The sequence below is a fragment of the Budorcas taxicolor genome, chromosome X (assembly GCF_023091745.1).
Source record: "Budorcas taxicolor isolate Tak-1 chromosome X, Takin1.1, whole genome shotgun sequence".
Classification (NCBI taxonomy): Eukaryota; Metazoa; Chordata; class Mammalia; order Artiodactyla; family Bovidae; genus Budorcas; species Budorcas taxicolor.
The window spans coordinates 19612898-19757076 of NC_068935.1; the positions used below are offsets into that span (position 1 = coordinate 19612898).

The following is a 144179-nucleotide window of genomic DNA, read 5'->3' on the forward strand; positions in this document are numbered from 1 at the left end:
AAATCGATTTTAAGGCACAATCTGTTACTAGAGACAAAGAAGGACATTCACAATGATAAAATATAATTAAAACATATCTTTGCTTTAACAACAGAATACCAACATACATGAAGCAAAAATTACTGAATTAAAGTAAGGAATAAAGAATTCAACTGTAATGGTCAAAAACTTCAATACCCCATCTTCAGTAATGGATAGAATAACTAGGCAGAAGATCAACAAGGAAAGAGAAGACTTGAAAGACAGACACTACAAGAAATTACACATCTAACCTATTCTGTCCAACAACAACAGAATACACTTTATTCTCAAGGTCCCATGTAACGTTCAACATGACAGATCATATGTTAGGCCATAAAATGAGTCTCAATAAATCTGAAAGGGTTTAAAATCATACACAGTATGTTCTACAACTACAGTGGAATTAAATCAGGAAGCAATAACAGAAAGATATTTGGGACGTTCACAAATATGTGGAAATTAAACAACACACTGCTGAATAGTCAGAAATCACAAAGGAAATTGGAAAATACAGTGAGATAAAGGGAAATGAAATCACAGTATACCAAAAGTTTTGGGAAGCAGCTAAAGCAGTGTTCAGAGGAAAATTTACATGAAATGTTCAGAAGATGCTAACTCGTAGAAACAGAGAGTAGATTAGTGGTACCAGGGATGTGGGTGGAGGAGAAAGAGGCTGTGACTACTAACAGGCATAGGGTTTCTTTTGAAGGTGATGAATACATTCTTGCATAACTTTGTGATTATTCTGAAAGCCACTAAACTGGGCATTTTATTCAAAAAGGTGAATTTTATCTCAATAACATGTTGTTCTAAAAAGTAGTACCTTTCAAAAATCCTTCACATTGACAATTGAATACTATATATTTCAAATTTACTTTTTAGTGTAGTTGAATTATAATGTTGTGTTAATTACTGCTGTATAGAAAAGTGACTCAGTTATACATATATGCTCTTTTTCATAGTTTTCCATTATGGTTTATCACAGGTTATTGAATAGAGTTCCCTATGCTGTACAGCCTTGTTGTTTATCCATTCTATATACACCAGTTTGCATCTGCTAATCCCAAACTCCCAATCTAACTCTCCCACCCCTCTCCTCCTTTGCAAACACCAGCCTGATATCTATGTTTCTGGTTCTGTTTCATAGATAGGTTCTGAATCTTGTTTATGTGATTCCTGAGCAGCTAACCCTATACAGCAATATGCATATATTGGTATATAGTGTATACAGTAATATTCAGTGTGTAGTGATATGTACAAATGTAAAATACAGTTTTGTAGTAGTTTTGCTCTATGACTACATTGTGACCACTGATGAATTCCATAAATTTACACATAAATGCAAGTCCACTGTAGTAGAAAGAGCACAGGATTAAGAACCAGGACAACCACCCTAAGCCTAACTTCCTCTTTCAGGATCTTTGCGTCTATATCTGAAAATTGAGGAAGATGAAGACTATGAGATCTTTATATTTTGTTCTAGCTCTAAAATTCTATAAAATATAACATATATTTTGCTTTTCTCTAGTTATACCAAAGCCAGGGGAAGGGAGGCAGGCCCTGCCAAGTTAGTGAACTCCCTGGGCAGTCTTCAGGCCAGCACACAAGGGTCTTTTCATGATGGAAGTCACTTTGAGTCCCACCACACTGAACACTGAACCACTGGACTTCAGTGTAGCTCTGAATCATTCATGTAATAGACACTTCAGTGTAGTTGGTTGGCTAGTGGAAATAATTATATGAGAAGATTGTTCCAGACTGTTATCTCAGAGGAAGAGGAGACAGGCCTGGGGTAGAAATGGGAGGCTGTGACTTGTAATGGGTGGGGTGAGATGTAGGCTATGGAGAAAATCCAGGGAACTAGGCCTAGGTATGAACTTCTGTACTTCTATCCTCCATCAATTTCTTTAGTATTCAAAATATATTTTCTTGTATGAGTAAAACACTGTTCAGGGAAAGAAATTATCTCAACATTCTGTTATTGTTGATTGATATGTAGAAATACAGAAACACACATATTGCTTAACAATACAAATAATTTGCACCTGAAATTCATTTGCTTAGTCCCCTGGAGCCCTACAGAACAAAATGTTTGTAACAAATACAGCTGTGCTGGCGATACTATTGCTTTAGAGAAAACAAAAACTTGGTCTCTGGTCCAAGAAGCTTATAGTCCAAAGGAAGTCAGAGAGAAGTTTTGAGAAACCTGGCTTCCAGTTTGGGTTTGCTTTTTCCCAAATGTGCCCTTTGCTTTTCTGATGGTGTGGCTTTGTTCTTGCTGATTTTTTTTTTTTTTTTTTGAAAGCTGGAATGCCCGTTCTCTTCACCAGCCATCAAAAGCCTACCCAGGCTTTAAGGTTCCAATGTCACCTAGTCTGTAAAGCTTTTCTGTCTCCCACAGTTGGATGTCTTTCCTCCTCTCCTTTGTGCTCTTGCAGTTTTTTGTTCACTCTTGATTACACTACCAAAATTCACTTAGAGTGCTGTCTGTGATTTAAGGTTCAGGACCCTGCTTTATTCATCAAACTATCTCTGTAAGCACTTCCAGGATGACAGAAGAAAAGAGTTTGGAAACAGAGGATAATGTATATTTAAATAATGTTTGTTATGTTTTCAAATACTATGTCAAATACATTTTCCTTCAATCTCCAGGCAACTTGGCAAGCAAACTGCCTCCAAGTTTAAAGCTATGATGGTGATCACTAATCTGGAAAATTTTTTAAAAATAAATGAAAAAGTTTCCCTGTGCTTCTAGGCATTTTTAACATCTTTAATATGGTGTGTGCATGCGAAGTCACTTCAGTCATGTCTAACTCTTTGCGACCCTATGGACTATAGCCCACAGGCTCCTCTTTCCATGGGATTCTCCAGGCAAGAATACTGAAGTGGGTTGCCATGCCTTCCTTTGGGAGATCTTCCTGACCCAGGGATCAAACCCATATCTCTTATGTCTCCTGCATTGGCAGGTGGGTTCTTTACCACTAGCACCACCTGGGAAACCCCCTTTTATATGGTAACTTCTCTGAAGGGTTGAATCATACTGGGGTTGTCTTTATGACTGGGCACTTTCTTTTTCTCATCTGTAAAATGGAAACACTAATCTGCCTTATCCCTTTTGCAGGGTTATCACAAGGGTAAATGAGAAAATGGATATGCAAAAAAGATAAAGCAGGATGAAAATGCAAAATGTTGTTCTCATTAACTATACAAGGATTTACTTCATGTCCATATTGCAGCATTTGAGTATGCGGACTTTGGCTAACCTCATCACAGCTGCATTAAAAAGGATTCTCCATGAGTTGCTTAAGAGGAGAAGCCAAGCAGCTGATTACAGCTTAGGGCCCTGACACAGCCATCAAAAGTAACCAAAGGGATGCTGGGACTTCAAGTTTGTTTCCAATTGTGCAGAAGGAAAGTCATGGCCTCAGCCACCTGCTTCCTGTCTCCACCATGACTCACACCTTTCAGGTCCACTTGGGTGGAATTTCAGATGAAATCTGCTCAGGCCCACTGCCCAAGGACCTCGATGGTGCTAAGGCTCAGGTAACTGTGAAAGGAGGATCAAAAAGCTGAGCCTGAGCCCCAAGAGGACTGAGTCAAGGTCACAACACACTTTTTAGCTTATTTAGAAAAACCAATTTGTCCTCTATCACTGGTAGTGTAAGCATGAGGCTACTGTTTCCGATAGCATGCACCAAGTGAGACACAACATCACTTCTATGACATTTCTGTTCCAAACACAGTCTGAATTTAACCACAAGGAAACATCAGACAAACTTAAATCAAAAGACATTGCACCAAATAATTAGCCTGTGCTCTTCACTTCTATAATATACTTCCCTAAGAGATTTTTGAAAAGACTGAAGAACTTTTCTGAATCAAAGAAAACTAAAGAGACATGACCACTGAGAGCAATGTGCGATCCTAGGTTGGATCCTGGACCAAAAAAAGAATGCTCTTGGGACAACTGATAAAATTTGAATATGGATGAGAGAGCATATAACAGTATTGAATCAATGCAAACTTCCTGATTGTACCATTGTACTATGGTTATGAAAGAAAATGTCCTTATTCTTAGGAAATACAGATTGAAGTATTTAGAGGTAAAAGAGCATGATGTATGCAACTTAATTTCAAATGGTTAAAAATTTAGTAAAGTGTATGCATAGTGAGGAGGGAGAAGACCCACAAAAACAAAGTAAATGGGGAAAATATAAACAACTGGTGAGTCTTTATAAAGAGTACATAGAAGTTCTCTGTATTATTCTTGCAACTGTTTAATTTGAAATATCAAAGTAAAAAGTAAAAAATTTATGAAAACTATACCAAAATCTAAATGTTTTTTAAAGTTTGCTTTAGAAAATTATATAATTTGTTGCTTAATGTTGGTTTCATTAACTGCCATAAAAAGGGCAATTTTTCAAATATAAATTTATTTATTTTAATTGGAGGCTAATTACTTAACAATATTGTATTGGTTTTGCCATACATCAACATGAATCCGCCACGGGTGTACACGTGTTCCCCATCCTGACCCCTCTTCCCATCTCCCTCCCTGTACCATCCCTCTGGGTCATCCTAGTGCACCAGCCCCGAGCATCCTGTATAATGCATCGATCCTGAACTGGCGATTCATTTCACATATGATATTATACATGTTTCAATGCCATTCTCCCAAATCATCCCATCCTCGCCCTCTCCCACAGAGTCCCTAAGACTGTTCTATACATCTGTGTCTCTTTTGCTGTCTCATACACGGGGTTATCATTACCATCTTTCTAAATTCCATATATATGCATTAGTATAATGTAATGGTGTTTTTCTTTCTGGCTTACTTCACTCTGTATAATAGGCTCCAGTTTCATCCACCTCATTAGGACTGATTCAAATGTATTCTTTTAAAAGGCTGAGTAATACTCCATTGTGTATATGTACCACTGCTTTCTTATCCATTCATCTGCTGATGGACACCTAGGTTGCTTCCATGTCCTGGCTATTATAAACAGTGCTGCAATGAACATTGGGGTACACGTGTCTCTTTCAATCCTGGTTTCCTTGGTGTGTACGCCCAGCAGTGGGATTGCTGGGTCAAAAGACAGTTCTATTTCCAGTTTTTGAAGGAATCTCCACACTGTTCTCCATAGTGGCTGTACTAGTTTGCATTCCCACCAACAGTGTAAGAGGGTTCCCTTTTCTCCACACCCTCTCCAGCATTTATTGCTTGTAGACATTTGGATCACAGCCATTCTGACTAGCGTGAAATGGTACCTCATTGTGGTTTTCATTTGCATTTCTCTGATAATGAGTGATGTTGAGCATCTTTTCATGTGTTTGCTAGCCATCTGTATGTCTTCTTTGGAGAAATGTCTGTTTAGGTCTTTGGCCCAGTTTTTGATTGGGTCGTTTATTTTCCTGGAATTGAGCTGCATAAGTTGCTTGTATATCTGTGAGATTAGTTGTTTGTCATTTGCTTCATTTGCTATTATTTTCTCCCATTCTGAAGGCTGTCTTTGCACCTTGCTTATAGTCTCTTTTGTTGTGCAGAAGCTTTTAATTTTAATCAGGTCCCATTTGTTTAGTTTTGCTTTTATTTCCAGTATTCTGGGAGGTGGGTCATAGAGGATCCTGCTGTGATTTATGTCGGAGGGTGTTTTGCCTATGTTCTCCTCTAAGAGTTTTATAGTTTCTGGTCTTACATTTAGATCTTTAATCCATTTTGAGTTTATTTTTGTGTATGGTGTTAGAAAGTGTTCTAGCTTCATTCTTTTACAAGTGGTTGACCAGTTTTCCCAGCACCACTTGTTAAAGAGATTGTCTTTTCTCCATTGTATATTCTTGCCTCCTTTGTCAAAGATAAGGTGTCCATAGGTGCGTGGGTTTATCTCTGGGCTTTCTATTTTGTTCCATTGATCTATATTTCTGTCTTTGTGCCAGTACCATACTGTCTTGATGACTGTGGCTTTGTAGTAGAGCCTGAAATCAGGCAGGTTGATTCCTCCAGTTCCATTCTTCTTTCTCAAGATTGCTTTGGCTATTCGAGGGTTTTTTGTATTTCCATACAAACAGTGAAATTATTTGTTCTAGTTCTATGAAAAATACCATTGGTAGCTTGATAGGGATTGCATTGAATCTATAGATTGTTTTGGGTATACTTATTTTCACTGTATTGATTCTTCCAATCCATGAACATGGTATATTTCTCCATCTATTAGTTTCCTCTTTGATTTCTTTCACCAGTGTATAAAACACTGGTTTTCTGTATATAGGTCTTTTGTTTGTTTAGGTAGATATATTCCTAAGTATTTTATTTTTTTCATCGCAATGGTGACTGGAATTGTTTCCTTAATTTCTCTTTCTATTTTCTCATTATTAGTGTATAGGAATGCAAGGGATTTCTGTGTGTTGATTTTATATCCTGCAACTTTACTATATTCATTGATTAGCTCTAATAATTTTCTGGTGGAGTCTTTAGGGTTTTCTATGTAAAGGATCATGTCATCTGCAAACATTGAGAGTTTTACTTCTTCTTTTCCAATTTGGATTCCTTTTATTTCTTTTTCTGCTCTGATTGCTGTGGCCAAAACTTCTAAAACTACTATGTTGAATAGTAGTGGTGAGAGTGGGCACCCTTGTCTTGTTCCTGACTTTAGGGGAAATGCTTTCAATTTTTCACCACTGAGGATAATGTTTGCTGTGTGTTTGTCATATATAGCTTTTATTACATTGAGGTATGTTCCTTCTATTCCTGCTTTCTGGAGAGTTTTTATCATAAATGGATGTTGAATTTTGTCAAAGGCTTTTTCTGCATCTATTGAGATAATCACATGGCTTTTATTTTTCAATTTGTTAATGTGGTGTATTACATTGATTGATTTGTGGATATTGAAGAATCCTTGCATCCCTGGGATAAAGCCCACTTGGTCATGATGTATGATCTTAAAAAGGGCAATTTGAAAAATAAAGTGATACACTGAGAACTCAATGATACAAAGAAAATAGCGAGGCTTTGACAAGGCTGCCATCTGTAGCTTATTCTAGTCTTTCAATGGTGAAATTTGTTTTTAGAATGGAATCTAAAACAAAAGCAAAATGAAAAACAGCAAAGAACGCCCCCCTAAAGCCTGAAACCCCAACCAGAAGAAATAGTTTAGCAATGCATTCATCCAGTGGGTTTATGGGTTGTGGAGCCTCAGCCTAAATGAACTGAACTTATCAATTAAAAAGTGGAAAGACTCAAGTGTATGGGCCAAATAAATGCCTAGACTGCACCCCCACCCAGCCCTTTGAGAAAGGTACTGGTGGAAGGTACTGGGATAGGTCACACTTCCCAGAAGGAAAGTAAGGGCAGAAATGCATGGAACAAGGACATAGTAGGAAACAGTGGAGCATCCCTATGCGGTTCTGTGTAGACAATAGAACAACCAAAGTAGGCTATTCCTCATCCTGGTATGTCCACATGAACAAGCCTTGTTGCTCAGAAGAATCACTGAAAGTTGAATGCTAAAGCAGTTCTCATCCATCTCACAATCTCGGGGTAACATTGGCTACACAGACAGTTCAGCAGATCCTCCTTTGTTAAAACCAAGTAGCTCAAGAGAACAATCCAAAGGTTCCAGCCAGGGGCACTAGCAGAAGTTAAAAGAGTCATTAAAGGAATGGAATGAGCATTAGGAATTATGGTGCAGGTAATGGTCGAGTTAACCAGGAAATTAAAATCCTGATGTAGAGAAAGGGAAATTTAAATGGGTGTCAGGTAGTGGTGTGCTGTTAAATGGGTAACAACCAGCTTTCTGTGTGAGAAAACAACAACTCTGATTTATAGCATTTGCTGAATTCCATGGTGTAAATATTCCCATCATGGCTGAGCTCTAGTTACTAGAGTTGGGAAGCAGTGTACACAGTCAGCTCTCATGAGCTAGTGTAAACCAGCTCCAGTAGACCAAGGGTCATAACCTTGGTTAGGACCTTATGTCTACTGCTGCCTAGCCATGTCACCCCAGTAAGTAACTTCACCATTCTGGGTCTCAATTTCCTCATGTGTAAAATATCAATCCCACAAGATCATTGAGGAATCAAACTAAACAAATTTACCTCTGTCTCAGATCTCTTCTACCTCTTACTCTCTATGGTTCCGTGATGGAACTGGCCACGTTGGTGGCTTTTTGCCTTTCTCCATCTCATGCCAGGTCTTGTGAGCCAGGGGAACACAAGAGAATCCTAGAGGAAGCCACTCTATGGTGTGGTAATCAGAGCAGAGGGCTTCTGGTGGCTCAGCAGTAAAGAATCACCTGCCAATGCAGAAGATGAGGGTTTGATCCCTGGGTCGGGAAGATCCCCTGGAGAAGCGAATGGCACCCTGCTCCAGCATTCTTACCTAGAGAATTCCATGGACAGAGGAGCCTGGTGGGCTATGGTCCATGGGGTTGCAAAAGAGTTGGACATGACTTCGGGAGTAAACAACAACAATCAGAGCAGAAACCACATCCATGTGGCCTGAAGTGAGGTGGAAGGCAATGGCCACTGCATATTTTTGATACAGAAGAGATTTCTAGGTGGAAATCAGTTTGGAAAGTGGAGGTAGAGAATTTCTACAACATCTCTTATTTTAATGGTATATTTATTGGGGCTAACTCAGAGGTGTAAAGGGTACCTAAGGTCAGTGCAATGAATATATGCCCTCTCTTCCCACAGTGTACCAGAATTGGCCTGAGCATGAAGAATACACAGTGAAATTAGGGTCTGTTCATATTTGAATGTCCCACGAATCTAAAGGGAGTAACTCAGGACTAACTTTCTTTATGACCTTTACTGGACCTAGGAACTTAAGTTGCCCTCACCATCCTGTTTGCTGTGCCTCTGAATCAGAGGGACAAAGCTCAGTTTATCCCTTGGGCCATCATTTGGTGACATGATTAACTCAGAATGGGGGTATCTGGGTCCTTCATACCACTTCCTTTTGGGTAAATAGAATTAAGCCAGGGGCCAGAAGAATAAACACAATGATTGGAAGCTTGACCCCTGCTGGGATTCCTGAGGCTTCAAGCTAATGGACCAAAAAGTCCAAGTGAAAGGGGGTTTAGTAAGGTATAAGAGACATAATACCTTGTGCTTCCGGAGGCTGCCAGGACTGGTGGGCGTAGAGATGGGAGACTGCTTAGACTTGGGGGTAGAGAGCTGGCTGCTGGAGGTTCCGTTTGCTAGCCCAAGGCAAGAGAAAAGGAAGGGAGAAAAATCAACAGCATACAAAGGAACATGTTATCCTTCCCCTCTGAAGACACTAAGAACATTCAAACGCGCTACACAGATGACCAAGTGATTTGATGAGTAGAACAAAGGTGAAAAGAAACACATTCCTCAGAAAGGCAAGAACTACAATCCTCAGTTAATTAGATCCCCTTGTGGTGCAAAGCAGTAATCTAACTCCCGCCCCCACCTTCTCCCCACCTCACCTCCTTCCAAGTACTTCCAATTACAGGGATCTGGTTCTTTTCAAACCTTTTTCATATTCATTCCCAAGTCTGACCCTAGCAGCATCTCTGGGAGGTAGTCCGGGAACATGTTACTCTGTTTCAATTTTATAAATGACATTAAAAAGGCATGAAGAGGTCATATGCCTCACCTTAAAGGGGAAGGCATCTGAGTGATTTGGGCATGTCCCCTCTGGTGGCAGATGATGTGGTGCAGGACAGCCCTATTATCTATCTCTTCCCCTCTCTATTTTCCTGCTCATCTTTCCCCCCACTCTCTCTTCCCTACCTCATTATGGGTACAAAGACCAGAAGGAAAAAAGGAGAGAGAGAGAGCTAATTAGGAAGCAGAATGGAAAAGAAAATGGAGGAGAAACAGTGTGAAACATAAAGAGAGGTGCATACAGCAAAATGGGCAGAGGAGAGAATTGAGAATGAGAGAGAGATCAGAAGTGAAGGAGACGAGAGACAAGAGGTTGCTAGGAAAGAGAAGGAAGTAGTTTGAAATCAGGAGAAAGGCTTACAGACAGAAAAAGGATGATGGCATTAATAGCCAGAGTCAGGGTGCACCTCCATTTGTCTCTAGTCAGTAAAATGTTGAAAATGAAATGATTTAGTGTTTAACATCTCTATATTCCATTGTTGTTGCAAATTGTCTTATATTCCCTTGCTGACCAGATTTTTAAAAGATCCAATCATGTAAAAAGAAATGTGGTGCATTGAAGTGGAACAATTAAACAGCTTTCAAAGGGAATTCATGTTCAGACATCTCATGCTTAAGTTAATTTATTTTAAAATCTAAGGACCTACATTGTTCCTCAGATATTCTGAAATGTGCTTTTTAAAAAAGGCAAATATCCCAAGGGCACTGTGGGGAGAGGGGAGGAGAAGAGAAAGAGGAGGAAGGGAAGACAGGAGAGAGCGGGTAGAGAGGAAGAGAGACAGAGAGAATAGGAAATTGAAAAAATTGAGCAGGAAGATGGCCTGAGAGTGTTGCTGTTGATCCCACAGGTAAAGCTTAAACTGATGTATCATGAATATTTCCTGAAGATATACTTCCTCTGCACCACTTTGGTAATGTTTCCCTAGGTTCTGGAACCTTCACATCAACTATAGAGATGAAAGAGACATCAGTGTGGTGGTAGCTGAATTTATCCAAGTGCAAGTGAGCTGAAAAATGGGCACTTAGGCATCCACCATCTGGTTTTACCTGTGTATTCACTTGTCTTTAACCCACTCACTGAGAGGCCTTTCTCCCTGTCAGGGCTTCCTGGGAGTCATTCATTAAATTGGCCAGTAGTTCCAGAGTACTTTCTCTAAACTGAGCCAAGAATTAGACACTAGGGTTTCAGAGATGAGTAAGTCACTTCAAATGGGGAGGCAGATAAGAATACTGTAGAATAAGTGCTATGACAGAGCCAGACAAGTGGTGTTATTGGAGCCCAGCAGAGATGCTTGGAAATCAGGGAACTAGGAGGCAAACAAGAGGAGGCAACACCTGAAAAAAGTCTGGAGAGATGACTCTAGAATAGACAAATCTACAGAGACAGAAGGTCCAATAGATCAATGGTTGCCACAGGCAGGCCAGCAGGAAGCAAGGAGGCTGGAATGGAGAGGGTCTGCTAACAGGTACCAGGTTTCTTGGCGAGAGGTGGATGAAGATGTTCTGGCATTAAATACTGATGGCTGTACAACTCCATAACTAAACTATCAACATCCAGTGAATTGTACATTTTAACTGAGTGAATTGTTTGTTATGTGAATTATATCTCAATAAAGCCATTAAGAGAAGAGGAATTGGAGCTAGTTAGGCAGAGAGAGTAGAAAGTGTAGTCTAGATCAGAATTTCACTGGGAGGGGCAAAAGGAATGGCAGCGTGAAAGAATACAGTACATTGACAGAAGTACAAACAGCTCCAAATGGCTCAAGCATACATGCCAGCAGTGAGTTCTGAGAGATGAGACTGGAGTTGAGGATAAAGACCAGACCCTGGGGGCCTCTTGTGAGGACTTGAGTTAAGTTTGGGTTTGATGTGTGAAAGAAATCATACATTGTCAAATGTACATTTGATAATATATCACAAGTTTGAGACCATCAAAGTTACATTTAAAAACTATGACTCTAGTCGTGGTGGGTGGACTGGATTAGGGTGGGGTAAAGGTAGAAGCAAAGAGACTGGTTGAAAGACAATGCATTCATCCAGGTGAGAGGTGGTGATGGCTTAAATTAAAGCACTGGAGAGGTAAAGCATGGACTAGGAGAAGAAAAGAGACCCAGAGGTCAGGCAAACTTAGGGTGTTATGTACACATACGATGCAAGCCACCCAAAGAGGAACATGACTTGTACCAAACAGCACAGAGACTGGGGGAGGTAGGCTTTGCCAGGGCACTAGGCTTTCTGGTGAATAAAAGAGACACTTTGGAAGAAGCAAGAGTCCATGGAGACAACGTGGCAAAGGAGTCAAATACTCTGCAGGAAAAGGAAGGAGTTACTCCACCACCTGCAGTGCCTCAGGGTCTCCAAGCAGGACCTGGCCCCCTAGAATTCAAGATGCAGAGCAATCTTGGTCATGAATGTGAACTGACATAATGCAAGTCTTTCAGAAGAGCCCTGACCTCAGCCAGGAAGTCTCAAAGATGTAGGTATCCCCAGGTAAGTTCTGCCATTTTGTTCTACACGGTTGCTCTGTCCTTGGGCAAGCAAGTTTCCCAGCGTTCCTCAGCCATGGTACAAGAGGATGACTACTATACTTCCAGTGTGAAAACTGTCTTTTTTACCTACCCTTTTATCCAGCTTTTTACCTGAGAATGAGCCCACTGGTCTTGCCAAAATGTGGGAAATTATTAACCACAGCATGTCTGCATGGGAATCAGTTCCCACTTATTGGCCATAGAGCTACACACACAGGTTGTTTTTTTTTTTTTTCTTTTCAATTTCTAGTTCTTTTCTCAACATTCTCTGTAACTCTCTCACCCCAAAATTTTAGAGCACTAAGGTTCCATCTATACCTCTCTCTCTATTCTCTGTATGTCTGTGTATGTTTATGTATGTTCCACTGCCACTCTCCCAATCAATCAATCTCCAGATCAATCTTAAGCTACCTGCAGATAAAGGATTTAGTTTTGTCATCAGCATTCAATAAGCATTTTGAAAATCAGTTTTTAACCATTTAACTACAATTAACAATTTAATTGTTGGGGAAAAACACGGCAGACACTTTCCCAGACTTTCATGATGGAGTTAAACCCAAAGATGGACACAGAGCAATGAGAAAATGTAAACACGAACAGGCAAAGGTCCCCCTGGAGTAGGAAATGGCAACCTGCTCCAGTATTCTTGCCTGGAAAATTCCATGGACAGAGGAGCCTGGCGGGCTACAGTCCATGGGGTCACGAAGAGTCAGACATGACTGAGAACACACAGCACACAACTCAGGCAAAGGTCAATTCCCTACAAGCTGAAGGAGCTCCTACGTCTACAGAGGACATAAAACATATTCTTATATGCATTTCTTCTATGGGTTCTGTGGGAAAAAAAATCTGGAAGAGTGCCATTTGACTTGAATTATGAAGCCAATTCATATAAATGTCAAGTAAAAGAAGTAGCAGGAAAAGATGAAAATAGGGTTTGATGAACCGTGCTTAGTTTGGGATTGGCAAATCCACATGGAAGGCTGTCGCACATCATTTTGAGCGTGACTGGAAATAACACCAGTTTGATAACCCTCATTTTTCCTTTATTCTGCTCAGACATCTTTAGCTTCTGTCTTGGAGGTTCCATTTCTCAGCTGCAATTTGAGAATGTACTGGGGGAGTCTTCGCCATCTTTCACTGGTCTCTCTCATTTCCCTTCTCATAACCACAGCCTTGCTGTTGGCATCTTTTATTTACTCATATTCCAAATCCTTTCATCCCTTTCTTCTCATTGCACAGTTCATTTTTACTCCTTTACAACAAGGCACATCAGGAACTTTTCAATCTCCTAGGCTGCTTTAACAATCTTATCAACAAAAACCAGGATAATAATGCTTATTTTGTGTTTGTGATAAGCCAGGAACTCTTTTTCTCTCTTTCTCGTCTCTCGCTCTCTTTCCCCCTGTCTCTCTCTCACACACATACACACAACCTCGTCTAGTCATATTCTAATTTCTGATAGGGAAACAGAGGTTTGTTCCAGTTAGAGACAGCAAATCCTGTGTCCAGGATTTGAACACAGGTCTTTCTGATTCCAAAGCCTATGTATGTTTCGGTTTGTTTTCAGTTTTTGCTACATTGCTCTTCCCTTTTCACACTTTGCTCCTGGAGCTCCTTCCTGTGACAACTTGCTGACATGGGTAGGAAGGAGGGAGAAGAGTTGTAACAGAGAAAAAAAAGAAAGAAATAGGAGCAAGTAGAAGCAGACACCAGAGCTTACACCCATCTTCTAGGCTTTTTATCCTACTCAATCTAGTTTAGATTGGAAAGTGATTAGCAAGAGCTATCCTTCATTCACCCTGCCAACATTCATAGACAATGTCCTGAAACAATAGCAGAGAGAGTGGCCAGCCAGCCATGTAACTACCCTCATGCCACAGAATCCTCTGAGAAGATGGTATCTGCGTCCTGTCTGCCACTTCCCTCAGCTTTGCAGCATAATTGCCAAGCTTGGCTTGGCACAATCTTGGCTTACTAGCTTCTCTGAAGGCTCATGCTTGCCCATTTCCCAGTGCTTGTCTTTAAATCCTTGGCTCCCTCAGAATGGAACAAGACAAGCCCCAACAAAAGATGGTGGGTAAGGTAGCTAAGTTGAATTAACTAGATTTATAGGGACCTAAATGTGTAGGGGAATAGGAGCTCCCAGGAGTCAAGAACAAGGTAGAAGGAGTCAGTTCCCGAAGAACAAGGAGAAATTTCAGTTTCTGGCATGGGTGGCCAAGGGCAGAGTATTGTCACTAGCCTGGCAAATTGATGCTGAGCTCTTAGACTCTGAATTCCCTTGTCTGGAGGCTGGACTGCTTCCTGGAAATCAAGATGCAATCGTGTGAAAGGTGGGTATAAGTAGCCCCAGGTACAGCGATTAAAGATTTGTCTGGGCAATGAGTTAAACAAGTCATTTACTTTCTGGGTTCAAGTTTGCATGGTACAGGAAGAAAAGGGTCAGTTTGACATGTGCTTTTCACCCAGCCTTTGACTGGAGAGCAAACTGATTTAGTATTACTTCTCACTTAGCTCTGGCTTTTCCCTCCCATTCGAATCTCCACATTTGAGCTCAATTCAAAATCAAGTCTGCTGGTTTGGGTTTGAGGTCTATTTTGAAATACTGCTCACTGAAAATAAATAACTCAGTCTACAAAAAAAGCTATGACAATAATTTCAGAGCCACCTTTAAAATTGCAGATGTATTTCGACAATTGTTTTCAAAGCATTTTGCACTATATGAATTCACATGATTCTCCTGATAACCCCAAGAGATGGTAGCCAGGAATTAATGGTCTCCTTTTAATCATAAGAAGAGCCTCAGAGAGTTTAGTACTTGCTTAAAGGGTATAAACTGCTTCTTCTCAATGGATGGTGGACTTCAGGATTTGCTTACAGATTTATTTCAAAATTCCCCCAAAGTTAGCATATCACATACCACCATGACTTTTCAGTGATTGGTTCTCTGTCTTGTCTTTTCTAATTTCCTAATGTCTTGAAGAGGGAGATCTCAATATACAATTCAGTCACTTCCTCATTCTTTTCTCATACTGAGATGCTCTAATGTTCCTTCCTTCCAGTCCAAAGACACCCTGGTTTCTTCCTACTTATACAGGGAGGTTTTCTGGAAGGCCATCCAAGTAGAACCAAGGTGGTTTCAACTTACTTCAGAACAAGGCCAAGAGACTGAGCCTGTGGTTTTCATACATTCATTCCAAAGAGCCCTTGGGCGGGGTGTGTGGATTGGTTTGGCTAATTATTTCTGCTCAGTGGGAAAGCTTTTGTCCCTCTCCCCAGACTCATCTAATAGGGAAGCAAAAACTAAGGGCCCAACAACAGTTTTTCACTGATTTGATCACAAGCCTGGTTCTCAGGCCAAATTCAATCATAGGTTGTAAGACTCTGTAACTTCGGAAGTTGGAATTTGAATTTTAAATCAATTCCCTTCAGAGTCTTGGACAGCATGCAGTGGTGGATTTTTTAAATAAAGGAGAAAAGTAAGAATCTTCCCTATAGCAAAAAAAACAATGTGTACCCATTTCTGCACTATTTTGACACAGATCAGTTTCCTTCAAGAAGAAGACAACTGTAAGAAGACTGATAGATGTGCCAGGATTGTTTCCTCTGACTTGATAAAGCTGACAATATTTATTTCTAGCTGAAGGTGGTTTTGCTGAGAACATGTTTCTGGTGGAGCAAGCTTGTTGTCAACACTCACTCCCAGTTTTATGGGGCAGGAACTAGAAAAAAACTACACTGCCCTTAATCTGTGGAAAGAACATATGCTTTGGAATCAGTCAGGGTTTTAAACCCGGGCTGAGCCATTTCTTAGATGTGTGACCTCAGGTGGAACCTACCCTCTGTGAGTCTGTTTCCTCATCTGTAACATTTGAATAAAAATAATGTGGATGCCAATTCTTGTTGTTTTGAGCATTACATGACAGACTACATATAAAACACTTAGTCAAGTGCCTTAGCAGATAGAGAGGGCTCAATAATGACAGCTTCCTTTGCTATTACTACTGGCCACTACTAGAAATGGAAGGAATTGAAGCATTGAGTTAGGAAATCCCCTTCCATGGTGTGTGATTCATCAACTTAAGGAGGCTGAGGACTAATTCTTTGGCTAGCAGGTCAGACAGTAGAAGACTGAAGTTTTCCTGAGTGAAGCCCATTACTTTTTATTTGTGCAGGTTATGGCTGTGTTCCCCAAAGCAGAGCCCTTGGTTCTCGACTCTCTCAGCAGTACCATGGGGGTAGGGTGGTCAATGAACTCCATGTGGAACCATTGAAGGTATCGGAGCAGGGAAGTTATACAATGGCTGTGTTTTAGGATGAAAAATGTGGTGGCACCACAGCAAATGCCTACGTGGATAGAGATTTGAAGCAGAGATACTATGTAAGAGTATGTTGAGCAATTCAGGCATCAGGTGATGAGGGAAAGGAAGGGATTTTTTTGTGAGAAAGGTGAAGATGTTTTAAAGGTTCAACAACAACAACAGGCACAGGATATGGTAGACATGAAGGGCTGAAGAGTGGGAAGAGTCAAAGATAATGCCAAGGTGCTGGGCCTAGGGAATAGAATTGATTCTATTGTCAGGGGGTTGGGGAAGGGAAATATTTTTGTTTTGTAGACACATTGCATTTGGCACATGGAGGCGGAATTGTCTGGTCAGCATTCATGGCGCTGATATCCAGAAGGAAGGTGGGGGCTGGAGATGTAGGTTCAATGGCAGCCTGTCTGTACCTCAATATGCTGTACTCATTACCACCTCTGCTTTTTTGTTCATGTTTTCTCTGCTGCCAGAAACATCCACTTCTTTATCAACTGAAATCTTCCTTCAAGGCCCAGTTCTTTCAGGAAGCCGTAACACCCTAGCCCACAGTAAGCTCACTTTCCCACAAACTCCAATACTTCCAACAGCACTTACTGCCTCTGTCTCTCATGTACTCGGCATCTAAACAAATCATTAAGTCTCATTTTCAGCACCACAGTTCAACGGTTAAATTGTAGAGTGTGGGGCCAGATTGCCTGGGTTCAAACCCCAGCTCTACTACTTCCTAGCTGTGTGGTCCTGGGTAGGTCAGTCCACTTCCATATGCCCTAGTTTCTTCATGTGCAAAATGGGGACAATAGCACCTACCTCATAAGGTTGTTGTAGGAATTAAATTAGTTAATATATGTAAAATGATTAGAATGTTTGCTTGACACATAACTGTGTGAGTATTTGTAAATAACAATGTTTGTACTCCACCCAAAATTTGGAGAATCACTTGTATTTAAACACAAATCCCAATGTGCAACATGTTGCTAGGACTCCTACTTCAGGGATATGGGTCAACACCACCACATCCCACGGCCTGTGGTGTGTTCTGGGCCCCCATTATACTGCTTTTCCAACCATTTCCTAAGCAATGGAAAAGTTGCCTTAGATATAGGACAGTTCTTCCACTTCAACTAGACATAAGTCGTGGTGTTAGAAAGAACCAGAATGGGGGAGGAGGTAAGGGAAGTCTTTTTCTCTTCCTATGGCTTCACCAAGGGCACAGACAAAGAGCACCACTTCCCCTTGGATGGACAGGAGGGGAGCTGATGGAGGGTCTATGATGGGAACTGGAAACAAAGGTGCTTAATTTATGGCTGTGTTCTATGCTGCACAAAGAGAATGTCACACATACCACCCCCACCCCTGCCTCCCTACAGCCCTTCTCTGAAAGCCGAGGAAGGTAGAAGGAGCAGAGAGGCAAGGGCCATCCAAGAGAGACTGTTTATTCACCACTCTGGAGCTTCTACACCCTGCCTCAAGGAAAATGCAAGGATTGTTTGCATGGGAGTCAGGAGAGCTGAGCTCTCATTCCTGAGTCATAAATAGATATTGGGAAGACTGCAAGATTTACTGAACCTCTTTATATCTTTGTTCTCCAATCTAAAAAAAACCAACTGGATATTTTCTTTTCCCAACTTAATTTATGGTGCTATTATGAGTGACAACTGAGATGATGGATTTGGAAATATTTTGCAAAGTGCAGAGCATTTACGTCACATAAAAGATCACTATCTTGAACTTCTCTCAGATGCAGAAGAAGGATATTGTGTGTTGAAGACCTCCTGGAGAAGAAAATGGCAACCTACTCCAGTACCCTTGCCTGGGAAATTCCATGGACAGAGGAGCCTGGCAGAGCAGGTTATAGTCCATGGGGTTGCAAAGAGTCGGACATGACTGGGCAACTGAGCCCACACACTCAGTCACATGTGGCAAGTGAGCATTTGAAGTGTGGCTAGTCAATTGAGGTGTACTGTAAGTATAAAATACAACCCCATTTCAACGAATGTAAAACACCTCAATAATTGGTTACATTGGTTACATGACAGAATGATAAGATTTTGGATATATTAAATAAAATAAATTATCAAAACTAATTTCACCTGTTTCTTTGATCTTAAATGTGGCTATTGGAAAATTTTAAATTACATACAAAGCTTGCATCTGTGGCTTGCATTTTATTTTTATTGGACTGAGTTGGTACATCCAGTCACGTTCAGGACAGTCAGAGCATTCGGTTTCCTCCATCTTAGGCAACCCAAAGCAACCTGTTTAGTTCAGAAGAGAAGGACTCCTGGATACAGTAGTCCCATGGACATCCTCCCTCCAACCTGGCTGTTTTGTGGTCCTTGATCTCCCCTTTTAAAAGATGTATATTTTGGTAGAGAAGACATTCATTCTCGGGATTTTGGGAACAGGGAAGATTTGACTTTCAGGAATAGGTGCTCATAGGTTGGGGGACAAAGGGTGGGGAACATTGGGTTGCTACAACAATGACTCACTGTTGAAGAATAGCAAACTAATTATTACATTACAATCCTCTCAGCCTACCAGGGTGGGTAATTAGCTTCCTTGGAGGCTCCTCAAAAAAAGAAAGAAAAAGAAAAGATTCCTTCCCAGCATCTGGCTGAATTTGTCCTTTTAATTCAATCCAATCCAATTCAATTGGGAGGTAGTTGCATAAAGAGAGAAATTAACACATTAAAGGCTGAAATAAAAATAGAGAGAGATGCGCAGAAACATCTTCCTTTAGTTCTGAAGCCAGCCTTACCTTTGCCCATCAAATAGCAAGTCCTGGGTTAATCAAAATGGAGTACTGCATAAACTTCCTTCACACATTCCACAGGAGTCCTCTGGGCTCAGGTTTCACCTGCTTTCCACACAGTCCCTTGCCCTACTTTAAAGACAACCTTGGCTAATGGGACTTATATTCTCAGAGTCCATCAGCTCTGTCCAGCGAGAATGAGCGCTCCTTATAGCTATATTATATAGACAATCAGATTTTTCCTTAACTCAAGTTTAGGCTTAGCAACAGACATCCCATTTGGGGCAATACTGCCATCAATATTGGCAGGCAGGAGTGGGACTGAACTCGAGGGGAATAAAGTAGAAAGATTTTGATTTATTCATGGGCAGAAGAGGAAAGAGACAAGTTAAACACTAAGGAACAAAGAATCAAATTATGATGCACATTACAGACCAAATAGCATCAATTTACTAAACCTCAATTCAAACTGAACGCAGATATTAACTGAATCATGAATTGGACTATATATATATATATACACATATGTTTGTAAAGCTAGAAAACTTGTTCAGACCAAAATCAAACCTACATATTTTCTAATGAACTAGAACATCAAAACATTCCTTTAACTGAACCTGAAATGAGCCAATGTTTCATTTGGTTTGAATCCCGACTAAAGAGGAACATTTTTGGCTTTCATTTGCCATCAAAGGAAGGTAGTTAAAATTCCCTGGAAATGGCCTATCTTCCACAACCTTAAGTTACTCAGGCTAAATGAAGAAATGTGGATCCATCCACAAGTCTCAGATCCAAGACAGACTGACAGAGAACAGAAACAGGGCAGTATTACCAAGTCCTAAAAAAGAACAAAGTATTTCAGCTCAACCCAATGCCATTATTCTTTAATGAAGTAAGTGTTAGTCGCTCAGTTGTGACCACCTCTTTGCAACCCCATGAACTGTAGCCTCCCAGGCTCCTCTGGCCATGGAACTCTCTAAGCAAGAATACTGGAGTGGGTAGCCATTTCCTTCTCCAGGGGACCTTCCTGACCCAAGGATCGAACCCAGTCTCCTGCATCGCAGGCAGCTTCTTTACATCTGAGCCCCTAAATTAATCTGTATATGTTTTTCGCTGACAGCTCAGAAAACCTTGATGCTTTATGAAAACCTGTGTATTGTCTATAGCTCATCCTTCTTATTATCTAATTCTGTGGAATCTGGTTAACAATTCTGGAAATAACTTATAACCATGGAGAACGATTTTTGTCTAGACATGCAAGTTCTGTCTTATCCAAAATGGGAACCAAGTCTTAGAGAAGGTAAGAAACTTGAACCAAGTCACAAAGCTGGGAAGTGGTAGAGTTGGGTTTTCCTAGAGGGATGTCTCTCTTTCCTCTTCCATATCCTATCCCCCTACGCCTCCCAGCTCGGAATAGTCCTGAGTGAGGAGGAGCTGGAAAAGGGAAAATGGGTATGTCAACTCCAAACTTTACCTAAAGTACTGGTTTGCCTGAGATTGGCTTTATCCCTGTGGAATGTTCACTGAGCAGATGTCCTACTCTTGACCCTAAACTCCCTTTTACCTTTGTGGGCTGAAATCATGTGGAGGCCCTAAACACATCATCTAAGATGAGTGCAAATGTTCTGAAAATTGCCAGAACATGAAGGCTGGCTAGATTAGAGTCTGACTTCACTTATGTTCATGAACTATCTGAAATGAAGATTTAAATAGTCTCTACTGAGGATACCACTTTAGGTGTTTTTGTTTGTTTGTTTGTTTTTTACTGGTAAGAAACAAGGGCTGTTAATAATTCTGATACCAAGTAAGGTCCCATTTTTCCTACCTCAAATTGGTTACTTTGTTTATCTTGTATGTGTGAGTGCATCCTCATTCCTTCTCTTTAGCAAGGGACTTTTGAAAGAAAGAGTTCAAGACCTAAAAATAGGTCTTGCCTGTTTAAGCCTAGGTTGGGATCTATTAAAACTCAATTTAATACATGTTCATTGAGTCCTAAATGCATTCCTTCTCTGTCTCCAACACATTATACTCAGTGAGGTGCATCTATTTTAGAAGGGAAATTCTGTAGGTAGCATGTTGGAGATCAATTATTTGACGTATGTATAAACTGTGTTTAATTACAGGTAGTCGTATTCATGTGTGCTGGGTAACCCAATTGGATACAGTCTGCAAAGAGAATCTACTTACTTCAAACTTTTGCCACCCCAGCCTTTCTAACTAATGGATTATGTGATGGCTTAAGAACAGGCCCACAAATTCTCAGATATCTTTCCCTTCAAGAAATGGAGGCTGCAACCCCTTCCTTGAATGTGGGCTGATCTTAGTGACTGCTTCCAATAAAAAGGCTAAAACAGAAGTGACAGTATATGGCTTTGGAGAACAGATCATAAAAGGAACCACATCTTCTTTCTTCTTCATTCTCTTGAATCACTGTCTGGAAGAAGATCCTGCCAATGGCCATCTTGGAAGTTAATTCTACCATCCCAGTTGTGTCTTCAAATGACTGCATCCCCTGACACCTTGACCTCAACCACATGACAACTACGTGAAAGATCCTGAACCACCCGGCTAAACCACCCCAGAATTCCTGACTCACCAAAAACATGAGATAATAAATGTTTGTTAGTATGTTTTAGGGTGATTTGTTTTATAGCAAGAAATAAGTAATACAGGTTAAAAATCCCAGAAATAGCCAGTGATACTCTGAAAAATTGATTAGCTAAGTGATTATTGCCAGATTTTATGAATATTTTTATTTATGTATTTATTTGGCTATACTGCACGGCATGTGGGATCTTAGTTTCCTGACCAGGGATTGAACCAGTGCCCCCTGCAGTGGAAGGGCAGAGTCTTAACCACTTGGCCACCAAGGAAGTCCCCAGACTTCATGAATCTTGATCAAGTGTTTCAAGTACATTTTTTTGCAAGGCCCTGCTTAGAACCTTTACAAACAATTTCATTCTCAATCCAAGTGTTAAAATCTAAGTCTTTATAGTTTGAGCAATATGAATTTGCTTACATAGTTTCATGTGCTATTCTTATGTTTAACCAAAATATCACAAAACAGCTGTATTTTTAAAAATTCCTTCAGCAAGTATTACCTACATGTCTACTGGGTTTCTAGCACTGTGCAGGGTGAAATAGGTGCTCTTGTGCTTTACAAACACTGTTAACATCTACTAGGACAAAGGTACTGTGCTCAGCACTAAGAATACAAAAATGAACGTGACACCTTGCCCTTGAGGGACCCAGGATTTGGTTGAGGAAGTAAATACATACAAGCAAATACATACTTTACAACACAGCTGTGACTATTACCCCAGAGATATGAACAACATGCTATGATATTGTGGAAAATGGAACAACTATTTCTACTTGAGGTATTGAAGGATTAAAGTTTTCAAGCAAAGAAGAGTGGTGGGTTTGAGGGATGGCATTCCAGGTGCAGGAGAACAGGGTATGCAAAGACATGAAGGTATGAAAAGCCTGAGTTGCCTCTTCACAGTTGGGTTCCTTCTTCCTGAGAATAAAGAGATGCCCAGTGATAGGCATGGTAAGATGAGGCCAGCAGGACCAGCTGTTTTTCTAGGCCATGGACATTTCAAAGCCAAGAGAGGTTGCTCAAGCTGCCTCAAATTGAAGATGTGATAAGGAGTGCTTTTGTTCTCTGCCCCAAGGCTCTCTGGCTAGAAGAATTCTCATGGTGAACCCTGAGCTTTGGGAGGATAAATGTGTAAGTCTTCTGGATCATAGAATTTCGTATCCATGAAGAATTCAAATTGTCAGTGCATGAGTCTACTGAGCTTCTACACTTGGACTTCTGTGGCCCTTTCGCTTTTTAGATCAGTGCCACTTAAAATGTGGGTGCAAGGCCTTGCACCAGAATGTAAACCAACACACTGCTGCCTTTATCAGTAAAATCATACTATGAAAAAAGAGCTGGCTGAAGTAAATGGTTTGCTCAGTGGCATGATTTACATTTGGCACCAGCTCCAGTCTCTTCACAGACTGATAAATAGTTCATGCGTCAGCAGTGATCCCTAGACCCCTAGATCACATTTTTTACATCATGAACTATCCACTAAATAAAATCCTATATATCAAATCTCTTTATTTCCTTTGGGAACCTGACCTATATGTCCTTTACTCCTGTGAGAATGATGCAGTTTATTTTGTTTCCCTTTTTGTTTTGACTTCTAAAAAATTCAAAGTTACATTTAAAGCTCAAGGGCATCTACCATGTTGACACTTTGAGGTAAGTAGCTCTTTTTTTTTAACCTTCTTGTTTTTGATTCTGATTTTCTATTCCAAATTTATGTTTGACTTGATTATATCACTGACGATGCATTTGCTGGATGACGTTGAGAATAATGGCAATGAAGAGAACCATAACAAACAGCATTACAGCAAGCATGGAAAGTGGGCCAGATTTCTGGTCTGTACCCATCTGAGTAGAATCGGGGTTGTAGCTGTATCTCCATGAGGCCAAACAAATTGAACTGGTTAGTCTCTGAATGGATAGGATTGGTCTCACGGAGACACAGTGGTGTTCATGAGGAACTCATTCCTCTGCATGCAGAGGGTACTGCCCTCCATAAATGAAGTCAGCGTGCACAGTTAGGAGAAGAGCACTCACCGTCTTGGTCGTTACCTGAGTCAGCTGGAGACTTGCTCCGGCGCGTGGGGCCAGGGCTCTTAGCTGAACTCTTCTGAGGTGTTGGGGATGCCTTGGGGCCAGCTGTGGCTGATGGGTTTCCCTTCATGACTCGGCATTCTGGTGGAAAAGGACACAGATGGCTTAGTAGAGCTGGGGAGAACCAAGACTCAGCATGTTACCAACTTCTGGAAACTGGAATAAGCACCTCATGCCAAAGCACTTCATGTCTCAGGACTACAAGGTGGTCCTCAATGTTTGAAGGAATGATGGCTCTGGAGAGAGAGGCAAGGGAGAAACTTTCAAAGGCACCTGGGCTAAGCCAGATGTTTCAACTCCTGGATCATGGAAACAAGGGCAGGAGTTGAAAAGTAGTCCGAGCAGGTAATTAAATAGTCAATAGTCAATCATTTTTGGACAACTTAGTCATGGCTCAGAACAGCACCTGTTGACAAAATTGATTTCCTTGGAGAAGAGATTGACAGCTCAGAGGTTGCAGCCACACAGATGAAATATTCATGAATAATTTAAAGGAGGGGGTAGGCGCCACTATTTATTATTCATCACATGTCATTTATTGCAATAGGCATATTAAGGACGCCATGTCATTTTATAAGTAAGCAATACTACCACCACCACCACCACCACCACCACCTTGCATTTATAGAGTTCTTTATGATTGTCAGTCTATCTCATCATAACCTGTTCTCCTGGTTTAATGCATAAATGGACCAGTAGAGACTATGCCACTCATGACTTACAGAGAGAAAAAGGCCTTGGGTGTGTAGGAGAGTCTGCCAAATGTTTCTGCTACTCCCCCAAGCTCAGTCTGACATGTTTGGAGTACCCTTTCTATGCAGGTCATTCAGCATCCCTACCATGGTAATTTGGGACACTGATGGTGCTAATATGTTAGGAGGATTATTATAATCATTTTGCTGATGAGAATGCAAAGAGCTTAAACCTCTTGCTTAGAGCCACAAAGGAAGAAAACAGCAAATAAGGATGCACAGTCAAGCTTCTTGAGTCCCAGTCTAGAGCTCTTTCCACTATCTTTCTCCAACCTCATGTGATCATGCTCAAAGTGGAACCAAACAGCTAGGCACTGGGTTATCTCTTCATTGGACACCACCTCATCACCTTCTACTTAAAGACACACCAAAAATATTGGTTCTCTGAAAGATTAGGAGATCTTTTCTGGCATATTAAGCTTTGGTGGAAACTGAATTAAGCAGAAAGCTCATTTTTGTTTTTTTTTTTACTTCTTGTTTTGATTGACAAACTTTAGTGATCACTGTCCAGAGCTGGAGACATACAAGATACAAGAAACTGGACAGTCTGGGATTTGTTTACCTATTTTATGGTCATCTGCCTCTTCTCAAAGGGAACACAGCAGAAATGCCACCTCTTTCAGGGTCCTTGTCACTTGAGCTGTTTGTAAAGTCTGTATTAGTGCAACTTGATACTTTCCCCATACTTTTCTCCTCATGATTGGGAAATATGTTTTGAATGTGTTTTTCCATCAGGATCATCCCCTAACTCTGTGACTGTGTGAGCTAATTCACCAATAACTTACTCACAGAGCTTGGACTCAAGTAAAGGGAGATGGGCAGATGTTCACCTCCTTCCTGAGATTCACAATCTTCTGGAATCTTGAGTCACAAAGTGCGAGGAATGGGGCAGTAAGCCAGGAGGTAGGAAGAGGGAAAATGTTTGACACTAGGAACACAGTGGAAAACAGTTCTAAAATGGAACTACCAACATAGGCCAAATAGCTGGAGGATGTTGACTAGAAAAAAATATATACACATACAATAACTAACTTCTGACTCCAAATGTTCCTTCCCATGGTCTGATTGAGCCTGTCAGCCCAGGTGAAATAATATATGGTTCAAGAAACACGGTCACTATGGTGGCAGACAGTGAGGTTTATTGGGTTTGGAGGGTCAATGCATCTGAGATAGGCAATCAACTTTCACTTAGTGGCTCCTATATCCAAATATATGGGACAGAGGGACCACTCATGGATGTTCTCCAGGTCATATGAACCCATGAAAATCCTAAGGTATAGAAGGAGTGAGAACAATGAAACAATAAAATTCAGTGGTTGTCCTTACCATTTTCATCCAGAGAAAAGTCATCCTGAGCATAGCGAAATTTTTCAGGACCGCAGGCAATAAACACATCATCATCACCAAAGAAATCATGGAGACAGGTTACCTACAGAGAAAGCAGAGACAGTGATTTGATATTCGATGGTCTTGTGACAATGAACTTCATACATCATTTTAAGTCCCCAGGGATCTCCTTTTTCTCAAAATACCAGGCTCATAGTCTGCACCATAGCCCCTGGCGAGTAAAAGATACACAGAGTGCCATTTTCTTTTCATGGTGCATGTGTGGTATTTTATTTCCATCTTATCAAGAGTAACTTCAAGACCATGTCAAATGGAATGTTCCCCTCTGAATAAAAGTCAGCAAGTAGATAGCCCTGTAAATGTCACCTTTCCTCAGAGCTTCATAGATGGAGTGTTGCTAACTCAACTCTGGAGTCAAGGGTGTAGGCCAAGGAAGATGAGAAAGATCTTCCGCAGCTTGAGGTAGACTGACTCCGTGGCTGACTGAGATGTGGAAGTCCCTCTCTCCAGCTTCATGAGTTTTGAAGGAAGGAGACCAGGTTTCAACCTCTCTGGACCCACCCAAAATTGGACCTTTTCCTAAAAGTGTACCAAAAACCTAGTAGTGGCCCAAAATACCATCCTTTCCTGAAGAAAAGGGAGGGAAAACCTGTCCTGACCACTTAACATTTAATCAAGAGCAATGGGCCCCTGTAGGCATGAGGCTCTGCTGGTAAATTCATGTTCCCAGGATCCTTCCCACCCTCTTGTGTCCTATGCGTTGCTGCTTCTCCACAGTAGAGAGACAGTCCCCCCAACTCCTTTCTGCACAAACAAATGAGGGTCCCTGGGAAAGTATGCTACTCCCTGCAGTCTCCCCACTTCTCAGCTTTCCTAATTACATTTGATAATTAGTCCAGCACACCAGGGAAACCCCAGGAGAAACCATAGAGTCAAAACATTCTTATCCCAATCCTTAGCTTGAAAGTGTTCAAAGCTTCTAATTGTTTTAAGCTACCCATTCAAGCTGCTTTCAGTGGTTTTCCAAAGGCACAGTGCTCACAAACTAACAACAGCTTGCTGGGTGCAGAGAGCAATATGTTACATTTGAAAAATGTTTATATTAATAACATCATTCCCCACCCAGGATCTATTCAATCCCTGTTCGCCCAGCCAAGATGATTGCAAGCCTTACACAAAGCAAGAGAGGCTTAAAGATTATCCCCATTGTCTCAGCCTCCCAATCACCCAAAGGATGCCAAGAGAAGGGAGGGAGACTTGGAGCACTGCCAAGTTTGCTCCTATTAAGCCTCTTCCCACCCTGGGTCCTGATCTCATCAAATAGGCCACCATCCTTCTTTAGCCCACTCATCCTCACCCATTCATTCCACAATCATGTAATGACAAACAGAGCTACCACTAATTGAATGCTTACTCTGAACAGGCACTCTGCTAAGTACTTCCAAAACTGTCATCCCATTTACTCTCCGTCAATGTTATTGTCATCACTATGTTACAGATGAGAAGACTGAGGTCCAGAGACAATAAGTAAATGAGTCAGGTGGAACGTGAAGTCACGTAAGTACAAATTGACGTGATCCTAACCTGTGCTTTTAGCCACTCAGTAATAAAAGCACTTACACGTGGTTCAGGCATTGGGGAGACAAAAATGAGTAAGACTTAGGCCACGGACTTCATGGAGCTCATAATCTGATGGATGAGATACACTGAACTAGAGCATTTCAATATTGTGTCAGGAGTGCTAGGAATATTTGCAGGTGCCATAAGAGCTATTTAGTACCACATCCAAGTGACCCAGTCACTAGCTGGCATGTTAGTTCAATAAGCAGCCTGCATATTTCCCTGGTGGGTTTCCAAGGTGGCTCAGTGGTAAAGAATCTGCCTGCCAAGGCAGAAGGCGCAAGAGACGTGGGTTTGATCCCTGGGTCGGAAAGATCCCCTGGAGGAGGAAATGGCAACCCACTCAAGTATTCTTGCCTGGAAAATCCCATGGACAGAGGAGCCTGGCAAGCTACAGTCCATAGGGTCACAGAGTCAGAGATGACTGAGAGAACACACACACATATTGTCCTGGTAGTAGAGACAATTATAGAGGCTACACACATGGCTTCGAACCCTTTTGCAGACTCCCACTGACATCTTGGACTAACTTTGAAACATTGTATGTCTCTGAATTATTTATGCCCCTGCTGCCTCTTGACCTTGAAGATCTCTGCCACACTCTGTATCTGAGGTTGCCCCTGACTGGCTTCATTTAGTTGTGGTCATGAGTGAGGGAAGCCTCTCCCTTGGGTACCCCCCCATTCGTGGTGTCTAGCATTTAGCACTCTGTTTCAAAACCTGCCTGTATTTTCATGAGTACTCACCTATTCCTTCCCATTAAATCACAGGTCCCCTGACTGTAAAGACCAAATTTAATCCCTCCCTCTGTATCTTCCCAAGGTTCCTGGTAGAGCACTTAATCACATAGTAAGAATTTAGTCAGGGTTGTTTTTGCCTCAATTGAAAGTACAGAAAATAAGAAGGAGGCTTTGAAAGGGTACAGAAAGGCAGAAAAGTAGAAACAAGAACTCAGCAGTGACAGACAATGCGACCTAGCATTCAAAGGTTTTGACAGGTAACAGAAATACAAAAATTTAAGAACAAGAAAGGAGCAATGACTGTGAATTAAGAAGTTATTCTTTGTATCATTATGCCAATTACTTTGAAGACAGATGAAATGAATCATTTTTAAAGGAAAACACAAATAAAGAAATTAGCAAAAAAGAAATGGAAAACCTCAACTAACTACTGGTCATAAAAAGAATTTAGTAAATACTTCAAACGGCAACCCTTCCCCCAAAGGTACCAGACCATTCATTTTGGAGGTACTTGTGAAAATCATTTCCCCAGGAGAAAGCCCAAAAGCTCAAAAGCAGCCATTGTGTTGGCATGCCATGCTATCCTATTGTAGAACAACAAAGCCTTCATGGATTGCTCTTGGGGTTGCTGTAAAAATGACCCACCCTTCTCCAACTCCAAGCCTCTCTGCCCCCACCCAGGCTTTGGGAAAGCCTTTGGATAACCTCTTCTCTGGGGAGCTTCTAAGAAAGGCAAAGCCCCTATGCTTCTGACAAACTCACAATGGTGTGGCTGGCTTCAAACACGTTCATTTTGCAATCCAGCTGTTCAGCATCAGGTTTCTTGCGTGATCCCACCCCACATTTTACTGGCTCCTGAATGTAGACAAATTCACATGGTGCATGTGGATACCCAACTTTCCCAAACGCCTTGGATACTGAGACACAGCAAACCTTCCCTGCTTGGTTACAGAGTTGGGAAAATAGAAAGCCCACCATGTTAAATATGAGGAACCCAAAAACATAGAATGTCAAAGTGGCTGAAGGACACCCAGATGGATCATAGCAGAGCTGAGACTAGCACTCAGGTATCCTGATTCAATTCAGGACAAAACAAATCAATTGCCTGAGAGGACATGCCCCTAAGCCCTGATTTCAAAGGTTTGTATACAATGCCCGATATATATTAGAATGTTTTAGTGGATTGAAGAAAGAAAACATCTTCATGGATCACATTTTTAATCTATGGATAAGAAAACTCCTTTTCATTACCATAACTGGTAACTGAGTATGCAGTAGAGAAGGACAGGAGGAGGAAAAGAACAAAGAGGAAGAAGGAAAAAAGGACGGGAATGGAGTGTAAGAAATAATTTCCAAATCAAACTCACATTCATATCTGCTTTTTAAAATTTCATTCAGGGGCTTCCCTGGTGGCTCAGTGGTAAATTGCCTGCAACGCAAGGGACATGGGTTTGATCCCTGGTCTGGGAAGATCCCACATGCCTCAGAGCAACTAAACCCATGCACCACAATTACTAAGCCTGTGCTCTAGAGCCTGTGAGCTGCAGCTACTGAAGTCCGCATGCTCTAGAGCCTGTGCTCCGCAACAACAGAAGCCACCGCAATGAGAAGCCTGAGCTCCGAAACTAGAGGGTAGCCCCTGCTCGCTGCAGCTCAAGAAAAGCCTGAGCAGCAATGAAGACCCAGCACAGCCACAAAAAAAAAAAAAAATCTGTTTGGTTAACATAATACAAATACACTTTAGGTCACGTTGCAAATATCTAATTTTGCAAGCCAGTTTTTTTTTGTGATAAAACTTCTGTCGTGAAGGGGCAATGAAAGTGGTAAAAATAATAATCATTATGATACCACTTACAGAATCCTCAGAGATCAAGGGTCTTGCTGACATCAGCTTTTGTTTGAAACACACTTGGGTATTTAAGTCAGAGAAGGGAACACAAAAGCATGACACCTGTCTGTGTAATTAATCAACTGCCAGCACAAAATCAATAAAATCAATCCACTCCTATTAACATTAAACCATTTATTCCCTGTTCTTCCTTAAAAAAAAAAAAACCAAACCAGCATGAGTTGGGGGAAGAGAGGCTAGCTTGGTTGTGCATTAGCATGAACAATAGACTATATGGACCATCCAGCGGCTTCAATGTCGAAGTACAACTGGGGAAATGGAGACAACAGATCACTGTGTGTGGGCAGCCTGAATCCATCAGCTGCATATGGCAATTTCACTCTGTGATTCGATATAAGCTTGATTAGATTTTCCATCCACATATTACAGATGCTGGCAATTATTATTAGTTCTCATACATGTCTGCTGCTGGTAGATTCTACATTTCACTATCTAACTGTTCAGAAAGAAATGTTATCTCAGGAATTGAGGCCTTGCTTGTCTATGAGACTCACTTTCAACATGCAAAATATTTTCATTGAAAGTTAAATTCCACTAATATTCATTCATAAATTACTTACTGTGGCAAAGGAACTATGTGAGAGATATAGAAACATACAATAAAAGGCCCCTGTGTTCCGAGTTGACAGCATAATACGGAAGTCAGAACCTCACAAATAATTGGACTACAAGGCAGACTGTTAGCACTATAGAGGCACTCAGAGCAAGTGGAGTACGGGAGACAAAGAGAAGAATTCTAATCAGGAGAACTGGGGAAGGCTGCCAGAGAAGACGACATGAAGTCTGACTCTTGGAGGATGGTTGGCATAGAGATTGATGAGAGAGGAGTAAAAGGTATTCCAGATAACTGCAGAAATAAATGCAAGGAAGCAGGAACCTGCCTTTTCCTCTTTCCTTTTAGCCCTGGAAAAAGAACTGAATCTTGTCCTCTAGAGACACAGAGATTCTAACTCTCTATGGCACAATTGCCCAGACCCATCTGCCAGCCTTCTGCACAGACAAAACATTCAGTTGTCGACTGGTGGAGTTCAGGGTGAAGAGAAAGTGTCTATGGGGAGAGGAGTGTCCCCAGTGGTGAACAACAGGGAACCTTGTGGCGAGGAAGTCAAACCACACTGATTTCCTGGTCTTGCCAACAGTGTGCCCTGCCCATAGTGTGGTTGGCAAGCTTTCCAAAATGAGTTAATGAAAGATTCAGTAAACATTACGGGTGAGGCTTTTTCTAAAAGTTACTGCTAACTCTCATTCTGGAACATTTCCTGCCTGCCTGCCTTGGATGGGCTCCAATCACAGGCTGGCACAGGGTTGGTGTGGTGATCTGAGATGCTGTTCCTTATCTCTAGACTCCTATATTCAGCTGCTTGCTTGATAGTTCCACTTGTTTATCTGAGAGGCATCTCAGATTTAATAAGCCCAAGACGGAACTCTCATTGCTCCCTCTCCAAACCCTACTTCCCTTTCCGCTTTCCTCATCTCATGCACTGGTACCACAATTCCCCTAGCTTCCCAAACCAGAAACCTGGGAGTCACTTTCGACCAGACGTCACATTTTACCTTTGTCCATTGTCACTCTTCTAGTCCCAGATACAATGCAGTAGCCTCGTAACCAGCCTCTGGACACCCATTCTTGGCAGCACACCCCCACCACCCAGTAGACATACACTCGCAACTCTTCTTACTGTGGGCAGAGTAATACTTAAAAAATTTAATAAGGCATATCACTTCTCTGTGAAAAATCCTCCAAAGCCTGTCAACCAGAGGTAGAATAAAATTCACTTTGTATCTTGGCTCTGTATTATCCAGTCTGTTACATCACATGTGCTAGCTAGCTCTGGTCACACTGGCCTTCTTTCTTCTTCTCAAACACATCAAGAACTTTCATGCTTCAGAGCCTCCCTCTTGCAGGTCCCTCTATGTAGAAAGTACTCGTCCCAGATAGTCACAGACCTAGCTGCCTCTTCACCAGCAAATCTACCCTGGTGACCCAGTGGTTAGAACTCAGAGCCTCCACTGCTGGAAGCCTGGGTTCTGTCCCTCATCAGGAAACTAAGATCCCACAAGCTGAGGGGCTCAGCCAGAGCAAAACAAAAACAACAAAAATACATATGAAAAAATAAAATACCATATACTATATTTAAGCCTGAGCAACCCTCAATTTGGGGCTTCCCTGGTGGCTCAGAAGGTAAAGAATCTTCCTGCAATGCAGGAGACCCAGGTTTGATTCCTGGATTGGGACGATCCCCTGGAGAAGGGAATGGCTACTCACTCCAGTATTCTTGCCTGGAGAATTCCACGAACAAAGGAGCCTAGCGGCTCCTCTGGGGAGTGACAGTCCATGGGGTCACAGAGTTGGACACAACTCAGCAACTAACACTTTCATTTTTCAGCCCACATGCCATCCTCGCTTAGAGTTTCAGATCTTTTATTTAGCCCCACAAATTAGTCACTATTTTAAATAATTAATATTGTTTAAATTTATCTACATACATGTTTGCCAGTTTATTTGATCACCATTTATTGTTAAGCCTCAGGACTTTCTTCTGAGGCCATTTTAAAATTATGTACCTGTTTGACCTTCCTACCTACTCTTATCTTCCATATCTCAGTCTCACCATATTTTCCATCTTCTTAACTCTTAGGGCAACATTCTGGAAAATATCTCCAAATCTGAGGTTTGCTCTGTCTTCAGATATATTTAACTTGCTGTTTTAACCCACTCAAACAGCTTCAAATTTCAACAACAATAATTTTGACTTTTAGAAATTCTATTTTATTTTTCTACCCAGATTTTCCAGGTCATAGGTGAGTCCCTTTTTCTTATCCCATTTTGATTACATATTTTGTTTATCTAAACAATCCATATTAAGTTCCTTTAGGTCCTTACCTGATCATTCTAGTATCTTCTGTCCTAGAGAACCGAAATCTGTTGTTTCTGCTAACTCTCCCTCATGTTGATTTGTTTCCTTGTGTGTTTGATACTTTTAAAATGTGGAGCTCCCACTTGATTAAGTTAAATCTTTGGGACCCCTGAGGGGTCTAGATTGGGGATGCTTTCCTCTGAAAAAGATGGCAATTTATTTCTGCTGGGTGCCAGGGGCACTAACAATGTGGGGACACTTTTTATTCACCTATCGTTTCCCTAGTGACATGAATAGTATGAATTTGTTTTAGACCTGAGCCAGAGCAAGCTTTGGGCTGCAAATTCTCAAGTGAGTACTTCCAGTAGCACCAGTCACAGCCGCAGTAAGAGTAGTGCTCTTGTTTATTTTGTTTCTTACATACGGTCATGACAGAGACAAACAGTTTATGTGTAGGTCTTGGGAGTATTCGCTTTTAAGGGTCCTGATTAATGCAGAGATTGCAGCTTCAGGTCCCTCACTTTTCAAGGACCTTGTGTCAACTGAAAAAAAAAATACAGTCCCTGCATAACACAAGAGTATGAGTCAAGTTTATTCAGTATCTTACTGAGGACTATAGCCCAGGAGACAGCCTCTCAGACAGCTCCGAGAAATTATTTTAAATAGGTAAGGGAGGAGGTTAGCAGATAGGTGATTTCAGGGAAGGAGGTATGTGCAACTACGCACACATCTTGGTAGAAAGTTGCTGCTAGTCACAAGGAACAGATAGTTAATGGTTTTAGTGCTTTTCTAAAAACAAAAAGATGCAAGAAGCCAGGTTCATAAAAAGTTGCTGATGAAAATAATCTACCTGAAGGCTTGATCTGCCAGTTTCCTGGAGCACTGAATGCCTCATCTTGATCTCTGTCATGAACTCCATTTAGGGTGGGTTGAAGGTCAGTGACTGAAGTGGCTAATGACTCCCCTTGTAGACCCAGATGATAAGTACATTCTTTAGTTTGCACCTGCATGTCCTGCATTTCCGATAATATCTAAAGCACTGGCTCCAATTATGGGGGTTTTACCCTCAGGGACGCTTAAACTTTTACATAGTGCCTGCTGTTCTGGTTTTTAAATCTCTTGCCGCTTCCCTCTCCTGGGTTGTTTTTTTTTTTGGTTTGTTTTCCCGAAAGCTTAGAAAAACATTTTAAAAGTGTGTTGCAGGTTCCTCAAAACACTAAACATAGAATTACATACAACTGGATTCCTGAAACCAATTTCAACTTCTGAGGGTGTGTGTGTGTGTTTGTGTGTGTTTTGTTTGTCCATACCGCCAATAAGTAAAACCTGGATACCAGCATGGTGTCCTACAGTTCAACTCAATTATGACACTATCTGGAGATAGCATCAGATTCCACTGGTTAAGGGTTCAGTCTTACAAGACTGCCCCTAACCCCTCAGAGATAAGTCACAAGCCCAGGTTGTTGTTACCTATACTTCTGACCAACTGGCTATAGGTCAGGGGTTAAATTTCTTCCCATTGGAGTAAACAGAGCAGACTTGTTTGGGGTCTTCTAATGCTGGGGAACCAGCAGGAGGACACTTTGACCCCATCAATGTTGGCCTCATTTCTTAATGACCATCTAAAGATTTCCACCTTCCTGTCTCCTCTTTGTTTCACTCCTATGAATATTTACTTTATACATCTCATTTCTCAATAACCATTTCAAAATGTTCACCTTGTTGGAAAGAGTCCCTTGACTCTCCCCTCAGCCCCTCTCTAATCCCTTGTTAATTAACCTAATGATTTAATTTTTTTTTTTCTTTCTTTATTGATTGTGCTGGGTCTTCGTGGCTGTGCGGGCTTTTCTCTAGTTGGGGTGAGCAGGGGCTACTCTCTAGTTGCAGTGTGAGAGCTTCTCATTTAGGTGGTCTCTCTTGTTGCAGAGCACAGGCTGCGGGGCACGAGGACTTCAGTAGTTGCAGCACAGGGACTCAGGACTTGTGCTCCTGGGCTCGAGAGCACAGGCTCAGTAGTTGTGGCACATGAGCCCAGTTGCTCTGTAGTATATGGGATCTTCCCAGACCAGGGGTCAAACCCATGTCTCCTGCATTGGCAGGTGGATTTTTTACCACTGAGCCACCGAGGAGCCCAAACCTAATGTTTTTATTAACAACTGTAATACCCCTGCAGGGAAACTGAGGCAGAAAATTCCATAAGGCTTCCAGAACTGTTTTTGTAAGTTTTGCAACAGTAAGATTATAAGGGGTATCCATGTGAAAGAGCCCTGGATAATGGGCATAATCAGCTAATGGATATTCCTGTCATCACAAAGCCAGTCCTCCATGGCTTGCATACAAGCATCAGCTGCTTAATCTGGAGCACTCTACTTGACATTCACAGGGGGAGATGGACAGCCCTTTTTTTCAGGGTAAATGGACCTTACAGTGCACTTTACCCAGTCCACCAGACTGGCTGTTCCCTTGGAAAGAACCTGCTTTCTGTCTGAATCACATATAGACATTGGTGATTGTTTCATAGTGACCTGTAGGTCCTGTGTCAACGCAAGCATGCTCTTCCACTAAAACCAAAGACAAAGACACAGTTTCTAAATTAGTCACTCTCATAATCCATTTTGATAAAGATTTTTCAGGAAGCTGATGATACTGATTCATAAAATGAGACAACTCCTTCACACTACACTTCCTAGTATCAGTAGTTTCTTGGTTTTTCCCTCTTTCCATGCTGACTACCTGTCTTGGTAGCCAGAGGTCTTAGAAGGTACTTTTTGTTGTCCTTGCACAATTTTTAACCTTGGTGGTGATGGTGGTGGTGCAGTTGCAGCTCTGAGTCACTGAAATCTGCTTTTTGTCTAGCATCAAAATCTGACACAATATTCTTGTTTACTTTTATTTTATCTACTATAGATCACAATAACCAAGGGAGTGAATATTTTGCCTCTGTCTTACTAGTTTACTTCCTTATGCATCCAGTGACTAAATTCCAAGAGTTGGATCCATCTCTAAATTCCACTGGTAACTTTTACCTTTAGGAAATGATTGCAGCATGGTGGCTGCTCTGTACTGTGGGTGACCAGATGACCTTTGATTCCACATTGTTCTCCTATCCTTTTATCCTTTTTCTTTCCAAATCACAAGTTTCTGTGAGCCAGGGCTCTTTTAGCAAATCCCACTTCACTGACACCAGTCATCAATCCTTAAGTGTGTGTGTTTGTGTGTGTGTGTGTTGGCAGGGACGGGGTGGTTTCCCACACTAACAAACAACTCTTGGACACCAGCTGGGTGCTCTACAATTCAACTCAATTCTCACACTACCTACTACCCAGACATAGTAACAGATCCTACAGGTTAAGGGCTCAGTGCCACAAGTCTGCCCCCAACTCCTCCATTGCCTATGCCAATCACAAGTCCAGGTGGTCATGGGTACTTCTAAATGTTTGACTATAAATCAGAGGTTCCCAAGACCTTCCTTGTGTTTAATTTGCTAGAGTGGCTCAGAGAGCTCAAGAAATTATTTACTTACTAGATCACCAGTTTATAATAAAAGAATATAACTCAGAAACAGCCAGATGGAAGAGATGCTTAGGGCAAGGTATGGGGAAAGGGCATAGGGTGTCCATGCTTTCTCTGAAGGTGTCAATCTCCCTTGCTGTCCATGTGTTCACCAACCCAGAAGCTCTCCAAACCCTCTCTTTTGGGTGTTCATGGAGGCTTGATTACATAGGCATGATTAATTAAATCATTGGTAATTGGATATCCTTTCATTCCCCAGTCCCTCTCCCCTCCCAAGAGGTCTGGGTGTGGGACTGAAAATTCCAACCCCTTAATCACATGACTGATTCTCCTAGCAACCAGCCCCCAACCTCAGTTGCTTTCTAAAAGTCACCTCATTGACATAATAGAAACATCCTTATAGCTCTCACCATTTGGAAAATTCCAAGAATTTTTAGAGTGCCTTGAAAAAAAAAAAAACAACAACAGGGACAAAAACCAAACATTCATTTCTTATTATGAATCACAATATGAATTATGAACCACAGTTCAGTTCAGTCACTCAGTCGTGTCTGACTCTGTGACCCCATGGATTGCAGCACACCAGGCTTTCTGGTCCTTCACTATCTCCTGGAGTTGGCTCAAACTCATTTCCATCGAGTCAGTGATGCCATTCAACCATCTCGTCCTGTTATCCCCTTTTCCTCTTGCCTTCAATCCTTCCCAGCATCAGGGTCTTTTCCAATGAGTCAGCTCTTCACATCAGGTAGCCAAAGTATTGGAGCTTCAGCTCCAGCATCAATCTTTGCAATGAATATTCAGGATTGATTTACACTAGGATTGATTTCCATTAGGATTGATTGGTTTGATCTCCTTGCTGTCCAAGGGACTCTCAAGAGTCTCCTCCAACACCACAGTTCAAAAGCATCAATTCTTCAGTGCTCAGCCTTCTTTATAGTCCAACTCTCACATCCATAGATGACTACTGGAAAAACCATAGCTTTGACTATATGGACCTTTGTCAGCAAAGTAATGTCTCTGCTTTTTAATATGCTGTCTAGGTTGGTCATAGCTTTTCTTCCAAGGAGCAATCGTCTTTTAATTTCATGGCTGTGGTCACCATCTGCGGTGAGTTTGGGGCCCAAGAAAATAAACTTCTGTCATTGTTTCCATTGTTTCCCTGTCTATTTGCCATGAAGTGATGGGACCAAATGCCATGATCTTAGTTTTTTGAATGTTGAGTTTTAAGCCAGCTTTTTCATTCTCCTCTTTCACCTTCATCAAGAAGCTCTTTGCTTTTTGCCATAAGGATGGTTTCATCTGCATATCTGAGATTATTGATATTTCTCCTGGAAATCTTGATTCTAGCTTGTGCTTCATCCAGCCCGGCATTTTGCATGATGTATTCTGCATATAAGTTAAATAAGCAGGGTGACAATATAGAGCCTTGACATACTCCTTTCCCAACTTGGAACGGCTCCGTTGTTCCATATCCAGTTCTAACTGTTGCTTCTTGACCTGCATACAGATTTCTCAGGAGGCAGGTTAGGTGGTCTGGTATTCCCTTCCCAACTCTTTCAGAATTTTCCATAGTTTGTTGTGATCCACACAGTCAAAGGTTTTGGCATAGTCAATAAAGCAGAAATAAATGTTTTTCTGGAATTCTCTTGCCTTTTCTATGATCCAACAGATGTTGGCAATTTGATCTCTGGTTCCTCTGCATTTTCTAAATCCAGCTTGAACATCTGGAAGTTCATGGTTTACATACTGTTGAAGACTGGCTTGGTGAATTTTGAGCATTACTTGGCTAGCGTGTGAGATGAGTGCAATTGTGTGGCAGTTTGAGCATTCTTTGGCATTGTCTTGCTTTGGGATTGGAATGAAAACTGACCTTTTCCAGTCCTGTGGCCACAGCTGAGTTTTCCAAATTTGCTGGCATATTGAGTGCAGCACTTTAACAGCATCATCTTTTAGGATTTGAAATAGCTCAGGTGGAATTCCATCACTTCCACTAGCTTTCTTTGTTCATAGTGATGCTTCCTAAGGCCCACTTGACTTTACACTCCAAGATGTCTGGCTCTAGGTGAGTGATCACACCATCATGGTTATCTGGGTCATTAAGATCTTTTCTGTATAGTTCTTCTGTGTATTATTGCCACCTTTTCTTAATATCTTCTGCTTTTGTTAGATCCATACTGTTTCTGTCCTTTATTGTGCCCATTTTTGCATGAAATTTTCCTTTGGTTATCTCTAATTTTCTTTAAGAGATCTCTAGTCTTTCCCATTCTATTGTTTTCCTCTGTTTCTTTGCATTGATCACTTAGAAAGGCTTTCTTATTTCTTCTTGCTATTCTTTGAAACTCTGCCCTCAGATAGGTATAGCTTTCCTTTTTTCCTTTGCCTTTAGCTTCTCTTCTTTTCTCAGATATTTGTAAAGCCTCCTCAGACAACCATTTTGCCTTTTTGCATTTTTTTCTTGGGGATGATCTTGACTGCCTCCTGTACAATGTTACATATGTTCGCACATTGTTCTTCAGGCACGCTGTCTGTCAGATCTAATCCCTTGAATCTATTTGTCACTATCACTGTATAATCATAATAGATTTGATTTAGGCCATACCTGAATGGTCTAGTGGTTTTCCCTACTTTCTTCAATTTAAGTCTGAATTTTGCAATAAGGAGTTCATGATCTGAGCCACAGTCAGCTCTAGCTGCTGGTCTTGTTTTTTGTTGACTGTATAGAGCTTCTCCATCTTAAACGGAAAATAATATAATCAGTCTGATTTTGGTATTTACCATTGGGTGATGTGCACGTGTAGAGTCGTCTCTGGGAAAAGGGTGTTTGTATGATCAGTGTGCCCTTTTGGGAAAACTCTGTTAGCCTTTGCCCCACTTCATTTTGACTCCAAGGCCAAATGTGCCTGTTACTCCAGGTATCTCTTGACTTCCTACTTTTGCTTTCCAGTCCCCTATGATGAAAAGGACATCATTCTTTGTGTTAGTTCTAGAAAGTCTTGTAGATCATCATAGACCCATTCAACTTCAGCTTCTTCAGCATTAGTGGTTGGGTATAGACTTCGATTACTGTGATTGGAAACAAACAGAGATCATCCTACTGTTTTCGAGATTGCACCCAAGTACTGCATTTCAGACTCTTTTGTTGACTATGAGGGCTACTCCAGTTCTTCTACGAGATTCTTGCCCACAGTAGTAGATATAATGGTCATCTGAATTAAATTCACCCATTCCAGTCCATTTTAGTTAATTGATTCTTAAAATGTTAATGTTCACCATAAGGCCCAGCAATTCTACTTTTAGGTATATATACCAAAAAAGTAAAAGTAGTAACTCAATATAAACTTGTATGTAATGTCCATTATAGCATTATTCACAATTTCCAAAATGTAGAAATAAATATCCAACAGATGAATGTATAAACAAAATGTGGCATATACATACAATAGAGTTGTACTGTATTGATGTATTCATACAATTCAGCCACAAAAAAATGCAGTTTTGATGCATGTAGATTGGACTTTGTAAACATTATGCTAAATGAAATAAACTAGATACAAAAGGACAAATATTATATTTAATTCTACTTAGGTGATATATATAGAAAAGACAACATCATTGAGACACAAAATAGATTGGAGGTTACTACAGGCTAGGAGAAAGGGGATTGAGGAGTTATTGCTTAAAGGTAATAGAATTTCTATTTGGGTGATGAAAAAAATTCTTGAACTAGGTAGTAGTGATGATTGAACAACACTGTGAATATAACTAATGCTACTAAACTGTACATATGAAGTGGTTACATGATAAATTTTTATAATATACATTTTACCAGAATTAAAAACATTAATCATATAGTATACACAAACTATTGAATTTACTTTAAATGATGAGTTGTATATTATATAGATTATATATCAATACAGCTGTCAAAAAGAAATGTAAAGAAAAAATTTTCTATAATTTATCTAGGATTTAGTTGTAGCAGGAAGATTTGTAGCATACTTAGTCTGCCATATTGCAGAAGCAGAAGTCAAATTTCACCTATTCAACTGTGAAGTCTTCCTTATCTACAAGTCTAATAGAACCACCACCACCAGCTTCACAATATAAGATCTAAGTGAGTAGAGCCTCATCTGTCTTGTTCACTGTTGTATCTCCACTAAGTTTAAAGTGTCAAATATTTTAAAAAATATTGTTGTAATATCTTGTAATAACAAGAGTAGGAAAAGTCTAAGAACCATGATAATTAAAACTTAGTGTCATAATTAAGGATATTAGAGTATAATAAGATGATTCTAGACTACTAGTGACCATTAGCACTACTTATTAGAGAAAATCGTAAGAGATAAAAGATTGACTTGTTTACTAAATTCTACATCTATTTGTGTTCTAATTATATGCATTAAGAAACACAATGTCAATGCCCTCCCCGACTAAAGACCATTTCTTTAAGCACCTTAGTTACCCTATGGGTTTTATCTTTTCTCTCCCTTTCAACCCATCAAAGCATGCATTTCTTTTCTTTTTTTCAAGAAGTTTTATTCATGCATATTTTTTTCATTTAAAAAATTATTGAAGTATAGTTGATTTACAATGTTGTGTCAGTTTCAGCTGGATAGCAAAGTGAGTCAGTTATAAATATACATGGATCCACTCGTTTTTTTTTTTTTTAAGATTCTTCCCCCATGTAAGTCATTACAGACTATTGAGGCGAGTTCCCTGAAAGATACTTGAAAAGTTCTTGAAGGCACTGACCATGATTTGCCTTGTGGTACCTTAGGGTTTCCTTGGTGGCTCAGTGGTAAAGAATCCACCTGCCAATGCAGGAGACATAGGAGGCTCGAGTTCGATCCCTGGATCAAGACGCTCCCTTGGAGGAGGGCATGGCAACCCACTCCAGTACTCTTGCCTGGGATATCCCATGGGCAGAGGAGCCTGGTGGGCTACAGTCCATGGGGTCGCAAAGAGTGGGACATGACTGAGCAAAGCACGGCACACCTTAGGAAACAGTGTGGACTGGCTGATTGGGCAGGGAAGGATTGATAGTCTCTTCCCACTATCTTGCGCCACCCTCTGGAAATTCTCTGCAAGCTAGTTTAACTACTCCTATGGCAAGTCATATTAAGGTTGACTCCCTCTTATCCTCCAGCACCAGATCTGATTGGATCTCTCTTCTTTTCCTGGTGAAGAGTGACTAGTCCTTAGAAGCTCTTCTCACAGGTGTCTAGGAAATAAAGTATCATGTGAAACTCTAGGAATAAATCACACTTCTGTCAACTGACTCCTTCCACTGGTCTTGGACTCAAAGCCAATGGTGACTTTTCATCCCACTTATTCTAGAATTTCCCCCCGGAAAACCCAGTTAGACTGAAATCTAGGCAGCCAGATCTCTGCTGGGCTATTAGCCCTCAGGGTTATTCTTTTCAACTTTCAAAATAATTTTTCTTTGAGTGGTGAGAGGTCATAATGACCCCACACATCTTTTGGTATATTGCATTTGTCAAGTGATATCACCTCCATTACTTCATTTGGTTCATCAGCCTCATGTTTTATTAATGAAGCATGAAAGCCCATCAGGATTAAGCAACTTGGACAAGATCACATTGCTAGTTAGTTACAGAGCTGATACTAGAACTCCAGATTGCTTTTATTCTGCTACACTGGGTATCTAAGCTAAATGGCAAAGGTACTCATTTCCTACATGGGGAGACAGAGGTAAGGAAATACAGTAGGGGATCCTGGATAGTATGAAAAAGAAATGTGACCTGGGAAGGAGAGCCATAGAAGAGGACATGGGAAGGAATAAGACTTTATCCTCTGTTTTACCAGGCGCTAGTGTGATTTAATAACCTGAGCAAGGCTGTGCCAGATCCCCTGGAAGCCTGGCAACCCCTCAGTGCTAAAGGGTGTTTTTCCCTTAGCTTTTCTTTGCCATTTTCCAAGAGTCTCTGTGTCAGCTCCCACTTGGGGCCTCACAGGGATGAGAACAGCTGCAGAGGCTCTGGAGTTGGGCTGCTGAGTCCATGCCCAAGACCGACACCTGCCCCTCCACAGGGCCCTGGGGACAAGTTGGCTCCGAGAAACAGGGACGAGACAGAACTCCATTCATCAGAGGGAACTGGGATGGAAAAACCCTGCCTGATCCCTTGGCACCACTAAGCTCTCAGGTTGGCCCTGAGCCCCACACAGCACCAGATTCTGTTCAGTAGGGTCAATTAAGAGAAGCAAGTGTACTTATAGGGCCCACTGCAATCATCAGTTGCATGTTAACAGTTATCTGGTGTCTACTGGGCACAAAGTAGAATGGGAATATGGCTTTGGAATTAAGTAGAGGAAGGAAGGGTTTGCATTTTTATTTATTTATTTTTTATTGAAGGATAATTGTTTTACAGAATTTTGCTGTTTTTTGTCAAACTGCAACATGAATCAGCCATAGGTACACATATAATCCTCTCTCTTTTGAACCTCCCTCCCATCTCCCTTCCCATCCCACCCCTCTAGGTTGATACAGAGTCCCTGTTTGAGTTTCCTGAGCCATACGTAATTTCCACCTTGGTTCTAAGGTTAAAGCTTAGACTCAACTTGAAATCTCCAATAAGTTGCTATCTCTCTGGGCCTCAGTTTCTTCTCCTATAAGGTGAGCATGCTATTCTAGAGCCATTTGTGGTCTATGTTTCTTTCTGTTATAAGCCTTTTTGAGAATTTGATTAAAACTATGAATTTTCCTCCCAGAAAAATACATGTGTGTACAGAAATAGCTAATTTTGCACATAATGTAGGGAGTTTGAGGATTTCCCTGTGGCCAATCTATAGACCTTAAGTTTAGAACCTCTGGACTAGTTGATTTCTGAGGTATCTTCTAGCTCTGACAGTCTACAAAACATTCCAGGTTGGACACGGTTAATAAGCAGAGGCATCAGGGCCAGAATGCTGGCAGCTGTCATGGAATCCCAGAGGCTTAACTGTACCCCCCTTCCCAGGCTTCCTGAGACTCCAGTCCAAGGGAAGCAAAAGGATATAAGCTCATTCTCTGCAAACTTAGTCCACGGGAAGCAAAGGGGTGCAAGCTGATTTACAGCAAACCATAGTCTGGAGTAAGCATCAGACAGTTGCCTCCCAGGATGCTGGAATTTAGCAAGGATACAAACTTTGTGGGAGAGTGTAGGCACGAGACTTGTGGCCTCTAAATGTTCCTCTGTAGTTGGTTGTGGATAAGACAAAGAGAATGCATGGTGCAACTGGTAGGGAACAGATAGCTTGATTATAGATGCTCAGAGGTGGTGACTTAGGAGCTAACTCTCCACACGGCTGCACAGAATACTAACAACCAGAAACCTACTGCATTTTCTTCTATAATGTTCAATCCTTTATAAGTATATATTTTACTACAATAAAAAGTCAGGGGAGAAGTAAAGAAAGAGATTGGTGGGTATATCAGTCAGGATATTAGTAAAAACAAACAAACAAACACATGACATAATCAGAGTAGATAGAGTTTAATAAAGGCAACGGATTACAAAAGTATGGGCAGGGTATAAAGAAACCACAGGACATGCTGAAGTATCTCAGGACTAGTAATAATGGGATCCATTACCACCCTTAGAGCTGAAAGATAGAGGAGAGGTAATAGATACCAGAACCCAGGAGAGAACATGACAATTATACAAAGAGAGCTTCCTGATAGGAGCTGTGACCTTCAGTGAAGGGATGACCAGCACCCTTGCTGGCAGGGTACCAGGGAATAAACAGCCTAACCTCACTGCTCTCTTCCTTGCCAATGTTTCCCATTGACCAAACACAACTGGAATTTTGGAGACAAGGGAGCCTGTTGATATGGGGCAGCCTCCCAGGGCACAGAACAGGGTGGAATAGGGTAGAAAGGAGAGAGTAGATCTGGAGAGGAAGGCCTAGAGAGTAGGTCTGCTGCTGCAGGTAAGAGAAAAGAACTGTTATTATAGCCTTGACTATGACATCTATCTGGTGGGCACTGTGACACTTGGGGAAGGATAACTGAAGATGTGTGAACTATAATTAAGTGATAATACTAATATAATTTTGCATTTGTAAAAGCTCTTCCATGTTGCATACTGCTTTCCATCCCATTGTCTCTTTGGAACCATATAGTTACCATGGAGGCAAACGGGTAGTTCTATTTTACATGTGAGGAAACTGAGGTTCAGCCAAGGGAAGGTGATTTGTAAGATCAAATATCTATAAAGAGGGAGAGACTAGAACCTAGGTTTGGACTCCTGGTCCAAGGTCATTTCCACTATACCCTGTCCACAAAACTGTTCTGACAGGCCTTCAGAGGACTCTTACTTCTGACAGACATGAAAATCCACCACATGAGCAAAAATGAGGAAAAACAGTGCATAGACTTCTTCCTTACTCTTCAAAAAAAAAAAAAAAAAAAAAAAAGGTGGTAAGAAAACAGGCTGAGTTGGAAGACAGAGAAGCGGGTACAATATTCTTTGCAAGTATTTCCCAGAACAGAGGTTCTTAGACCTAGTTCTTACCAAATGACCCCAGTCAAAGTTCTCTAGCCTCTCTCCTTTATTCCTAGCCTCTGGGTGTTCCACCTCATCAGTTATATACTTCCACTGTAAATGATATGGTTGAATGAAAGTAAAAAGAAATGGAAATGAAGAAATTAAGTTCAAGGCAAAATGAATACAGGAACTTAACATGTTTTTTAGAACTCATTTGCAAAAAGTATTTTCACATTTGTCCCAATTTGCATGTAAACCAGGAATGAAAACCATGAGGAAATCTACCCTTCAGTTTGCAATTAAGTAGGATTTTAAGAAAATTCTGAGGGCTTAATATTCTTAGGAACTGCAATAGTGCCTAATGGGAGAGATGAGCCTGGCACTGGATGTGAAAGAACATGTGCTGGGATTAACTTCCCGACAGATCCTTAGACCTGCTACCTTAGATTTCCTGCTCTGAAGATAATTTAGAAGTCTGTGGACCCTAGAAGGCTTCAGACCAAAAAGCTTTCACAATCCATAGCTTCGAGAGCAGTGGTTCTCAACCAAGGGCCATTTTATCTCCTAACTCCCCAAGGACATTATCTGGAGACATTTTTGGTTGTGACAGGTTGGATGGATGCTACTGACATCTAGTGGGTAGAGGTCAGAGATGCTGCTAAATATCCAACAATGCACAGAACAACTCCACACAACAGAAGAACTATCCCTGCACCAAACATGTCAATAGTACCAGGGTTGAGAAACCATACTCTAGGACATTTCTTGACAGTCAAGGTAGCACCTTTGCTGTGACCACCACACTCTCCACTCCCCACCTGTAAAGATGGCTTCCTTACTCCCACCTATGGATCTCAGGCTGGCCACTCCCTAAAATCAGTTCAATTTTAGCAGGCTTCTGGGTGAAAGCCGAATTTATCTCATTTTCTAGGGTGGTATTGTTGTTGTTACCATTGTTCATCGCTGTTTAGAGTTTTTGACACTTGGCCTTGCTTTAACCCCAGTAAGAAGCTTATTTCCTAGTTCCTAACTGTTTTTTTTTTTTTTGGTTAATGACTCACAGCCTGCCTAGACCTCTGGTTTTTGCAAAGTTCTTGGCTCTTCTAGTCCTGGAATCCTTCACAGGCTCTGAGGTCCAGCTTCATCCATGGTTCCAGTACAACACTGCCTTACTCATTCCATTCTGGGACACCAAATAGGGTTTGGACTGGTAATTACACTAGACCTGCTGCCTCTTGAATCTGTGTGAGAAAGTTGCCAACTCCAGGAAGGAAAAGACTCAATGAAATATCAGCAAGAGGTCCTCTTGCCATAACTGTCAAAGAAAGCTGTAAGAGAAAGAGAAGATGTACTCTGGGGCAATACATTTCAGAAGACTTCTGTGTCAGCTGGCTTAAGCAGAGACAGAAAGATGTCCTACCCAATGTTGTTTGAAATGTATTTAAGTGTGCACTTCATATTTGAAGGGGAAAAAGCTGAGGATAAATTGATACCTTACAGTTGCTATAATGTCTGATTTGGCAATTTCTCAAATGTCAGGCTCATAGGCCTAGAAAGGAGTATAAAGAAGGAATTCGAAACAATATAAAAAGTATGAGGATTATAACCGTGAAGACAGTAGCACTATCTGCTGTTTTCCTAACAAGCCTCCATTCCTGAATTTTGAGACTTGGAGTGATATTGCACCAAGGGATTTACTTCTAGTTTTGGTTCAGTCACACATTGCAATGTGATCATGACCATCACTTACATACTCTATACCACAGATTCCTCATCTGAAAAATGGAACTAATACTACTTTGACTGCTTCATAGTGGTTTTTTTTTTTCAAATTCAGAACAAAAAGAGAAAGTGTGTATGAAAATGCCTTGAAAAGCACTAATGCTATATGAATGCAAATTATTATAATTATTTTACAAAAGCTGTGTGACCTAAGGGGAAATAAGGTGGGGCCAAGAAAAGTTGGCAAAATTTAACACAACATGGTAAATCAACTATAGTTTAATAAAAAGAAAATTTAAAAAAAGAAAAGCTGGTAAAGTAAATTAGGTTTTGGCAAAGAAACAAAAAACAGAGAGAGAGAGACAAAAAGAGACACCCGATACAAACTATCTTCACCCTATTTCATAGCACTCAAGAACTAGAAGGAAAATCCATTGTCTTTCTCTGCCCTTTTTTTGTGAAGAAAATAATTTATTGACTCAGGGAAACACAGAGCACTTTACTTTCACATTCTGTGCATAGTAGTAACTACCTTCTTTCATAAAATCTCTGCAATACAGGACTCCCCAAAATTATTTGGCAATACATTCCAGAATCAACTCTTCCATCAAAAAATTGTTCTTTGTTCTGACTGTGTTTACTTCCTGAATAGCACTCACTGAATGCTTGTGAGAAGGCAGCCACCATGGTAACTGTCAGGGATACAGAAAGGAACAGACACAGCTCCCATCCTCAAGGAGCTGCTAGTCTGGTAGACATTTTTGGGTTGAGTCCCTTCTGTCACAATTTAGTTTTCTTCTTGCATCTGACCTACATTTAACGGCCTGAAAAATTGACTTCTGGACCTTGTTTATACAAGCATTTAAACTGCATAGCCATTCCAAGTTTTTACTCAAACCAATTGCTTTTTGAGTCTGTTAAGATTGCGAATTTACACAATTAAATTAGTTCCCTTAAGAATGGGGGACATCATCCAAGTCAAATGTACTGGCAAGGAACACCGACTGGTTGCTGGGAAAGGATCAGTTGCCTGCAAATTTCTGATAAGCTAAATCATGCTAGAGTGTTCATAGCTTAATAGTGCATCCCACCCAGCCTTGGAGGTAACGCCTAGAGAGGACCATAACTGAACCCTTAGGAATAAAGCTCTAATAGTAGACAATTCATACTCCTTAAAATCTGCTGAAAGATATTTGAGGGCTTTTGATGGTCCCTTGAAACACTCTCTTCATGTAAACCATCTTTAAAGTTGTTTCCACCTTTTTCTTGCCATTCACCTTCCCATTACACAAATCACCATTTTTTTAATGAGCCAAATCGGTTCAAACTCAGCCAAAAGTCAAATGCATAAAGAAGTAAGGCTTATATCCATGCTAAATGAGTGCTTCTATGACAACCCTCAAGGAAGCCAGGAGACAAAATGCTTCTCTCAAGATATCCAGGAGGAACAGCCGGTGAAAGTCCTGTATTCTCCCCCTCCTCACAAAAAGGCTTTTCTTTTCCCTTCTTCAAATCCATTCCACCTCCCACACAGAGAGGCAGGACTAGTGGCAAGTTTAAGCAGGAATGCAAATTGAGGGATGTGTACAGGAAGACAGAAATAGACTGTATAAAATGGCAGCCCGTGTGATCGCCTGGAAGGAGATCAACTCAAACCTTTCCACTGAGAGCAAAGCAGCTTCTGTTTACATTTGTCCCTTGCATGAGCTGCTGGGATCAGGAATCGGGCTTTCAGTGGTTTATAGCAACAGGGCACAGCCCCTTAGAGGGCTGAAGGCCCACTTCTCACTGTACCTCGGACCAAATAAGTAGTAAGATTCACACTGACAGGGACAAGAACCTGAGCTGGGCTGAACCTGCATGATAAGATTTCCCAGTCCCAATAAAAATCAGACATGCTGCAGCTTCTGCAAAGCAATCGCAGTGCTGGGTGGGGAGACAAGCTGCAGTCACAGCAATGTCATTTTCTTTGTGTGTACACAGATCAAGGGTCATTTAACTAATTCATAGTTGGAACAGGGAGTTTAGATGAATTTCATTTTCCGGTCATCGAAGGTTAGCCTTTTTAAAAATTCACTTACATTTTGGTTCCAATCTTATTCAAGAAAAGCCTTCTTAAAACGAACAAACAAACAAAAAAAAAGCCTCAACGCCGGATTTTGGCTATTTGCCACTCTCTTATTAAGGTGGTGGTTTAGTCCCTAAGTCGTATCCGACTCTTGCAATGCCATGGACCAGGCTCCCACCAGGCTCCTCTGTCCTTGAGATTCTCCAGGCAAGAATACTGGAGTGCATTGCCATTTCCTTCTCCATGGGGGTCTTTCTGAGTCGAACCCAGGTCTCTTGCATTGCAGGCAGATTCTTTACCAACTGAGCTACGAGGGAAGACTTATTAAGGCAGAAGATTTTACAAAATTACTGCAACATCTTTAAGATCATTTCCTTGTCTTCTCTCAGTGTCTAGCACAGGACTGGACACATGGTAGGTTCAGAAAAAATCTGTTGCTTTTAGTATTCTAATGAATCATCATTTTACCGTACTTTTTGTGTGTATCTACATAGCTGATATTCTTTTTCACATATATACAGCTGCAGTGTGTCTATTATTAACCTAATATCTGTAATTTCTTGCAACTGTTTTGTTTATTTTCTCTGTCACTAACAGTCACTGACCTAGGTCCTCATCTGGAACTCAAGGGCAGATGTGCATTTTTCTGGTCATTTTTGTGCTGAGGTTACACTTTAGCCATCCAAATTCAGCTCAGAGGAGACAAACTGGAGCAAGAGGAGAACATGGAGCCAAGAGAAGGGGAAGGGAAGAGAGACAGGAAGAGCCATCTGAAATGCTTGCTGGGCCAAGGTTCAGAGAAAACTGCCTCCCTAGACTTGGCTGTCTTTCTAGGCCAGGCCTCTGTCAATAACACATTTATTGGCCATCCTGACTTCAGCCTCTGATTTGCCCAATTCAAATAGACATTTTCCAAGAAACAGCTCTCCTAGTCATGGCCCCTGACCATTACAAACAATGCTGTTGAAAGGTCCGAGTGAAAAGGGCCATTTTCTCCAAATGAGTCACCACCACCTGGAAAGTTCTTGGAAAATGGAAGAGGCGCCAGAAGACTAAAGATGAGAAAATGTTGTCCTAGTTTTTGAAAAGGGCAAGAAGTATATCTCAGAAAATACAAACCAATAATTAACTTGATGTTGGTACCCCCCCCCAAATATCTTAAAAGGGTTATTAGAATATTGTTTGTGAATACTCAAGAGAAATTATGATAGTAGACACAAACAGGGGTTGACACAAGCTATGCCCGCTTTACTTTTCTTTTGATAAAGTAGGCATCTCAGGGTGTGGATGCAAAAATACATTTAAAAAGATACTTGAGTACTGACTATGCCCTGGGCCAGGGCTGGCAAAACATTGCCTCCTGAGCTCATGGCTCATGCCTCACAACACTCTTGCACTGAGTTCCTACCCAGCCTCACAGTCTTCCTCAGTAGATAGTCACCACAGTCCACCTGCTGACCCAGGCTCAGGTCCTGGGGATGCAAAGAATATATAAGACCTGAAAGAATTCATAAAATAGCAGAGGAAGTATGTTATTTAATACAATTATACTGTATAGAAATGGGGCCTGTCAACATTGCTTAAAGGATGAGGAATTCGGACATAGTAACATTTCACAGTGCTCAGCCCCTCAGTCATGTCAACTCTTCATGACCCCGTGGACTGTAGCCCATGAGGCTCCTCTGTCCATGGGATTTTCCTGGCAAGAATACCGTAAGTGGGTTGCCATTTCCTCCTCCAGGGGATCTTCCCCACCCAGGGATTGAACCCACATCTCCTGTGTCTCTTGCATTGCAGGCAGATTCTTTAGTGCTGAGCCACCTGGTAAGCCCCAACACTTCACAGAGGAGGTAGCAATTGAAATGGGTCTCAACTGATGAATAGGAATTCTCCAGGTAAGGGAGGAGAAATGCCACAAAAATAAAATGTGAGTCTGAAGTTTTTGAAGTTAAGTCTTGGTTATGTATTTGTTGGTAAATTGAAGAACTGGGGGTTGAATATCAGTACAAGTTAAAGTCCTATTTCAAGGGCCTTGCCAAAACAGATTGATGTTGGATGACAGAATCAAGATTTAGAAAAAAGTTTAAAGGCAGGACTGATGGGCCAAAACAAAGGATTTCTAACACTCCTTTGAGTTCTAGGAGAGAGTATATTTACGGCATTTAATAAAGTTCCACGTTTAAATCTCCAAAGTCAACAGTATAAGATGGAACAAACTGGATTTAACAGTGGCCCTAGGATTTTAGTTGATCTTAAGGTTAATATGAGTCATTAAAGTGGGGGATGGCTAATAGTGAGGAATAGTATGACATCATTAAAAGATCTATGGAATGGAAGTTAAGAGACCTAAAGTTTAGTTCTATCAGTTTTGCTAAGTAACTGTGTGGCCTTAGTGAGTCATTTCTCTTCTCTAGTCTACATTGTCTCTGAAGAAGGTGGACTCAATTCATGGTTTCAAATGTTCTTCAGACTCTCAGGAATCTCCTTGGGCTGGCTACTTGGGAAACAAGAAGGAAGTTGAAATGATAAAGGTTCTATAACCTCTCACCCTCCTTTCGTTTCAACAAAGAGAAACTTCACAGTTAGCTGTTTCAAGGATTAGGGTTCTGGCTAAGACTTCATTTATAAAAGGATTCCATTGCAATAAATAAATAAATAAATACACAAAGCATTTAGCTTTAACACTGCAATGTGTAGCTTCTCTATGTTCTGCAAGGGTCAGACAATATCTGAACTCTCTTCCAATTTGGACGTTATGCTTTAAGAGGGACATTTACAAAATGGAGTGCAATTAAGGAAAGATGACTCAGGGTGGGAAAGGTATATATATTGAAAATAATTGAGTTGCTTATCTTGGAAAACTGAAGATGTAGAGAGTATGATAAACATACTCAAATAGCTGGGTGGTTATCCTATAGAAGAAGGAATTGTCTTATTCTGTTTAGTTCTAAAAAATTTAACTGGAACTATTGGACAAAAAAATTTCAGAAGAGATTTTGATTTATAAGAAGCAACTTTTAAAATGTAGCTTTACAAAGTAATGAGATTACAATAAGAGTAGAAAATGAGGAACAAATTTTGCAAAATAAGAGAAAAAATTATTACTGTTTTCATACTGTATGATTGTCTACTCAGAAAATTAACTAAAAACCATTTGCTCCAGAACGAGAGTTCAGCAAGGTGGCCACAAACAAGATCAATTTACAAAAATAATAGTTTTCTGGACTCCAGGAATAGTCATTTATAAACAGTTATAATAAAAGCATTCCACTCACAAAAGCAAGCAAAATTATAAGATACCTTGATATCAGAGGATGAGATGGTTGGATGGTATCACCTACTTAGTAACAGAACAACAACAAAGGATAAATTTCAGAAATGCACTGGACTTACTTGGGTTGAAAACTATAAAGTCTTTATTGAATAAAATAAGAGATTTTCATTTAAAAATAGGTTTTAAACATTTCAAATCTCCCTAAATATAGATATAAAATTAAAAGCAATGCAAATAAAAGTCTCAATAGAACATTTATGAAAATTGACAAACCAATTCTAAAGTTCATATAGAAGATAAAATGTACAAGGATAGCAAATGATACTGGGGGGTAACTCCCAAGAAGTGGGGACTTATAATATCAGATGTCAAAATAGACTATACTATTTGAAATAGGGTAATATTAGGACAGGAACAGAGAAATTAGTATATAAATGAAACTTACAGATGAATTGATAGTTAAGATGAAATTTCTTGTCAATAAAGAAACAAGTAATTATTTCATAAATTTGATTGAGACCTTGCCTATCTATTTGAAACAAGGTAGACCCTTCCTCCCAGCTTACACCAAAAATACACAAAAAAGATGAACATAAAAGAAAAAAAATGTTTGAAGAAAATATAGAAGAATACTTTTTATCATCTTTGGGTAAAGAAGGCCTTCTTCAGCAAGACCCAAAACACAGTAGCCATAAAATAGAAACAGTAATAAATTTGATTTTGCCAAAATTAAAATATTTTAATTTCATTTTCTACAAAAAAATACATAAATAAATACGAAATTCTATTTATGCTTTTGGGTTGTTTCAATCACCCAGAAATGATAATGAGCTAACATATTATGTGTGTTTTTTTTAGACGATGAAAAGCAATGAGTTTCTTGCTTGGGAGATGTTCAAAGTTTAAAAGATAACTTACAATAAGAAGAGGTTTTATTTTGCATGGAAAATGAAAGTGGGTGATGAGTAAAGTCTTCGGCCCTAAAAAGTTTCATGCTTCTAAGAGGGGAAATTGTCAGTATCTTTAAAATAGCTAGACTTCAAACTCTTGCTTTTATTTCTATACCTTTTGAAGTTTGGTTTTATTAATTTCAGCTAAGCTCTTAAACTGTTATTATAAACCCAGTCTTCAGGTCCACTGGGAACTATCTCCTTATAAAATGTGAAACATAAACCAATCCCAAATACCCAGCTAAGGAAATAAACAAGTTATTTTCCATCAAAGGTTCATTTGTAGCTTCTTGTTTCCTCTATAACTGATTTCAAATCATTTGTACCTTTTATTTACAGCAAAATTTACAGCTACAATACACAATGCTAATCCAGGGTTTACCCTTATCATATCTGACTTGTTTTTGTCCCTGGGTGAACGATGGCAAACATGAGCATGAAAATGAAATTAGTGATAACCAAGCCAACTGCTTTATCTACGTCTTGAGTTTAAGGGATTAGTAATGGTCTCCCTGGAAATCTCTGGGTTTTATGAAAAAGAGGTATTCCAGTCAGTAGCCAACCGTGGAGGTGCTGTGGTAAAAACATTCATGATTTCAGCTTGCTCTCATTTCTGTATCAGGATCCTGGGTCATATGGGAAAGGCTAGGGATTCAGTTAGAATCTTCTTTTTTCTGTCAATGGGACAGAAACATAAGAAAGGCCTTGCAAGAATTCACAGTAATAGATAAGAGGTCAAGAAAAGGATTGTGGGAAAAGAGCAGGGTTTGAAGAGATAAAATGGAATGGTTGAGAAGAGGTGGAGAAAGCATCACTACTTCATAAGAATTCTCTAGAATCAAAGTTTGAGTCAAAGTTTGTTCAAAATGCCATCTTTGTTCCATTTCCAGCATCTACATTACCTTTCATCCTTTTCTCCTTCTAAGTCAATTCTCTTTGAGAGACACTGAGTGATATTTTGGCAGATTTTAGGAGCAATTATGATACAAGAAATGTACTGGTATGTCCTTGCTTCAATTTTAATATAGTTCCCTGGGGTATTCAGTCCCTACCTCCACTGGCCATCTCAGCTATACAACTTGCAGGCACAGTTTTACCCTTAGGCCCCAAGGAGCAAGATAGGCTTGTGCCTGCTAATGAGCATTTGTTGTGGAGAAGACAGTGGCGTTGAGATCACAGGAAAATAGTAAACTATCAAAGGTAGGCTTCATTCAAGATCACTCACAACCTTCCTAGATGAAAGCACTATTGACAAGTTAGGGGATCACTGTGGCAAGTGCGTACGTGCTTAGTCACATCGGTTGTGTCCGATTCTCTGAGACCCCATGGACCACGGCCCTCCAGGCTCCTCTGTCCACGGGATTTTCCAGGCAAGAATACTGGAGTGGATTGCCATTTCCTTCTCCAGTGATAAAGTATGAAGTGAGTGAAGTGAAGTTGCTCGGTCATGTCCAACTCTTTGCAACCTCATGGACTGTAGCCTACTAGGCTCCTCCATCCATGGGATTTTCCAGGCAAGAGTACTGGAGTGGGTTGCCATTTCCTTCTCCAGACTGTGGCAAGGGACAACCTTATACAAAGGCAGACTCACAGGGTGAGATGTCTCTCTGGGATGAGAGTAGAGAGATGGTAAGATGCCCTACCTTTGAAAAATGCCTCTTCCCACGTATGTGTGCATGTTTAGTTCCTCAGTCATGTCTGACTTTTTGCGACTCCATGGATTGTAGCCCACCAGGCTCCTTTGTCCATGGGATTTTCCAGGCAAGAATACTGGACTGGGTAGCTATTCCCTTCTCCAGGGGGTCTTCCTGACTCAGGGATCAAAGCCAGGTCTCCCACTTTGCAGGCGGATTCTTTACTATCTGGGCCACCAGGGAAGCCCCTGCCTCTTCATATACTCCTGCCTGAATACCTGGCTTTTCTTCATTTTAAAAACATCTGAATCACAACTTTTTGGCTTTTTAAGTCAAAAAATTATCTTTAGCACCTATGTGGTAGATGCCATGCCAAGTGCCGGGGGTACACTGATGAACAAAAACAGACATGGGTTTGGGCACTCATGTTACTTACATGCTGGTAGGGCAAACATATTGATTAAATGGCCACCCAAACAAATGGAAAATTACAACTGTGGTAAGGCTACCAAGGTGAGCTACATGATGCCTATACAAAGGAATATAATTTACACTGCTTGTCTACCTATCTACCTTCTTATCTGACTCCCCCATCCCCTGCCACTGACTTAGAAAAGAAGACCATCACCATAGTAGTTGATGGTAAGGAAGAACTTCACCTGCCTAAACTCAGACAAAGGTGCAGAAGTCCTTCCCCTTCCCCTAATACCTCTTTGGAACTGGTGAGAACATCTGCTCCATCACAGATACAAGCCAACTGGGAGACTGATAAGGCAGAAGATGTCATGTACATGTGAGACAGAAGGATGGCAGCCAAGCAACACGTTGGTAGTGGTGATTTGAAATGGTTTGTATTCACAGTCCCCTGGCAAAGATCAGGACCCCAGTGGACAGAGTAGGAGGGTGTATGGGATAGAGCAACCAAAAGAGCAAAGAGGACCACTCAAGAGCCAGTTTTGGCTGAGACTCTGGAACCCCCATTTGGTGATCTTGAAATTCACTAGGACTAATCATTCATCTTCTTCACCACAAGGGCCATAGCTTACAAGCACTCTGGTTTCAAATAATACTCAAGAGTTTTGAAGATGCTGTACATCTAATTTTATTCCTTAGTCAGTATGTATCAGATGTTATACTTTTCCTGCTTTTCCTTGCCACATTTCTTTCAGTTTATGCCTGAGGGTGGGCAGGAAACTCGTTGATACAACTACTTATTGGGAGTGGTCACAATCACCCCACCCCATCTTTGGTTTTCTCATGTGGGCTAGACAACAGATGTTCTTAATGAAGATTAACTGAAATTTAATGGTCCTAATTGCCATTTGCACGGGCAGCAGATAACATTCAGTTCACACGCTGCCTTTCATGCTCCTTTATGCTTCATCACATATCAGATTTGTATTTGACTGGAGCGAATCTGACTGGCAGTACCTGCTGGCTATTCAGTGTCAAGATGCTGGCGTAGCAAAGGCTCACAGTCCAGGGAAACACAGAACTGGGGTGAGAATGGGCTTTGCTAATTTGTTTCCTAATATAGCTATGCTCTTGAGTTCTCAGTAATGGCAAAAAGGGGTCATTTTGGTCTGGATCTGTGTTAGGGAGAAAGGACAGACAAGACACTCGGTAGACTGATTTCTGTGTTTTTGTGCAACTTGATCCTGCTCTCTTCTGTTTTTTAAAAAAAACTATTGGAAAGGTCTTATAAAAGTGAGCAAGGGATGTGAACATCACTGAGGAGAACATATGATAGATTCAACAAATACATGAGGAAGATGCTCCATCTCAGCGGTAACCAAGGAAATCCAAATTAAAACTAAAACAAAAGAATTACACTATTTCTCAACTATCTGATTGGCAAACATGAAAAACAAACTGTCGGGTTGGCCAAAAGTTTCATTCAGGTTTGAACCCAAAAAATATCAAGTGTTAGTGAAGTTTTCAGGAAATTAAATTTGTTGGCTCTCTGAAAGGCAATTGCTTGTAACTGATAAAATTTTAAATGTGTGCTTTTTCCATAACCCAGCAATTTTTATACCCTTTTGGAAACCCTGGCAAGCATGTTCAAGGAAGCATGTACAATGCAGCATTTGTCATAATAACCCCAAACTGGAAGCAAACTAAATGTTATTTAGTAGGGAAATGGATAAACTATAGAATACTATGAATCTATAAAAACCAATGACACAGTAGATATATTTCCATAGTTACACACAATATATGTATAAAAGTATAGATAAAGCTCTGAAAAGTTGTAGCCACAAAACTGGTGATCTCTGGGAAGGGGTCTGAGGTGGAAGAAACCAGATTGGTCAAAGGCATCTTCACAGTTTTATCTTTAATACTGTAATATTTTACAAGCACAATGTGTCCAGATATTATTTATGTAATTAAAAATCAATTTAAAATTTAAAAGCAACATAGTTATGTTAAAGAATTTACAGACCAGAGAAAAGAAAAAAATATGCATTATCTTGCCACCTAAACACTTCCCTATGATAACTATGATGTGTATCCTTCCAGTATCTTTTTTTTCTTTTCAGGAGATATGGGAGGAGCTTGGACAACAGAGAAAAGATGGGTGTGAGGCATGAGAAATGAGGATGGAGCCTGATGAGACTGACCCTGATAGTTCAGACCTGAGTGTCAGGGCTTCAAAAATCCAGTTGCCTGCGAGTTTAGAACAGCACTTTCATTCAGACTGGCAGTTTTGTCCCCGGAGAGGATGCACCATTCCTGGAAGTACTGAAATGCCAGGCCGATGCTTGGAGTGCATGGAGCAAGCTCCTATTCCAACTCCCTGCTCCAAAAATCCATTTAATATACTGTCCTCAGATAGAGGACATATCAGGTATTAAACTGATAAGAGCAGATACTACTCTTGATCTTATTCAAAAGACTGATAAGCGATCCAGTATCTTTTTAATATTTCACATAGTTGTGATCTATAATCTGTATCCTGTGCCTCTAATACAGTCATCTGAGTTGGATAATTTTCTGCTGTGCAGGGCTGTCTTGTGCATTGTAGGATGTCTAGCAGCATCCTCAACCACTATCCACTAAATGATAGCAGCACTCCCACAGTTGTGACAATCAAAAATATGTCTAGACATTAAATGGCCCCTAGCAAAATTGTCCCTGGGTTGAGAACCATTGATTGAATACATCATTAGCATTATGTCATGAAATGAATCTTCATAACCTATCCTATGTTTCCAAACTTAAATCCAGTGAGTTGTCTCTATTCTGTTCTCAGCTCCCTGGCCTGTGGATTTCAACCCTGGCCTTTAGAACTTGACCTTGGTCTCTGACTGCTCCTTTTCTAGGTAAGTTGACTTGGGACTCCTTAACCCAGAACTGTACTCTGACTTATCACCACTAAAGCAATTAGACAGTAAAAGCCAAGTCTCTTCCCCTGACATCTGTGGACTAATGTTCAGCTCATGGGACAGGGAACAGGGAGAGCAATCAGGAAACCCAATAAATGACTGTAGAAAGTAATCAGTCCAGAGACACAGCTGTGGGTCAAAACCACTGGGCTAAGGGCCAAGGCTGAGAAGAGGAAGCCAACTAGATTTTACCCCAGAATCAGCTCTCAGAACAATCAGAAGCATGGTTCCCTGGCTAACAATGCTTGACTCTTCCTGTCTGTTTTATTTAGATATTTTCCAGGCCCCCAGGGCATAATCAATTCCGAGACCATGGAAGGGATGGCATCTGTGCTTATATTCCAAATCGATAAGGAGAGGTTAATGCCAGAAGTCAGGCTTACTCTATAAAGACACATTTACTAAGCACCACGTATCAAACATTGCTAGGCGTTGAGGATGCCAAAATGACTCTGAATTGCTTTTGTCTAAAATCTGTTTGCCACGTGATCGCCAGAAAAAAACTTCTCTCAGGAATCAAAATGTAAATCTAGTGAGAGCTCCCTTCAGTTTGAGCCCTTAATTAGACCACGTATCACCAGTATTTCACTTTGCTTCTTACAAGGGCCTGGGGAGTGAAAATTGCATTATGAGGTTCTGTGGCTCCGAGACCCCAATTCAAAGAGAGGACTGAGTTCATTTCCAGAGCATAGGGAGGGTGGTATCAGATTTCATCCTGTTAGCTCACAACATGGAAATTGGAATTTCCTGCTCCCTACACTCCAAAAGTGCTCATGTGGCCCAGGTTTCTGCAGCTCTGAGTGAAGTTGGAGGAACCTCCTCTTGTGTCCCTGTCTGTCTGGCCCCTCTCTCCTGTGCCCCAAGGGAGTGCAGACAGGTTGAGCACTTTATTTCCTCAGGGGCTGGATCACTTCCCTGTCTGCCCATCTGGCCTTTTCCTGACAAGATGTTCCCTGACAATTTGAGATCTGCAGACACAAAGGAAACAGAGCCAAGTGAGACTGACCCTGGTGTGAAATCTGGAGAGATGATAAAATATCCTCGTAGCAGGAAAGGGAACGTGGCAGGATACGCCTTGTAAATAACCCACTGTCTTCTCCAGAGTGAGATGAGTTCAATCAGGGGAGTTTCCACAATGCTTTCTTGAAATTTGGGGTTTTATTGTACCCAGGGTCAATCGCAGGCCAAATGCTGGACTGCCTCCTATTGGAGTCCAATAGAGATAATTCCTTGGTGTGAAATACATATTTAGTAACTGCACTGAATGCCTATTTCCTTTGTCTTCTGGTAGTCTTTCCTTTGTCCTAGGTTTCTCTTGCACTAATGGGGCCTAAGGGAGTCACAAATAACAATGTGCTGTGTAGTAGGTTACTCAGTGGCTGCTGGCAGCAGGTTCACGATACTGGGTCCCAGGAATACCCCCTTCTCAATTTATATTTCCAAGTCCAAGAATTACTGGTCACAGCAATCAGGGGAAGCTTAGAGCAAAACTGAGAAAAAGACCAATTTGTTTTGTTAGCCCCCAAACTCCTACTTGTCATTCCTTTCCTAGGACAGCCATTCTTTTCCTGACTTGAACAAGCCATACTGTCCTACTCCTAAGACCCTTTATTTATAGCAAGATGTAAACATAATCTTGCTAAATAGCTAAATACATTATTTTTCCTTCCAAGGCATTTCCAAGACATAAGTTGGAGGGTGAGAGAGCTCTTTATTACATTCAAAACCATACTATTGATACTTGCGTGTTCAACTCGCATGAGCTCAGCCGTACGAATAGGGGATCTAGGTTCCACGCCCTGTCATTTCTGTTTTCTCAAACACATTTATTGAAGTCATTTATTGAAGTGACCCTGCCATTTATGCTTCATCTGTGACATGCCAAACTATTAAAATTACAGTGGGTTCATGGAAAGCCACATGTGGAGAGACAGGGGTTCTCCCTCTGTGGTTTTGGAACCTTTAGCCACCAGGCTATATTAGATAAGTGTGGTTTTAACTTTGCCTCTTCCAAAACCATAGTCTCCATTTCAATGAAAAAAATATCCATTTTTCTTAGGCCTCAGGTCTTGCAGCTCTCTGTGGAAAACAACAATGGTCCAAGTGGTCTGACTGAATTTAAAGACCTTCCAGAACCACAGGGTAGTGCCAAACCCTACGCTTTATTAATTATGCCATGATTATTTTATCTTAGGGGACCTGACTCTTTTTGTTCACTACATTTGAATATTTCCTGGCTCCTATCAGTCTAATGTTGGAAAACGTTGATAATAGTTGGGGTTACTGGCAACTGGATTCAAGAGAGTAGATATGAATTTATGGAGAATTGAAAATTGAAGAATCCCGATTACTACCCTGTATCTCTTGTTTCCATGTTTCCATCCCTGTGGATGGAATCATCTTTTCTCTCTTACATGAGGTTCTCCAAGGTTCCCTTAAGAGTGAAATAAAGTAAAAATAAAAATTAAAGAAAAATAAAATAAAAAATAAAAAAATAAATAAGTGAAAAGTGAAAGTGAATTCGCTCAGTTGTGTCCGACTCTTTGCGACTCCATGGACTGTAGCCTACCAGGCTCCTCCATTCGTCCATGGGATTTTCCAGGCAAGAGTACTGGAGTGGGTTGCCATTTCCTTCTCCAGGGGGATATTCCCAACCCAGGGATCAAACCCGGGTCTCCCACATTGGAGGCAGACCCTTTTACTGACTGAGCCACCAGGGAAGTCCACTAAGGTTCCCCTGGTTATCTCTTAATCTGTATCTCCTAATGTAATTCATATATTTATGTATTTTTATAACAGCTTTATTGAGAGATAATTCACATGCTATACAATTACCCATCTAAAGTATACAATTCAGTGGGTTTAACATAGTCACAAAGCTGTGCAACCATGACCACAATCAACTTTAGGATACTTCCATCACTCCAAAAAGAAACCTTAGGGATTTCCCTGGTGGTTCAGTGGCTAAGACTCTACACTCCTAAATGCAGGGAGCCCAGGTTCAATCCCTAGTCAGGGAACTAGATCCTACATGCTGCAACTAAGAGTTTGCATGCCACAAAGATTGAAGATCATGCATGCCACAACTAAGACCCAGTGCAGCCAAAAAAATAAATGATAAAAATATTTAAAACCAAACAAAAGAAACCTTGTACCTATTAGCAGTCACTCTCAAAATCCCTCCAACTTCCCCAGCCCTAGGCAACCAATCTATTCTTTCTGTATACTAGTTCCATATATTTTAACAAGAACTTTTAGAAAACCTGTATTATCCAAGGGAATGACTCCCAAAGGGGTACTTTCTGGTGTGTGGCAGGTCCACAAAAGGAAGCATGTGGCACAGTGGTGGCCCTATGGTTGGCACATGTCAAATCGCGCCCATTTCCAAGAGTCAAAGGTAGTGGGAAAAGGTACCCTGACAGCTCAAGCCAGCACAGCTGGAGGATCCCCCTCTTTGGCCCAGTTTCTTCTCGTAGGTCCTGGGTCTTCAATCCTTTACTACAAAGCTTCCTTTCTGACAAAGGAACAGGTAAAGTGCCCCCCAAACCCCCACCACATACACACTTACCCTGCTCCAAAGATTTCTAACAAGAAACATTTTAAGTGATCCTGCTGCCATCCAAGGGGGAAGAAGTATATTTTGTGAAGATGCATCCAGTTTAATGATACCCATTCACATAAAAAGATGCCAAAGGGCATTCCTTTCTGACCTTAAAGAGGTTCATGACAGTGTTCTGCCCCAGTAGATACTTTCCTCTGTTGTTCTAATAGCCAACGGTTTTTCAGAAGTGCAGAATCTCAGACCTCACCTCAGACTTCCTGAATCAAAAGCTGCACTTTCACAAGATTCCTATTTGACTCATAGGCACTTCTGAGAAGCACGGGTCTACAGCAGAGTTTTTCAGCCTTAGCACTACTAACGTTTGAGACCAGATAATTATTTCTTGCAGGGGGTGGGGGAACTGTCCTATGCATTAGAGAGTTTATTAGTATCCCTATACCTACTGGATGCCAGTAGCACCCCTCCCACCACGTTGTGACAAACAAAACTATCTCCAGACATTGCCAAATATCCCATTGTTGGGTGGGGAGGGGGGAATAGATTACCTCAGATTGAAAACCACTGGTCTATAGCATGCTTTATTAATTTTCAGTCATTCAAGTATAACCTTCAGAATTTTTTCCATCTCCACATACACTTTTTTAAAAACTATTTTTTGTCCATACAAATTAGCCTCATCCTAAATAGTAATAGTGATGAAATAAAAGGACAGATGTGCCATTTTTTCTAGTACATCTAAAGCCAAATATAGCTATTAGAATTTGAAATGCTTATCTAGGAAACCCATAAATATATCATGCATCATGGGTGGAGTGTCTACCAACTTTTAGAAACCCTGGCCCTGAGTATAGTTGTGGAGTAGGGCAGGTCCAAGGCATTGGACGAATTTGGGTTGCCAGGAATGTTAACAGGGTACATAGTGCTTGGAAGTAGAGAGAAGCCATTAAAAGCAAATTTATTTCTCTACTCAACTTTGTTTCTGGCCAGGCCAAAGTAGTAGGTTTAGCTTTTAGAACATTACACCTACCTAGATTATTTTAGAGACTCCAGGAGTAGCCGTTTTCACTTGATCTAGCATATGGCTAATTTCATTTCCCTCCAAACTACTGGTGACTACACTGGTTCCCCAAATGACTCCACTATAGTCTGACACAAATTTCACACAATGCTTCTTTGGCCATATGTCAGTCTAATTAAAGAGTCTTTGCTTCTCCTGGCAGAACTGCCTTTCATATTCAGGGGAGATAATAATCCCATCTTTGAGTTACATCAATGATAAAATGACCTGGTTCACTGCTTCTCAGCTGAATCAGCAGCCTGTGACCCCTGGCACATTGATTGCAGAAGGAAATATTTTTATGTGACTTTAATGTATGGGTCATTTACAACATGAGTTCCTTCCCACATAAAAGCCATTATAGATCCATGAAACTTGAACAGGGGGAAGGGAGAGAGGGGGGAGGTGACAGAAAGGGAAAGAAAGGGGAGGTGAGACACAGAGAGAAAGAGAGAGAGAGAAATTCTATGTAGGGTTGGCAGCAAATATATGCTCAGTGCACTTAGGAAAGCCCACAGGCTGAAACTCTGGGATCCTGGGGTTTCTGCTCCTGCTCCTCTAGAAGAGACCTAAATGATGCTTGTTGATAACACAATCTCCCACCAGCTCCTTAAAAATAAGAGGCGGCAAGACAAGAGCTAAAATCCAAGCAACTTTGGGCTCACTTTTCTATGATCCCACAATCTGTGTTCAGCTCTAAGTGTCTGGTCTACCACTTAGCCAGAAGTTGAGTGTCTGCCTCTCCAGCAGCTGCAAAGTAGAGGCCTTGTTGTTGCTGTTCAGTTGCTCAGTTATGTCTGACTCTTTGCAACCCCATGGACTGTAGCTTGCCAGGCTCCTCTGTCCATCCCCAACTCCCAGAGCTTCTCAAACTCATGTCCATCAAGTCGATGATGCCATCCAACCATATCATCCTCTGTCGTCCTCTTCTCCTTCTGCCCTCAGTCTTTCCCAGCATCAAGATCTTTTACAATGAGTCATCTCTCTGCATCAGGGCAGAACCTGGGGCTATGATCTAGTGGATGGGAATGCATGGGAGAGGAAGGTGGCTTCTACCTATAATTTACCTGATGCTCTTCATTATAGTTCTTCCAAGTGCTGCTTTCAGTTAGAGGAAATGTTTGCAGTTAGGGGTAGAGGGTACAGAGAGAAGGAGGGATGGGCTATCACTGACTGACGTTATCAGGACGCTTTCAGTTTTGAACCCAGGGACACTTATTGTGAGTTGGCTTTGAGAGTCCAGAGTACACTGTTTGTTTTAAAGGCCCTTGAGATTCACCTTGAGAGTTTTTTTTAAAAACCTACACTTGGGCTCCCTTCTCCAGACTAACTTACTTCTGAAACTGAGGGGATCCTATTCATCAGCATTTTTAAAAAGCTGATTCTAATTTATTTTCCAACATTTTATTATGAACATATTCAAATACATAATAGTCTGTGTCTCCTAGATCCTATAATCAGCATTTGCTATATTATTTTAACATATACCTGTCCCTCTATCAACCCATCTTATTTCTGGATATGTTTCAAAATAGGCTATAGACACTTCACCCTTAAATACTTCTGTAAGCATATAATTAATTAGAGTTCAATATTTGTTTCATTCAGTGAAATGTACAGATTGTAAATGTAACATTTGATGAGTTTTGACAAATGCATGTACCTTTTATCAAGATAAAAAAAAAAACATGAATCTTCCCAGTGAACACTCACCCCCACACCTGAGGGGCCATCAGTGTTCTGTTCTGATTTTTTCCAGATGATTTCAATTTGTAGCTGAGGTGGAGAACCCCTTAAGGAGAGACACAAATTCCAGCTCCCCAGCCCTTTGTAATTGCATCAGTAGAGCTTATTAGCTAATAGCGCTGGAGTCAGCTAGCTTGAGGGCAAGTCTGGCTCAACCAATTGCTATTTGTGAGATTTCAGGCAAGTTAACCTGTATGAACCCCTGTTTCCTCACCTATAAAATAGGGATCATAATAGTAGCTATCACACCAGGTTGATTGGAAGACCTAAGTGAGATAACATAAATAAATTAGCAATAAAGTTAATGTTAATTAAGTTAACATGCTTACAATTGGCTAGGCACTGAGCTAATTGCATGGATTATCTCATCTAATCCTCCCTACTGTTAGGATCCCCATGATAGATAGGAAAAGAGGCTTATAATGGGGAAGTACCCTGCCCAGAATCACACAGTTAATACTTGGAAGAGCCGGAATATAATCCCAAAGTGCTTTGATCTCAAGGATCAGAGTCCCACACCGTTAACTAGTACACTTCTGCCTCTATGCCTCACACATATAGTAAGAGCTCAAAAGTGCTGTATATTGTATTGCACATTGTATCATATAAATTTACCATTTATATTGTGTTCAGTTACAGAGTACAAATGAAGGAATGGAAGCTTTGACCCAAGCACAGAAAAAGCTTAAATATCTCATCAGCCCAACGTTGCTGGTCCACACCTTGGCATGATCATCTGTATCTATTGTGTTCCTGATAATGTCCTTTCCGTGGTGACTCCGAGAATCATCAGCAATAAGACCAGCCCCTGTACTGAACAACACACAAAGGTCCTTGTGAAAACATCCCTCTGGAAGAAAGAACTAGGGGAAGCGCTTTTTTCCCATTAACACATTCAGCTCCCTGGCGCTCTGTTCTGCAGCTGTCTGAGTGCTGCAGTCGCTCAGACAAAGAGCTTGCTGGAATATCAGTGACATCATCCACTTCAGCTCTGACAGACTTGCCAGGAGCTGCGTGATTAACATCTCCACGGTACCAGAGAATAGGCAGGGCTCACTCAAGCTACACTATGCTACTCTTTCTCCTAATGAGAACCCCATTAAATTGGACAATTATCCACACCCTATTCAAGGTGGCTTTTTATGTGCAAACAGAGCCCATTTTCTTCCAAAGTAAGGCAGCATCACACAGAGCCATCTTACTCCTCAGTCTTCCTTATTGGGCCACTCCTTTCTAACAGGCTGGATGATACTGGTTGGTTGGCAAAGGGAAGAGAGTGGCATGCTCTGGGCAGGGAGCAGATGGGTGTCTAGCAGTCAGCTCTGTAGCCGAGCCTTAAGAGGAAGCACAGTAACAGCTGAAAACAGAACAGTACTTCTTTTATCACCATCAGAAATCCTATGAATGGCTATTAAATCTATTTCAAAGCTTTGGAAGCTCTGTTCAGCAGGCAGGCAGCAAAGGGAGAGGGAACAAGATGAGAAAGGGTGCTAAAACTTCAGGTTTGGTGCTCCTTTGGAATCTCAGATTGCCAGGCTTCTTTTAATCATGTGATGGCTATGAGGGACCCTTCCACCAGGGACGGGAAATAGCTGGCAATTTAGTTAAACAAGTGCCTGGGGTTATGATGAAGTCAGCAATTAAGAGGTTCTTTCCAATAGAGGAAAGCTGATAACAATGCAATGAAGTGAGATTCTCTGTTAGGAAGGTCAGTGTTCCATTATCACAACACCCACGGAGTTAATGTCCCCAGAGAATCATTACTGTGTATTTGATACAAGTTATTGAACTTGTGGCGAAAACACACCAAGGTTGGCCTTTCTAGCCAGTATCCTATTATCCTTCTGGTCCCAAAGCGGCTGAGCATTCCATTTAATTATAGAGCTGTAGGAACACAGGGAACAAGTTCAAGACACCAGAAATACCTTCCCTGGTTCCTAGTTGCATGTGCTACCTGCTCAGTCACTCTGTTGTGTCCGACTCTTTGTGACCCTAAAGACTGCAGCCTGCCAGGCTCCTCTGTCCATGGGATTTCCCAGGCAAGAACACTGGAGTGGGTTGTCATTTCCTTCTCTAGGGGATCTCCCCGACCTAGGGCTCGAACCCATGTCTCCTGCATTGGTAGGCAGATTCTTTACCACTGAACCATCTGGAAAGCCCTCCTGATTCCACAGAAGGGGAAAAAAAATATTTGTGTGAATTTTGACGAATAAAACTGACTCAGTCCTTTAGGAAATTTTGCCTGTGTGGATACTCTGACCTTCAATCCAAGGAGTCACATATCTTAGGGAGTGCTCTAGTCCTCTCTCAAGGTTATTAGTACACAACAATGGTGTGTGCTGAGCCAAGAAATAGGAAAAACTAGTTGTATTTACTCTTGTTTCTAGGAAAAATTGTGGTTTCTGGGACAAATATCTCAGACTTGCTAAGAGCTAACATTAGGCAGCATCAACTCCTGGCTGAAAAAAGAGTCCAAACTACCATGCATGGCCTAATTGGATCCAGGACCCTCAGAAGTAAAACAAATTTTAAAAATCAATAACAATATTAATAGATGCCAATTTTGAGTGCCTACTATACACCATGGACTCTATGACAGCTATGTTTAATTATCACAAGAGACTTCTGAAGTAGGAATAGTGTCTGGGATATTGTATACTCAATAAATACTACCTAGTATTATTGTACCCATTTTACAGATGATAAGACTAAGGCTCAAAGAGGCTTAGTAACTTTCTTAGGGTGACAATCTATAATTGACTGTGACACTTTAAAGAGATTTGGAATTGGATACATCCTGCCTTATTCTCTCCTAAACAAACCCAGGCTCATTAGAGTAACAGCCATGGGCTCCTTGCATCTGCCCTTTTCCTACTTTGACCTCTGATTTTAGAGTCCATAAAATTACACTGAAATTTGAGAGTAGATGCCTATGTGGGATATATCACCACTATGGACACAAAGGAGTTCTCTCTCAAAGTTATTAAAGTAGAGCCTATGCCATAATGAGAACCCCAAAGGAGGCAAAGAAACCAAGGCCCATTGGGCAGGCTGGGAAAGAGTGTTAGGGTTAGGCTAATCCCCTCTACAGTCATTATGTGATTCCTACTATCCACCCACTCAAGCACAGTCCAGAGTAGATTTAAGAAGCTTTCTGTGAATAGCCTACGCAGCACTAAGCAGCATTCTTGAGTTTCCTTACCCTTCAAGTTGATTGATGGTTAAAATGATTTGTGAGTCCTACTCTTGATTGCTAACTTCCTATCTTAGGGTCCCTCCACTCATTTACATTTACAGTGCAGTACCTGGAAAATGATCTGTTGCTCTTAAGTAAACACACACTTTACACAGAGTCCTCTCTATCAGAATAAAATATAGTTACCCAAGCTAGGAACACCTTTTTCTGCTACTCACTGGAAAAACACCAGGGAAAGGCACTGGCCTATAAAACAATATAATTGCCTTGGTCATCTTGACTAAGTGGCATGATGTGATTATCAAATTCATTAGGTTGTCTCCAGTGGGAAATGAAACAAATGACAGACTACTACAACAATCCAATTTCCCCTACTTTGCCTATACTTGCCACAAAGATTTCCAAAGTTAGAATTGACAACAATATTCAGCACCATGGACAACACCACTAGATGTTAACTGTGAGAAACAGGGTATGGGACACATTTTAGCTCCCTGAGTTTCTCTTTATTCTGTTTGTCTCCCTTAGCAATCAGGTATTTAGAAAGATAGTGGAGTGGGTTTGATACTGTTCTATAGGAAGAACCAGGAATGAAACAGGGGAGGGCTTTAGAAAACAGAGTTTTAAGGAAAACATCAGAATTGAAGGCAGCCATGGCTCAAAGAACCAAGTGGATTGAAATGTGTTCTTAGCTAGTTATTCCTGCATTATCAACACTCCCACAGACATAGCCTTTAATCTAGTGATGAGATGGAGCGTGCAAACAGCAATTGGTAGCCTTGCTTATCCTTCCAGAAACCTTCACCTTGACACTGGTCTTTTGGCAAAATGGTCCTTAGAAGTCCCTGCCTAAGAAGGAAAGGGAATGTAAGAAACTAAGAGAGGCTATATAGATTTCTGTACTATGAAATACAGCCCAGACAAACTAATTTGGAATAAACCCCTATGGAGGGTGGGAATGAGGAGAACACGCCATTTCAAATAATCAGCTGACCACTGGGTCTTGCCAAACAGTGAACTGAACTAATGAAAGTGAGAGCTGAAAGGACCTTTATACATTCTCCAGCTCAGTGGTTCTCAAATGTGAGCTTGCATCAGAAGCACCCACAGGGCTTGTTAAACCAGATTGAGGGCCCCACCCTTAGAGTTTCTGATTCAGAAAGTATCATGTAATCTGGTAATCTGCACTTCTACAAATTCCCAAGTGGTGCTGATGCTGCTGATGGAGGCGGAGCACACTATGAAAACCATGTTCTAGTCCAACCTCTTTCAGAGCATAGGAAAGTCAACAGAAGCCCTAAAGAGCAGTGACTTGTCCAAGGTCACACAGCTGGTTACAGTCCATCTACTGAGTCCTACATCCTGGGCCTCCTGATTATCAATCATGTGTTTTTATTTCAGAGCATGACAATCATATTTAGTCACTATAGTAGCATCTAAGGGAAAACTATAAAGGAAGGTGATCACAAGAGAAATGGATTCAGCCTTTTCTTTGCTTCAGTTTCTAGCATACTTGTCAAAGCAGTGCCAAGCCAGGTGTGGGGCTTGACCCTCCATAACAGCATCAGAATGGCTCTCTCTACTTCGATTACTCTTTTGGTATCAACCCCATGCAAAATTCACACCAAATTGATTGCATACTAGGTAGGATTCCAGATTTAGCAAATAAAAAGACAGTTACATTTGAGTTTTTCAATGTTTATCTTTAACTCAGCTTGTAACTGGGTGTTCTGTATTTAATCTGGCAACCTGAATCCTGAAATGTGAAACTGCCAGGCAGTTTGAAAAAGGGAATTACCTTCTCAGCTCATGGTTCAACTATGTCCTCCCCCACCCAGACGCTAAGAGGGTAAGAAACACCTGACCCCTCCACCTCCTGCCTCCACCTGCTGCCTGCCAAGCTTGTTGGGGCTCTATTGAGACACAGTAGAAAGGCTGTGATTTGATGAACAGCAAAAAAAGAAAAAAGCAGCAGCAGCTGAACTGGTATCCTCCAGCATTTTTCATTTCTATGAAAAGTTTGATTCTGGTTTCATGCCCTGTGATTAACCAAAACAAGAGGAAGACAAATAAAAATTCTGTACAGCTGTTTCACACTGACAGACCTGACCTTCCCAGCTGAGGGTTCTTTGTGCTGGGAAATTGTTACCTAGCAACCATGCCTTGCAGCTGCCAGACTCCAAACACTGAAAGCATGACTTACAGAAAAGAAGCAAGGAGAAAAAGGGTGGGGTGGGGACTGCTTCAATCTGAGCTTTGTCTTAGGGTCTAATACTATATTCCAGAAAGAGAAGACAAGCAGGAAACGAAACCCCCTCCTGCTGTGATTCAGTTGCCAACCAGGCTGCTTGAGCTCAGCTTCCTGTCACCTCCACCTGCTCTAGCAGTTAACTCTGGTAGGTTTGAGGGAGGAATGGGAATGAAGATGCTTCCCAGAGATGTCAAATATTCTGTGTGGTACACATGGTTCTTACTCTTTGGCAATGGAGCACATCTTCAATGCACATTTTTAATAATTAGGCATTTTGTTCTCCTTCCTCATCCTCCTTCCTTCTCCTCCTTCTGTCTCTCTCTCTCCCATCTCACCCTCCCTCCTTCTCTTTCTTTTAAAATTACAAATAGAGGGGACCTCCATCTTTAATTTTTCTAACTGCAGAAGATGAAGGATTACTAGTTCAATGGGTTTCAAATATTAGCATTTATGTGAGTCACCTGGTCAGCATCTTAAAATGCAGAGTTCTGAATCCCATTCTCTAGCAAATCTGATTTAGTAGATTTGGGTGGGGTTCAGGAAATCTGCATTTTTAACAAGTTCCCCACATGGATCGAGACTATGAACAACAAAATATTGGTTAGTGGTGTCTTTGACATAAAGGTTTTTCAAAAAAATTTATGCATTCAAACAGTATTCTTCTTAACACCCAACAATCTCCTATAAGAGATAACCATCTTCCAACTTCACATGTCCAATGAGGTAGTGGCTTAGTTTCTGTCTTTAGGCACGGAGGCCTCTTTAGGAGGCTTCACTAGTTTGCCCCTAATACATGCCCAGTTGTCTCTCTCTAAGCATCCATTTTGTCTCTGTCGACTGCACTGCCCATTTGAAGACTTCCCGCTGGTTACATTGTTCTTCAGTTATTCAGCTCACAGTCCTTTAGCAACAGCAAAAGCAGAAATTCAGATGCAAACATAGACCCCACATGCTAACTCCATCTTAGCTGTTCCATCTCACTCCCATAGATGTTCATGTAGTAGATTTCTATTGCTGTATAATAAATTTAGCAGCTTTAAACAACACCTACTCATTATCTCACATTTTCCCAGGGATCTGGAGTCCCTGCACAGCTTAATTGGGACCTCTGCTCAAGAGTTGCACAAGGCTACAATCAAGGTATCTTCTGTATTGCAGCTCTCAGCTGGGTTCTGGGTTCTCTTCCAAGCTCACTCAGGTTTGTCATTAGAAGAGTTGTTTGTAATTATAAGACTGATGTCCTGATTTTCCTGCTGACTGTCAGCCAGGGAGCACTCTCAGCTTCTAAAAGCCATGTGCTCAATGGGCACTGTCACATGAAATTGGTTTACTTCTTCACAAGCAAAAGAAAAGCTTTCTGACTTCTCCCATCTGTGACCTCCAGGCCCTCTAATATTTTTACTTCAACTCTGTCATTCTGTGTGACCACTAGGAGCTACTGTGTTTCAAATTTAAAAGAGTGAAGCATTGCATACTGTAATATATAATATTTTAGTTTATAAGAGTACATTGTAATTCATACATGAACTATATTACTGAATTTGAATATTGTAAAAATAGAAACTTATTTTTAAAACTGACAGCTTTAAAGAGAGAAAATTTACATACCATATAACTCACCCATTTAAAGGGTACAATTCACTGGTTTTTAGCATATTCACAGAGTTGTGCAAATACCATCACATCAATTTTAGAATATTTTCATTACCCCCCAAAAGAAACCCCATACCTATTAGCAGGCACTCCTCATTTCTCCCCAAACTTCCAACCCTAGGCAACCACTTACCTACATTCTGTTACTATGGATTTGCCCATTATGGACATTTTACAAAAATTGAACCATGTAGTTTTGTGCCTAGCTTCCTGAACTTGCCATAATATTTTCACAGTTCATTCATGTTATGGTATGTATAAGTATTTCATTTCTTTTTATGACTGAATAGTATTCCAGTCCATAGATATAGCATATTTTGTTTATCTTTTCATTCATTGATGGGCATCTGAGTTGTTTCCACCTTTTGGCTATTATGAATAATGCTGCTATGAACATTTGTGTCCAAGTTTTTCTGTAAACATGTATTTTCATTTCTCTGGGGGTATTCCCCTAAGAGTAGAATTGCTGGGTCATATGATAACTCTATGTTTCCAGATCATTTCCAAAGTGTATGTGTCATTTTACATTCCCACAAGCAGCTTTTGAGGGCTCTAATTTCTCCATATTCTTGCCAACACTTTTCATTATCTGTCGTTTTGATTATTGCCATCCTAATGGGTATGAAGTGGTATCTCATTATGGTTTTAATGTTCATTTCCCTGATGGTTAATGATGTTGAGCATCTTTTCATAGGCTTATTGGTCATTTGTATATCTTCTTGGGAGAAATGCCTAGTCAAACCCTTAGCACATTTTAATCAGAGTATTTGTCTTTTGTTTGTTTTTACCATTGATTTGTAAGAGTTCTCTCTATATATTCTAGGTGCAAGTCCCTAATCAAATATGTTATTTCCAAATATTTTTCCCATCTTATGAATTATCTTTCCATTTTCTTGATAGTATCATTTATAGCACAGGTTCTTAATTGTGATAAAGCCAAACTTTTCTTTGGTTGCTTATATTCATGGTGTCATAGCTAAGAAATAATTGCCTAATCTAAATTCAAGATTTATATATGTTTTTTACAAAAAGTTTTATATTTTTTACTCTTATATTTAGGCCTTTGATTCATTTTGGTGAATTTTTTGTATATGGTATTAGATGGGGTCTAACTTTTTATATGTTTATGTTTTGCATGGATGCATATCCATCTAGTTCTCCAAGCATCATTTGTTGGAAAGAGTATTCTTTGCTCATTGAATTGTCTTGGTGCTCTTTTTGAAAGCAACTGACTGTTAAGTGTGAGGGTTGATTTCTAGACTCTCCATTCTATTCCATTGATCTACATGTCAGTCTTTATGCCAGTACCACACTGTTTTGATTAATGTAACCTTGTGGTAAGCTTTGAAATTAGGAAATGTAAGTCCTTTCATTTTGTTGTTCTTTTTCAAGATTTTTGGCTACTCTGAATCCATTGAATTTCCCAATAAATTCTAGTATTAGATTATTAATTTCTGCAAAGAAGCCGGCTAGGGCTTCCCTGGTGACTCAGATGGTAAAGAATCCATCTGCAATGCAGGAGACCTGGGTTTGATCCCTGGGCAATCCACTCCAGTATTCTTGCCGGGAAAATCCCATGGACAGAGGAGTCCATGGGGTCACAAAGAGTTGGACACGACTGAGTGACTAAGCAGCACAGGATTTTGATAGGGATTTTATTGAATCTGTAGATCAGTTTAAGAATGTCATCTTAAAATTATGCCATCTTTCTCTTTTGAACTGGTTTATAATATCTGGCTCATTCACTGATTATACATTAAATAAATAAAATAGTTAACACGTGTTCATTTCTTTATCTGTGCAAGAGTCCTGACTTTAACCCCTTTTTGAAAAATATCTTTGAACACCTGTAGTTTAGAGTAAGTGTATTTCTTCCATTTCATAGATGTGGGAACTGATGTCCTGATAGGTTAAGCATCTGACGTACAGCTGGAACCACAGCCTAAAGATAGAACTGCTTCTGAAACCCAGGTTTTCTGACTCCCAGTCAAAGATGATTTCACCAGACCACACTCTCTTCCTTTGTTTCTTAATTAAAAAAAATTAAAATGGCATAAATTATGTTGTTGAAATAATTCTGTTAAGTTTCTGCTTGGAACATAAGTTCTCTTCCCCTGTTTCCCCTTCTCCAAACTCTTTATTAACAATAAGATTTTACTATGCCAATTTTGTGTCCTTATGCTTTATCTGTATATTTATTATAGACGAATTTATCAGGTTTGAAATATTTGTGTAGCATTTGTTTCCTAAATCAAAGGTATCTGGAGATTCCAAAATTTGGTGCAAAGTATTAGACAGAAGACAGTGTTAAATGAAAGTACCAGTGAAGCATAGTCCATGGCACAGGAAACCCCAAAGGAACATACCTCATAGGAGAACTTTAAACATAATTTGGGTGGTGGAGAATTATCTGTGTATAGTGATATGGTGAAAGGTTCTTGTGGTGGTGGGTAGGGAAGCTGTCATGGAAGACTGTAGAATTGTTCTCAAGACTCAAGCAGGAGGCCATTTGTTCTGTTACATGAAGAAAACAACTCTGTCCAGAACATTTCAAAACCATCCTCTTTAGAAAACAAGCTTATCTTATCCTTCAGTTTTGTCTGTTCAAGCAAAATATTTCATTGTCTAGCATTTACTTGCAATAAAAAATGTCTGTGTTGAGATGTAAGTCCCAGTAACTGCTTGTCCAAAGCTGTAAGTCCTCAATATCCACTTACTTTGAAAATCAGGCTCTGTGTCAAGAAAAACAAAATTCAACAAAGAAGAGGCCTCCAGTTTCAGCTTGCATGAGAAAAGATATAAAGTTCTTATTTATAATCCATTCCAAAGGGTTTTTGATGATGAAAGAATATTATTATGTTTTCCTCATGTAGCCTTTGATTCTTGAAATGTGCATGTAATCCAACTGCCTGCCAGCAGTTGATAAGGCTTCTGATATATATAAATTCAAAACAGAGGAGTTTAGCTATGTCTCTCTGACAGTCACTGTATGCTTTAATTCAAGCAGATGAATAAAACCTGGACAGGTTTAAGATTTTTAAAGAAGGCTTCAGCTTGTTTCACATCTGTGCTTACAGTACCCTAACTAGCATGTAGTGAATATCTGAGATGACTTTTGCTTGATCAGTCAACATGATATGGGGAAAGAGTACTGACCTAGGTGTCAAGAGATCTGGATTCTAGTTATGGCCCTGCCATTAATCAGTTCTGTGACCTTGGGTGAGTCACTTCACCTCACTGAATATTGGAGCCTGTGTCTATCAGAGATAATCCATCTGATAATCCTTGTACACTATCTCACAGAGTTGTTGTGATGATTAAAACAAATAACAGAAGTGAAAGAACCTCTAAAGTATGACGCACCGGACACATTTAAAATGTTTTTATTACTATTAAACTCACATCTTTCATCTTTGGATTTTTCATTATCCGCAAGTCAATCAGTGTGATACACCACATCAATAAACTGAAGAACATCTTTCATCTTTTATCAGTGGAATATCTACTAAAGCTTAAAGACTTAGGTGAACTACTTCAGAATGCAAGATCTAAGAAAAAGGGGCAGGATTTGCTCAGAACCATAAATTTTCAACATACGTGATAGTTTGCAGAGCACTTTCACATATACTATCTCATTTAAGACACACAAAGCCTTATTCATTAGGCAAGGCAACGGAACTCTTCAAGGGCAGAGGATTTATCTTACTCATCCTAATATATTCCCAACATCCAATGGAATGCCTGAAAAAATCAGTGTTGAATTCATGTTATTATTTCTATCCCCATTTTATAGTTCCAGGGAGAGTTGGGGACACAGCTGACATGTGAACTCAAGTTTTCCAAACCCATTGTGTCACTCCCTTGTACCTTGGATGCATGCATGCTAAGTCGCTTCAGTTATGTACTAATCTGTGCGATGCTATGGACTGTAGCCTGCCAGGCTCCTCTGTCCATGGGATTCTCCAGGCAGGAATACTGAAGTGGGTTGCTGTGCCCTCCTCCAGGGGATCTTCCCAACCCAGGGATCGAACCCTCATCTCTTACGTCTCCTGCATTGGTAGGTGAGTTCTTTACCACTAGTGCCACCTGGGAAGCCCCCCGCCCCCCGTACCTTACTACTAGTATTATTTATAGTAGCAGTTGTCAGACTTCAGGGAAGATCAGAATCACCCACAAAAATTGTTGGAACTCAGATTGCTGGGCCTCACCCCAGAGTTTTGGATTCAGTAGATCCAGAGTGGGAACTGAGAATGTGTTTTCAAACAAGTTCCCAGATGATTCTGATGTTGCTGGTCCAGGAACCGCATGCTGAGAATCACTACCCGACAGTCTTGTTTGTTCTTCTGATCAGCAGCATCAGCACCACCTGGGAACTTGTCAGAAGTGCACAATCTTGCGTATAAGTTCAAGTTGGACAAGCACTAGAGAACAATGAAGTCAGTGCCGGCTGCACATCAGAATCATTTGAGGAAACAGACTCATTTGAGAATACAGATTCTCAAGCTCCTCCCTGGAGGGGAGGTGTCTGGGTGACTCTGATGCACAGCCACTTGGGGAAACACTGCTCTGGACTAGTGATATCCCAATATATTTTTATCACAACTCCCTCACTTTCCCCACCCCCCCTCCCCACATCTTTTCCTCCCAGAAGCTTCCCTGGGTGATAAAAGAGCCTGGCAGAGAAACATTTTACTGAGGTACTGGAGTGGCTTTAGCAACTGGTACTTGCCCAGATAAATGGCCTAAGCACTGATTTTTGTAAAAACAATAATCTAAACACTGAGGCACACTGAGGGGTAAAGTAAGTGCAAGGTGGGATCTGCAGTGGAGATAGACTTATCACACCTTTAAAAAATTACAAAACAATGAATGATTAACTCCCTGACATTCTCAGTATGATTTATATTGAAATAGGATATGTGAATTGAAATAGTCAAGAAAGTTTCACAAAAGAGGTAGGCAGTGAGACTGCATAAAAATTTATCTTACATTTGAATCGTTTTTTTCCCTACGAAATCATTCAACCAATAGTGTCTCAGACAAATAATATAACTCAACAACAAAATATAACTCAATATAACTCAACAACAGGAGCTAAACAGGGGAAGTAGAAAATGCACTTAACACCCGGCCTCACACTCTGGTATAGAAGGATGAATTACAAAGAGTGGATATGATGGAATAAAGAAAGGGTGGGAATGGGAAAATGTATCTTGAAAGGAAATTACCCTGACTTTCCATCCTCTGCAAAATGAAGCATCTTCAAGCTCAGTGCGACCCGAAGTCTCCCAAACCAGGAGCAAGTGAAGGCCCTTCTAAGAAAAAAGGGCCCGATATCATGCTAAAACCTCATTCCAAACCTCTTCCTCTGCTTCTAGGGATGACTGTGCCCCAAACAGATGATATAAGATGGAAATAAGCTATAACTAGGCTAATCAGCTCTCCCTGCTATGGATCTATGAACTCCTACATTTACACTATGCTTATGCTTCTTCTTGAAAAACTGTGACTTTTTAGGGCAATGTTTGCCATCATTGGAAGGACTGATGTTGAAGCTGAAACTCCAATCCTTTGGCCACCTGATGCGAAGAGCTGACTCATTTGAAAAGGCCCTGATGCTGGGAAAGATTGAAAGCAGGATGAGAAGGGGACGACAGAGAATGAGATGGTTGGATGGCATCACCAACTTGATGGACATGAGTTTGAGCAAGCTCCGGGGGTTAGTAATGGACAGGGAGGCCTGGCATGCTGCAGTCCATGGGGTCTCCAAGAGTCAGACATGATTGAGCAACTGAACTGACTGATGCCATCTTTGGGCTTTTGTGGTGGCTCAGCTATAAAGAAACTGCCTATAGTGCTGGAGATGCAGGAGACATGTGTTCGATCCCTGGGTTAGAAAGATGCCCTGGAGAAGGGCATGGCAACCCATTCCAGTATTCTTGCCTGGAGAATCCCATGGACAGAGGAGCCTGGTGGGCTACAGTCCATGGTGTCGCAGAGTCAAACATGACTGAACACAGACACAAGCATGTGTGCCATCTTTATTTACCAATGATTCAATTTAATAACTGGAATGGAACGTTTACTCATTTGCTAATTTAGGGAGACCTGGAAAATAAAAGAGAATGTCCTTCTAATGTAATTTAATGACAGAGGGGATGTTTGGCCTGCTTGGCAATGAACACTTTCTGATTCTGTTGATAAAATAAACACATGAATAATGTGTTATGTTATTAGGAGCACTTTCACAGTTATATTGATATCCAAGGTCCCTTTTACCTCTAAAGTTTTATGATCTAATATTATCCTTCTAATGACCATATGAGGTAGGTTGAACAAGTTCCCTAACCTGCCCTGGGCCTCAGTTTATTCATCTATAAAATGAGAGGGTTGGACTAGAACAACGGTTTGCAATCTTGGCTGAACATCGTCTTACCTGGGGAGATTTAAAAGATAGTGATACTGTTACCTGGGCCCACTTCCAAGGATTCTGATATGATTGATGTGCGGCCAGGCCTGAGCACTTGAACTTCCAAAAGTTCTCCAAGTGTTTCTAAGGGGCAGCCAGGACTGAAACCCCCTGAACCAGATGCGGTCTAGGCCTTCTCCCATTTGACATTCTGAGTCTGAATGTTATTTGCATTTTTTTTTTGGATGAGGATACCGAGGCACAGAGAGGTTAAATGACTGCCAATAGTTAAAAAATTAAGTCAGTTCTAAGATGGGAGATAGAACTTACATCTTTCTACTTCAAAGCTTAGACCTCTATTTCAGGCTGGCTTCAGTTTACCTAATGTCCAAACATGTATGGTCCTTAAATTAACCCTTCTACCTTTATGTATAAAAATCCAGCATTTCAGAAATATCACCCTTGGGCCATTTGGCTTCCTCTGTTGAGTTCACTATGAAAGTGAAAGTTGTGTCTGACTCTTTGCAGCCCCATGGAATAGTCCATGGAATTATCCAGGCCAGAATACTGGAGTGGGTAGCCTTTCCCTCCTCCAGGAGATCATCCCAACCCAGGGATCAAACCGAGGTCTCCCGCATTGCAGGCAGATTCTTTACAGCTGAGCCACCAGGGAAGCCCAAGAATACTGGAGTAGGTAGCCTATGCTTTCTCCAGCAGAGCTTCCCGACCCAGGAATCTAACCAGAGTCTCCTGCAGTGCAGGTAGATTCTTCACCGGTTGAACTACCAGGGAAGTCAGCTGAGTTCACTATACCCTCTTCTCTATTAGAAGGCCTGCCCAAATTTTCTTCCACCTGTCCCTCATCTAAGTGTGCATTCATTCCTTTAGTACTGGCTCAGCTGATAAAGAGTCTGCCTGCAACGCAGGAAACCCAGGTTCGAACCCTGGGTCGGGAAGAGCCCCTGGAGAAGGAAATGGCAACCCACTCCAGTATTCTTGCCAGGGAAATCCCATGGACAGAGGAGCCTGGCATACTACAGTCCACAGGGTTGCAAGAGTCAGACATGACTGTGTGACCAAACCTACCTACCTACTCACTAAGTCATTCTCTACTCTCTCATTCATTCAACAAACATATTAAGCGTGTACCATGGTCAAGATACTGTTCTAGGCCCTGAGGATATATCTATGAACAAGACAAGGCCGTGCCCTCAACAAGTGTTTGTATTTTATTCTACAGGATTTAAGGCTTTATTCTCAGTATGGAGCATGTCTGCCTAACTAGATTGTATCTTATTGGTTCTGTTTCTCTGAAGACTCCTGGCTAACACAGACCGTACAATAAATATATTGGGCTTTATGATCCCAACCAGTCTCCACAGTGTATTTTTCTTCTTTTTAATTTTTAAACCTATAGTTTGCAGACCCTTGACCTATTGTATTGTAAGTAATGGAAAATCACATTCTCCTTTGTTTTCCAAAGGGAAGTTTCCTAGAGACTGCAAGCACTGTCTCTAGGAAATCCTATGGATGGAGGAGCCTGGTGGGCTATAGTCCACAGTTCACAAAAGAGTCAGATATGACTTAGCAAATAGAGTGAAGTCGCTCAGTCGTGTCCGACTCTTTGTGACCCCGTGGACTGTAGCCCATCAGGCTCCTCCGTCCATGGGATTCTCCAGGCAAGAATACTGGAGTGGGTTGCCATTTCCTTCTCCAGGGGATCTTCCCAACCCAGGGATCGAATCCAGGTCTCCTGCATTGCAGGTAGACGCTTTAACCTCTGAGCCACCAGGGAACTTCACTTCTTTCTAATTCTATTTCACTCTGATTACTTTTGTTTTGTATCCCCACCAGTTCTGCCTTTTGTGTGAAGATTCCCAGGGTCTGTATCTTTGCATTTATGCTGTATGTGCTAACATATACAAACCCAGCTACCCCACACCATTCTGTTCTATTTCAGGTCAGGACTTGACAAGGGCAAGGGCAGTATGGAGTTGATGCTGTCATCCTCGAAAGCCACATTCAGCTCGGGGGATGGAAACATATTGATTTAAACAGAATTTTTGCTTTACAAGAAGGGAGGGAGAGAGATTGCTCAATCTGAACTCAAGGTCTCAGCAAGGTCCCTGTGGAGTAGCCAAACTCCATACCACTCAGTGAACTGAACCAGAGCCAGGACTATTAAGCCAAGTGGGGCTAGGAGTTTTTAGCCTGCTCAGTAACAACTATTTATTTCCTCTACAGTGTGAGTCACAGCCTAGTCCCAGTTGGAGGAAAATCCAAAAGCAAGAGTGGCTATGTAAAGTATACCCCATGGGTGGGGGACCCCTCCAAGTTCTCATCTTCTATATCAGTTCTACCCAGTTCCAGCCACCATCAGTTTTCAGGTGGCGCTCATTAATAAACTCTTCAGCAGCCCATGTGACAGCAGTGGTAGCATTCTGAACCCCATTCCAGGCTGTTGCTATGGAAGATTACGGTTGGGGTTGAAAAAGAGGTGTCTATATCGATTACCACTAAAAACAGACATGGGTTAAAGCCAGCCCCAAGCCTGTTTTCTCCAGTTGAGCGGCAGTAATCTATCTCATTGTTAATCAACTTCCACAGCCCCTTTCACTCAGCTGCCTTCTGCGGTGCTGCAGGCTAAATGACAGAAGCAGTTCCAGCCTGGAAATGAATGATGCCATTCGTCAATCCCAGAAGTCTCTCTGTAAAGATGCTGAAGAAGCAGATTCCTATTCCCAACACTTATCCACCAGGCCAGAGAAAATGCTGACTAAGGACGAAATTTTATCATGCTTTGTAACAGTGGGTAAAATATGTTAGAACTGAACTAGGAGAAGAGCTCTGCTTGGTACTTAGTTATTCACTGGGAGGTCTAAGAAGCTACCGCTCTTTAGTCACTGCTTAGCTCATGTGAGCTCACAGTGCCAGCCTAGAAAATAGCCCGTTGTATCTAGGGCTGATTAGGTGGGCTTCCCTGGTGGCTCAGTGATAAAGAATCACCTGCCAATGCAGGAGACGTGGGTTCGATCCCTGGGTTGGGGAGATCCCCTCAAGAAGGAAATGGCAACCCACTTCAGTAATCTCGCCTGGGAAATCCTATGGACAGAGGAGCCTGGTGGGCTATAGTCCATGGCTCACAAAAGAGTTGGGTATGACTTAGCAAATAAAGTGAAGTCGCTCAGTCGTGTCCTACTCTTTGTGACCCCGTGGACTGTAGCTCACCAGACTCCTCTGTCCATGGGATCTCCGGGCAAGAATACTGGAGTGGGTTGCCAGTTCCTTCTCCAGGGGATCTTCCCGACCCAGGGATCGAACCCAGGTCTCCTGCATTGCAGGCAGACGCTTTAACCTCTGAGCCACCAGGAAAAGCCCTAGCAAATAAACAACAACAATTCATTAGGTACACTAGGCACAGTGCCTAGGACTCACCACATGTTTAGGAACCCCTGTTTCCCTGGTGGCTCTGTGATAAAGGAATCTGCCTGCAATGCAGAAGCCGCAGGAGTTGTGGGTTTGATCTCTGGGTCAGAAAGATCTCCTGGAGGAAAAAATGGCTACCCACTCCAGTATTCTTGCTTGGAGAACCCCATGGACAGAGAAGTCTGGCAGGCTATAGTCCATAGGCTCACAAAGAGCCAGACACAACTGAAGTGACTTAGCACACATGCACAAGCATTATTTAATTTATTTTAAAATCAGAAAAATATTAGATTATACAAAATATTGAAATATATAATATTAATATATTCATACCAATGTAGTGGCAATTATTTTTTAAGTGGAGAAAGGGGTCTAGCGAGACAAAAGTTGCCTAGGGCCCACCAGTCATCATGCATCTATAAGTTTACCAACTAGTACTGGAGATCTGAAACCTAAAAGGTAGGATGGCCCACTGGAGAACCCACACTTCTCTTAATCAGAGGAGTCCCTGGGAAAGCACAAACATCAATTCCCAGCAGGCCACAAGCCAAACACTTGAAACTTCAAGCAAGGCAAGGCCCCATCCTCTTTGCAAACAGCAAGAGGAAGTTCACCTATCAACTGCCATATTAAATAAACTGTGGAGGCAAAGACTGCCAGAGGGAAGCTTTTTATCAAGGCTGTAATGTCTCTGGTGAGTAAGACCAGAAATGTCCTGACATATAAATATTTATATACGACTTCATCAGATGAGACAGCCCGTACTTAAAAGAAACAGGGCGCAGCCATGCATAGGCAGACATAAAGAGACTTCAGGAGGTACTGGTCTCTGCCCCCAAACCTCTTGGAAGGGATATTATCGTGCTGAGCGAGCTGTTCAGACCCCTAGGGTCTGCCAAATTGTTGCCAGTTGGAGAAGCCCAGACTTGGTGCAATAGGAAGTATGCAGCCTACATAAATGGCAAGCACCACTTAGGGCAGTTAAGTCTCATCAGTGAACCTGTCTCTGATTCCTTACTCTGCAGCATGGGCTAGTGGAAGGAGTACTGCTTTATTCAGGACTAAATCTCCTGTGAAGGTTCTAAACCTGGCAATGGAATTGACGTTGCTGACTCTTTATCATTCTTGTTAGCGAAGCCGAACTTGAATTCCTATGACCAAAAGGATTCTCCTAATCACTTACAACTCTGGGGGACTTTTGAAACATCTAGACACATCTCCCTTTTGGTCAATTTCTTCTTTTCCCTCTCAAGTCTATATCAGAGAGAAGTGTGCTCAAGCCCTACACTGAACATGGGTAAAAAGGTGTTGCCTTCGTGGTGATTGTTGATACTCTATCTACAAAGGCTCCCATGCTCCAGTTTACCACCCCTGTCAAAATGTAATGGTGCCTGTTTTCTCTCCATTTAATTACTCCTGTGGGCCTTGAAGGTTTGTTGTTGTTTTTTTTTTTCTTTTTAAGCTTCTCTAATTAAAATGCAAATAAATACCCAAGGCAGAGGCCATTGATTCCCAAAGTGCATTCTACCATATGGTCAAAGTTTTTTTATTTTTTTCTGAATGATAAGTTTGGTGTTCAAACAAGTTTGGGGAACACTGGTCTAAACAAAATCAAGCAGGTTTCTCTATAGAGGGCTTATTGGAGCCTTTTTTCAAGAGGGGAATATACTGTACAATGTTACTAAACTTATTTGATCAAAGAACTTCTGATCAGACTCAATCCAGTTCAGTCACTCAGTCGTGTCCGACTCTTTGCGAGCCCATGAATCACAGCACACCAGGCCTCCTTGTCTTAGTATTACATGTAACACAATTTTGGAAATGTTCTATAAACTGATAGGAGATAACATTATAGTAAGGAATGATTTCCTTACCAACTGAATCTGTGAGCTGAGATGGAGGCTCTGAAAAAATTCTAACTTATCTGCTGCTGCTACTGCTAAGTCGCTTCAGTCGTGTCCGACTCTGTGCGACCCCATAGACGGCAGCCCATCAGGCTCCGCCATTCCTGGGATTCTCCAGGCAAGAACACTGGAGTGGGTTGCCATTTCCTTCTCCAATGCATGAAAGTGAAAGTGAAAGTGAAGTCGCTCAGTCATGCCCGACTCTTAGTGACCCCATGGACTGCAGCCTACCAGGCTCCTTCGTCCATGGGATTTTCCAGGCAAAAGTACTGGAGTGGGGTGCCATATACAGCTTAAAGTTATAAGGCAGGACAGGGCACAATAGATAAATGGCTAGCTCTGCATATTAAAATGCACACATGACATAAGTTATACCAGGAGGGCATTTTGGTAATGACATATAACACAGGAGCTGACAGAGAGGAAAGCCCTGGGAATATGAAACGTTGGACAAGCAAGTTATGATAGATCTGGAGCATGGGAACTGCCAAAAAGCATCAAATCCCATAGCCTGACCCACTCATGACTCCATCTGCCTACATGCCTCTGAGGACCTTCCTGAGCCAGACTCTGCCCTCTGATCGATTGGAAAATTTTGCCTCCTATAATCAGCCATAATGACTGTTCGAATGACCTGAATTTGACTGGTTTAATAACCTAAATTGCCATTTGAAATAGACATTTTCTGTCATATTTGACACACTTGCACAGTCCTATCTCAAAACTATTCTCTTAGCCTCTCTGGACACATCATCTAGTTACCCACAGACCTCTTTATCAATTCCTGGGCTCCTCCTCCTACTCATCCCCTTAATGCAAATATCCCCCCATAGTCTTTTCCTGGAACTACTTCTCTACTTGCATTATTTTAACCACCGTTGTTTGCAGATTATCCCCAAATCTACATATCTCCAGCCCAGGCCTCTCTCCAGATGCCAAACCCATATATATCACTATATTCTGGAGATTCCACTCAGATGTAGCAAGGCATCCCAAATTCAGTACATCTAAACTCTGTTTCTTGCCCTGGATTTCCCTAGTCTAGTGAATGGCTCTACAATCTACCCATAAACCCCAGAGTCACCTGAATCCTCCTCCTTCCTCACCTATGACAGGCAAAATTATAAGAATGACCCTTGCCCTTGTATAATCTCCTCCCCTTGAATATGGCAAGAACATGGGAACATGATATGTTATTTTTATGATTATGTTATGTTATATGGCACAAAGGGACTTTTCAGATATAATTAGGGTTAATAATCAGTTGACTTTGGGTTCATCAAGGGGGAGATTACATAGGTAGCAACAATCTAATCACATGAGCCTTTCAAAAGCAAGAGTTTACTCTGACTGCTGGCAGAAGGGGAAATTAGAGAGATTCTAAGCCTGAGAAGGATTTTATGTAACTGTGTTGGCTTGAAGATGGAGAGAGCCATGTGAGAAGGATGTTGGTAGCCTCTAGAAGCTGAAAATGGCTCCCAGCTGACAATCAGCAAGGAAGTGAGGACCTCAGACCTACAGTTCCAAGGAACTGAATTCTGCCAAAAATCTGGATGAGCTTGGACCTAGGTTCATCCTCGTGTGTGTTGAATCACTTCAGTCATGTCCGACTCTTTGTGACCCCATGGACTGTATTCCACCAGGCTCCTCTGTCCATGGGCTTCTCCAGGCAAGAATACTAGAGCGGGTTGTCATTTCCTTCTCCAGGGGATCTTCCTGACCCAGGGATTGAACCTGTGTCTCATGTGGTTCCTGCAGTGCAGGCAGATTATTTATAGCTGAACCACCAAGGAAGCCCAGATTCATACTCAGAGCCTCCCAGTAAAAGCCTTGCCCATATGACACTGTGACTTTAGTTTTGCATGATCCTAAACAGGGAACTCAGTCAAGGCTGCTTTAGCTCTGATCTATAGAACTGTGAAATAATAAGTGGCTGGTGCTCTAAACTGCTACATTTGTAGTAATTTAGGTGACTCAGTAGAGAATATGCCTGACAGTGCAGGAAACGTAGGAGATGTGGGTTTGATTCCTGGGTTGGGAAGATTCCCTGGAGGAGGAAATGGCAATCCACTTCAGTATTCCTGCTTGGGAAATCCTACTGACAGAGGAGCCTGTGGGCTACAGTCCATAGGGTCGCAAAAGTCAGACACAACTTAGCGACTAAATAACAACAATGTCCAATACCACTGCCTGGGCTTAGATCCTTCTATTTTCTTTCCTCTACTACCACACAGTCTTCTACTTGGTCTCCCTGCTGGTTTTGTCTTCCTCAAATCCAGAACAACAGTGTGACTAACCCAAACTGCAAATCTGATCACACTGTTCCTTTGCTTAAAATCTTTTAGTGGTTTCTTTCTCTACAGGATAATATCCAAGCTCTGTAAGGTAGTTTTTACAAGTTATTCCTGAATCTTTCCCTTGACTTCTTCTTAGATTCATCTTCTGCCATGTTTGCCTTGCACTATTTCCTGTAACACAGTTTATCAGTCATAGCCCTCCTGCCATTTTGGGTCAGATAATTCTCTGCTGCAGGGAGTTGTTCTGTGCATGGTAGGATGTTAAGCAGCATCCCTGGCCTCTTCCAACTAGATTTCAGTAGCATCTCACCCTCATTTGTGACAACCAACAATGTCTCTGAAAGTGAAAATGAAAGTGTTAGTTGCTCAGTTATGTCTGACTCTTTGTGACCCATGGACTGTAGCCCACCAGGCTCCTCTGTCCATGGGCTTCTCCAGGCAAGAATACTGGAGTAGGTTGTCATTTCCTCCTCCAGGGGATCTTCCCAACCCAGGGATCAAACTCACATTTCCCTGCGTCTCCTGCATTGCAGGCAGATTCTTTACCATTTGAGCCACAAAGGAAGCCCTCAGTTCAGTTCAGTTCAGTCACTTAGTCGTGTCCGACTCTTTGCGACCCCATGAATTGCAGCACGCCAGGCCTCCCTGTCCATCACCATCTCCCGGAGTTCACTCAAACTCACATCCATCGAGTTGGTGATGCCATCCAGCCATCTCATCCTCTGTCGTCCCCTTCTCCTCTTGCCCCCAATCCCTCCCAGCATCAGAGTCTTTTCCAATGAGTCAACTCTTCACATGAGGTGGCCAAAGTACTGGAGTTTCAGCTTTAGCATCATTCCTTCCAAAGAAATCCCAGGACTGATCTCCTTTAGGATGGACTGTTTGGATCTCCTTGCAGTCCAAGGGACTCTCAAGAGTCTTCTCCAACACCACAGTTCAAAAGGAAACTCTAGATAACGCCAAATGCTCCCTTAGGGGCAAAACTGCTTCAGATAAAGACCACTGAGCTAATAATGTATAGAGGATTGTGGTGGCTCTCTACAACCAAACTTCTTTTTTTCCCCCTTAAGAGCTAATATCACAAGACCTGGAGAGGGTAGAATCTGTGATATCAAAAATAAAAGAATTTTAAATCTAGGAAAAATAGATGGATTGGGTTCTGGAGATCCCTTTTGGTATACTTTTTTAAAAGAAGCTATGGTGGTTAGGGAAGAATCTGTAATTCTTTGTAGTAGAAGTTCCTTCTGTTTAGAAAGATTCTTTGATGCTTGAGAGTTAGAAAGGGCAGGGTGGGACTAAGATAAAAAGAAGAGGGAAATGACTTCTTTGTATTTGCTCTAGCTTTAAGGAAATTTGTTAAAGGGACCCTCATATTTCCTTCTAGTGTTCCCTTAGGCAAGAAATCTGGGCCAAATCTCTATTAAAAAAAAAAAAAAAAGACTGTCAATTTGTTTGCTTGGAGTAGTCTTTTGGGTACATGCTTTAGGAACATGAATTTGGTGATTAGGCAAGAGGAAAAACCCCAGCACCCAAGAATTCTATTACTAGGTATATCTTCAAGAGAAATAAAAATATATGGCCACTCAAAAACTTGCACACATATGCTCATAGCAACATTAGTAATAATAGTCAAACGATGGAAACAAAACAACTCAAATGTCCATCAACCAATGAATGGGTACATAAAATGTGGTATAATCATATAATGGAATATGATTCATCCATACAAAGAAATGAAATCCAAACATATACTAGAACATAGATGAGCCTAAAACATTATGTTAAGTGAACAGAACCAGTCACAAAAGACTACATGATTCATCTGCATAAAATGTCCAGAGAATGCAAATCTATAGACACAGAAAGTAGATTAATGATTGCTTGGGGCTAGGAGAAATAGGAGGTAGAGGAGAGGTAGCTAAAAGTTAACACAATTTATTTTTGAGGTTATGAAATATTTAAAAATTGACTATGGTAATGCCTGCAACATGTCTATGAATACACTAAAAAATCATTGAACTGTATATTTTGAATGGGTGAAATATATGGTATGTGAATTATATCTTAATTAAGCTTTTCCCCAAAAAAGTAATCCAAGAAATTCTTGGCATCTCCCTACTCCGCAGGCCCAATCCTGTGTAACACCACCCTGAAGGGATACGACGGGGGATAAGCAAGTTTGGATGGGTGTGGGTTGAGACCAAGAGTCTAGAGCATGGGGGGCACTGCCAAGGAACAATAGGTCCTTTTAAGTTCTCTTGAGCCCTCTTATGTTTTTCCTACTTAATGAGGCTTAGCCAACCTCACTGTTATAGCTTTGGATTGAGTTACTGTTCCAGAACATCTATACAAGAGAAACTTCTGTGCTGTTAGTTCACATCCAAAGTTCTTGGAAGAGAAAACTTCACAGAATTTGGCTGCTAACTTTTGAAGTCAAGGTACTTGCCAGATATATGGGTCACTGCTATTTCTAACTCTTGGATTAAACTCACATTAAAAAAAAAATCTGTCTTATCTTTTCAACAAATGGTGCTGGAAATGTTGGATATACATTTGCAAAAAAAGAAAGACCAGAAAGAAAGAGGGAGAGGGAGGGAGGAATGAAGAAAAGAAGGAAGGAAAAAAATTTTGACCCTTAACTCACATGATACACAAAAATTAATAAACTGGATTTCAGCAAAATAAAACAATTCATTCTTGAAAAATCAAGACAGCCATTAAAAAGATGGAAACACGTACTACAGACTGAGAGAAAAATATTTGGCAATTATACATGTGATATAAGACATATCCAGAATATATAAAAAATTCTTATAACTCAATAATAAGGAAATAATTTAATTGTTAAATGGCAAAGATCTAAATAGACATTTTAACAAAGAAGATACACAAATGTCCAATAAGCATGAGAAAATATATTTGATACCATTAGTTATTAGGGATAAGAAAATAAAAAAAAACACAATGAGATACCATTTTATATCCACTAGAATGACTCATTAAAAGATAGACAATAACAAGTGTTGGCAAGATGTGAAGAATCCTCATACATTGCTAGTAGGGATGTAAAATGGTACAGCCATTTTAGAAAATAGTCTGGCGGTTTCTTAAAATTTTAAACATATACATACTATGCAACCCATCAATACAATTTCTAGGTGTTTATCCAAGATAAATAAAGACATAAGTCCACATAAAAATCTGAGCATGAATGTTCATAGCAGCTTTATTCATAATAACAAAAGGTTGAAACAACTCAAATTTCCATTCAATAATAAATAAATAAAATGTAGTATATCCTCTTATAATAATATAATATTATTCAGCCGTAAAGAGGAATGAAATAGTGTGATGCTACAACATGATGAACTTTGGAAACATGCTAAGTAAAGAAGCCAGCCACAACAGATCACATGTGGGATGATTTCATTCATATTAAAAGTCCAGAATGAGCAAATCTGTAGAGACAGAAAGTAGATAAGTGATTGCCTGGAGAAAGGGGTGGTTGGGGGATTGGACCATGATGTTTAAAGGGTGTATAGTTTCTTTTCATGATGATAAAAATTGTCTAAAATTGATCCTGGTGACAGATGCACAACTGTCTGAATAAACTAAAAGCTATTGGACTGTGCACTTGAATTGGGTGAGTTGTATGGTATGAGGTTTATATGCAGGAGACCTGGGTTCGATTTCTGGGTTGGGAAGATCCCCTAGAGGAGGGCATGGCAACCCGCTCCAGTATTGTTGACTGGAGAATCCCATAGACAGAGGAGCCTGGCGGGCTATAGGCCATGGGGTTGCAAAGAGTCAGACACAGCTGAGAGACTAAGCACACACAAAGGTTTATATCTCAATAAAGCTATTTTTAAAACTGCATTTGGAGACAATGAATTGTCCTTCACTTTGAGGGAATGGCAATAATGGAAAAGATGAAAATAAAGAACTAAAAACAAGAAGCCAGTTACTTCAAAGGTTGTTCATGGAATCAACTCCCTAACAAACTCCCACTTAACGATTCTTCTGATTACTTAAGAAATAGCTCTGATGCTAGCCTCTCCCATTGGCAATATTCCTTTTCTGCACTGAAAACAGCACCACTATGTTGAAGACACCTTAATAATGGCACTGTCAAATGCTTGGAACAATTGGCAAGCTGGCTTTTATCTCATTTTGTTTCGTGATTCCTCCACCCTCTGCTTCTCATGTCATCCACATTGTTAAGAAAAGGAAGTCAAATCAAAACTACATTTGAAAGTATTCTCTGGTTATGTCATCACAGACATTGAAAGATCTGAATATAACAACTGTGTAAATCCCCTTAGGAACCATCCTAGAAAATAACATATCCACCAAGGTGATTACTACATCAGTTTGGAGAGACTAGGAGCATAGAGAGGTGGAGGGCTTTGAGAAGAATAGCAGCTTGGTGAAAAATACCTAAACAGAAGCAACACTGTAAGAAGACTACTCTGTTAACATGGAGCTAGAAATACTCTTGTAGGTCATGTACTTATCTCAAAAACTGAGGTCCAGAAAAGAGATTTGATTGACTCCCAAAACATATAACTAGTGGAAAATAGAGTGAAGACTAGAATTTAGGTCTTTGAATCCCACTTTCAGGCTCTTTCCATCTGCTGAATGTTGGATATTGATAGACTAGTCAGCGTGAGATACTGGAATACTGTGTCAAAGTTTTGATTGAAATGACCAAGCCCCAGCTCCATCACTGCTCAGAGCCTACAGCATTTCATCAACAATAAAACTCTAAGATAATAAATTAGATCTGATAGAGTGCCTGATGAACTATGGACGGAGGTGCGTGACACTGTACAGGAGACAGGGAGCAACATCATGCCCAAGAAAAAGAAATGCAAAAAGGCAAAATGGCTGTCTGAGGAGGCCTTACAAATAGCTGTGAAGAGAGGCAAAAAGCAAAGGAGAAACGGAAAGATATACCCATTTGAATGCAGAGTTCCGAAAAATAGAAAGGAGAGATAAGAAAGCCTTCCTCAGTGATCAGTGCAAAGAAATAAAGGAAAACAACAGAATGGGAAAGACTAGACATCTCTTCAAGAAAATTAGAGATACCAAGGAAATATTTCATGCAAAGATGGGCTCAATAAGGGACAGAAATGGTATGGACTTAACAGAAGCTGAAGATATTAAGAAGAGGTGGCAAGAATAAACTGAAGAACTATACAAAAAAAGATCTTCACGACCCAGATAATCACAATGGTGTGCTCACTCACCTAGAGCCAATCATCCTGGAATGTGAAGTCAAGTGGTCCTTAGGAAGCATCACTACGAACAAAGCTAGTGGAGGTGATGGAATTCCAGTGGAGCTACTTCAAATCCTAAAAGATGATGCTGTGAAAGTGCTGCACTCAATATGCCAGCAAAGTTGGAAAACTCACCAGTGGCCACAGGACTAGAGAAAGTCAGTTTTCATTCCAATCCCAAAGAAAGGCAATGCCAAAGAATGCTCAAACTACACACAATTGCACTCATCTCACATGCTAGTAAAGTAATGCTCAAAATTCTCCAAGCCAGGCTTCAACAATACATGAACCATGAACTTCCAGATGTTCAAGCTGGTTTTAGAAAAGCAGAGGAACCAGAGATCAAATTGCCAACATCCACTGGATCATGGAAAAAGCAAGAGAGTTCCAGAAAAACATCTATTTCTGCTTTATTGATGATGCCAAAGCCTTTGACTGTGTGGATCACAATAAACTGTGGAAAATTCTGAAAGAGATGGGAATACCAGACCACCTGACTGGCCTCTTAAGAAATCTGTATGCAGGTCAGGAAGCAACAGTGAGAACTGGACATGGAACAACAGACTGGTTCCAAATAGGAAAAGGAGTACGTCAAGGCTGTATATTGTCACCCTGCTTATATAACTTATATGCAGAGTACATCATGAGAAACGCTGGACTGGAAGAAGCACAAGCTGGAATCAAGATTGCCGGGAGAAATATCAATAACCTCAGATACACAGATGACACCACCCTTACGGCAGAAAGTGAAGAACTAAAGAGCCTCTTGATAAAAGTGAAAGAGGAGAGTGAAAATGTTGGCTTAAAGCTCAACATTCAGAAAACTAAGGTCATGGCATCCTGTCCCATCATTTCATGGCAAATAGATGGAGAAACAGTGAAAAAAGTGGCAGATTTTATTTTTTTGGGCTCCAAAATCACTGCAGATGGTGATTGCAGCCATGTAATTAAAAGACACTTACTCCTTGGAAGGAAAGTTATGACCAACCTAGATAGCATATTATAAAGCAGAGACATTACTTTGCCAACAAAGGTCTGTCTAGTCAAGGCTATGGTTTTTCCAGTGGTCATGTATGAATGTGAGAGTTGGACCATAAAGATAGCTGAGCACCGAAGAATTAATGCTTTTGAAGTGTGGTGTTGGAGAAGACTCTTGAGAGTCCCTTGGATTGCAAGGAGATCCAACCAGTCCATCCTAAAGGAAATCAGTCCTGAGTGTTCATTGGAAGGACTGATGCTGAAGCAGAAACTCCAATACTTTGGCCACCTGATGTGAAGAGCTGACTCATTTGAAAAGACCCTGATGCTGGGAAAGATTGAAGGCGAGAGGAGAAGGGGATGGCAGAGGATGAGATAGTTGGATGGCATCACCGACTCAATGGACATGAGTTTGAGTAATCTCCAGGAGTTGGTGATGGACAGGGAGTTCTGGCATGCTGCAGTCCATGGGGTCGCAAAGAGTCAGACACGACTGAGCGACTGAACTGAACTGAAGATGATAAATTGCTGAAGAAATAACCAATCACCAGACTATACTTGGTCCTTTCTTTCCAGAAGATCAGTATATTTGATGTTGGGCCACTTCCATCATAAGACCTATTTTTTGAGAGGAAAGGGGGCTATACCACATGGTTTGTGGGATCTTAGTCCCTTGGCCAGGGATTGAACCCAGGCCCCGGCAGTGAAAGTGCCAAGTCCTAACCACTGGACCGCCAAGGAATCCCCTTAAGCCTGCTTTAAAAGTACAAAATCTATCTTTGTATGAGACAGCTTGAAGTCTATACTACATATGGCAAAGTCGTTTGCAAACTATCTCTTTTCAAAGGGCCCAGCCTGGCTCCACTTCTCTGCTCTTTTCTAGTTCATGCTCAAGACAATCCTCTCAAAACCTGTCTCCAGGAATCCAATTTGTAGAAGGTTGAGAAGAGGGAACTTTTGGTAATACAAACATTACCTTTCCAGCCTGGTTTTGTTCAGTGAAGGTCAATGATAAATGACCTCCCTTTGAGGGCATAATTTATGTCCATGTGGCCTTTTCTATTGAGCCCAACGTTGACTGACAGGACATAGCGCTAGGAGGGGAGAGAGATTGGCTATGTGAGACCTGAAGGCCAAAGAGTATAACTAAGACCAGATGTGGCTGGAGGGGGCTGAGATGTGGGGGAGAGGGGAGGGAGATGGAGAAGAAACGCCTACACAAGCAAAATAAAGATATATCCACCTTGGGAAATGCACTCAACATTTCCAAGGTTAAGTCCAACTAGTCTTCCTGTGTTGCCTGCAATTACCTTTGTGCTTCCCGCACCCAGTTATTTAGCATAGCAAGATGGAAGGAGAAAGTCTTTCCTGGAATACTTAACAGCAGTTCAAATACCCTTTGTGCTCTCATTTTCCTATTCTACCATCTTATTATTCAAAACATTTCTTAAAATTCCTGTTCTAACTTCCAAAGCTCTGGGTAATCTGGGAATCATTTAAAACTATTTTCTGTTATTCTGAGACCTAAAATTCCTGGTTCAAGTAGTTGGTACTAGAAAGATATAGACAGAAATAGAAAATAAATTCCTCTAATTTTAAAAGTTGGCCTAACAAAGCTAACACAAATACTAAAGGCCATACTTATCCCTTAGGCAGGCATGTTGAGGCCATAGGGAATCTGTGACTGTATAGAACCTGGACGTGAACTAAGCTGAGACTAGAGATCCCCGTAAGTATAACCTGAAAATGGATGGTGTGAGAAACAGCTGCAGCTGAAAGTCTATCATTAAAGCTCTGGATCTCTAACAGAATCACCATGCCCTGTGCTTAATGGAAATGACTTCAAGGGTAGACCATGTATCTACTGAGCCACTACTACCAAATGAGCCAGAAACTTGGGTTCTAGTTTTTGTGTGTCAATGACATTTAACCATAAAGGGTCAGCATGTGGCTTGATTATAGAGATTAATAGCTGGATAATTTAATATGTGAACCGTGAACTTCCAGATGTTCAAGCTGGTTTTAGAAAAGGCAGAGGAACCAGAGATCAAATGGCCAACATCTGCTGGATCATTGAAAAAGCAAGGGAGTTCCAGAAAAACATCTATTTCTGCTTTCTTGACTATGCCAAAGCCTTTGACTGTGTGAATCACAATAAACTGTGGAAAATTCTGAAAGAGATGGGAATACCAGACCACCTGACCTGCCTCTTGAGAAATCTGTATGCAGGTCAGGAAGCAACAGTTAGAACTGGACATGGAACAACAGACTGGTTCCAAATAGGAAAAGGAGTACGTCAAGGCTGTATATTGTCACCCTGCTTATTTAACTTCTATGCAGAGTACATCATGAGAAACGCTGGGCTGGAAGAAGCACAAGCTGGAATTGAGATTGCTGGGAGATATATCAATAACCTCAGATACGCAGATGGCACCACCTCTATGGCAGAAAGTGAAGAAGAACTAAGAAGCCTCTTGATGAAAGTGAAAGAGAAGAGTCAAAAAATTGGCTTAAAGCTCAACATTCAGAAAACAAAGATCATGGCATCTGGTCCCATCACTTCACGGGAATTAGATGGGGAAACAGTGGAAACAACGTCAGACTTTAATTCTGGGGGCTCCAAAATCACTGCAGATGGTGACTGCAGCCATGAAATTAAAAGACACTTACTCCTTGAAAGGAAAGTTATGACCAACCTAGACAGCATATTAAAAAGCAGAGACATTACTTTGCCAACAAAGGTCTGTCTAGTCAAGGCTATGGTTTTTCCTGTGGTCATGTATGGATGTGAGAGTTGGACTATAAATAAAGCTGAATGCAGAAGAATTGGTGCTTTTGAACTGTGATGTTGGAGAAGACACTTGAGAGTCCCTTGGACTGCAAGGAGATCCAACCAGTCCATCATAAAGGAGATTAGTCTTGGGTGTTCATTGGAAGGACTGATGTTGAAGCTGAAACTCCAATACTTTGGCCACCTGATGCGAAGAGCTGACTCATTGGAAAAGACCCCGATGCTGGGAAAGTTTGAGGGCAGGAGGAGAAGGGGACGACAAAGGATGAGATGGTTGGATGCCATCACCAACTCGATGGACATGGGTTTGGGTGGACTCCGGGAGTTGGTGATGGACAGGGAGGCCTGGTGTTCTGTGGTTCATGGGGTCGCAAAGAGTCGGACACAACTGAGTGACTAAACTGAACTGAACTGAATTTTGTCAACACACTGCAACCACTCCAGGAATCAAAAGAACAAGCTCACCTAAGAGTGAACTAATATGTATCACCATCTATCCCTTCATCGTATTTTCCCTGAAGTGAAGTGAAGTGAAAATTGCTCAGTCGTGTCCACCTCTTTGTGACCCCATGTACTGTAACCTGCCAGGCTCCTCTGTCCATGGAATTCTCTAGGCCAGAATACTGGAGTGGGTAGACATTCCCTTCTCCATGGGGTCTTCCCAACAGAGGGACCAAACCCAGGTCTGCTGCATTTCAGGTGGATCCTTTACTGTCTGAGCCACCAGGGAAGCCCTGGCTGCCTAGAAATCCATTATAGCCCCTGGGAGTAGCCAGGGCCCTACGAACTACTCCTTATTCCATTATCAATTTCTTATTGAAGTGAGGAATAAATTGGGACCTCATTCTATTAGTGATGGTTAGCTTCCCCATCTGAGCTTCCCTGGTGGTTCAAGTGGTAAAGAAACTGCCTGCAATGCTGGAGGCCTGGGTTCGATCCCTGAGTCAAGAAGATCCCCTGGAGAAGGAAATGGTTATCCACTCCAATATTCTTGCCTGGAGAATTCCATGAACAGAGAAGCCTAGCAGGCTACAGTCCATGGTTCGCAAAGAATCAGACACAACTAAGTGACTAACACCTGGACTTTTTTCACTTCAGCTTCGCTGTCTACACAGACCACAAATATCTCAAAGGAAACTGGTCTTCTACATCAGCAAAACATAAGCCCTAAAAAGATCAAAGGCTCCAAAAGCACGTCCAAACAAAATAAAAACAGAGAGAAAGAGATGAGAGCCATGTCCAGATTGCTTGTCAATCATTAGAGCCAGTCAGTCAAATGGTACACATGAGAACAGAAGCAACAATAAATCAGGTATAATCAACTGGGCTGTTTTAACTGGTGATTATTTAAACAAAGGGGCAGAAAACTACTTGATTTGGTCCATTTGGGATCCAGTTAAAGCAAGACTGAAACCAAGTGATGGTCCTGACTTCATGATAAAAACATTCCATAACAAATAGCCTGGACCATACTTCATCATTTCTGCCTGGTGCCACTTTTAGCCAAAGACAGGCATGGAATCTCAGCCAAGCAAGTCCAAGTCATTGCAACGCATGTGCCTTCAGCATGCACAGAGGAAGGTCATATTCTCAAGTAGTAACAATACCTAGTAGTAATCAAAGTGACTGACAGGTGTTAACATGAGGGCTGTCATCACTAGAATTGGGAAATGGGCTGGGCTCCAAAATTTTGAATTTGGCTCCCACTTTCAGTATGCTCAGTCCCTATTTTGTAATTAGTAGGTTTTGTCCTCATACCCCTAAATTCTCTTATTTAATGTCCTTACTGTAACCATATAACAATGTTTGATTTATGGGTTACCCTATGTATGACAATCTTACCAGTGAGGTAAGAGCAGTTAGTTCCTAATCATTCAGCATATTCTATAAACAGTATTTCATAATGCTCTCTCTCTGTCTTGTGTGTGTGTGTGTGTGTGTGTGTGTGTGTGTGTGCATGTGTGTGTGTATCTGTGTATTCCATGAACTATGTTTGTGGTTAAATAAGATTGAGAAATATGGTGGTTCGATCGCTAAGTTATGTCCAACTCTTGCCGCTCCATGGACTGTAGGCGGCCGGGCTCCTCTGTCCATGGAGTCCTCCAGGCAAGAACACCGGAGTGGGTTGCCATTTCCTTCTTCAGGGGATCTTCCCAACCCATGTCTCCTGCATTGCAGGTGGATTCCTTCCTGACTGAGCTATGAGGGAAGCTTCAGATTGGGAAATACTGAGTCTAAATTAAATGGATTTCCTTTTTGCAGGACTTCTCAGAACATTTAGAGTGCCAGTGGGCAATGTGAGTCTCTAAGAAAGGTACATAAGGTGCAGCATTTCACAATCTTATTTGACCACAAAACCCTTTCATGAAGAGCTTCTGGGAGTGGGGAAATGGGTTCAGTCCTCAGAATATACTGTGGGAAAAAACTTCTTTAAAAGTCTGCCCTCAGTGACTTCTAAGTAAGTAATAGGAGCTTCCCAGGTGGAATATGAACCCCTTTGGAAGCCGGCTATGTCTTCTGATAGACCTAAGTATAGTCTGGTGCTAGTGGTAAAGAACCCACCTGCCAATGCAGGAGACCCAAGAGATGTGGGTTTGATCCCTGGGCTGGGAAGATCCCCTGGAAAAGGAAATGGCAACCCACTCTAGTATTCTTGCCTGGGAAATTCCATGGACAGAGGGGCTTAGTGGGCTACAGTCTATGGGGTTGCAGAGTCAGACACAACTGAAAGACTGTGCACAAACCACCCATTCAATCAACAAACATTTATAGAGCATCCACTGTGTATCAGGAGGTGAGCATTTAAAATAAAGATTAAAATTCCTTTAACTTTGCATGATGGAGAGAAGTTTACAGAAATATCATTAGATTGGGACCAGACCTTAAAAGATGACCCCCAGGGGTCAGAGTAGGGAGAGGGAGACAATTTAAAGAGAATGAACAGTAAGTGCAGAGTCACTGATGTCTGCCAAGGCATTGTTCTGCTCCCTTGCACACTCCTCCCTGACGTGTCTGTACACACACCATATCATACTTTGACATTTTGTAAAGTGTTCCCCAAATAAATGGGAACCCATGCTTGAAAGGAGTTGGAAAGCTTGCTATTGGATGAAAATCCACCATCACTGGACTGGAGCTTGCTTACCTAGGAGGTGGAGGTGTCCTTTATTATTATTATTATTATTATTATTATTAGGAACAATCCCAGAATGGCAAGGAATGCATAGCCAGCAGAAGGCACATCCCATAAAATGCTGGAAATTTGTGGTAAGAATGATAGAAAGGTAACGTTGAGGAAAGAGAGATAACATTTATTAATACATATTTAAATTGTCTGACAATTTACATATTTTATCTCACTTCATGATGAATTGTATGCACACACATTTATATCGTGTGTTTTGATTTCCAGACTGCTTTCATATCCATGATTTCATTTGATCTTCATGAGAATCCTGTGAGCATGGAAAGGGCAGATGTGATTAGCCCCTTTGTGCAGAGAAGCGTGAGCCTCAGAATAGTTACCTGATGAGCCCAAGGTCACAGAGTAAGTGGCAATATCCAGATTAGAAACTATGCCTTCTAAATCCCAGTCTGATATTCCTGGTTTGTATTTGTCCTGTACTTCTTCAAGAGGCTAAAGGTACAGGGAAACGGAATTATGCCTAATGTTAGAAAAACCTTTCTAAAAACTCCAGCTGTTCAACAGTGAAATAGGCTTTTATTAAATTGAAATGGTTGTAGATTATATCCTTGCCATGGAAGGGAGATTAAATATCATGGCTTCTAAGGTCACCCTCAACTCTAAGATCCACTGATCATAAAATTCCTAGGCCGTACTTCTCTGAGGTGAGGTTTCTGATGAGTATTCCTATTCCTGGATAGCTCCTGTTCAATATATACTTGGTCCTCAAAAAACAGATACTCTTTAGACAGATACTTAGGAGTTAGAACTTTTCGCACTGCAGACAAACCCATTGCTCTGGTACAACCAACACAAATCACATACAACCAATACCTCCAGGTTTCTCTCAGATCACAAAATGGTTGGGAACAGATAGAAGGCACACATTTATCCAAATCACCATGTACGTGAATTTGCATTTTCCCAGCAACTTAAAATCTTGTAGTGCACAGTATATAATAGAAATGATGGAAGGAGACATAGCTCTGCATTTGAATACTCATAATTCTGATATAGTGAATCAATTTTTTTTTTTTTTAGAATCTATATAGTTCAAACACAAAAGGTATTTTAAGAGGTGGAAAGTATGGACTGATAATAATCCACACTTGTCTTGTCTGATGATGGACCAGGATCCTCTTTAGAGGCAACGGAATCAGCCACTGTTCCACTTTCCTTGGAACATTTTTTGTCATATATTTACAGCTCCCCATGCTCAAGAGAATGGTGCATCTGTCAGATGGAGACGCCTGGCTGCATTCTTTCCCAGATATTAATATAGGTGGTACTTTAGTACCATAACCAGTGACATGCAGAACCTGATTTGGAGAGGAACAGATGTCAGCATCTTTCTTGGGCTAATTTTAGGATCCTGAAATAGTCCCTTTCTCACAGAAACCATCAGTGGAGCCAAATTAAGACAGCTATGTCCCATGGAAAAGAGAGGAAAAAAATGTAGTCTTGTGTGAGGCAAAGACAACAAACCAGGGACTTCAGTGCTTCCCCCATATATGACTCCTTCCATAGAATACGGTGGCCACTTCAACTTCTTTTCATCAGAATGGATGTTGAGTACCAATTTAAGAATATCAGACAGGGAATGAGTGCACAAATCTCATTTCCAGTCATATACATTGAACAATCAAGGTTGCCTCATGTAATAGCTAAATTCATATTCAAAAGAGTATGCAGTACCTAGGTTTCAACACATCTTTTCTTAGCAGATAAGGAAGCTAATAAGTGACCATTCTACTTGGTAAGTCAGAAGCAGACTGCATTCCAAAGCTTCAGATCCCTGTTCCACTGCATTGTCTGCCGAATGGACATTTCTTCCAAATGAGACATAACATATCAGGTAGGGATAATGAGAGGTGGAGGAAGGGTCTTCCAACCAAAAATGATGTTTGAGGTTTAAGATGGTCAACTAAGGATTCAGAACAAATGAAGAGTAATTTGGGGGAAAAAAAAAAAAGTGCCTACCTGCTTTCCATCCAGAGTGTAGAGTTTCTTGACAACCCCGGTCTCCAGTTTGATGGCTTCAGTGATATCAGTGAGGACTTGCTCAAAAGAGTGGGCTGTCTTCTTGTTCAGAAGCACACGCACAGCCTTCCGAGGCTTCACCCCACTGCGGATGATGGTCACCAGCTTGGGGCGCACAAAGTCCTTGTTCTCTCTGGCCTGGGCACTGTTGCTGCTGGCCAGGGACTGAGGGGCTTTCATATTGGCAGATGTCTTCACATTGACAGACCAGTTAGGATTGACATTCTTGGTGTACTCCACCTTCTTAAAGAAGTTGTCTGAGGAGCAAACATAGCTTTCCCCTAAGGGAAGAAATACATAGTGATTAATAGCAGGTATATGGACTATTCTAACAAGACTAATAGACGCTGACCTTGGAGTAGGACTTTTGGAGAAATGATGATAATAACAAACTTCATGTGCCATTCCTAATTAGGCTCTCTAACAGTTTGGTCATTCAAATTCAAGGGCAAGTAATCAGCAAAATAGTCTTCATTATAATGGCATACTTAGTGAAAAATCCTATAAAGCTAAGGGTCCCAAGGACAATGAATATATCTAAGTATAATCTACCAAGTGGGGTTCTCAAGCTTGACATTGTTTTACTGGAATTGAAATGTCTATTAACTTCTAGGATATGTGTTAATGTCTAGGGGCATTACTGAAGTGTTTTTTAACATGTCTCTGTTTATTTTTTTAATTAATCTTTTTTTAAAATATAAATTTATTTATTTTAATTGGAGGCTAATTACTTTATTGTATTGGTTTTGCCATACATTGACATGAATCTGCCACGGGTGCACATGTGTTCCCCATCCTGAACCGCCCTCCCACCTCCCTCCCCATCCCATCCCTCAGGGTCATCCCAGTGCACCAGCCCCGAGCACCCTGCCTCATGCATCAAACCTGGACTGACGATTCATTTCACATATGATAGGATAATTGCTTTACAGAATTTTGTTTGCTTCTGCCAAACATCAACATGAATCAGCCATGGGTAAACATGTGTCCCCTCCCTCCACAACCTCCCTCCCGTCTTTCTCCCCATCCCACCCCTACAGGTTGTTACAGAGCCCCTGTTTGAGTTCCCTGAGTCATATAGCAAATTCCCACTGGCTATCTATTTTACATATGGTATTGTAAGTTTCCATTAACATGTCTCTATTTCTTAATGTTCCCATTCTATTTCTGGACTCACAGCCCCATGCCTTTGTTATATTATGAATTGGGGAGAACTTTCAAAATTAATTAATTTATTCCAAGTTAAAGTGACCACAGTAACCTTTCATATTGGGCATACAGTGCAAACTGGCCAAGAAGGCAGACTGTACTTTGGACAGAGTACATGGTTAAGCAGCAGAATACTAAAATGTGAAATGTGTGCATGTGTGTGTGTGTGGTGCATGTATGTGTATAACTGTGTCTTCTACTGATCATCCCCACAGGCAGGTAGAAAAACTATCTAAATAATAACCTGGACACACACACAGACAAACGTTTCACACTATTTCTTGTGTTTGCAGTCTAGTTCTTGCTTGAGAAATGCTTTCCCATTTTCACTACCCCCTCCCCATCTTTCCATCTTACCGAATGCTACACACTAGCTCTATGTGTTCAGGGCCATCTTCACCAATGCTCACCCTTGGCTGCCACAAGTAATGAGGTGGAGATGTGAAAATACATTATACAGCCTGATTATGGATCGGAGGGATCTAGCGCACGTTTCCCATTTACCATGGGCTAGAGGAAATGACTGGGCTTCCCCAGTGGCTAAGTGGTAAAAATCGCCTGCAATGCAGGAGATGTGGGTTCGATCAATGAGTCAGGAAGATCTCCTGGAGAAAGATATGACAACCTACTCCAGTAGTCTTGCCTGGAGAATCCCATGGACAGAGGAACCTGGCAGGCTATGGTCCATGGGGTTGCAAAGACTCAGACACGACTGAAGCGACTGAGCATGCATGCACAGGGGAAATGACTAATTCAGCGGAAGAAAGGCAGAGGCCAGAGGCAAGAGGAAGGGATTAGACACCTGGACCTAGAAGCTGGAGAAATGAAGAAAAGAGGAAGGCTCAGCTTGGAGAGGGAGAGACTATTGGAAAAGGTTGAATTTGTCAGGTAAAACACATTAGTCTCAAGGTATACGGAAGTTCATCCAGAGGTTGAGCTGCAGAAAATCAGTGTGATTTAATCAGGTTTAACTCATCAGTAAAAATGTTTAATAAATAAATCAATCAACCCAAGCTGGTGCAAAGAAAGCATTAAACACAATTATAATCTGATGGCTCTTCTTCCTTTGGTCTCAGCAGGAGAACCGAGCAGACATTCAGCTAGGCTGATAATTCACTCCTTGTGCAAATATTGATTGTTGTGCTATAGCACCAAAGACTTTAAGTCATATTAATTAATAAATTTCTCAGTTAGTGCTGACAGAAGATTCAGTCAGATTCTCTAGGGCACCTTTGAGGACATTTAGATGTGAGTGTGGAAGGGGAAGGTAAACTTCTAACCCTGTTCTGAGTCCCAGGAGTTGCTAGTGTTCTGTCTTGACAAAGAGACCAAGACCTGGGTTTGTAGGTGAGCACAGGCCCCCTCCTACACTCCGTGCCTGCATGCACAGCTAGGACGGGGGAAGTCAAAGACCTTAGCCAAAAGAAACCCTAATTTCTCTGGCTCCCACTGGCCAATTCAATCCAACCGAAGTGATTACAGGGTTTGGTCTTTAGTTTTTGACTTAAAGGATGAAGGGACCCTTTCAATTCCTCCATATATTTACAGCCATTATTCCCCACATGCTAGAAATGGCCTCTTGCCTTACCACTCTCCCAGATGCACGGCACCTTCCACGAGGTCACTGCCTTCGAGTCAGATGTTTTCCATAATTTGTCATGTACTTTAAAACTCTGTCAGACAACTGGTGGTGTGCAAATGTATGAGGCTATAGATTTATGATTTCACTCATCTACAGTCTCCTCTGGAGAGTCAGCTGTGTAGCCCTATTAGGACTCTAGACTTTTTTTTGCTTCCATCTCTTAAACCTCTTAAGCCTCTGAACTATGAGTATGATTAACCACCCCAGATGAAAATGAACACGATGGCAGACAGCTATAGTATCATATGGCACCCAAGAACTTTTCCGAGGGCCCAGCTCTCAGCCAAATCTATGTTGAACACTTTCCAACAGTACATTTTAGTCTCTCTACTCTCTTTCCTTTTGGCCCCGATATGAAGTAATGGAAAAAGAGCAGCTGATGTGATGTCAGTCAGAATGGGGTTCCCCAATATTTTCTTGTTGTGCACCCTTGGGCAAATTACCTAACTCCCCTTCACTTCAGTTATTTGTCCGCAAAGTAGGGATGATGATAACAATATCTACTTCTGAAGGCTGAGCCCACAGCCTGGTACCTAGTAAGCACTTGATAAACGCCGGCCATCACTATTATTAAGGCCCTAATCTGAAGGAATAAAGAGAGAACTAGAAGAGCAAAGAGGGAAAGGAGGAAGAAAGAGTTTAGAGAAAGGAAATGAAAAGAGGAGGAGTAGAAGCTGAAGGAAAGAAAAGAGGCAGCAGCAAGGGCAGCCATCTTGGAACTGCACCGTAATCCATATAGAATATGAGCACTGCATGGGACTCATGCTTCCAAGATAATATTTCCTGAGGCTTGAGAGAAGGCCTTCGATTGCTTCAATGCCAAATGTGGTAACTTTATGGCTAACACCAAGCAAATCCACTTGCTGCCACCGCTGGCGCACACTGAGGGCAGAATATTTTTAAAGGTTATCTTTTTCTAGAGCAGTTTTAGGTTCACAGTAAAATTCAGGGGAAGGTATAGATTTTCCATAGGACCCCTGACCCCATAATGCATACCCGTACCCATTATCTGCATCCCCCAAAAGAGGGCAGGATGTTTGTGATGGTGGAGGGGAAGTCAGGCAGACCTAGATTCAAATCCTACCCAACCCAACAAGTTGGGTTGACCTCGGGCAAATCATTTAATATCTGAGTCGCAGCTTTTCTGTCTATAATGGAAGGTATTGTGCTAGGTGACATTTCAGTTCCTTCCAGCCCTAAAGGTCTATAAGAAGGAATTTTCTTCTCTTCTCCATCCCAAACAGGCTTTGGGAGACAGAGTTGTTATGGTAATGGCCTGTTAAAGAAATAGGTGCCCGCCACTAAGGACTCTCCTCTTCCAGAAAGATAACAAATGAGCTGCTTCTCTTGATCAAAGTTTCCTTGTTCTGATTTTGTGAGCATCTGCAATGTGTGCTGCCAGAGCTCGATGCTTCTTGCAGGTCCAGCTGCCAGGCACTTGGAGCCGGGGTGGGGGGCGGTAGGAGGCAGGGGGGTGGGGGATGTTGCACCTTTACACAGCTGAGTCCTACTCCTGTCACAGCTTCCAGGAGCCATTTCCCACCCGCTGGAAGTCGAAAAGGAAAGCTGGCTTCAGAGCCAAGCAAGGTGACAATTTGCTGGAATCGACAATCTGCTTCAGGGCGAGGGGGTAAGGAAATGAAGTCATGGAAGCAAAGCTGAAAGGGCAGGAAGGGAACAAGCTGTGGCCTCAAGATGATCTAATGTCTACCTCTCTTCACTTTCAGGAGGACTCCATTTCCAAAAACATTAAATATGTTTATAGTTTCTCAGTGCAAAAAGCACATCTGTCTGGACTTTCTCCTCTTTTTCCGGGCTTCCTCCCTCTAGAAGGAGAATATTAAATGGCACTTTATCGTATTATCAGATCTATTAGTGATATATCACTCTCCCAGGTATCTTAAAATCCTCCTCTTCGGCAATGTGCTTGCTTTAGTAGTTAGAAGATAAACTAGTGAGAAAGTGGTTTCACTTCATTGGAACAAATGAGCTATGGCAAAAAAAGTGGATCATAGCCAGTGTCACCATACAGATCTTTCAACAAGGCTGTACCAATTTAAATATTTTGTCCCAAGATCTGCATAATAATGCTCAAGATGGTACCATGAAGATTGATCTGGTACTTACATACAAGAAAGTAGGGAAGGAATTAGACAGTACATAAGGGAAGAACAATTCTCTAACGAAAGACTAAACAACAAAAATGCCACTCTTGGATTTCATTCGTTGATCCACTGGTAATGCAGCTCATACATATATCGCCACATTCTGTATGGCTTCACAAAACCTTTCATGTAACCAAGGAACTGTGGGAAAACTGACATCAATAACCTGACTTTGGTCCAAAACAGTCCCCTTACTACTTTCAGTATCTAGCAGCAGACAGTAAGACTAGAGAGGCATTAGACAAAGGAGTGCCACAAGGCCATAGTGATTATTAACCAATTGGTTTCCATTTTATTTTATTTAGGCTAAATATTTCATTATGTGGCCATTTGGAAACATAGTATGTTCTATGCTTCATTATGTCTCTAAGATAAACAAGTCAAAAAACAAAAAGATTTCTGTATTCCCAGGAATACCCACTAATGTAGGTAGCTAAAGGAGACCATCAAGATTATTTACTCTAATACTTTCCCAAGTTTAACTGCTTGTAAGGTTCACTTGGGGAAATCTGTAAAAACACATGCTGGGGATTCTGAGTCAATTCCTGGGTGTGGCCCAGGAACTGATATTTTTCTAAAGCCCTAAAAGATTCTGAAAAGCAGGCAGGTTTGGGAGCCACTAGCTATTCCAACCTCTCACTAGCATTATTATTATTATATCATGAACGATAATAGTCCCTTGGAGCTGCAGCTTTACCTTGTCAATGTGTTTCCATATCTATTATCTAATTTTATCCTCACAATCACTCTAATAGATACAGAAGGCAGGTGTTACTAGTCTCATTTTACAGATAAGAATATTACAATAGATATACAAAATGTGCTCTATACTTATGATACAATATTATTCCTTTAAGAAAAGGAATGGAGACTTCCCTAACAGTCTAGTGGTTAAGATTCTGTGCTTTCAAGGCAGAGGGCTTGGGTTCAATCCCTGGTCAAGGAATTAGATCCCACATGTCACCCAGTGCATTCAAAAAAGTAAAAGCTTTTTAAAAAGAAGTGAAGTATTGATACATGGTATAAGTTAAGTGTTATTCGCTCAGTCCTGTCTAACTCTTTGCAATTCCATGGACTATAGCCCACCAGGCTTCTCTGTCCATATAAACTTTGAAAACATTTTCTAAGTGAAAACAAGCCAGTCACAAAAACCACATAGTATATGATTTCAATTTCTATAAAATATCCAGTCTCAGCAGATCTGTAGAGACATAGGCAGATAAGTAGTCATCTAGGGCTGAAGAGAATACAGCAAGTGGGCAGTGACTGCTAATTGGTACAGTGTTTCTTTTGGAGATGATGAAAATGGGATAAAATTAGATTATGATGATGGTTTCACCACTTGGTAAATTTTCTAAAAATCATTTAATTCAGTTGGTGAATTTTACAGTGTGCAAACTAAACCCTAATAAATTTGGGTTTTTTAAAGTTGTTTTAAAAAGACAGAACATTAGTCACAGTGATGATAAGGAGAAATCTGTAGTCATGTAGCTTAACCAGCTATAAACTAGGATGACTCAAATATTGGGTTGGCCAAGAAGATCATTCGAGTTTTTCAGTACCATCTTAAGAAAAACTAAAACTTTTATGCCAACTCAATAGTAACATCTACCATTACTGGAATTTTCAGGTGGCGCTAGTGGTAAAGAACCAGCCTCTGCCAAGGCAGGAGAGCCGGTTTCGATCCCTGGGTCAGGAAGATCCGCTAGAGAAGGAAATGACAAACCACCCTAGTATTCTTGCCTGGAGAATCCCATGGATAGAGTAGCCTGGCAGGCTACAGTCCATGAGGTCACAAAGAGTCGGACATGACTGAGTGACTAAACTACAACCCTTTATTGAGTACTGCTAATGTGCCAGGCAGAATACTAAACAATTTATAGTCATTGTCTCATTTAACCCTCAAAGCAGTTATGCCCACTTTACAGATGAACAACTGAGGCTTGGGAGGCCTAAATGGTTTCCCCAAGTTCACACAAGCTAGCAGGTGGCAGAGCTTGGATTTGAACCAAATCTGATTCTAAAAATTTATTTTCCTGTTATAACCTTCTGCCTCTAAGACAAGAACCCAATGAATCTGACTCTTCCCCCAGGGATCTTTCCAAACTTTTCAATTTGAAGTCTCTTGTAAAGCAACGTGTAAATTATTTGTTTTAATCATTCATTTAACCTCTTCCAAAGGTGAACAAAGTAAAAGACTTTTATTCTCCATTCCTACATGAGTAGTTGCAAAAGGACAAAAAAAAAAAAAAAAAGGGGGGAGCGAAAACAACTGCCCCCCCCCCTTTTTTGGTTGTACCATGCAGCATGTGGGATCTTAGTTTCCCCACCAGGGATTGAACCCCTGGTCCCTGCAATGGAAGCACAAAGTACCAACCACTGGACCGCCGGGGAAATCCCAAAGACCCCTTTTCTTTATCCTCTTCATATCTGTGTATATTCCCATTTGGCGCAATGGTGATGGAAAATTGGTCACAGTTCTCAGTGCTATCCCAGGAATACCCTAGAGTTTCTTTGACTGAATCGCAGTACTTAGGACTGAGAGGGCATTGAGGGCACAGCAGACTGTGACTGTAAGTGACATGTGAATAAATGCAAATGAGCCTTAGTCACAGTCTGCATAAATTTACGCTCTGCACACTCACCAGAAATTCACCAGGAAGTACTACTACTGCACCCAAGAATGGTAAATGAGAGGAGTCCAATCTAGCAGAACTCAAAAGGATCAAGAGAAAAGAAAGCTGCAGTCTTCAAAATTGTATTTATTACATATATTCAGCTAAGATTATCACAACACACACCACAATACACATATATGTATGCACGTGTGCACACACACACACACACACACACACAAATCCAGGACGGAAAATCAATACCAAGGGCCACTCTTTGAGCAAGACATGTTAAAAATGTATTTGGGGAAGAGAGGAATCTGTGCATGAGATCTCTCACATTAGACACAAAAACACTGTAATCCTTGCTCCAAATACAATGGCACTTGATTCAGAATCCTGCCTGAGCATCTATGGTGGTCTTTAAAAGACAGCAGCTAGTAGAAATGTGGACATACTGGTGATTCAGGTGCTTTGTTTATGAAAATTATTACACAGAAAACACTCCCCCCACCCCAATTTGACTGAGATGTGGATTTTACAGTGACAAAGGACGCAAGCCCTATCGATTACTCTGTTGGACAGCTCCCTGGATCCAGCTTCTAGTCCTTCAAGTCTGCCCGGACTCTCCTTTCTTTTACGATATTTGCTAGGATGGCCAATCCTTCAATGTTCAGAAGCCTAGGATTAACCTCTTCCTGGCCCTCCAGCACCTGATCAAATAATCAAGCCCCATCAGCATTGTTTCTCAAGGTCCACTTGGAGAAAAACCTCAGACTTGAACCCTGCCTGAGACCCAGATCTGGCAGCCATATGGGCACCGGCTCTTATAAGTAACTGGCCCCAAATCACTTGACCTGACTTGAAAAACAGCAGCTCCTTGCGAGAATGTGCTCTTGTACAAGGGAAGCCCTCATGCTCCTTTGTTTAGGAATACAAGAAACCTAGAAGCAGTGAATCAGAGGCGGGGCACTGCCTATCAAGTCCTTTAATGTGCTGTTTCTCCTTCCTTGCCAGCTGTTTCAAAATTTGGTTTCCCTAGAGATCTGCCTGTTCTAAACTCATCTGCTCAGGGGAATGGAAAGAATGAGGAGGGAGGGTTGGAGAATGGGAAGAAGTTTGGTGGGGGGGGGGACATTTTCATTATCACAAGGACTCTTGAAGGACTCCTAAAGCTGTCCTTTAAAGTATTGTCAGGTGAAACCAATCACACATATTACACCCATGAAAAAGTGGGGTGGGGAGGCATCCTCAATATACTTGATTTGATAAAGTGAAATATTAAGAACATGTCCCCAGATCTATTTATCTATATGATCATGAAAAAGACTTCATGGCTGAGCAAGTTTGGGCAAGAGCTGGAGTTTTCCTTGTTTTTGAGTTGAGTGCACAGGTTGTCAGGATTTTCAGCAATCTTGTCATAAAATTCAATTGCAGAACCAAAATCTAGAAATCTGTTTAAATACAGATTTAGGTATAGCGGGTCAGTTCCTATTCTAATAGGAATAGTGTTTATTAAAATACCAGACATACCTACAGCTTTATTTGGCATTTCTCTTAATGACCTCAGCCTGAGGGACACACCCTGAAGTGGGCTTTTTAGAAGCAACAGCTGAGCAGTGACCACTTACCTAAAAGTATAATCCTTTGTGAATACGTTGGGGAAGTCCAGCTTTTAGGGTGCACGTTTCCATGAGTTGCCATTCACAAAGAGTCTCTCCGCAGTTTAAAGGATATAAGTATACAATGTTTTCTTTCTCTTAACCCAACCAAACCTCCTTCCTCATTTTACACCCCTAAGGATTTTATGGTCTGCCTCAATAGTGCTCTTTAGAGTTGACGATGAACAAATTCTAGAGTAAACGGTACAATTCAGATTTTTCTTTGTATACCCTGGGAGATCAACACAATGCATCCTCACAGTCAGCCACACTTCAACCCCAGCAGAGACAAGCCCACGGAGGGTAATGGCTAATGATTCTGACTATGCCTACAGAATCAGAAGTCTCAGCAGCACCCTCATGTTTTAACAAACATAGTTCCCAATTTCTTTTAATCAAAGCCAAGAAATGTAACCATAAGTAACAATAACCCCTCCCACTAAGGGCCACCACCCACTCCTCGAATTACCTTCCTCCAGTTCATCCATGCTTCCAATTTTCCGGGATCCATCAATGGTGTAAATGTAGCGCACTCCCTGAGGCAGGTTGATGTTGTCAGACAGAGATCGTGTCAGGTCAGCCAGCAAGGCATCGAAGCTGCGAAAACGGTCAGAGGACACAGCGTACACAATCCCCTTGAAGTAGCGGTCCCCATTGCGGTAGAAACGTACCTTCTTGGCTTTCTTCTCGTTGCTTAGTGCCTGCAAGGTTCGGGTTCGGTAGAAGCTACAATGGGCGCTGTGAGTGGGGCTAGGTAGCCCGTTCATCCGCGAGCCTCTCATGTTCCTGGATGTCTTATCTCTTTCGTCAAAATGTCCAAAATCAAGTTCCATATTTTGGTGGAACCTCAGAGACCTGAGTGTTGGAGAAAAGCGGGGAGGCGGAGGGGGATGAAAGGAAGCAAAGAAAAGGGGCGAGGAGGGGGAAAAAAGAAAGGAATTCAAATATTAGCGAGATCCAGATCTGCAATCTGCTGCTTGTGAAAAGAACTGGTTGAAAAAAGCCCGTGACCCATCTGCTGCTTGCCCCTGACCTGCAAGAATATTGATCTTAATAGAGAAGAGGGAGGGGCTGGAGGGGTGCTGGTGGTTGTGGGGGTGGGGGTGAGAGATGCAGAGGGAGGCACTTTGGGCACTGTTCCAAAGAGAGGAGAGGGAGGGATTTTGAAATCGCTTAAAATAATGGGACTTACTGACAGTGGCTCCTATCAAATTGTAACTTCAGGGTAAATACATTAAAACTGGCATCTGTTTCCTCACACATGCCCACATGACTAACGGTTGTAAATGAATCCATAGCCTGACAAAATTCCCCTTGAAGGGAACAGAAGGACCTAGCCAAGGTTAGCATCTCTAGCTCAGGAAGTGATCTTTGCATTTCAGTGAAATAATTGTAAGGGTAGTGTTTTAATTTTATTCCAAGCCCCCTTTCCTACTTTAATGTGTGCATCCCCTCCCCCCTAGAATAAAGTAGGATTCTCCTTTAAAGCCACAGCCTCTAGGGAACAGCCAGTCTTTGTGCTATTCATCAACCCCCTTCCCCACCAAGCTGGTGCAGCTATCTGACATTCATAAGAAATAAGCTGGGAAAAAAAAAAAAAAGGATTACAAAAATCAGTTATTTAACAAGTTATTTGTTCTGCTTTAGCCCTGGTACCATTTGGCCACAAAATCCTTCCTCCCACCCCCTAGCCCCCCGCTTTCTCTAGGTGCTCTACCCTCCATCAACGATGCAGCCCCATCTCTTAATGGAATATTTTAATTGTGTAAAGATTCTCTAATGAGTCCCCGAACAGCATATGGGACCTTTAGAAGCAAGCACACCTTCCATTGTTCTGGGTTTCTACACTGAATGAAGGGGCATTTCACCCTCACAGCAGGCAGCACACCCCAAATTTGTCTATTGCCTAGGTGTGTTAGCTGAGGCAAAAGATAGTCATCTGTCAGATTTACTTTCCCCCTTTCTGCTGAAAGAATGAAAGAAAGAAAGGAAATCACAATATGAAACCAAATACAAAAGAAGCCCCCAATGCTAGCAAAGGTAGTGACAGCCTAGGAAACAAACTATTAACATGCATTGCACAGACCGGGATAAAAGGACTCACAAAGCATGCAGGGCTCAGCTGCTACACACTGCCACATTGAGATATTTGCAGGGGACCAGGAGGACAGGCAATAAAGGAGGACTGGTGCCTAGCAGGTTTGCCAGGCTCGGTCCTTCTTTTCTTCCAATGTCACCATGACCTGTGCTGAGCTCAGCATTGTCTCTGTCAGACAACCTGCAGTGTAAGAGACCCCACCTCCTCCAAACAAGTAGCAAGCATCTCCCCAGGCATGCCAGCAACATTGGGCTTTGCTTTAGAATCTGGGGTGGTATTATTCTAAAATCAATATCACAGTGAAAACAAAAGAACATCAAACTCACTTTTCCAATGGAAAATCCCAGGTAGAGGCTTAGGGAAAAAATCCAATAGAATAAGGCAAAAAAGAGGGAGAAGAGAAAGAAAGAGAAAGAGGACACACCGAGAGAGAGGGAGAGAGCGCGCACTTTGCCTTGTGCTTTTTCCCTTTGACATCTCTTACGTTCTCCCTGAAAATCACTCAAAATCACTCGAAAGCCCCACTCACCGGTTTTCTGCTGGTTGGGTGGAGATGCTGAGAGAAAGAAAACCAATCTCTCTATGCCTTTGTTGTCTGAGCTCCAAGCAAGAAATTCCTGCCAGGGTGGATAGATGCCTTCTAGGTCCTAGTGCCTTGTCCAGCTTCTCCCCTTTACCCAGGCTTAGTGAATCCCCCAACCTCCTTTGATTAATTACATGCTTTTTTTTTCAATTCACAGGCTGCATTAACAGCTAGAAAGGTTTCATTTAGAACCAACAGGAAATTGCAGGGTAGCAAAAAGATTGCACAGGCAAGTTCAGAATGCCCTAATGAGCAACGTGCTAGTCTTTTCTTTTAGGCAATTGGCAATTTCACTTGGCCAAAACCTTGGCCTACTCTGCCTGGGGGCCAGACTCAGGCAGTCGAATCAACCTTCTTAGAAATTGTAGCTCTCTTCATTTAACGTTCTTGACAGAAAAACAATCAAATATGTGAATTCTTTATGGCATTTTAGTTCATGCATCCAACAGCTAGTTGTTTTGAAATGAGGTTAGTGGAGTAGACTAAGAAGCAGTAGAAAAGGGACAAGACAAGGGAAAATCATTCCAGAATATCATGGAGGATGAAGTTGAAGATGGATCTCAAAGACGTTTTAGCTTGGTGGAATAGTTTTGTTCATGGGATCTACAGAGAGTTTCAGAGTTCCAATCTAACCCAGAGACCTTTCTGTGTGAAGTGAGCCCAGTCTGATGGCTACAAGAAAAGTATTAATAGCTCTCTCTTCAAACTGCCTATTTGTTACTAATTGGCTTCTTTATATCAAATATGTTATACAAAGCCAGGAAACATCCATATTGAATTCAAGAAATCAGGCTGAACTATAAGACAAGAAAAGTGAGAAACTCCAGTGGGGGTGGGTTACCATCTTCAACTGAGGCTCCACGCATTAATATGCAGTGGCTTTGAATTATCATTGTTCCATTTCTGCTAGGCTTCCAGGAGGCTCAGAGATAATCATGTGCTCAGGATTGATATTTTGTCTGATTCTTAATGTAATTAACCCTCCTTTCTAGATATAATGTTAGATGACCTATAATTAAGCTCTTGCTATGCACATGTTTTACTATAAACTGCCTTAAAGTGGGAAAAAAAAATATGATTTTTCTTCTCTGGAAGGTGCTAGCTCAGCAAAGCCTAAGCAATCTATCTTAGTTGGGTGGTCAGCATCAAGTGTGCCACCTGCCCAGTCAAGTCCTCCTAACACTTTGCTGCTGCTCTCCTGGTTTCTAAATAAGTACTTCAGGGGACAGCATCTCTGTTTTCTTCCATTTGTTTCTGCCTTACATTGTAGCCACCTCTTGGGAACACAGGGTTATTCAGGTCAAGGGCAGAAAAATATCAAGGAATAGAAGCAGGAAAATATGGAAATTCTAACCAATGGCTGTGACTTCCTGGTCCAGCAAGGCCAATATCTTAAAAATTGTTTTATTTCATGTAGTAAACATTCTGTAAATACACAACAACTGATTTTGCATCAGAATTCAAAATCATTTTATTTCTGGTGAAGATATAAAAATGGATGGGACACTAAAACAAACATAAAGGATTTAGAATAGATCTTAGAGAAAATGTCCTCATGGTCTAAGCTTTAAACACTAGTGTGGATGCAAAATCCAAGAAGACAGTCTAGGATAGATGACTGTTTGCTTTATGTATACCAGAGAGCAAAGGGTGAATGAGATCAATGTTTCCCATTGTGAGCTATGTGGATGTTAATAGGTGTTCTTTAAGAACAGAAAAAAGGTTCCTTGGTCATATACGTTTGAAAAGTGGTGGGCTAAATGAAATTTGTTTTCTTTATCATAAACATCTCAGGGCCTTTAATATACTTAAAATATGGTACAAGTCTCCAAGAACGGAGCTTCCCCAGTGGCTCAGCAGCAAAGACTCTGCCTGCCAGTGCAGGAAACGCAAGTTCGATCCCTGGGTTGGGAAGATCCCCTGGAGGAGGGCATGGCAACCCACCCCAGTATTCTTGCCTGGAGAATCCCATGGACAGAGGAGCCCAGCAGGCTACAGTCCATAGGGTCTCAAAGAGTTGGACATGACTGAGCGACTTAGCACACGCACAGGCTCCAAGAAGTCAGTTGAGTATTAAGGGCTTCCTGCCTTTTTTTTTCTTTTTAAACTCAGGATCTTTTTTTTTTTTTTTTCTCCCAGAGCATTCAATAGACTTATGGGAAAACCTTTTACAAAAACAGGACTAGATTATTTCACCAACATAATTCTTCTCAAAGAATTCTCAGCTACCAATCAAAACTTTTTGTCTCACTTCCTCAGAGGAGAAGGAACACGGCAGAAAACAATGTCTCAGGTACGAGTCCAGGGGGAAAGTGCATCTTTCTGTATGGAAGACAACTCTGAAGATCAAGGGAGAGTCATGATTGATGGTTCACTGGAGTGAAGAGAATGAAGAAAAAGTGCAGCAACCCCATTGTGGGAAATATCCCAGTAAGACCTTTTGAGTAAGTTCAGTGTGCCTACCCAGTACCACCTGAAAGCTGCAGTGTAGAAAACATCAGTCCACTGCCCCTGAAGAACTTGAAGATTCACTGAGAAGACAGGACAAGAATATGTATCTTGCAAAAATCATGAAGGAGAAGGGCTGTGGTCTGGGTTAATCAAACTCAGCTTTAGGATCAGGATCAGGAAATAAGACCATCATCCATCTCACACACACACACACACACACACACACACACACACAATCATTAGTTTACATTACCTATCAGAAACACAATTACCTATCAGAAACATCCATCTAGGGTGGAGTGGGATGGGCAGATAGGAAGTGAGGTTGGAAATATATACAAACATTTTATAGGGACCAAAAATTATGAAGTACATAGTAATAAAGCCAACAAATATGTGTAAGATCTTTATTGAGAAAATCGTTAATACTATTAAAGAACATAACAGAAGCTGTGAATAAATATAGAGCCAGACCATGCTCATAAATGGCAAGATGCAATGATGTAAGGGTGTCAGTACTCCTCAAAGTAATATATATATAAATGTGTGTGAAAAGCTCCAGTAGAAACTTCAACAGGAACTTTTGTGAAATTCACAAATATCAGTTAAATATCTTTTATTATGCCCCAAATATTCACATAACACCTCTTTCACTTCTTTAAAGTGAAATATCAACTTTCAAGTGAAATATCTTCTTTTAAGTGAAATATCAACCCCAAATATCAACTTCTCAACAAGACCAACCCAGATCATCCTGTTTAAAGTGACAACCTTCCTCCCAACCCAGCACTCCAACTTCCTTTACCCTGCTCTGTTTTTTCTATAACACTTATCATCTTCCAACATACTATATAATATACCTATTTATTATGTTTATTATATATCTACCCAAAGTAGAATATATAAGCTCCACAGGGCAAGCATATTCTAACAGCATTAATGAAATATAATTTATAATGTTAATAGTAATATTTTGTTCATTTTTAATACTTATGCAAAGTACCTAGAACAATGATTAGCACATAGTAAGTTTGGGTATTTGTTTAATTGGACAGAGTAAAGAAAGCAAAGAGTATTCACTAGATGATATTGGGACAATTAACTTTTGCATGGAAAAAATTAAATTAGATCCCCACTTCATGCCATACGTAAAAATGAACTCCAGATGTTTTAAAGATGTGAATATAAAGAACAGGGCTTGAAAATTATTAGAATAAAATGTTAGAGATTCTCTTTAGTTCCTTGTGACCAAAGATTTTATTAACCAATATGCAAAAAGCAGAAATCTTATAGGAAAATATTGGTAAATTTGATTATATGAAAATTAAAGCTTCTGAAAGCAAAAGATGGCATTAAAACATTAAAACATAAGTAACAGACTTAGAAAAAGATATTTGAATCTTACATAACTGACATAGGATTAATGTCCTGATTATATATATATGTATATATATCATATCAATTATAAAAGGTAAAACTTCAGTAAAAAAAAATAAAGATATGCACAGATCATTCATAAAACAGGAAACCCTAATGGCCAATGAACAAGTAAATGCATGCTCAACCTTACACATAACTAGGGAAATCCAAGTTAAAACAGAAATTGCATCTTTTACAATTAGATTGATGGAAATTTTTAAAGTGAAAAAGTGAAGGTGAAATTTAGTCACTTAGTTGTGTCTGACTCTTTGTGACCCCATGGACTGTAGCCCACCATGCTCCTCTGTCCATGGAATTCTCCAGGCAAGAATATTGGAGTGGGTTGCCATTTCCTTCTGCAGGGGATTTTCCAAACCCATGGATTGAACCCAGGTCTCCTGCACTGCAGGCAGACTCTTTACCAACTAAGTAACCAGGGAAGCTGCTAACCAAGTATAGGCAAAGACAAAAAGCACCTGGAACCCTCATTTATGTTGGAATAAACATAAATTAGTACAATTTTTAAGAAACGTTTTTGGTAGTAGTTGCGATGGACCTCGCAGAAGCATGGCTGGGAGGAGCTATCCCACACCCGAGGCCAGGGGCAGCGGCAGGGAGGAGCAACCCCACGTCCAAGGAGCGGTGGCTGCACGGGTGCAGGAGGGCTGAGAGGAGCTACTCCACGTTGAAGGTCAGGAGGGGTGGGGGTGAGGAGGTACCACTCGTTCAAGGTAAGGAGCAGCAGCTGCACTTTGCTGGAGCAGCTGTGAAGAGATACCCCACGTCCAAGGTAAGAGAAACCCAAGTAAGATGGTAGGTGCTGCAAGAGGGCATCAGAGGGCAGACACACTGAAACCATAATCACAGAAAACTAGTCAATCTAATCACATAGACCACAGCCTTGTCTAACTCAGTAAAACTAAGCCATGCTGTGTGGGGCCACCCAAGACGGACGGGTCTGTGAGGTCTGACAGAATGTGGTCCACTGGAGAAGGGAATGGCAAGCCACTTCAGTATTCTTGCCTTGAGAACCCGATGAACAGTATGAAAAGGCAAAATGATAGGATACTGAAAGAGGAACACCTCAGGTCAGTAGGTGCCCAATATGCTACTGGAGATCAGTGGAGAAATAACTCCAGAAAGAATGAAGGGATGGAGCCAAAGCAAAAACAATACCCAGCTGTGGATGTGACTGGTGATAGAAGCAAGGTCCTTTGTTGTAAAGAGCAATATTGCATAAGAACCTGGAATGTCAGGTCCATGAATCAAGGCAAATTGGAAGGGGTCAAATGAGATGACAAGAGTGAACATCGACATTCTAGGAATCAGTGAACTAAAATGGACTGGAATGGGTGAATTTAACTCAGATGATGATTATATCTACTACTGTGGTCAGGAATCCCTCAGAAGAAATGGAGTAGCCATCATGGTCAACAAAAGAGTCCAAAATGCAGTACTTGGATGCAATCTCAAAAATGAAAGAATGATCTCTGTTTGTTTCCAAGGCAAACCATTTAATATCAGTTATCCAAGTCTATGCCCCAACCAGTAATGCTGAAGAAGCTGAAGTTGAATGGTTCTATGAGGACCTACAAGACCTTTTAGAACTAACACCCAAAAAAGATGTCCTTTTCATTATAGGGGACTGGAATGCAAAAGTAGGAAGTCAAGAAACACCTGCAGTAACAGGCAAATTTGGCCTTGGAATACAGAATGAAGCAGGGCAAAGGCTAATAGAGTTTTGCCAAGAAAACGCACTGGTCATAACAAACACCCTGTTCCAACAACACAAGAGAAGGCTCTACACATGGACATCACCAGATGGCCAACACTGAAATCAGATTGATTATATTCTTTGCAGGCACAGATGGAGAAGCTCTATACAGTCAGCAAAAACAAGACCAGGAGCTGACTGTGGCTCAGATCATGAACTCCTTATTGCCAAATTCAGACTTAAGTTGAAGAAAGTAGGGAAAACCACTAGACCATTCAGGTATGACCTAAATCAAATTCCTTATGATTATACAGTGGAAGTGAGAAATAGATTTAAGAGACTAGATCTGATAGAGTACCTGATGAACTATGGACGGAGGTTCATGACATTGTAGAGGAGACAGGGATCAAGACTATCCCCATGGAAAAGAAATGCAAAAAAGCAAAATGGCTGTCTGAGGAGGCCTTACAAATAGCTGTGAAAAGAAGAGAGGCAAAAAGCAAAGGAGAAAACGAAAGATATAAGCATCTGAATGCAGAGTTCCAAAGAATAGCAAGAAGAGATAAGAAAGCCTTCTTCAGTGATCAGTGCAAAGAAACAGAGGAAAAGAACAGAATGGGAAAGACTAGAGATCTCTTCAAGAAAATTAGAGATACCAAGGGAACATTTCATGCAAAGATGGGCTTGATAAAGGACAGAAATGGTCTGGACCTAACAGAAGCAGAAGATATTAAGAAGAGGTGGCAAGAATACACAGAAGAACTGTACAAAAAAGATTGTCACAACCCAGATAATCATGATGATGTGATCACTCACCTAGAGCCAGACATCCTGGAATGTGAAGTCAAGTGGGCCTTAGAAAGCATCACTATGAACAAAGCTAGTGGAGGTGATGGAATTCCAGCGGAGCTATTTCAAATCCTGAAAGATGATGCTGTGAAAGTGCTGCACTCAATATGCCAGCAAATTTGGAAAACTCACCAGTGGCCAAAGGACTGGAAAAGGTCAGTTTTCATTCCAATCCCAAAGAAAGGCAATGCCAAAGAATGCTCAAACTACTGCACAATTGCACTCATCTCACACGCTAGTAAAGTAATGCTTAAAATTCTCCAAGCCAGGCTTCAGCAATACATGAACCATGAACTTCGAGATGTTCAAGCTGGTTTTCGAAAAGGCAGAGGAACCAGAGATCAAATTGTCAACATTCACTGGATCATCAAAAAAGCAAGAGAGTTCCAGAAAAACATCTATTTCTGATTTATTGACTATGCCAAAGCCTTTGACTGTGTGGATCACAATAAACTGTGGAAAATTCTGAAAGAGATGGGAATACCAGACCACATGACCTGCCTCTTGAGAAACCTATATGCAGGTCAGGAAGCAACAGTTAGAACTGGACATGGAACAACAGACTGGTTCCAAATAGGAAAAGGAGTACATCAAGGCTGTATATTGTCACCCTGCTTATTTAACTTTTATGCAGAGTTCAGTTCAGTTCAGTTCAGTCGCTCAGTAGTGTCCCACTCTTTGCGACCCCATGAATCGCAGCAGGCCAGGCCTCCCTGTCCATCACCAATTCCCGGAGTTCACTCAGGTGTATACGCAGAGTACATCATGAGAAACGCTGGGCTGGAGGAAGCACAAGCTGGAATCAAGATTGCCGGGAGAAATATCAATAACCTCAGATATGCAGAGGACACCACCCTTATGGCATAAAGTGAAAAGGAACTAAAAAACCTCTTGATGAAAGTGAAAAAGGAGGGAAAAGTTGGCTTAAAGCTCAACATTCAGAAAATGAAGATCATAGTATCTGGTCCCATCACTTCATGGAAAATAGATGGGGAAACAGTGGAAATAGTGTCAGACTTTATTTTTGGGGGCTCCAAAATCACTGCAGATGGTGACTGCAGCCATGAAATTAAAAGACACTTACTCCTTGGAAGGAAAGTTATGACCAACCTAGATAGTATATTCAAAAGCAGAGACATTACTTTGCCGACTAAGGTCTGTCTAGTCAAGGCTATGGTTTTTCCAGTGGTCATGTATGGATGTGAGAGTTGGACTGTGAAGAAAGCTCAGCACCGAAGAATTGATGCTTTTGAACTGTGGTGTTGAAGACTCTTGAGAGTCCCTTGGACTGCAAGAATATCCAACCAGTCCATTCTAAAGGAGATCAGCCCTGGGATTTCTTTGGAAGGAATGATGCTAAAACTGAAACTCCAGTACTTTGGCCACCTCATGCGAAGAGTTGACTCATTGGAAAAGACTGTGATGCTGGGAGGGATTGGGGGCAGGAGGAGAAGGGGACAACAGAGGATGAAATGGCTGGATGGCATCACCGACTTGATGGACATGAGTTTGAGTGAACTGTGGGAGTTGGTGATGGACAGGGAGGCCTGGCGTGCTGCGATTCATGGGGTCGCAAAGAGTCGGACACGACTGAGTGACTGAACTGAACTGAGTATAGTTAGAAAATATATATCAACTTATAATCCAGAGTTTCCATTTCTAGATATCCATCCTATGGAAATCCTCACACATGTGCTCAAGGAGAGAGGTGCAAAGATATTCAAAAAAGCATTATTGAAATGTCAAAAAGTGAAAACAACTGAGATGCCTATCATCAGCTTACTAATTTGATTAGCGGTTATTTATACATTGAATGCTACGTACAGTGAAATAGAATAAATGAATGCTAAGTGTAAGCAGTGATGCACAGGTTTCTTTGCAGCCATAAGATTTTATTTATCTGGAAACGAAATGCCCAAAAGTATAACTGCCGTGTCATTTGAAAATTATATGCTTCATTTTATTAATGTGAAGTGTGAAAGTGAAAGTCACTCAGTCGTGTCTGACTCTTAGTGACCCCGTGGACTATACAATCCATAGAATTCTCCAGGCCAAAATAGTGGAGTGGGTAGCCTTTCCTTTCTCCAGGGGATCTTCCCAATGGAGGGATCGAACCCAGGTCTCCCACATTACAGGCAGATTCTTCACTAGCTGAGCCACAAGGCCCAATTAATTTCTTATTAATATAAGAAATTACCAGACTATTTTCCAGAGTGGTTTAATATTTTATATAACCCACCAGAAATATAAGAGAGATGCAGTTTTTCTGCATTCTCACCAGCATTTGTTATTTTTATTTTAGCTATTCTACCAGATGTGTAATGATATCATGTTGTGTTTTAAATTTGCATTCCCCTAATATATAATGGTGTTAAACATCTTTTCACATGCTCATTTGCTATAACTGTATAGCTTCTTCAGTGAGATAACCCTTTGTGCCTTTTGCCCATTTTCTAATTGAATTGCTTGCTTTTTATAACATTGAGTTTTGAGAGTTTATTATATAATCTAGATCTGAGTCCTTTGTCACACATGTGGATTTGCAAATGCTTTCTCTTAGTCAGCTTGTCTTTTCACTCTCTGTTAAGCAAATTAAAAAAAATTTTTTTTAATGTGTTCATGGTTTTTGTGGTTTGTGCTTTTGGTATTATGTCTCTTCATGAAGCCTAGTCCTGAAGTTTTCTCCTATGTCATATTCTAAAAGTTTAAAGATGTGCATTTTATACTTAAATCTGTGATGCACATTGAGTTAATTTTTTGTGTCAGGTATGAGGTTTAGATTATAATTCATATTTTTTTGTCTATGGATATGCAATTGTTCCAGCACCATTTGTTGAGAAGATCCTCCATTGAATTGCTTTTCCACCTTTGTTGAAAGTGAACTGAGTATATTTTTGTAAGTTTATTTCTGTGTTCTCTATTCTAGCCCATGGATTTATGTATCTATCCATCCTACAATATCAAACAGTCTTGATTATTGTAGCTATAAAAAAAAGTCTTGAAATCAGGTAGACTGATTTCCTAGTTTATTCTTTTTCAAAATTGTTTTGGCCACTCTAAGTCATTTACATTTCCATACAAATTTTAAAGTAATCTTGCTTATATCTATGAAAATTCTTGCTGAGAATTTTTGATAGGGATTGCAGTAAACCTATATACCAATTTAAAGAGAACTGACATGTTTACTATATTGAATCTTATAATCCATGTATGTGGTAAGTCTCTCTACTTATTCAGATCTTTGATTTCTTTCCTTAGTGTTTAGTAATCTTCAGCATACATGTCCTATATGTGTTTTGATGGATTTACACCTAAATATTTCTCTTTTTTAAAAGATTATAAATAATATTTTATTTAAAGTTTTGCTTTCCGCATATTCATTGTTACTACATAGAAATGCAATTGATCTTGTATTTGGCAATCATGCTGAATTCACTTACTAGTTTCAAAAGATTTTTATACTTATCCTGGGATTGTCTTCATCGATCATCGTGTCATCAACAAATTGTTGCTGTTGTTTTAGTCATTGAGTCATGCCTGACCCTTTTGTGACCCCATGGACGGTAGTCCGCCAGGCTCCTCTCTCCAGGGGATTTCCCAGGCAAGAATATTGGAGCAGATTGCCATTTCCTTCTCCAGGGGATCTTCCTGACCCAAGGATCGAACCCATGTTTCCTGAATTGGCACGTTGGTTCTTTACCACTGAGCCACCCAGAAAGCCCCATCTGCAAACAGAGATGGCTTTAGTCCTTTCCAATCAGAATGCCTTTTATTTCCACATTTTGCTTTAGGCAAAGCTTCTAGTTCTATATTGAATAGCAGTGGAGAGAATGGGCATTCTTGACTTGTTCCTGATCTTAGCTGGAAAACATTTAGTCTTTATTGTTAAATGTGATATTAGCTAAGAGATTTTGTTTGTTTGTTTTTTGGTAGATGTACTGTATCAAGCTGAGTGAGTTTGTGTATTCCTAGAGTTTTCTGTGGTGGTTTTTTAAATTAAGTCATGAACGGGTGTTGAATTTTGTCAGATGGTTTTTCTACATCCGTCAATTTGTGTGATTTTTCTTCTGTAGTCTGTTAACATGATTGATTACATAGACTGATTTTTCAGAGTCTGTATAATTTTGCATGCTTTGCTGTATTTCTTAATGATTTTTTAAAAATTTGAATCAAATATGAACTAAGGTAATTTTCCATATTATGTCAAAATAATTTTCAAAATTACACAAACAAGTAAAACTTAAGCAGAGTGCTAGCAATCAGGTAATCAGGAAAATATTTGGCAGAGGAATATATAGCATATTTAGGCAAAAAAGAAGTATGTTAGAAAGTTTTACAAAATACTCTTCACTATGATTTAATTGATCTGGTGTAGGTTTGAAGCATTAGTACGTTTTAAAGCTACCTTGGTGATTCTAATATACAGCCAAAGTTGAGCACCACTGGTATAGAGGAAAAGAACCTAACAAGGTAGACTTTGGAGTCACATCTGGGTTCAGACCCCAGTTCCATAGTTTATTAGTTATGTGACATTGAGCAAGTTAGTGGAGTCTATTTATAAAACAGGGATAAAGAAATAACCTCATATCTTCCTTGAACCACTGCTATTTTCAGTTTCTTCACTTGCTCTATTCTACCTGACACAACAGAAAAATGATTCAATACATAGTCATGCTTGAAATCACTCTTGGTGGGCCAAAAACTGAGGAACACCTTAGAAGATGTTTTGGTTAAAGAAGGAAACCACAGTTCAGGACATACATAGGAGAGCAGTGGAGAGTATTCTTATAGGTAGTAAAAGTATCCCAGGAGTTCTCCATGTCAAAAGGTAAAACCTATGGCAAAAGAGTGGTCTTAGAGGCAACTACTCAGTATAACAGGAAGAAAAGCCAGAAAACTCTCCATTCCTTTTCCAACCAGATGGACCAGCAAGCAGTAACAGAGAGATTTGTCTTCAAGTGAAAGCAATGAGTATGGGAGTTAGGATAGTGGGATAGTCTAGTATCATGAGTGATAGGCAATGGCAAAATAAATGACAGTATTAATGAGAAATAGAGAGGTACACAGATTCATCAAGGCATCCTTATTTTGGCATGTTCTCCACAACACACACTTTGATTGAAAACAGCAGATAGATATTTTCCCTCTATTCTCTAAAACAGGTTATATAAATGGAAGGAACAGACAGTCTAAGAAAAATCTCAACTATGGAATGCAAGAAACCTGAGTTCGATCCCTGGGTTGGGAAGATTCCCTGGAGAAGGAAATGTCAGCGCACTCCAGTATTCTTGCCTGGAGAATCTCATGGACAGAGGAGCCTGACCGGCTACAGTCCATGGGGTCACAGAGAATTGGACATGTCTTAGTGAGAGAAGCATATAATAAGAATCACCTAACATTTAAACAAAGCAAATGCCATTAAATAGAGATAATGTGCTCAACAAATGAAAGGACTTTCATTAGATAAGTAGATCCTCAGGACATCAGTATAAAATAATAACCTCAGAATGATAAAGAAAAGATATTACATCTATGAAAGAACAAGTAATTATGAATAATAATAGGTAAATATGAAAACAAGGGCTTTTAAAAAAATAAATAACATAGGTGAAGCTAATAAATGGACTGAACTAAGACTTGTCATGGATGCAAATAGAAATTAAATCATAGATCTAGAAAATTGGACTGAGGCATTTACCCAGAGCATAATATTAAAGGATAGGAGGATGAAAAGTAGTAAAGAAAAAATGAGAGGCATGAAATATAAAGAAATCGAGAAATTTCTGCATTTGTCTAAAGGGAGTTCCACTGAGTAAAAATGGAGAGAATGCATGGGAATCAATATTTGCAGATGAAATGGCAAACAAATAAACAAACTACTCCCTAGAATTGAAGTCACAAATCCTCAGATTGAAAGGACCCTGTAAGTGCCAAGGATGATAACCTGTTTTAAAAAAGAGAACAGTAATTTTTAAAAAATACTCGAAACCTGGATACACCACAGAGAAATTTTAGAGCATAGAGGATAACATGAAAATACTGAAATCTTTCAAAGAGAAAATAAAGACCATCCACAATGCACAAGGATAGGTTTGACATCAGACCTTCCATTAGCCAGATCAGATTGCAGGACAGCAATGGAGCCATGTCTTCAAACTACTGAGTGAAAATAATGTTGAACCTAGGATTTAATACCTAAACAAACTATTATACGAGTGGGATGGAGGAATAAAGGTGTTTTGGACAAAAAAGAACCCAGAAAACTTACCACCCCCAGAAACTCTTGGAATGAATTATTACAGAATATACTTAAGCAAACAGAAAAATAATTCATATAAAGTAATGATGTTAAAGAAATAAAGGTTAATCATTTATGTATTACATAAATAATATGTATTTAGTTATATAAGTGACTAAAATTAATTTCACCTATCTCCATCTGGGAAAATGTTTGACAAGTGTCAGGTCAGTGAAAGGTGTCACCTATAAATGTTGCTTGAACCGAGCAAAACTGTGTTCTCAATACATTAACAAAGGGAATGTGAATCCTTATGTACTTTTTCCAGAAGTTTAGAAGAGTGATGGTGCTTGTGGTCACTGGCCTAATTTAAGTCCCAGGAAACAACTAGAAAACTTGCTCATCTATAGCCAGTCTCTGGGATAATTTATGGACTAAAATATCCTTGTATGGATCAAAGTGAAATAAGAAAAAAAATGGACCTACAATAGAATACTCAAGAGTTTAATTCCACAGAATTTTTACTGAGTTTCTTCAATGCACCAGGCTCTGTGCTATATGATGAGGGGTGACATGACAAAAAGACAAAGATAAAGTGGAAGATCCCTTGCTTTTTATTCTCAGTGAAAATTTTTTCTTAGAAGCCCCTCAGCAGATATCCCTTCAGGTCCCATCTCCAGTATTAATCCCATTTCCATGCAGAAACTTACTACTGACAAGGGGAATGAGATCACTGACTGCCTTCAATTAATTATAATTCACTTCCTCTGGATAAGAAAGAGTTCACTGCCCTCCACCACCATTATGGCTACACAAAGGAAGGTTAGAAAAAAAAAAACTGGAGTTCTGTTAGTGAGGAAAAAGTGGAAGTTACCAATAAGAATTGCTAAAGTATTTAACATTTCTGAACCTCATAGTGGGGTCATCATCATAGATTTTTTCCTTAAAGAACAATTGTGACTGTTAAATGAGATAACTCTTGTCAAGTGCTCAATAAATGTCAGCTATTAATGTTGTGGTTGATGCTGTTTGGTTTTAACTCATTATCTATCAATAGCTTGTTCTTTCCATATTTCCCTTATGTTGCTCACAGTTTGACATCAATGCCTCAGAAGATGGCTATAGCAATTCTAAGCATCACGTGCAGATAATGTTTTTGATCTTCAGTTTCTCTACCTGTAAAACAGATATAATCATATTTACCTCATAGATTTGTTGTGAGGATTAAATAAGATCATTCATATATAAACTCAATAAAGTTAGCTATTGTTGCTGTTATTGACATAAATACCCTCTTGACAGTGCTTGGCATAATATCAAGCTCAAAGCAAGTGTTCAACAAATGGTAGCTCTTGTTGTAAATAAACATGTGCATATCTGTATAAGAAAGAGCTGGCAAATCTCCCTGATCTTGGGTTAAGTCAAACCTTCTTGCACACAACATCAAAAGCAGAAATGACAAAAAATAAATAAATACATTGGATCTCATTGAATTAAAAATACTTGTGCTTCAAATGATACCATCAAGAAGGTGAAAAGACAACACACAAAACAGGAGAAAATATTTGGCAAATCATATAGCTGACAAGGAATTTGTATATAGGATATATAAAGAACTCTAACAACTCAAAAATTAAGAAACAAATAATCCAGTAAAAATAGAAAAGGCAATGAGAGACATATCTCCAAGTAGGATACACAAAAGGCCAGTAACCACATGAAAAGATGCTTAACATTATTAGTTATTAGGGAAATGCAAATCAAAAACAAATGAATATGGGACTTCCCTGGTGGTCAATTGGCTAAGACTCCATACTCCCAAGGCAGGGAGCCCCAGTTCAATCCCAGGTCAGGGAACTAGATCCCACATGCCACAACCAAAGAATCCCATGTGCCACAACAAAAACTGAAGATCCTGCATGCTGCAACTAAGACTTCATGCAGCCAAATAAATGAATAAATAAACAAGTATTATTTAAAAAAATGAGATACTACTTCATGCCCACTAGGAGAGAAGAATCATAAAGGCAGATAATGAAAAATGTTGGCAAGAATGTAGAGACATTACTAACCTATAACGGAAAAGAATCTGAAAAAGAATATATATGTATGTAACTAAACCAATTTGCCATACACCTGAAACTAACACATTGCAAATCAACTATACTTCAATAAAAATTTTAAAAAAAGAATACAGAAAAATTGGAACCATTATGCCCTGCTGATGGGAATGTAAATGGTGTAGCCAACATGGAAAACAGTCTGGCAATTCCTCAAATGACTAAACACAGAGTTACCATATGATTCGGCAATTCAACTCCTAGGTATATACTCAATAGAAATGAAAACATGTGCACAGAAAAACTTGCACACAAATGTTTACAGCAGCATTATTCATAATAGCCAAGAAAGGTAGAAATATCATAAATACCCATCAACAGATGAATGGATAAACAAAATATGTTACATCTATGTGATGGAATATTAGGCAGCCATAAGAAGAATACAAATACTGATACATGAAACAACATGAATGAACTATGAAAATATTATGATAAGTGAAGAAAGACACAAAAGGACATATATTGTATTTGTCCATTTATATAAAATACCCAGAATAGGCACATCTTTAGAGACAGATTAATGGTTGCCAGGGGTAGGAATAGGGGAAAATGGGATTTACTGGTAATGGGTTTGGGGTTTCTTTATGGGGTGATGAAAATTTTCTAAAATGGATTATGATGATGATTGCACAACTGTGAATATACTAAAAACACTGAAGTTTACAAATAAATGGGTGGATTTTATGGTATGTAAATATCTCGATAAAACTATTTTTTTAATGGATCAAACCTTGTTAGAAATACAAAGATGAATAAAACAGTTCTTGCCTTAGGGCACTCATATTCATAAGGAGGGCTAAAAAGTGTACAAAAATAGCATTCCTGAATCCATTTTATGTCCCCACCCTCATTTGTCTTTCATTCCACTTTTAATTTGCAGTATCTATTTGTATTCAATTTATTCTTACAAATCACTTAAAATATTTTCTGGAACTAGGTGGGTATTAAGTAAACAAATGACCTCAAACAGTGACAATACAGGGAAGAATGTGTTCAGTGTCATAAAAGAGGCACTGCTGAAATGCTATGGGAAGAAGTAAAGAGCATTTCGAAAGGGGAAAAACAAAAAGTGCTTTCCCTCCCAAACTATCCTGGTGACCTTACTCTCCTTATGAGCCACAGAAAAAAGAAGTCAGAAGTCATAAAATGGATCCCAGAGGGACATGAGCAGAGCCTGTAAGTAGATGTATGTGCAAATGTTATGAACTCTGAGAACATGGATTGTGTTTAAAGATTTCATTCTCTGGAGGATTGGGCTCTGCTGGACTGTATCATGAGCTGCAGCTAACTCAGTGGTAATATGAGGAAACTGATGCAAGCCTCTGTAGCTGGAATGTGCCTGCAACCTGCACCTGATGAGCAATGAGCATGTGGAAATGTGAAATTCTTGGACCATTAGGCAGGCCTACTGATGAACAGCCCGATACTGAGAGGTGAGTTTTCAGCATGGCAGCTTCTGGCTGAGCTCAGCTGTTGGTGCAGCAGGCACTGGGCTCCGTGCTCAGAAACTGTCAGAAGCATTATAATTAAACCTCCCTGCCTCCCCCTGACCAAGGCTGACAGCTGTGAGAGCAGAGCTGCTAGAAGAAGCACTTATATCCTTGAATCAATTCTGATCCAGGAAGGGGGTGGGAATCATTCCACCTCCACAATTTCCACAACAAAGGGCACTTCTATTCCTGGGAAACCCATGAGTCAGAGATGCCTAAGGCATCTTGAACAAAAGAAGTATTTCTTCACATTTGGAAAAAGGTATGACAGCTACTTATAAACTTCTATATACATATCTTATGATCCAGCCATTCAACTATTCGGTATTTATTCAAGATAAATAAAAACATATATCCAAAAAAACTCATATATGATTTATTAGCTTTATTAGCCCAAACTGAAACAGACCAGATGTGCATCAAGAGTGGATTCGCTAACTGTGATCTATTTGCAAAATGAAATACTACTCAGCAATAAAAAGGAAGGAACTACTGATACATGCAACAGAGATGAATTTCAAAAATACATTAAAGTCCTGGGCTTCACTGATGGCTCAGTGGGAAAGAATCTGTCTGCCGATGCAGGAGACATGGATTTGATCCCTGATCTGGGAAGATCCCACATGCCATGAAGCAACTAAGGCTGTTCACCACATCTACTGAACCTGTGCTCTAGAGCCTGAGAGCTGCAACTACTGAAGTGACTCACACCAAGAGCCCATGCTCCGCAAGAGAAGCCACTGCAGTGAGAAGCCTGTACACCACAGCTCGAGAGCGGTCCTTGCTTGCTGCAACTAGAGAAAAGCCCGTGTAGTAATGAAGACCCAGCACAGCCAAAACTAAATAAATAAATACAATTATTTTTTAAGTCAAAGCTTAAAAAAAAGACATCTTACACAAAAGAGTAATATTTCATTTATATCAGGCAAAATCCATGGTGGAAAAAAAAATTAGAACACTGATTATTATGAAGGGAATTAGGAACAGGGAATAATTGGAAGGAAAACAAGGGAACTCTCTAAGGTGATGACTATGTTGTATCACTTCATAGAGATTTAGTTTCCAGAGGCACATGCATTTTTCAAAACTCAGTGAATACACATCAAAAAGAAAAACTGAATGGAAAATAAACTGAGAGATAAGTGTCATGTTGAGGGGAAGGGGAGATATGGGCTATTGTTATATTTTATTTTTTTTAAGTCAACAATTAAAAATGGCAAAAATCTTGAACATTTTACTGAAGGATATGCAGAAAAGCAGATGCTTCCACTCTAATGGCAGAAAGTGAAGAGGAACTGAAGAACCTCTGGATGAAGGTGAAAGAGGAGAGTGAAAACGCTGACTTGAAACTGAACATTAAAAAAAAACTAAGATCACGGCATCCAGTCCCATCAATTTATGGCAAATAGATGGGGAAAAAGGGAAAGTGGTAGCAGATTTTATTTTCTTGGGCTCCAAAATCACTGCAGACGGTAACTGCAGCCATGAAATTAAGACCCTTGCTCCTGGGAAGGAAAGCTATAACAGATAGCATATTAAAAAGCTAAGACATCACTTTGTCGACAAAGGTCCGTACAGTCAAAGCTATGGTTTTTCTGGTAGTCATGTACAGATGTGAGAGCTGGACAATAAAGAAGAGCTGAGCACCAAAGAATTGATGTTTTTGAACTGCAGTGCTGGAGAAGACTCTTGAGAGTCCCTTGGACTGCAAGATCAAACCAGTCAATCCTAAAGGAAATCAACTCCGAATATTCATTGGAAGGACTGATGCTGAAGCTGAAGCTCCAATACTGTGGATGCCTGATGCAAAGAACTGACTCGTTGGAAAAGACCCTGATGCTGGGAAAGACTGAAGGCAAAGGAGAAGGGGGCGACAGAGGATGAGATGGTTGGATAGCATCACTGACTCAATGGACATGAATTTGAGCAAACTACAGGAGACACTTAAGGAAGGGAAGCCGGGCATGCTGCAGTCCATGGAGTTGCAAATAGTTGGACATGACTTAGTGACTGAACAACAACAAATGCAAATAAGCACATGAAAAAATGTCCTGTATCATTTTCCATTAGAAAAATGCAAATTAAAGTCACAATGAGATTGCAAGCAACTGGAACTCTTGTATATTTCTAGTGGGAATGTGAAACTGTACAGCCACTCTAGAATATAGTTTGGTAGTTTCTTACAAAGTTAAACATTCACTTACCGTATGACTGAGTCATCCCACTCTTAGGTATTTACCCTAGAGAAATGAGAACTTCTGTTCACACAAAAATCTGTGTATGCAGCAAGAGTGGTTTGTCTCTACTTTATGATGTCTGGGGCCTCAAGTGGAAAGTCTTGAATGGCTAGGGATGACTCAGAGGCCTGAGGACTGGAAGCACCTAGGGGCTTCTTCACCCACATGACTAGCACGTGAACCGGGATGACCCAAATACTGCTTAGTGGAAACTATAGTTAGCTATAGCACCTACAAACGGCCTCTCCATGGGAGAGTCCAGACAGTGAGTGTTCCAAGAGATCCAGGTGGAAATTGTGTGGCTTTCTCTGACCTAGCCTTGGAAGTCATACAGTGTTACTTCCTCCACATTTTGTTGATTACTACAGGTCACTGAGGCTAATCTCAGACTCAAGGGGAGAAATATTAGACTCTACCTATTGATGGTGGAGTGGCAAGGTCACACTGCAAGAGAGTATGTAGGGTAAGAGATATGGTGTCTCTATCTTTGAAGAGTATAGTCTGCTGCAGCGAACAAATAAATTAATCTATGTGTAAGTCTAAATAGCCTTGGTTACAAAATCCAACAGTAACAATAACAATTTGGGATGGTAAAAATAAAATGGAAATACAATATTTAATAGCAATACATGAAAAAAAAAAACCTATGCATGAATGTTTATAGCAGCTCTGTTCATAATCTCCAAAACCTGGAAACAATGCAAATGTTCTTCATTAAGTGATAGATAAATGAACTGTATATCTATATAGTGATAGAAAAGAATGATGGAGAAGGCAATGGCACCCCACTCCAGGACTCTTGCCTGGAAAATCCCATGGATGGAGGAGCCTGGTGGGCTGCCACCAGGTCGCACAGAGTTGGACACGACTGAAGCGACTTAGCAGCAGCAGAAAGGAATGAACTCTTGATCCTTGCAACAAATTGGATGAATCTCAAAGATATGCTAATTGTTCAGGAATTAGTGATGATGGCTGGGTTTTGTAAATGTACTAAAAATTTACCAAAAACAATGTATTGTATACTTTAAAAGGATGAATTTTATGGTATGTAAACTGTATGTCAGTTAAAAATTGGAGAAACATAATTTTCAGAAAAAGGTGAAATCATGGCTCTCAAATCTAAAAATGAATACATGTTTAAAGAATGAAGGAATTGATTTGCAAATAAAGGCAAAACTTTTTTCCACAAAAAGGAGGGGAGTCAGGCAAAACTTTTGGATAAGACAGAGTTTGAATATCCATCAATTATCTACAATTATGAAAGCAATTTTGCTCTTTGCAAAACTGCTCAAAGACAACGAACCAGCCTGAATCAGAGAGCCTGGAAGAGTGTGCTACTGAGCATATATAATTTTCCATTAAAGGACAAAATTTTATCTACAATGTGTTATAGTTTATAGAAATGTATACATCCCAAGTCAACTTAATGCTAATTTAAAGTTTTTTAAATGAGTATTATTACACAGTGACTTTTTGATAACAGAGGACTAGAACAGAAATGGAATACCGGATAGGAACCTGTCAAAGTTGTCTACATTAAACACAATGGAAGCCAGTGTTACGGTGGAGCCTGTGGACAATTACTACTGAGTCCAAGCTCCTTCTGCTCTATACACTACAGGCCAATAAATCCAGGAGTTGAAGTGTTGAGGCAAGGAGCATGACTTCATTTGGAAAGTCATTGATTGAGAAAGTGGCAGACCAGTCTCAAGATAACCATCTTATGGAGGTCTGGATGGCAGGTTCTTTTATAGAAACGAGGTGAGGAAATAAAGTTAAAAGGCCATTAATCTTGCAAATATCTCCTAGAATGGCAAGCCTCAGGGAGTGGATGTGTTAATTTCTTCCTTCCTGCCATTCACAGGTGGACAGGGCCCTGAACAAAAGCACTTTGGTTTAATACTCAGACAGAGGGGCAGGGTTCCCCTAGGCAGGCTTTTTTGCTCCTTTTAGTGAGCAAAAGCAATGGAAACAAAGGTTAACGGTAAAAGATCCAACATGGAGTCAGAATTGGCTTTTTCCTGCAGTACAATGAGAAAAACTGATTTGAGTTTGTGAGGGTTAATTCACACAGTCAAAGTAATTTTTAATACAGTAAGGCCTGCTCAAACAGAGTAATTTATGAATTCAGAGGAAGCACATCCAGGGATGGATGTCCCTTTTCCAGACCACTCTGTGAGTGACCATCACTTTCCCCACCCCCATTCATGCAACTGAAATACCCTAGGGTATTTCCTCAAATAAGAAACATACATTAACAGACACAAAAATACAATTATAGCAGCTTTATGCATAATAGCATAAGACTAGAAACAAGGCAGGTGCCCATTAACAGAAGAATGGATAAAAGGTGGTGTATTCAAACAATGAAATACTACTTAGCAATAAAAAGGAAAGAACTACTGATACGTAACAACAAGTATGATTCAAATGCATTATGTAGAGTGAAAGAAGCCTTCTATAAAGAGTACATACTTTGTGATTCTATTATATGAAATTCTAGAAGGGGCAGATCTAAGCACTGGCACAAAAATATAAGAATTCTGGTTACCTCTGAAGGGCACTGAGGGCAGGGAATATCTGGGAAAGAGTATGAGTGAGATTTATGATGATGCTATTCTGTATCTGGACAGAAGTTTGGATTACACATTTGTATATATATGTCAAAACTCAGCCAACATATCACTAAAAATTCATACTTTTGTTGCATGTAAGTTTCACATTAAAAGAACAAAAGAACCTTAGGAAATTACTGAACTCTAGCTAATAACTTGCATTCTGAAATGATCTCAAAGGAGAATCTCAAAATGATAAATACAACAGATTGATGTCTGTATTAATAAGGTGGCTAGATGGAAAGTATATTATAAAGCAAGTATAATAAAATGAAAACTCTAGAATCTATATGGTGGGTATACAAGTGTTCACTGAAAAATTATCTCACCTTTTCTGAGTCTTTGAAAGTTTCCTAATAAAACGCTGGAAAAAAATTAACAGGAATCTTCCCCTCCCCTCCCCCAAAGCAACAAGATACTTCAAGAATCCCAGTCAGCAGGGCTCATTTAAAACTGAAACACATCACATGATTTCAGCCTTAAGTAAGAACAAGGTGAAATAAGAAATTAATCAAGGGCAAAACTTGGTGTCTTTGCAAATGATTTTCAAGGCTTGGATTTATTGTTTAGGAGGGAGGTAAGCACTCATTCCTCAAAAGAATCAGCATTTCTAGAAGAGAAAAGGGAGCCAAGTGCCTATTTTCTGGATTCATTTGTAAAGCTGTGTGGGCAAGTGCAAAAAAATAAAAACAGAAAAAATAACAACAACAACCATGCAGAACCATATCCCCGGAGTCTTTCTCTCAGTTCCTAGTTTATGCACTGTGTATTTTATCAAGGATGTAGCAAAGGGCCTCCTGCTCCCTCTCTGAATCTTCCAAATTCTATCCCTGTCCTTTTCCCTAGATTGAAACTTGAAATCCATTTACAGATCCTAGCCTTAAGGTAAGGCTTTGATCCCAGCTAGATGCAGGAAAGACTGTATAACGTAATTGTAAAATCTAAAGGCAGATACAGGGATGTGGTGGGGTAGGGTGGTATAAGAGTCTGGTGGGGAGGTTGGTTAAACAATCTGGGAGTCTTGTGGGAAGGGCGAGAAGAAGAAGGAGGAAGGAGAAACCACTTTGATGATCCCCACACATCTGCACAAATAACCCAAATTAATACACAAATAATATAATTTATATTAAACAAATTCAAAAGTTGTTTAAAGCCCAAAGGAAAAATACATTCTGCAATAATATAGTCACTCACATATAGTACATCTCCATCCAGAATGGAGATATATCCATCTATTTCTTTCTATGCATTCTGAGTTTTTAAATTTAATTTTTTCTTTTGAGATAATTATAGATTCATATGCAGTAGTGAGAAAAAATGCGGAGAGGTCTCATGTAACAATTACCTAGTTTCCCCAAAGTTAACATCTTGCAAAACTATAGTGTAATATCAACACCAGGATATTGGCATTGATACAGTCACGAAACAGAAGCTTCATCACTGAAAAAAATCCCTCATGGCGTTCATTTATAGCTTCATCCACTTCCTTTATATATCCACCCACACAACCTCTGGCAATCATTAATCTGTTCTCCATTTCTACAATTTTGTTATTCCAAGAATGTTATACATATGAAGGATATGTATGTAACCTTTGGGCTTGGCTTTTTTTCGCTTAGCATAATCCTCTGGAGATTCATCCAGGTTGTGTGTTTCAAGAGAGAGTCTCTTGTAGAAATATATAGTTGGATCATGTTTCTTAAGTCCATTCTAGAGTTTAATCCCTTCGTTTGAAGTATCTGCTGATAAGGAAAGGCTTCTGCCATTTTGCTTTGTTTTCTATATTACCATAACTTTTCTGCCTCATTGCCTCCTTTACTGCCTTTTTGTGATTCATTTATTTTTCTAGCATACTGTTTTGATTCCTTTCTTGTTTGTTTTTATGTATATTTTAAAGTTGTTTCTTTTACTGGTTACCTTGGGGAATTACAATCACCATCTTAACATTTTTTTTTATAATTCTGCCTCCCTGACTCAATAGCTACGTGACCTTGGGCAAGTCTATGCTCCAGTTTCTTTTTTTTTTTTAATTAAAAAAATTTATTTACTTATTTTTGGCTGTGCTGGGTCTTCATTGCTGCAAGTGGGCTTTCTCTACTTACAATGCACAGGCTTCTCATTGCGGTGGCTTCTTTTGTCAGGATGCACAGTCTCTAGGCACAAAGGCTTCAGTAGTTGCTGCACATAGGCTCAGCAATTGTGGCTCAAGGAATCCAGAGTACAGGCTCAGTAGTTACAGCGCATGGGCTTACTTGCCCACAGCATGTGAAATCTTCTCAGAGCAGGGATCAAACCCATGTTCCCTGCATTGGCAAGTGGATTCTTAACCACTGGCCCACCAGGGAAGTCCCCATCTTAACTTTATAACAATCAGGTTTGAATTAATAACAACTTAGTTTCAATAGTATAAAAACTATTTTATATTTAAAACTCTTTTACATTTTCATACTCTATGTTGTTAGTGTTGTACCTTATACCTTTACTCACTGTATGCCCAATACTATTGATTTATAACTATTGCTTTATTTACTGATTTTTTAAATCATACAGAAGGAAAGATGTAGTTTCACAAAAAAAAAGTGCAATACTATTGGCTTTCACTTTACCTACGTGGCTATTAATATGTTTATCTTGGAATACATTCCATAGTTCATGATGTATAATTTTTTTTATATATTGCTTTGTTCTTAACTGTTCAAGGGTTTTTTCATCTATATTCATGAAGGATATTGATCTGTAGTTTTCTTTCTTCCTTCCTTTCTTTCCTTCCTTCCTTCCTTAGTGCTATAACTTTCCCTCTCAACACTGCTTTAGCTATGTTCCACAAATTTTGACATATTGTCTTTTCATTTGCACTCATTTCTTTATATATATATTTTATTTCTTTTGGTCCCATGGATTATTTAGAATACGGTTGTTTACTTTCCAAGTATTTGTTGCTTTTCTGATTATTGTGATGTTGTTAATTTCTTGCTTGATTCCTTTGTGGTCAAAGAATACATTTTGTATGATTTCTACTCTTTTTCTCTGAGTGCTTTCAAGGATTTTTCTTTCTCTAGTTTTCATTACTTTAATTATGATGTATCTTGGCATAGACTACTCTGGGTTTGGCCTGAGGTTCACTTCTTGAATCAGTAGGTTTATGTTTCTTGCTAAATTTAGGAAGATTTAAGCCTTTATTTTTCAAAGTACCTTTCAAGGCTTGATCTCTTTTTCCTTTGCTTCTGGGAGTCTGAAGACACAAATATAAGATCTTTTGCTGTAGTGCCACATGACCGTGGCTCTTTTTTCAGTCTTTTTTCTCTTTGTTGCTCAGATGATAATTTTTATTGCACTGTTTCCCTGTTCACTGAATCTTTCTTCTATACACTGCACTCTGCTGTTGAGCTATCCAGTGGAACTTTTTATTTCAGTTACTCTATTTTTCAATTCCAAAATTAAAAAAAAATTGGTTCTTCTTTGTAACTTCTATTTAGTTGCTGAGATTTACTGTTTCTTAGCTGAAGCTTTCCTTTTTAAAGATGATTTGATTTAACAGTGTTCAAAATTATGTTTTGGAGTGGTTCTATAATGGTTGCTTTAAAAGTGAAAGAAATGGTCTCTTGTAGACAACATATATAGGGGTCTTGTTTTTGTATCCACTCACCCAGTCTTTGTCTTTTGGCTGGGACAAGACCCCTATATATGTTGTCTACAAGAGACCCACCTCAAAACAAGGGACACATACAGACTGAAAGTGAAGGGCTGGAAAAAGATATTCCCTGCAAGTAGAGACCAAAAGAAAGCAGGAGTAGCAATGCTCATATCAGAGAAAATAGACTTTAAAACAAAGGCTGTGAAAAGAGACAAAGATGGACACTACATAATGATCAAAGGATCAATCCAAGAAGAAGATATAACAATTATAAATATATATGCACCCAACATAGGAGCACCACAATATGTAAGACAAATGCTAACAAGTATGAAAGGGGAAATTAACAATAACACAATAATAGTGGGAGACTTTAACACCCCACTCACACCTATGGATAGATCACCTAAACAGAAATTTAACAAGGAAGCACAAACTTTAAATGATACAATGGACCAGTTAGACCTAATTGATATCTATAGGACATTTCACCCCAAAACAATGAATTTCACCTTTTTCTCAAGTGCACACGGAACCTTCTCCAGGATAGATCACATCCTGGGCCATAAATCTAGCCTTGGCAAATTAAAAAAATTTGAAATCATTCCAAGCACCTTTTCTGACCACAATGCAGTAAGGTTAGACCTCAATTACAGGAGAAAAACTATTAAAAATTCCAACATATGGAGGCTGAACAACACACTGCTGAATAATGAACAAATCACAGAAGAAATCAAAAAAGAAGTCAAAATATGCATTGAAACGAATGAAAATGAAAACACAACAACCCAAAACCTTTGGGACACTGTAAAAGCAGTGCTTAGGGGAAGGTTCATAGCAATACAGGCATACCTCAAGAAACAAGAAAAAAGTCAAATAACCTAAATCTACATCTAAAGCAACTAGAAAAGGAAGATATGAAGAAGCCCAGGGTTAGTGGAAGGAAAGGAATCTTAAAACATAGGACAGAAATAAATGCAAAAGAAACAAAAGAGACCATAGCAAAAATCAACAAAGCCAAAAGCTGGTTCTTTGAGAGAATAAATAAAATTGACAAACCATTAGCCAGACTCATCAACAAACAAAGGGAGAAAAAATCAAATCAATAAAATTAGAAATGAAAATGGAGAGATTACAACAGACAACACAGAAATACAACAGATCATAAGAGACTACTATCAGCAATTATATGCCAATAAAATGGACAACTTGGAAGAAATGGACAAATTCCTAGAAAAGTACAACTTTCCAAAATTGAACCAGGGAGAAATAGAAAATCTTAACTGACCCATCACAAGCACGGAAATTGAAACTGTAATCAGAAATCTTCCAGCAAACAAAAGCCCAGGTCCAGACGGCTTCAGAGCTGAATTCTACCAAAAACTTAGAGAAGAGCTAACACCTATCCTACTCAAACTCCTCCAGAAAATTGCAGAGGAAGGTAAACTTCCAAACTCATTCTATGAGGCCACCATCACCCTAATACCAAAACCTGACAAAGATGTCACAAAAAAAGAAAACTACAGGCCAATATCACTGATGAACATAGATGCAACAAGTTACTTCAGCTCAACTGAGCCTTGTGTTTGTCACCTATGACTTAAGGATAATGTTATATGCCTCACAGGGCTGTTGTGAGGCCTAAACTGGATGAGTGTAAAGTGGCAGAATGACTGGCACAGGAAGTGATTGACAGTAAGTAAGTGGCACACACTGTAACTCTCGGGAGAGAGAGAAATCAGGGACGGAAACTCCCTCCTCCCAGCCAGAGTAAGAGCTCTGGTGCGGATCAAGAGTAAAATGAAGTTCTGGAGTCCACAGAGCCACACAATTAGACCACCCTGCTAGGGGTGGAATATAGGAATTATAAATAGAACTGGCTTAAGGCAAACAAACCCTTGCTTTCTTTTGGCTCCCTTGGAGCCCTTCTTTTCTGCATAGCTTGTTTTTATTCTTTCTGATCCCAGAGGGCTGGAGCAATAAGACACCATTCCCAGAATCTTGGAAATTTGGGCAGGACCAGGGTACAGAGACAGAGAGTGGGTGGCTTAGCCCATTTAGGTCTTATAGAAAAGAGAGGGTTGATGAGAGACAGAGGGAATGGCAGAACAGTTTTCCTTATGGCATCCCTCCCTTCCCCCTGTTAGCCCAGGTTCTAAGATCCAGTGATGGGAGATATGGCGAGGGCCATGGAGAGGGGGACCAAAGAGCCTCCTCAGCATCCTGTTCAGCTTGATCTCCTGTATGAGCTCCATGCAGGAGTGGGAAAAGGGAGTCCTTGGCTGCACACGCAGTCCAATCCAGGATTGACTAAACAGTGTTCCCTCAGTGCTATTTATCTCCTGAGTACTGTAGAGGTTTTGAAAAATGACCAAAAAACCACTGGAGCTCCTCCCATCAAGATGTGGAGTCTATCTTCCCCTCTTGGAGTCAAGGTGGCTTGTAATGGCTTCCACCAATACAATCTGACAGAAGTGATATTACACTACTTCTGATGTTAAGTCCTAAAAAACCAGGCAGCTTTTACCTGGTTCTTTTAGGATAGTCTCTCTGAGGGAAGTCAGTTGCCCCTTAAGAAGTTACATAACCCTGAGATTGCCATGATGGAGAAGCCACATGTGTAGTAGGCACTTTACGCAATAATCTCTGTTAATGCAGTCTTCTAGCCACTCCCACCAAGGCACCGGACATGGAACTAAAGCCATCCCATCCATCACTTAAGTATCTTGAGTGCCCTCATCTGACATCACAAGGAGCAAACATCCCAGAAAAGCTCTGCCCAAATTCTTGAACCACAGAATCCATGAGCACAATAAAGCTGTTGTTGAGCCACAAAGCTCAAAATGGTTTACTATGGAGCAACTTATACTGAAACAAGAACTTAAAGTCAGCAGATGGTTAGTTGAGGTTTGAGGGACCCAAGATACCCCACCCAAATCTCTCTTTTCCTATAGAACATGACCCTGGCTTGGTGGTGATGCTTCCCTGCCACCTCATTTTAGCTCATTTTTTAAAAAAAATAAGACCATAGCCAAACACTAAGTGGTGATAGAGCCAACTTGACCTGGTTCAAGAGATGGACAAGTAGAAGAAGAAAAAATAAATACTGGGGGTAAAGTTAGTACTCCCTAGGTAATTCTGTGAGAAGGAAATGCCAGGTGGACTGTGATCAGCTTCTGAATTTGTCCCTAGCTCTCTTCATCCTGGGAGAATTTACCTCTGTTTGCTCCAGCTCCAGGGGGACAGTCAAAAATGTTGGTTCCTCCCACTGTCAGCAGAGCTGCCCTCTCCTGTTGCTTCACATGGATTCATTTTGAAAAACTAGGAATGGTGATAATCATGACCATTCCATTTCAGAATCCTCGGAAGGGCCCGTGAAGCTGGTGCAGACCAAAAGGAGGAGTTGGAAATGGCCAAGGTAGTCAGTGCCTTACCACTTGGATTTTCAATTGTAAACTTTGCTGATCTGAAGGAAGTCTAGGTGTTTTAGAAGAAGTTGTTTCATGCTAAAGAAGCATACAAGATCAGGTGTGCACTGTTCATTAGAATTCTAGAATTTGGAGGCATAAAGACTCTCAGAGTTTTTCTAGTTCAATTCTCTCATTGTACCCAGGAGAAAACTGAAGCACAGAAAGCAGAAGTGATTTGGATACATTTTTTAAGCCACTAAGTGACAGAAGCAGAAAGAGAAACCTGGTTTCCCAAGTCCTAATCCAGAGTTATCCTCACCATACTTGACATCAATGCCTCACAAACTTTCATGTGCGTACAAATCACATGGGGATCTTGTTTATCTTGAGAAATGCCATAAGGGTCTGAGACTGCATTTGTAATAAACTCTCAGTTAATGTCAATGCTGTTCATCCTTGGACCACACCTTAAATTAGCAAAGCTATTGAGGATAATTAGAGGGAGAAGCTAACAAATCATCTTTCTCTTGAAGTGTCAGCATCACAATCACTGTTTTATCATTTGCATCTTTTACTACATGATTATTTTTCATTTGCCATCTCCTTATATTCCCCCTTCCTTTTGAGGGTTTTGCCAAGTGCCTTGGTATTAGCACCAGGGGAAGGTGAAACAAACATGCATAAGAAAAAAGATAAGAAGAAATGTGATGGTATGGTTAAGTTCATTTTGCTTCTCCTTAGTGGATTTTGCAAAAGGTCTGTTGAAGGTAGAGGTAGAAATTGGCTCCAAAACAAGTTTGGGGGTTATTTCTGGATTTCCTGTTCCCTGTATTCACGGAAAATCCAGAGCATGCAGTATGAATATATAATAGTGTGCCCAGTTTTCTTGTGTGGTTTGTGGAAACTGGTCACATTGCTTTACAGCCGCACCACATATATTTAAAGGCTATAGCTATGCAATGGGGCTTCAGTCCAAATGATTCAGAAAATTGCTTCAATCCTTTACTCTGTCAGTAGAGTTCTGGCTGGTACGTACAGAAGTGGATGAAGAACAGAAACTTATGCCTTCTATTTATGCTAGCGATGACCTTCAACTTAAGTAAGATTATTTCCCTTCCCAATTTTAGAAAATATATGCTCACACTGAAGCTGGTTCGAAGTCTTTTCAGCTCTGTCACCCCATGATCTAACAGTTCACTTTCCTCTCTGCAATTCAGTTCCCTCATTTTACAAATGAGGGATCGGACTACTTCTAAAGTGCTAATATTCCAATAACCATCTTCAGGCCTGGATAGTGGTCACTGATGAGCAAGACAATGGTTAAGGCCAAGAAAATATCTGCTTCAACCTTGTCCTCCAGGTTCTCTTACTTCCTAACTTCCTAAAGAGAGACATACACATTAGAAAGATTTTTAGCCACAAGAATTGAAACAATGCTTTTTCTGTTTATACCTTGGTTACCCAGAAATATAAATAAACCAGAACACTTCTCTCAGACATAAAAAAAAGGAGTTCTGGTAACCTAAAGCTTCACTCTGTTGAGCTTTTCTGCTTGTGTCCTTTATGCTTGTTGGTGACAACAAGCAGGACTAGGGGTGGGACTGGGAGCAGCTGGAGTCTGAACTCGGTGGGCTGCAGGGCAGGCTGACAATCATGTTTTCTTAAGAGGTGTCAGGAACGATCTTAGTCACATATAAAATGTGAGTGATGCCAGGAAATGTTTAGCAGTTCTTTCAAAGGAGATTCAGATTCAAATTCCTTTGTCACGAGTTTAGAAACAGAGCAGAGAAGGAAATGTCAGGCTAAGGTTGCCTCCCTTACCTTGAAACGCAGACCTTGGGGAGTGCCCTTGGTGAAGGAGTTCCGTGACTGCCTAGCGCACTCAGTGTTTTAAGAACTGACTTGAATGCTTCTGGTCTCAGAAGAAATAAAAAAGCAATATTATATTATAAAATAGGAACTAACCCAAATGGAACTGCACCGTTTCTCTATAGGTCCTCACTTCCCTATGGGTCCTCATCCTGGAGTTAGACACTGAGTGATTCATTTGTGTTTCTCTGGTGGTTTTGGGGTTTTCTTTTGGGGGGTCTGGTTTTTTTAAAACTGGCTTCTGTGACATTATTTCTCTGGGATCCAATTTTATAAGAGTGCGGGGTTTCTCAACCTCGGCACTGTTGACATTTGGGGCTGGGTAATTATTTGCTGTCGGGTATCTCCTGTGCATCGCAGGATGTTTAGCAGCATCCCTGGCCTTCATTCACTAGAATCCAGTAGTACCTTCCTCACAGTGTGACAACCAAAAATGTCTCCAGGCATGGCCCAAGGTTCCCTGGGGTGCAAATCCACCCTCTTTCTTTCAATCCACCTGGCCCGTATATATGAAGCCCAACTTTCAATCAGAGATTATCAAAGATTTTTGTGCATACTGTAGAATCTGCTGAGGGTCTTCCTCTTCTGCCTGTTGATGTCCTTATCCATCAAGGAGCCTCTCCAAAGGCCCAAGTTAGATGGACAGAAATCTTTCATCTTAGTTTGACACTTCCATCTCCTACATGGGCTCTCCCTTGCAAGTCCTTCGCAACAGTGACAAATATATCTTGACACAGGGCTGAGGTCTGGTCTGTTCGAGAACGACATTACACTTGATTTTGAATATTTGGTTCTGAGAGGCATTGGGGGCTCCTGTGTTTCAATCAGAGATATGAGACAGTAATGAAGGAAGGAAGGAGGGGAGGAGAACAAAGAAGAGAAGAAAAGGAGAGGAAAAAAACAGAGAGGGTATCTAGTCTATCTTTCACATCTAAGGAAGTAGAAACCTAAGCCAGCTCACACAGTCTAAGCCATATGATATTTTAAATTATTCATATAAGGAAATTTCACACTGCAACCTGTCAATACTGCCAGTTCTAGTCATGAATTTTCCAGTCCATTTGAGACTTCTGCTTTTTGGAGTTATAAAAGGAGAGGCACTTCTTGATAAACATCTTATTCCAGAATATGGTAGAAAGGAACCAGAGTTGAAGCTATGCATTTTCAGTGTGGCAATGCAAGCTGATAGCCTTGAAACCTGGGTTTTCAGCCTAGGTCTTCTAGTCAGCAGTGTGATTTGGGATAAATCATCTTTCTATGGCCTTGTTACTCTCATCTGGAAAATTAGAGTAAGTTGGACTGTAAAATCTCTAAGTCCTCTTCTTTGAAGATATTACACTAAATATTTGATTCTCAAAGAGCACCTTGGAATTTTATTTCCAAGCAACTAATGCCGCCATCTTGTGGCCAAAGAAGGGTTTCTTTTTGGCCTTTAGATAGGGTACCAATGATGATTTGCCTTCACTCAGTACATTTTCTATCTATCCACTTGCCTTCTTATCTATCCATCCATTCATCCATTTTATATTTTATTTTCTATTAAAGTATAATATTCACAGGGTGATAAATTTTGACTGAGCACACCTAGCACTCAGATCACGAAAGAGAAGATTATGAGATCCCAGAAGCTCCCATGTGTCCCTTTTCAATCACTTTCACCCCCACCCCACACACATACATGCAGACATGATGAATTTCACAAATGTAAGGAACAGAAGGAAATGTATGAAGCAGAAGGAACCAGATGCATAAGTTACTACCTGCTCACTATCCTGATTATTAATAACATACTTTAGTTTTGCTTGATTTTGTACTTTATATAAACTGAATTATGCACTGTGCACTATTTTGCACCTGGCTTCTTTTGCTCAACATTATGCTCATGAAATTCATCCATACTGTTGCATGTAGCTGTAGATCGTTCTCATTGCTGTATAGTATTCCTCAAGAGCCTTTTAAAATTATTCTGTAATTAAATTAAATTTTATTTTTTAAATAAAAAGGTAATTATGTGTATGATAGAAAATATTTTAAAAGTCATAACTCTCCATCTAAAGGCAACCATAATTAATATTTTGGTGTATTTCATTTTAATATTTTTCCTATGCATATTTTTCAACATATTAATAGTTACACAGAATCATATATGTAAATTTTATTACATTAATACTATAATGTA

At 40.6% G+C, this 144179-nt stretch overlaps 1 protein-coding gene and 1 non-coding gene across 2 annotated transcripts; both read right to left on the reverse strand.

The window, feature by feature from the left end:
* Positions 1 to 7082: 7082 nt before the first annotated feature.
* On the reverse strand, positions 7083 to 110674 carry DCX (doublecortin). The gene is made up of 7 exons (XM_052663465.1): positions 110463 to 110674; positions 109740 to 110125; positions 99919 to 100259; positions 26025 to 26127; positions 23905 to 24027; positions 9124 to 9218; positions 7083 to 7094 (listed from the first exon to the last, which is right to left on the reverse strand). Exons 1-7 carry the CDS (start codon positions 110645 to 110647, stop codon positions 7083 to 7085), a joined length of 1245 nt encoding a protein of 414 aa, XP_052519425.1. The 5' UTR covers positions 110648 to 110674.
* LOC128070669 (U2 spliceosomal RNA) lies at positions 57537 to 57727 on the reverse strand. The gene has a single exon (XR_008201643.1). It is a non-coding gene; the product is annotated as a U2 spliceosomal RNA (small nuclear RNA).
* Positions 110675 to 144179: the final 33505 nt, after the last annotated feature.

What these genes read in the sequence shown, in the direction of transcription:
- DCX (XM_052663465.1), bottom strand. Translation starts at nt 110,647, where the DNA reads ATGCAAAGATCACTTCCTGAGCTAGAGATGCTAACCTTGGCTAGGTCC. An exon ending in ACACTCTGGATGGAAAGCAG is followed by an intron (nt 26,128 to 99,918) that starts GTAGGCACTTTT and finishes CTTTCTCTGTAG; the next exon opens with GTAACCTGTCTCCATGATTT. An exon ending in CAAGTCTCCAGCTGACTCAG is followed by an intron (nt 9,219 to 23,904) that starts GTAACGACCAAG and finishes GCCTTGGGCTAG; the next exon opens with CAAACGGAACCTCCAGCAGC.